This window comes from Channa argus, chromosome 7, assembly GCF_033026475.1.
Source record: "Channa argus isolate prfri chromosome 7, Channa argus male v1.0, whole genome shotgun sequence".
Taxonomy (NCBI): Eukaryota; Metazoa; Chordata; class Actinopteri; order Anabantiformes; family Channidae; genus Channa; species Channa argus.
The window spans coordinates 8,126,878-8,271,056 of NC_090203.1; the positions used below are offsets into that span (position 1 = coordinate 8,126,878).

At 39.1% G+C, this 144,179-nt stretch overlaps 1 protein-coding gene across 2 annotated transcripts; it reads right to left on the minus strand.

Annotated features, from left to right (window-relative positions):
* Positions 1 to 21,693: 21,693 nt before the first annotated feature.
* grik3 (glutamate ionotropic receptor kainate type subunit 3) lies at positions 21,694 to 100,530 on the minus strand. Of its 2 annotated transcripts, XM_067511276.1 has the most exons (16): positions 99,624 to 100,530; positions 57,008 to 57,181; positions 56,538 to 56,795; positions 56,185 to 56,366; positions 54,817 to 54,870; positions 51,568 to 51,738; positions 50,321 to 50,464; positions 46,433 to 46,540; positions 44,108 to 44,221; positions 40,606 to 40,809; positions 35,307 to 35,530; positions 31,448 to 31,566; positions 26,083 to 26,300; positions 23,224 to 23,449; positions 22,745 to 22,995; positions 21,694 to 22,031 (listed from the first exon to the last, which is right to left on the minus strand). In XM_067511276.1, the coding sequence occupies exons 1-16, from the start codon at positions 99,736 to 99,738 to the stop codon at positions 21,837 to 21,839; spliced, it is 2,757 nt and encodes a 918-aa protein (XP_067367377.1). In that variant the 5' UTR covers positions 99,739 to 100,530; the 3' UTR covers positions 21,694 to 21,836. The 2 variants fall into 2 exon arrangements, with proteins under 2 accessions (XP_067367377.1, XP_067367378.1); XM_067511277.1 differs by lacking the exons at positions 22,745 to 22,995; positions 23,224 to 23,449.
* Between the last annotated feature and the right edge of the window lie 43,649 nt (positions 100,531 to 144,179).

The window sequence follows — 144,179 nt, forward strand, 5'->3', positions numbered from 1 at the left end:
AACATATATGGAAACATTTGAAGAGCTAAACGTCGAGATCACAGCAGGCAGAGCGTCACTGACATGCAGGTATGTACAGCACATGCAGGTAGTTGTGGTAAATTTTAGTAGTTTTTTTCCTTAGACTTTCCAATATTGTTGTAGTGTTTTAGAGCTGCTTCAGAGATTTAATACTTTATTATTATCATTGTATTTATTTATTTATTATACAGTGTCGAGCAATTAAAGTTTTGTTTAGTCTGACATTTGAGTGATTTAGACTATAACCATTTGCTTTTTTTTTTTTTTTTCATTTGTGATTTGTCCGATCTTCGAGATGCTATTGGCAGTGCAGCAGTTAGCTGCCAGTGCTAAGCAATATGAGCATGTTGCTTTTTTATGTTGTTGTTGTTGTTGTGGCACTACAGATATAAAATTACACATTCATCTAAGGTCACGCAAAATATGGTTTGGACAATTCAGCAACACCTGAGTGTTCCTGATCCTGTGCCTTTGCATGGGTGGGATTTATTTGTTATCGTTCTTTTTGCAGTTTTGTGATTTGGCCATAGCTTTACATTCCCTATAAATAAGTGACTGTCAGTGATGCTATCTAGATTTAAAGAAACACCTGTTTTGACAGAAAGGTTACTGACATCTTCCTGAACACTGGAACTGGCTGAGATATTAGTCTCTGCACAACTGGAGGCAGCGCTCTAAATGTAAACATTGTTAGACCCTGGGAAATAACTAAGATTTATTACTTGAAAGCATGTGTCTTCTTGACTCAGCTTCAGATATACAAGTGTCAAAATGCAGGGTAGATAACATGCTTTAATCACTGTTGTTTACTCTACATCCCACCTCACCGGGAATGTTACACTGCTGACATAACATAGGAGGTTATCAACCAAATTATAAGAGTTCATTCAGTACTTTACGTGGGTGGAATATATGGGTGAAAAACCAGGCTGTACATGTTCCAGTTGAGTCAAGTCTGAACCAACAACGCTGAAGAGACTTAAGGAGAATATAAAAAATACTTTACTGAGTAATGGTTGGGATATAATTTATAACAAAATACATACTTTCCCATGAGGAGTGAATAGGAAAAAAAATCAATATTGTAGTATGATACAATTTATTAGTACTCTCCCACACAATTTTGACATCTTGACCCTAAATATCAAAATAAGTCTATCTATTTATATCCACACAGCTGTTTCAGTGTACATCACATGTCTAAAATGTTGACTCATATCCACACAGTAAAGCTGAAATTGTAATGTGAATATAACTGTTAGCTATAAAGATTCTGTGGAATAGTCCATATGTGTAACTCAAGTAAGGAAGAATATTGATGCCCCGAAAACTTTCAGGCAGTTGTGTGTGTGTGTGTTTGTGTGTGTGTATGTATGTATGTATTTATGTGTGTGTGTGTATCTAACTATCTATTAGATAGATAGATAGATAGATCTCTCTCTCTCTTATTTTTTTTGGTATGATAATTTCCTGCTACTACAAATATGCATTTTATGTGACATGTACACTGTATCTGCACAGCATCTTACTTTGCTGTGTTAAGGATAATACACAATATGTAATATTCTACTGCATCAAACTAACAGTGTGATTATGTGGTTGTCTTATTAGGAAGATCTAGATATTGGCAGTGAAGGTATGTCACAAAATAAAATCTGTAGCACATTAAAAACAAAAGCCTTTTGAATTCTGCCCACCAACATTAATCATGATGAGCATGGGAATGACCTTATGCTATGTAAACAAGAAATTTTGGTTTATTGCTGTCAGATGTCTATTTGTTAAAGAAATGTTGACCCAGTGGTTTACAGTGCAGCTTTAATTGAGATTGAGATTTTTTTTAATCAAGCACAATCAGAATTAGTTTATTGGTATTGATTAGAAGAAATTATTTTTCTAACTGACATTTAGACTGACAACCAACTTTGCTGCTGCAGGTAGATGATCAGCTTGTAATGGGAATAAAAAAACTTTGCCAGTTGTGTAAAGTTAGAAGCAAATTGTGGCCCAGTTTCACAAAGGTAAATAAAAAATAATTTACATTCACAGTTGGTCATGTAATAAAAGCTACTTACAAAGTCAAGAAGAAAATTATAAAGCAAAGTGCTTCAGTATGAAAAGAAGAGTTTACGATTATAAAGGAGAATAAAGAGGAAAAATAAACAGCTTTTCCAAACTTTTTATGTTCCCTCTCAGGCACTGAAACTTTTAAGGCAAATCTGCCAGTGGGAGGAGAGGGAGATGATGCTCTTCATGCTAGAGCTCACCTGGGAGACTGACAAGACCTTGCTTTATGGGTCTGCAATTCCCTTCATGTACAACATTTGAGTTAATAGAAGTCCTCATCCCTGACCAACCTCATCAGGAGCTTACTGCCAAGAAAATTATGGGGCTAAAAATGGCCGCACGGCAGCAGCAGGGTAACTGGGAGGAGGGGAGGGGAGAGGGCTACTGATGCAGGACAAAGGAATATCATTACAAGGTTAGATGAGATACAGATATCACAAAATAATAATCAGAGCTCAGTTCACACTCATGGATCATAGCAGGGGTGAGGTAGTTGGTTTTAGCCCATTGTACTATAGCATAATTGGGAAATTGTGACATTCCATTGCTTTTACTGTGCAACATTAAAAGAAACGCAGTTCTATGAGTCACATAATTTATTTTAACATTTACATACAAAACATCTATCCTTAAACCAAATTAACAGGCTGGGATAAGGGTGCAGAAGCCTGTTTGGGCAGCTGTGGATCCATCAATCTAATTGCGTCATTGCCTGAAATACCAGCATCCATAGGATTGTCCTACATTTCACCACATCACTCAATAGAGAAGTTTAAAAAAATTACAATATCGAGTGTTAAAGTCCTGTGCTGTCTTCACAGGCGTTCCATCTATACATTTTGCGAGTTGGACTTCATGCTTGTACCTTGATCAGGCAACTAAATGTTTGAGCTTTTTGTATGTACAGTGGGAGTTCTAACATATACAGCCCAACAATGGGAGAAGCTTGGCGCAGATAAATTATTTAAGATGTACAAAGTGGATGGATAGCAGTGATCTAACAACCAAATAAAAGCCCGTCCCTTTTTTGCGTGTGGTGTCTTGGAAGTGACTGCCTAAATGAGCTTTTGGATTGATGCATTACGGGAAGGACAAGGATAGTGCCAAAACTATGCCATCAGTGCCATTTAGGAGGGGAAAAGCTCCAGATAAACATATGGTGTATTCAATCTTGCTAAGCCTTGGGGGGCCCCAGCATTGAGTGATACAGTGAGGAGTTCCATTAAGGACCGGCTGCTTGTATATGCACTTTATTATTCCAAATAGATGCCGTCCTCTTCTACTCCATTGTTTCATGAGTGCTCAATTTCTCAACTGATATCTCTTCGACAAAGCACTGGTTGGGATCTGCATTTTAGATTTTAGCTCATATTTACTTGCAATTTTTTGTTGAGTGGAAAGCCTACTCACCGATTGATCAAGTTGTCTCTGCTGAGTGGTCAAGTAAGCTGCGCTGTTTTGTGATAGACAAATAGATATGTTTGTACAACATATGTTAATGCTAAGGCCGAAAATAAATCATTCTGGATGAAGATTACTGCTATAAAGAAATGTGTTCCTTGGAGTTATGGGCATCCTTTTCCTCAGGAGCACTCTTATGCAGTAGGCAGCCATTTTTGTCTATTTTTATAAAAAAACATTTACCCCCAGACTTGAACCTAGGACTCATGCCAAGAGTTTTGGCGTGTGACACAGCCATTCAACTGGAATGTAGATCAAATACTTTGCCAAGTTAATGTCCCAACTCTTGTTGAAGATTGCTTAAAAGAGGAAGTAAACATCTTCGCATTCACTCTGACCTGCAAGGAAAGACATCTGTCATAAGCATTGGGGAAATTGGGGTCATACGTTATGTTTTCTGACAGTTTAGTCACCCTGGTAGATGGCTGGAGAAAGTATTTAATTCTGCTCCTTTGGATGAAATTCCTCCAGTGAGGCAGCTGCAATGTGTCAATTATAAATGACACCTGCCATGTTTTCTAGAAAATATGAAGTGATAACCTTCAACTATTCCAACAGCTGTTGTTCTCTATCTCCTGTAATGTTTTAGGACACAGTGAAAAGCTTTCTAGAAAATTTGGCAGGTGATTGTTTGACAAAAAAAAAAAAAAAAAAAAAAAAAAAAGGTCTGTGTGTGTCATATCTATCCATGGAAGGAAATAAGAAGAGTGAATATAATCAGAGTGAGGAGTAAGAGGAAAAAGAAAAACATCTTCTGCACCCGATTTGTAAAATATTTTGTAGTGACATCCAAAATGCGCGGCACACACGTATGGTGAAGACAGTGCTGGCTGTAAGCGCTGTCATTTTTAGCTACTCTGAGAATCAGCTTGGCAGGCCTGACATGTTGCCATTCCTCAAGATGTATAACACGCGCTCCAGCCAAATGAAATGTTCCCTCAAAATTGAGGTCATTTCTATTCAAATATTTGTTGTCTTGGCAATCCAGCAGAAGGGGGAAAAAAATTACAAGTGTGATAACAATGGAAATATTCAACCTAATCATAACCCTGTTAGCAAGCAACCAGTGAGGAATGCTGTTTTATTTTATTTTATTTATTTATTTATTTTTAACACAATTACATGGAAAAATGAACTCAAATGCATGAATGCTAGAGTTGTATTTACGGTAATGACATTTACATTAAACTTGATGTCTGTCGACTGGTCAGTATTTACAGCACTTATCGCAAACAACTGACAGAAGCCGTCGTTCTTGGTCTCAGCCTGTAGTTTCTGTAAAATAATATTTCTGCACATGAATGAAAACCCCTTTGATTTGAAGGATTTGTAATGCAACGTAATTTGGCTGAGCATCATCCTTAATATTTTACTTGCTTAATCGAACTGCAAGAAAGGGTAATGCACACTACTAATTGGATTGTGTCATTTAATTCAATAATGAACTAGAGGGAAAAAAATAAACAAATGAGCTATTCTACTCATTTATGCAATTAATTTTAAATCATATTGTAAGTGTCAGTACATAGAGAGTCAGTAATCTTAAAAGCTTGCATTTTAAATGCTTGTTAGTGCACAGTGCAAACAGTGTAACGAAGTAGCATTAAAAAGCATTCTGTTCGAATACGTTCAGTTGTTCACACAGAAACGAACAGTCTCATAGGATATGCAGCGGTTTTTCCCGGCTTTTATGTAGATCCTAGATTCTTTTCCTGGATTTCCATCAACATCAAAACCAGACTGAAATATATTTCATCTCAAACACTGATCTACTACGTTTTAATAGTGGACAGATGCATTGATTTAACAAAAAAATTTTCAAGAAGTGTCCACATGACAAAAGATGAACCTTAGTGTAATTGTGTTTTCATTGTATACATTTTGAACAGAAATGTGGCCCCCCTTTTTTTTTTTTTTTTTAAGATTAGCAAGCAAAGTACCTCACCCCTGTCCATTTTGGCGACACAACATATAGTTCTCAGACGTCTGCCTGAAACTGACAGAAAACAGGATCTTGGCAGCTGAAGGCATCTTCTACAGGGAGACCCAGGACATATGGTTGTTGCAATTATCCTGCAGTAAAGGAGTCTCTAAAGACCAGTTAAGTAGTAATGACAGTGCGGAATTAATTGGTGAGTCATTTCCACAGGTGTTTTTTTGCGGCCTTTTTAAATTGATACTCCGGCTCATCGAATACCATAATGTCTTCCTGAAAAAAACTAAACAAACATTTGTTGCTGTACTGTAGGGCCTGTATAGTGAGGGCTTGTAGCTTAAGTTTGGGGTTGTTGTTGTCATGGTGCTAAAGGCCAGTGCTCATCCTCCCAAGACTAATAAGACTCTGATCACATTTAGGCTTTCCTGATGTGGCAGGTCAACGAGCGTGTAAAAACCAGTGTTCTCATTAGAGCAAGGAACATTGATTAACATTAAAATTTAAATGCACAGCGGCACAGTGAAGCCCAAGGACCATGGATAAGAGCATCAGTAGTGTTTAGTGCACTGCAGCTTATGTTTCCTGCATGAATCCTCAAGTTGTGCTTTGCTACTTCTCACCAAGTGGTGTTTCAAGTTCTTTTTACTAATCATTGAGAAACTACATTCTTATGTTAGAAATATGCTCAGTGAGAAATGTATGTTCAGCCACTGCTGAAAAGCCGTTTAATGAAGGAAACATTCATCATAGTGGGAGATTGTAGAGAAGATGAGTGTCTTTCTTCAGACGTAACCAGATGGGACATGTAGGGGTGTTTCAGTGCTGTAGAGAGGTGAGAGACTTCACGACTGACCTGGGTCCTGATTATGATCAGCCGGCATCAAGCAGCTCCCAGCAGATATCAGCACATTATCTAGGTTTAGTACAGCCTCCTAATCACACAAGGCACAGAAATCCATTAGTCTCTGTCACTTTCTCCCCAACTCAGGAAGCCAGATCCCACTTTACTATATGAATGTTATGGTCTATCCCTTCCTTCCCACCCACCCCCAAAAAGCCTTACTATTATCCTTTTTGCATTTGTTGTATAGTACTGTGTATTTATCTGTGTCAGGGCAACACTCTCTGTGTATACTGCATCATCTCATCATTCCATCACCTTTCCACATTCCACAAAAACCTTTGTCAAGAACATGCAAAGCACAACATGGTAATCATGCAACTGCAAAACACTTCCAGTGTCCTCAGTATGTGAAGCTGTGTTGTGGCAACTAATTTGGTGACTGGATTTTCTGGAAACCCGAACCTCAGATTGTCATTAACATTTAATTTTCTCCCGTTGCTTTTGTATAGTCTAGAATAATGATTCAGCTGCTTATACAGTTTTAATATGTATAAAAGTCTAAGTACTAAAGTATATAGTATGTAATATCCTACACACAAAAAAAACAAAAACATTTGAATATTGATCTTAAAAAAAAAGCATGTGGACACGACCAATATTTTTTGTTTATGCCTCTGTGCAGAGTATTTTTGCTTATAGAAAAATCAATAGAGCTTGAGTTATCAAATCCAACGTGTGTTGGAAGAGAGTGCCAAAGGGGAGAGCAAGCAGCAGCAAAATCGATTCTGAGATATTGCCTTATTTAACAGGTGCCATAAATAGCATTATGATGTTTAACTATTGCTGAAGTTACAGAGAGGACAAGGAGAGGTCAGTCAGCATGTTACACTCACTTTTTGCCAACTCAAAAGTGTCCAGTGTCATATCAAGAATACCGTATTCTTTCCTGCTGAACTTCTCCTCTGTAGCCAGGTGTCTCTAATGCTCTAAAAATCCTATGCACATTGTACCGCATCCAAATTGTCTTATCAGATCTTATCAGTAAAATGGGGATCACTCATTACTGAACTGACTGGAAACATATCTATGCAAAAATGAATGTATGGACTGAATGAAGGAGACATTTGTGACAATAAAGTGAAAAGTAATCAACGAGCAATTAGGGGGAGCACAGCCAGTTTGCAGAAATCAGTTCATCAATAATACCAATGCATCATTTTGAAGAATACTGGCAGGACTAATTTGATTCCATTAGGTAAATAAATGAGTAATCAATGTGATCAGTTAACATATTAGGTACATAATACAAGAAAACGCCATCATAAATGTTAGAGAATAGCTGTGGTAGTAGCAGATAAGACAGATTTGCGTTATAGACTTAAAGAGAAGACAGCACACATTTATTTTAAAATGAGTTTCTCCTATAATTCTTACTTTGGATTTATATTGTGTTGAGGCAGTTGTCCAACTGTTTTTCTTATAATTAGCAAATTCCTCTCTATCAAATCTGTGACTATCTGGCCATACACCAGCAGCATCTACTAAAACTGTCAAGTCACCCTTACAGTGCCCTACTACCGGCGAGCCTCAGATATAACCCCTTCTAATCTCGCTACCACCTCCCTATATGCCCCTGCATGTGAGCTATCTTGGCAGAACTACAGAGAAAAGGGGGCTTGTAGGAAATTTTATTCATGTAACCCAACATCACAGCAAGGCAGTTGGGTGCCAAAGTTTGGATCCCCTTAGTTTAAAATGCCAAAAGGAGTAAAACAAATAAGCTTTTTTCCATCAACATAATAAATAACTCACAATTAGTACAAATGTTCCTTCAATAGAAATTAAAATAGATTTTTCATTTATAAAGGGGGATCCACACATTTGCACTAAAATTATTGTCATTATTTTACTATAAACTTTTTTTATTCACTTTATGGCCATTTTTGTTACTTCTTATGATAAAGGAGCATTTGTACAAGCTGAATGTGCCTTATTATGATTTCAGGGTTACAATTGTATCCTCTTACTTTGAAATGGCGTGTCAGGGGAGGCTTCCATTTTAAAATTGAGGCCTTCGATGTCTATGGGTGAGAGCCACAAAAATACATCAGTAGAGGTTTTATAAAAAGTAAAGCTTTTGCCAGCGGCACATATATTTTGTCACATGCCTAATTGCTCGGAATTTTGCACAGAGGGAGGAAAAATAATCAATGCATTAGTACCTTTTATTTGTTGAGTATATAATTAAAAACATAATAGGAAATAGTACTTTTCATTCATTCAGTTTACAGAAATGGGCTCTATTATGCTTTTTGTTAGTTTATTTCATATCACAATCAAGATGTGAGATTTTGGTAATATTGCAAAGCCGTAGATAGGACAAGGATTAAGATCCCCACAACTGTCTTGCTGGCTGTGTCCTTTTTCTCACAAGTAAACATACAAATATAGAAATTCCACAGCCTCTCAGCACATGTACTTCTGGCAAGCACATGAATATCACTGGATGTACTTTCGGTGTCTCTAAGTTCAACCTAGACATTCATAAAACAGTATTCCCCAGAAAGGCCTTCTAAGTAGGCTGGCAGACGTTTTCTTCCTGGCAAGCAGAATTGCACCTGTTTTGTGTCGGAGTGTTTCTTTATCCAAGAATGAACTGTGGGCTAAATCCATAACACAGTGTGAGAATGAGATCCTGTTGTTTTTGCTCACTTCTTTTTTCCTTTTCTGCTGCTAGAAGACGAGTCCGCAGTGCCTTGCTGCAAATGTCACAAAAATAGATGGGCTCATGGTGTTTCCAATGAGGAGGAGGAGGAGATAGGAAGGGGTCAACCATGCAATGATGATGAAAACAAATACAATATTGCACTAGACAGGCAAATGCTTGACACTGCCATGTAAGTATTCATCTAGATTGTGCCATAATTGGTAACAAAGCCAGAAAGTCACAATGGCCTTTTCAAGCTCGCAGCAAGATGCTAGAAACCAACCAGGTTGTGTAGTTTGGTAGAATATTCTTCTCTGTGATAAATAATGGCAAAGGTTGTGGTTGGCCTGAGTTAATCCTTCATCTTGTCTGTCTGTGTCAATCCATCAGCATGGAATGGTATCTCGGCTGCTGCTAATCAGATTTTGAACATCTGGGAATGATAAATGTCATCACCTTAGGTGCAAATTTTCAAAACCATTCTTGTCAAGTGAAGGCATTGGCACATTTATTTAAATGCCTTAGTTAGATGCCTTAGATGCTTCCAATTGTATTTTTATTTTTAGTTTTTTTATGTAAGAAAATGTGTCACATTGCTGAGTGTGTGTATGTTTATGGCACTGTAGTGCACCTACTGTTCAAACCAACACGCACTACGCTCCAGGTACTGGTCAGGTGTGCTCATAAAGGGAAAGCAATCAAAAGTAAATAAAAAAGAACAGCTTTTGCACTCTGAACGATGTCTCTTGATTCTCTTCTTGTTTCAAAGCTTACATTACATGGGCGCCAGGGTTGCAAACAAGAATTAATAACAAAAATATTTCATTTCGTCATTTTTTTTTTTTTTTTTCTGGCAGCGAGGGAGTCCTACAAAGTTTGTCGACTTGATCGCCATTTGCCTAAAGTTGGATTGCATCCTTTATAACAGATGACATGTTTACCGCTGCCTAGCTTTAGGAGGCTGACTCAGTATCTGTATCACAGTGGACCAAGTGACAGTCCCTGAGGGATTGACTTGCAACCTTCTCATTCACTGACACTGCTGTCACATTTTCAACACTGCTGGAGTTCCACCAATTAATTGGTTCATAGTAAAGTACTGCTGCCTGTTCCATAGAATATGTCTCATTATTTTGAAGTTGCTTGTTCAGTTACAGCAAAGTCACTGGTGGCTTGAGCTCAACAGATGAGGTCCCTCTCTCTGAGCAGCTGTTGCAAGTTATTGATGACCTCATTAGAATGCTGCCTGCGGCACAACGGCTGACTTTGAAGGACTTCCCATATGCAGTGGCACAAACCGCCAACGAAGTCCGTGCCACTCGCTTCTTGCCAAAAACTATTTCTTAAGTCTTCCACTCAAAGCCAAAGGCAAGCAATTGGAATGCAGTGGAATTGTTGTGGGGGTCCCAAATCTTTACTTAAAACTGCACACTCTTTATTGCAAACAGCCAGTTAAGTACTTGGAGCAATTCCAGTAGCAGCTTTCCAGGCCCCCTTTTCCCAACATTAATTCAGATCCCCTTGGTCTAACAAATCATTAATACCCCCAAAATGTATTTTCTCATGTAATTTAACCCAGAGTTATAGAATTCACATTTTATCTCCAAACTCACTGTTTAGAATCAACTCCTTAATTGACTTACTCAGTAATTCCATGTTGCTGAGAAACGTTATGCATTATCCCATTTATGCTCAGCTACAGGTGCTGTCTCTTTATCTTTTATATTTGAGACAGTAGCTTGCATTAACAAAGCCTCATTGAGCAATAACGCTCTGTAATTAAATATGACTTTCCGTTTGGCCTTACTCATAAACACAGGCAATAAGGAGCCACAAAAAGAAAGCACACTGGGAGACATAAATTGTTTTTTTTCCATGGCTACACATTTTTGTAGCTTAGTGTATATATTAAAACCAGTCTTGCAGAACACAAGTCGTCTGCTATAAATTTTGACACACATTTTAATTGTGTACTACAGTGTGTGGCTTTGTTCGCAACTGGATGTTTAGTCAGTGGCATTAGGTTACATACTGGAACAAGGGAAACCCAACCAATATCTATTAAAGAAGGTGAACTCTAACTGCATATGTACTGAAATATCATTAAAGTACTAATTACGAAAAAAGGACAGTAAACACATTTAATTTATATCAGTCATTTCTGCAGAGTCTAATTTTTGTTTTAAGCTGCACATCATTAAGAAAATGGACAAAATCTCTGCTCACCTGACTGTGTAACAGGTGTTTTGCAAGAAAGTAGGTTTGATGCTTATCTGTATAACACCTGCTTAAGGTGTTATACAGATAATATTTCAATATTTTCTTATTCAGTATTAGATATGTAATAACAATAGAACTTGTTTGGCACTGAAATTCACTGTTTGACTACATGAGCTCGACATTGCCAAGCAGCAACTTGGTCTTAGAGCTCTAAAACAGCAGTTTATTCACTCAACCACCACGTATTGGGTTCAACAAAGCCCCCAGCCATCACTTGCAATCCCGCTTGAGGTGCCAAGAGTGTATGCCAAGTTCCTCCAACTGTCACTTCCTTATTTAATATTAATGAGCAGTTGATGGTACACATGTCCATGCTACTACTTCTTAAACTGTCAAGTAGTTTTGAACAGAAGCTTTTATTTCTTCAACGTTCTTTTGGAGAGTGATAGCGGGAGGAAGGTGACATGGCGGTTTTAGACTATCCGCCGGCTGCTCAAATTGGCCTTCACAGCCCATAAACCCTCCCCAGCTAGGCAGACAAATTTTAGGATCTTCCCTGAGGACAGTCCTCTTATAGAAGAGACAAACTGTCTGACCTCAATCACAATACAGTAGATATAGAAGTCTGTCTTTTGCAAAAGATGTTTTAGGCAAAGCAAAGAGAGCTTTTGCAAAATATACATTTTATTTTAGCTTCTGGTGTAATGACTTGCTGTCTGCAAAATTAAAGCAAATCACTCTTACCCTCTTGTTGTCAAAGAAAGCCTCCTTTAAACTTACGCTGATCAACTAATTATAGTGAACATGCCAAGCCAGGGTAGCAGCAGCTAGCCAATTCTGTAAATGTATGTTTAGCACATAACTGACAAAGCTATGCAAAGAAGTCAGCACAGCAAAAACTCATCCATGCATATTAGTGAAGACTAAGGCAAATCATTAATGGTAAATATTGCCTCTGTATAATCTTGATTTGTAAGAACTCTTTGTAGGCCTACAATAATGATATTGCATATGTTAGCAGCTTCAAGCTGAAAGATGAAAATGCGGCACTGTAATATGATAGAGAATAATAAATCATCTGCTGCTGAACTTCTTCCCTCTGGAACTGAATAGAATCTCATCCTGGGTCTACATCAAACAGCTGTGCTAGGCTCCAGGAAACATTGGGATAAAACACTGATGGTATCTTCACAGGTAGACAGAAGCAAAGGTTTGGTTTTTCTGTGTGATGATGAGAGAAGTTTATTTGACACAAATTTGAACCTTAAGAACCTGGTAAAGCTCAGTGCCCTATGTATTAGATAGTTCTAGCCAGTAACCCTTAGGCAAGAACACCTAACTTGTGTTTCTGATTCCGACTCATGTTTCAAAGACTGTCACCCCAAGACGGAGCTCTTCAGCTATAGTTGGCTTATTTTACCTGTTTATATGTGCCACCTACAGGCAAGAAAACCAACAGCAGCTGGAGTCTAATCCTACAGATGTGGATAATGTAGAACACCACCACCCAATCATAGGCCCCCTGCAGGCAACAGGCATTACAGCCCTGAATTCGATCACTGGATAATACACCGTTTGGCCTGATGTGTAGTTGTTACACGCAGAAATCACAACAGTTTTGGCATGTGAGGGGATAGAGCCTAAAATGTGTGCAGAATGCATTTCAATTCTGTGGCCTTCCAACAGCTCTTGTTATTCTGTTGATCATGATAAACTGAAAACAGTGTGTTATAGGCTGTAGAGCTTCTGAATGTTTAGTTTCCAGAACAATCTATGTACATAAATATCAATTAAATACTAGCAAATGTAAGTGAACACTTATGTGCCAGGATAACTTGACATTCATATGTCATATGGGTATTTACTTTAACATCTAGGTCTGAATACTTAAAATTCAGATGTGTAAAGAAACTCTATTCGCCATTTGAATTATATATTTTTGGTGTAACGTGAACGTGATGTACTGAAAATTCGTGTGCTTTTCCATATCACAGTTGTGCTGTGTCAGTCTGCGTGTACTTGTGGACTGTCTGTCAGCTTGATTGAGTCTTATCCCTCACTGACACCTCTGATGAACAAGGTGTTTTGCCTTTAATACTGCAGCTGTCTGCATCTACTTTTTATTTTTATTTATGATTTTGCCCCGCTGCATAATTGGCAAGGCCCAAGATGTTAGCACAACCATTTCCTTTTCATTGTCAACAGCGTGTAATTATAGTGTCACGTATACTAACATTTAGTTTAATAGTATGTGTATGCTTTTTCAATATGTTCAAACCTCATTTACATGTGACTCACTCTCTAGAAGAGTGAGTGATTCATGTAAATGAAGGGCTGTACCTGGTAGAGTGACTACTGAGTTCATAACAGGATGTTAGACTGCAAAAGCACAGTGCCTTCTTGACAAACACTACTCTAAATGTTCAAGAGTGTTATTTTATGTACACTGGAGAAAATTGCCTTTCATCCAGTTCTATATTTATATTCATGAAAGGCCACTGTTCCAGTCATTATCAGGGTCAAAGACAGAGAACAGAGAGAGCAAGTACTTTAGGCATTTCGTAGGCAATGCCTCTATCAGGCTACTTCACCTAAAGTCAGATAGATAATTCATCATGATGGCATGGGGATAGAGCTCGGATCCTGGCTTTGTCAGTGATTTGCAAAAGCGGAGAGAGGTCTGGTTTAAACGTTGTACTTTTCATTGCACTATTCTGCCCTAAGATTTCTTCATATATAAAAAGCCCAGCTTATTAATGGCAGTTTGAATATGCATGAGTAATCCCACTCATTCATAGGAGCATTATGGCGTGTTATAATTACACACTCATTCATGGTTTAATGTGCTTGGAATGGACAGCATTATTGACCTTCTAATATTCTTGTAATCCAACTCTCTCATACTACCCTTAGCTCAAAGTGTCAATGCAGTCTTAATGTTTGACTTGTACTGTATCACTTAAATGCAGTTGATGAGTCTCAGGCTTGTCTCGTGGGCCAGTGGGCTAAGTTAGAATTTTAATTTCATCCTGGGATGCAAATTTCACAGAATACTGACTTTAACATATAATTAACTTGCTGAGGAGTACAAAGTGTGCAGCTTCATCTAGCAGCCAGTATGGTGGTTCTTGTTCAATGACAGCGTGAAACCTTAAAAATTATTTGCGCAAAAACTGACTCTTGTCTTGCAGGTGAATTTCAGTTGTTCATTAATAACTTTTGTGACACACAGTTTCCTCTGATTGCTTGACCATAAATCCACCTCACGTTTCACTAGTTAAATTCTATAAATGTAAAGCAGTAATCGGAGTGCATTTGCATGAGCAGTTAACTCAGTACAGCTGTTACAGCTGCAAATATTGTGAGATCAATGTATAATACAAACAACAAACAGCTGTATTATTTCCTGTTCATCCACTGTTTATGAAGGACGAAGCATTTACCAGTTTTATGGTGAAACATGTAAAAATGTCCAACTGTTAGAATTACAGTTTCAAATTTTTATTCTAATTAAAAATACACTTTGAAAAACTCCCCCTCTGAGCGGTAAGTAGCCCACTGTCTAGCATCAACTTCCAGACACATGTATTTTTCCTCAGTACCATAACACTACATGCTGAGCTGTATGTGCTGGCTGCAGACTCCGCTCTTGTATTGACGCTCCCTCGACTATTCCCATACACAGAGTGGCAGCTGTACTGTATTTCTTATTTTTTTATTAAACCAAGAAATTAGCCTGTTAGCTTGCCAGTTTGTTGGCTTGTTCGGTGCCTTAATAACATGACCTCTTATGACTTCACAGGTGTGCAACACTCTTTGCAAAAACAAAGAGGTCTAATACCAGAACATACTGAGAGGGAACAACGTCCTGAAACTATTTCTTTGCATTTACTTTGTCAGTTTTGGCTCACTGCAGGTACCGTTACTGATTCATTTGTATTGCAGTACTCATATGCTACACAGACTGTGTGAAATCAGTACTTTTGGACAATTATCAGCACATTCTAACAATTTGATCATATTGATAGCTGATCATTTTGGACACTGTAATTGTGACATTTCCATACAGTTTAATCTCTAGTAAATACAGAATGTAAATAATTTAAATGTTTTGGCGTTTCAAAAACTGATTTCATAAGAAAAAGTGCATGTTGCAGGTTAACAGCTACTGTGAATCATAATGTAAAATATGTATGTACACTGACTGTGTGTGCGTAATTTAGTAGTGTAATTCTTGTGAGGAAAATCATCTTTTCTCTCTCAGAAAAGATAATTTTGGTCACATATTTTAACTATAGGAAATGGGGATCACAATGCTTGTTTTTACACAAACAAATTTATGTTCTCATGTTTTATGGGGGTCTACCATGGGGGGAGAGAAGCAGAAAGGCAGGTCATGGCATGGGGAGACATTTAATCACTTGCTGGGGTTTGTGAAACATGCAAAACTCATCATGATAAGGGTAAACGTTTGTAAAGCGGAGAATACAGAAGTAAAACTAGTGAAAACAAAGAGTTTTAGCCACTGAGACTCCTCACCACAGTCTATGTCTGCTGTTTAGGAGCAGAGCGCAGAATTTCCACCTTTCCTCCAAATTTTCGGTCTACATTTCTAGAAAAACATAAAAGATGTGCATCTATTTTTTAAATGGACATTGCCAAGTGACATTATGTATGTATTTTGGGAAATATTTATTTGTAATATGCACTTAAGGGAGATAATTTTCTGTGCTTTGTCTGTAATATCTTGATTTGCTTTGTAATTTTTATTTAAAGATGTTAGTTCCTTTCCTTCAGAACAATTTTTATTTAGCTGTATCCTTCACAGCTACAAATAATGCACTTCCTGGAGGGAATTCAGGTTTCTGGGATGATGACATTGTGTATAATACGGTTCAGTGCACACTAGCCCTTCTATAACACCAACCCTCTGGTGCAGCTTCAGCTGAGATGGGTCTCTCACCCAGTGGGCCGACAGAGATGGGCATTGTGTGGGTTGGGCATTCATTCACCCCCAAATGGTTCGATGATGCACAGCCATCAGGCTCCGGCACATCGCCCTGGAGTGTCAAGCAGAACATCACCCACTGTCGGCCCTGTCAAGGTCATCAAAAAACGCACTGGTCTGGACATGTACTATCAGAGTGAGAAAGCTGCCACAAGCATGCATGAGCAACAGACTGAAGCAGTTTCCATAGTGGCAAGGACACTTGAGGTCAGTTTTAGGTTGTACTTTGTACATGCAGCACACTACTTACAGTACACCATACAGTACAGTGAAAGATCCGAGAATAAAACTCAGAATGTGAGATTGAATCTGTAATAGTACCGCAAATTCTTAGTCATTCAATTCCTGAGTTATTCGCAACACAAGGTAAACACTGTGTTGCAGCCATGAACTTTTATCTACTGTAGAGCAGTTTTACAGTCAGACTTTGATCATTTAAAAAAAAAGTTCCTTTCCCTTTTTTTCAAAAACTAGCTTATTTGCTAAAATAGTTTGTATTTATCTACATACTTCCAAAAATTGTCCAGTCTAAATTAATTTTTATGAAGTACGTATAGCTAACCTTCAAAGACAAACTAGAGTGTAACTACAGTGTTATATTTTCCAATTTCTGTTTTATGTTCCCTGAATCTCCTCTACATGTCTTTGAGACTGCTGTAGTAGTTTTGCTCATTATATTTCTCCTCTATTTGTGCATAGTCTTCTGTTGCTCATGACTTTTTACCAACGTAATTATTTACTCTGTCATTCACCTGTTGTTGTTTTCCCTTGGCTCTGTACTTCAAATTGTTGCATCATCTTCAATTCATTCCTTTAGTCTCCTTTTTTTTCCTCTTCCTACCCCCTCTTTTTAAAATTTGCCCCACTCCTCCTGTTTCCTCCAACTGTCTTGTCCCATCACATATTTCTCTTTTCTTTTCATCTGGCTGGCTCCCATTCTGCCTCAGTCTGTCTCCCTCTCTTTTACACACTCCTGATGCACTCCTGCTGGCCCCAGTGTGCCTGAAGGGATTAATTGATAGTGAGAGATAATAAATCTTCCCATTAGGCACTAGGCCCCTGCTCGTTGCTCATTATGTGAATGCTGCTGTTCAACGCCAGGGTCTGGGGTTCCCCCGGTGTTTTTTTTTTTTTTTTTTTTTTACCTCTTTTCTTTAAACATGCATGTCTGCCATCTCGATGACAGCAAGGTTAATCTCTCCTTATTGCAGGCGATTGGCTACCTCAACTCAGAATACATGCATGCATGCGTTGCCTTTTGAAGCAACCGTGTTTATCCCTTCGTTCTGGACATTTTGCAGTACGATGTGTTTAAAACAAACCTGAGTAGTCTCATCCTGCAGCTGACGTTGAATTTAAGTATCGTCTTGCAATAAGGAAAATACCTTTCCTAGGAATGTTTTAATGGTACTAAATAATTCCCACTACAGTGAGACACTTGTGAGATATCTTCTGATCTTCTGTCTTCAAAGGCTCCAGCAGTTTTTTGGCACAACGAGCTGCCGCGTGCATTGGCCAGTTAATGGCCCGTGTCTTGTTGACTTTGTCTTAGGACTGGGCAATATGTGCAAAATTTATAAGTCAGTTTTTTTTAGGCTTAATTTGTGACTCAGTACATTTTGGTGTAGTTGTCATCACTGACTTTTTGTCTCACTTTAGTCCTATTTTTAATATGAATAAATTCATAGAATAATAATATATCAAGGCATGTTATTGCAACAGCTGTCACCAGCTTTGTTGTGTACAAGTAGCATGGTTACAGCTGGTCTGTCGTAAGATTAGTAGCGTTTGATGTTAACTCTATGTATAAAAATGTAGTAAACTGATTACGGGAAAACTGTATACAGAGTTGTTTCAGAGGCATGGGTCACAGAAGACGCTGCCTTCTCACTTTTTTGTTTGTGTGTGTGTCTCAGTAGTGATTCCATGGATAGCGACAGCAGAGCTGCACAAAATGAGCTCTCTGAATGTAAAGATGCAGTGGAACGTGACTTATTTAGACTTCTGCAGGCAGCTTTAGGTTAGTTTGTTTTAGTCGGACTATGATTAGAAAACAAACACATGCTCTGTTATGATTGCTTTCATTCAGTCTTTCATTATGCTGCTTGTCCTGTCTGTAGCCTTTTATCGCGTTGTAAAAATGCAGATTAGAATCCTTGTTAAACCAGCAAAGTTGTCAGAATTTGTCATTCTCACGAGAAATCTACCTGGAGGATTTCAGCTGTACAAATTGGCCAGTTGCAGGAGAACTTGTGAGTGAGTAGAGCCAAACATGGCAGAGGGGTGGGGGTGTTTAGGGGTGTCACATGTGAGAGGACAGATGAAAGGGAGCCATGGAATCCATTAAACTATAATGCTATGAATGCATTGTCCCATTCTACTGAGATATGTTAAGTCAATATACTGCTCAGCCCTAGTTATTTTTTTTAAATATCTTTTGGCCAGCAATATGGAATTATCCCGTGTTTTAACCAGAATAACAAATGCAAAATACACTGCATATTTAATCGTTAGTGTCATAAAGAATCACTGTTGGACTGAACTCTTTTCTTTTACTACTTTTGCATTCACCTGTTCATAGGAGAATGCAAAATACCAACACGTCTCTTTTGTTCTTTTTTTGTCCTTTCAGCGTAACAAGACATACGGAACTGTAAGCCCAAAAACTCACACTATTGAAACTCAAAGTGCTTCAAACTGCTTCTCATTCACCCATTCGTACTCACAAATCACACACACTCACCGATGGAGGAGCCTGGGATCGAACCACCAACCTGGGCTTGATGGACGACTGCAATACCTCCTTTGCCACAGTCGGCCCAGTATATCTAGTATGTATGTCATTTCTTTTAACTTAATTGAAAATAGTTATAAGACTAATATTAAAAATGACCATTAGAGCCCTAGTAGTCCAAAAAAGGTGAGACACGTTGTATCACTGGAATACACCAATCTATCAGAAATAGTTTGTATTTTTTATTTAAAACTTCATATAACCCATACAGCAAACTGTACAATTGAATTATTCACAGTGTGTTAAAAAGAAAATAATCCAATATTTTTTCTATATTATTTTTGTTGTATTACCCCATGTTTTACTCTGATGTCAGTTATTCTAAGGTTCTCTTAACACATACAGTTACTAGGAAAACAAAATCTTTTTCCTTTTTTTTTTCTTCTTCTCTCTTTTACAAAACCTTACAAAAACTATATTCATAGAAATTCTGCATGTCCACAAAGAAAACCCTGGTTGGCACCAACATATTTATTGTATTGTTTGAGAGGTTTTCTGCCAAATCATAGAAGCTGTGCAACTGAAAAGAGGCATATTGTTGTGACTGCTGTAAAAAAACAAAACTCATATTACACACTGCTAATAGAACACAAGTTATGTAGCTTACATTTTGCATTACTTTTCTCTCACATTTCATACAGTTTTGTATAAAATGACATTGTTATTCACATTAATTTATAAAAAAGCTGTATGTATTCAGTAACCAAACTGACTGAATCTGCCAAATCTCAAACTCTGTTGTAATTCCAACAAATTTGGGATTTTGGTGATATTTTCAACTTTTCACATTTTACAGAAGTGAAATACAAGCAGACTTGAGTGGGAATCATCTGCATGAACAGCTACAGTACACATGAGGGTAACAGTAATAACGTATAACCACATATCAGCCGTGGCCATACTTTAGACCACGTCCTAGTTGGGTTTTTAGAAGTTAAGGTCCATTTACTTAAACCCTATTCTAAGGGTGTCCTCTAAATTCATAGGGAAGCTCAACATTTCCTTTTCATTTTCACTTATATTAGCCATTATAAAAGACAATTTATATAAATTTTTCCATCTCGATGATAGTTACCCAATATACCATAATATATTGCATTTCCATTAAATAAATAAACAAGGTTTGGGGCTATGGAACTGGGTTAAAGTGAGGAAGCAGGTTAAAGTAACCCCTCTAATGAAATAAATAGCATCTATAACATTTTACTGTGAACAGAATTCATTTATAACAGTATAAATTTAGCAAAATACATTTTCTCCTGCTGATCTTATCTACATACTCTCTACTTTGCAGAAGGGAATTGATAAACAATGCAGTGAGTGAGTCTCTACCAAACCAACGCTAAGTTTTACAGACTGGAGTTTCCTTGAATCATAGATTTTATTTATTTATTTTTTGTTTTAATGTATTGACAATGTAAACCTCACAGAGGTTTGCTGTTTGTTCAGCTCCCAGGTGGCAGCGGCTCACAGACTCCTCGAATCTTCCTACGGCATGACACTTGCTGAAGAAATACACTTATTTATTAGGCATTAAAGTCAAAATGAACACACACAAATGATCTTCTATCTCACGTTTGCTCATTATTTTGTCTTCCATCATGTTCACACACCAGAAATATAGACTTAATGCAAAACATCCTCTAGATCTCACCTGGAAAAAAAAAAATAAATAAAAAAATCAAGTAACTGCTTCAAAATCTGCAGTGATCTTATAGCCAAGTTCAAAAACTGGCTCATAGTTTGATGCACATGTTGCATTTAGGTTAAGATCAGTTAATAGTCTTCTCTAAAAACTAAGTGAGCAGTCCTGGCCCATCCTACTGTATCAGGGTTCTGTCCAGTGGTCTAATCTGTAGCAATTTAACTGATTTCAAAGTCAACTGTTTACAAAATTATTTTGTAATAATACTGTATGTGCCTCTGCTCAAATAAATCTGAACCAATTACCACTCGATCAAATTGTCAGTGAGGGAATTCTAGTTTTTAAAAGGTATGGCTGCCGTTATAGCTTAGTTTTGCATCAATGATTAGTTGCCCGTGTGTAACGCTATACTTAATTACACATCACAACTTAGACAAACTTACATTTACTGCTGAAAACTTGAATCTCGCTATGCATTTCCACCACTAACGATATTGCAGATATTGAATGAATACTCCTACAGGTTATCATAGGTTTTTCCTGTGAACTATGCTTTCAAACGATTTTGTCTCATACCCTGCAACTTATGACCCAAAGAAAACTATTTAAGTCTGAAGAAACTGTTTTTTGCTCTCCAGGGCCAATCGGGAGTTGGGGTAAATCAGCAAGATAAAGATCTTGGTGTTGTAATTTTTGTTCTTTGTCCCGTGTTACACATTTGTCATTTATTGCCATTCTTATCAAAAACATTGAATCTTGTTCCAGTCCACATTTTCCAATAAAATGTCTATTCGCTGATGGAGGACTCCTTGAACATTGTGGATTTTCTTGTATTTTTCTGTCACGCACGTAAACATCAGACTTGAATCAGATTATTTGGTATACTGTTTACACAGAACCTTTGCCCAAAAACAGTATTTCTTTTACCTCTTGTGGTTTGAAATACAGCGGGGAATGTTGTCATACCTGTGTAGCTGATGCTGCCATTTTGAGTTGCCCATGTTTTGTTAGTGTCCCCATGTCACTGTGGTTAATGGTGTATCTGATGATCCCATCTATGCCATTGTCTCTAGTCTCAGGCACTGCTCCTGACACGTTGCTCAGGAGGTTCTTGCCCTGTGGGGAGCACACTGTCATGGGAACACGGGAGTCATCCCAGTGCTGCAGCTCATGTTGTCCTTTCCTGGGAGTCGTCGGTCGTTGTAGGCGTGCATATTGATCACTGCATCCGTCTTCACCATGACTGGAGGCTGAGGCCTGTGTTTCACCCGTCTCTCGCAGGTGAAGGACAGTCTGATCTCGTCCACCATGGCACTGCACAAAGACCTCTGGGCAAAAAGGGAGGATGTGGCATAGGGGAACAAGAAGGAGAAGAGGGGAAAGAGGGGAAATGGGGCGGGGGGGTAAATACCTTAGCTTTAAATTGTTCTGACAGCAGAGTGTTGGCAGTCTAAAGAACATAACATTCATGTTGGCTTAATGCTGGTATGTGTACATGGCTGTCAGCAATGTCAAATCGTATCACCACTACCACCACTTGTAGCCTGCTCATAGTTCATTACTGTTGCTGTGTCAGAAAGCGTGAACTAGTATGATGCATGAGCGTGTGTGCAACTACTCACTTATCATGACTCAGATTAGTAATTTACAACAGAGGTTCATGCTATTCTGACATCTCCAATGACTAATAATGGATTAATTCTCTCTGCTCCACTTTGCAATTATGCTCGTTAAAATAAGTAAATGTTGTGGCGTTATAGCAAAGCACTCCTAGGGATTAGCCAAAGGCTTGCAAATCCTTTTATAACACGTTTGAACTAAAAGGCATGACTAGAGCACTGCCTTAGTTTAGATGCTGTGAGCCGTCTAAGTATCCTAACAAAACAGGCGTGGCTAGCAGCGTCTCTGCTAAAATTGAGGGTGAAATAAACTGCAGTGCTAGTGGATAATTAAATTATTGTTTGATTCATTTCAAGCAATAGAATAAAAGGCCACATTAAGAAAATATGGCAGTCTCCACGTAATTTATCAAGACGTATACCTGCTCACGTTCCGCAGTCTTCCTTAGCTTGTAGATAAATTCAGCTATTGCCACAAAAACGGAGAGCACCAGGCCAGATGCCAACACAATGAATATACCACCCAGATTCTGGATACCCATGGGGCCTGTCTCATGACGCTCTTCATCCAAGCAGCTGCTCCCACTCCACCATTTCTCTTTCAGCATGTGGAGGCGCCCGTCCTCCAAGATGCTTAGGATTGCTATGGTGATTTTGTCCCTGTACGGGGAGCCTGGAAGCAACATAAGGCCTGTTTTACTTTGGAAGAAACACCAGCTGGATTCTGTGATAATAAGGTTCATAAACATGTTGTGGCATACTGTCTTATTAGAAGCTAAAAAAAAAAAACCATGTGCTTCTCTGTTGTCTAAAAAGCAGTTTCTTACCCACATCCTTCAAAAGGCAACGCATAGCTTATAAAAATGCCTAATTATTACTTGGCCAAATTCGTAGGTCTTACCGAGGGGCGTGCCGATGCCATAGCCTTTGCTGTCGATGATGCCTCCCACCTGTGTCAGATTACAGTTCCTCCTAGTGATGTAATCGATAGTGGTGGACTCCATAATGAGGGCATAGTCTGACTTCAGCACCCTCTGAATCCCATCCTCAATAGACTTCACCAGTGATGTGCTTGGCCTGCTGCTCATAAAGGCCCACATCTTCTCAAAAGTAGAAACCTTAGACTTCTGTAAGGATGGAAAGAGCTAGTTTTAAAAAAAAAACTTTAAAGTAACTCTGTAACTACACAGGATTGGCCAAAAATAACACGAAAAACTGCTAAGTATGACATCTTAGTCATCCCTCCGTAGCTCTCAATGTCAGAATGACTTTACACCTATGAGGATTTTCAACGCCTGATTAGAAAGAATCCACACATGACACAATTTAAGAATGTGTCAAGATTCTTTAGCCAGTGACCAATTAGATCTATGTGATTACCCCCTGCTCTCCATTGTCACAGGATTAAAGGACACTAAAATTGAAGCTTTGTGCACATCTATTCTCATAAGTGCTACTGAAGCAGCAATAATAGAATGCCTCTCCATTAGTCTTGCACCAGGCTGCGTGGTATTTCATGCATTTTTATGTGAGGTCACATTTATGCCATGTCTAATCCTAGATAATTACTGTCTAAAGACTATAAGCCATTTCAAATTGTGAAAGATGCTATTATAAAAAGACCTCTGTTATGTGTAACTATGTGGAAGTGCATCTGATGAATGATAATTTATACAGTATATGATGTTTTTGTTGTGTGTTTTTTGTCTTTTTTTGGTAACCACCTAGATAAGTAGGTGAGAACAATAACTCTACAGCTAATGCTGCTTTGCACTACAGCAAAGTCTAATTTGCAAAGGGCCCCTTGATAAAGAATGTCTAAAATGGCACAAAACCGCATCCAGCGATTACTTTTGACCACTAGGTGAAAGCTGCTTTCCTTGGAAGTGGTTGACTCAGTTATACCCCACTGCTCCCAATACAATGGGAAGTTTAACTAAACAAAACAAAACCTCCTCCTACAAGATTTCAGGTGCTGTGACAGCCTTAGTGGCCTACAGTGGCTGCAAAGCCTAATTGTTTGTAATGAAATGCATTTTAACAGTATCATTATACCACGTATTTCTCCATTGCCCGGTCAGCTAAACGAGAGCACACGACCATAAAGCCAGTTACCAGGCATCATCGGGTGTGAGTGATCTTCCCAGACAGTCATATAATAGACTACACATCGGTGACAGCTGTTGTAAACAGTCTTGAAGCGTGAACTGTCCAGTGTTCACAGGTCTCAGCTAGTTTTTAGGGCTGTCTCCTACTTTACCAGAAAGCAAACACTCCTACTTTAGTGTTAGCTTTCTGGTAAATTGTTTCGTGTATCTGTACCTTACATTAATCTGTAAGAGACAAATGGAATGGAACCCATATTTAGAGGAACAAACTGGAACCAGTTGTAACTGTCTAAATTCACCTATCAGCCACAACACTGAAACCACAAACAGGTAGGTCTTCATCATATGTAATCCCTACACAAGAAAATGTCTATAATGGGGCCTAAAATCTGTTAATGTGCACCAGTGACAAGTGCAAGAGCTCACAAATTGTGAATGTGGCGTGTTTAAACTCAAAAGTGGTGTTAAGTTGCTCTTTAAAAGAAAAAAAAATATGGAGAAATTTCTAAACCAACCCAGTGTCTTGTGAAATGGTGGAAGAAGTGAATTAAATCAAAAATGTCAATGTGAATAAAACAACATAAAGTGTAGAAAAAGCTTTGTTACGAGTGTTTTTTTCCCCCTCACAATTCACAACCACAATATCAACAAGTTGTCTCTAGGCAGGAATTCTTGTTTTGAGGTCGCAGAACCACATATGGCTCATAACTAACCATCTGTTATCTGCCAGTTAGGTTTTTTTTATTTATTTTTTTTTTAAGTGAACTCGTCTCAGTCTCCAACTCACAGCAGCACATCTGAATTGATTTAAAGGCAAAAAACAAATATAGTACGTCCCTGTGACATAAGTCGTGAACCAAATCCATCTAGTTATCTACAAAGTCTTTACTTACTCCCCAGTCTTCTTAGTATTTATCATGCTCCTCTGCCTCATTGACTCGACATCATTAGACCTTTCTGTAAGAGCAGGAGTGAGCGGAGGGGCATGCAGCCCTGCAACTCGGAGGTAATTAGACACCTGTGTCTCCTTCTATTTATGATGCGACAATCACAACTAACATTCATCAAAGTGCACAGACTGATTTGAAATAACTTTCTTTCACTTTTAGATGTACTGAAGGTTGATTTCTTTTCAAAGGGTCAACAAGTTGAATAGTTGCAGGTACAGTAGTTCTTTTTAGACTTACTATATAATCTGTGGGATGCAATTAGTAACCACTTTCTCTGAACGAATGCAAGTGTGGATAATTCCAAGAGATCACCATTGTTTTAAATGATAAAATACAATTGAACCCGATTACATACTTGAAAGCAATGGGATCCAGTGTACACACCATTCAGCAGACTTTACCCTGAAGCATACACATAAACTCAACTATGAATTTTCAGAGTATAAAAACTAGGGCAGACAGATGCCTCAGAAGAACCTATTTTTTCTTTTGTACTAGTAAAGTCATAAACTTATGGACTGTGTTCAATAGAAATACCCAGTGTTTTCATTTTTCCTCTCAGAGAAGTTGAAACTCTGTTCTGTGTTATTCGGCAACAGCAACATCTTAAGCAAAGCTTAAAATAAAATAAGTCATATTTCATTGTGGAGAAACACATCAAACGCTGTAGAGAAGTTGTATGTTGTGATTAGTGCATAATACCTTGAAGAAAGTCATGGTTGCACCATCTTTGACCACGCCATACTCAATCTTGGTCTGCTTGGCGATGTCATCGGCTGAATCCACAGGCGAATCCATTCGCTCCACAGTGAGAAAAGCTGCTAAATTGGCTGTATAGGATGATATGATGATGAGCGTGAAGAACCACCAGATCCCACCGATGATCCTAGTCGACAGGGCTTTGGGCATCAGTTCTGAGCCTGTGTGCAGGACAAAGTGATAGTGTATCAAGTAATTAACTGGATTAAATACTACCTGCCAACACTGTATCAGAAATAAACAAATGTCGAAACGTGACCACTTGCATTTTCGTCAATTAGCCTGCAAATGTTCTTGGCAGTGCCGGTGGTGTTGGTTAAGGTACGCCATCAGAAAGCAAAGAGGGAATTAAGCCAGTTTGGCAGGTTACTGTAGCTGCACTCTGTGCTAATATTTTAGACCAGACGTGCAAAACTAAATGTTTGCTTGCTTAGTCAAAAAAAAAGGTGGCAGCAATAATTATCATAATCATTATTACCATCTATCAAACTACATTAGTTTTATGATCCAATTTACATTAATAACAATGGCTTATTTTTTTATCCTATGCATCAGAAACCTTCAAAAGGTTTTTGCTGCTTTCATTATTCATGTTACAGTATATTTTCCTGCAAAATTCTCCCTTCAATTTGAAAACTACTCAGAACTTTAATTTACAGGCAACAGCTTTTTTACTATAGCACTGTCAACATCAAGGTAGCAACTTGAATTGAACGTGTGTAACTGAAACACTTAAGCAAGTAGTTGCTCTGTGGATTCTGTGCCAACATGTGATGTGAGATCACAAATTAGTTACATTAAATGACATAAATACAATTCAACTGATTTCCCCATCAAGAAATACCCAGTACACCTCAGCATGGGCCTCGACTTTGAGTGGTCCTCTGCTTTGTAATACCATGTTTACAATGACTCACTGACTGGTGTTAAAGTTACTTTATATCTCATCTCTGACAACCTTTAAAATACCCTTGTGCTTTGTGCACTTTGTTACTTTACTGAGAAGATTTATGAGGCCAATTGTGAAGAGTAGCAAGCCCACAGAAGGAGGGGGGCAGAGTGGTCAGGTCTTTAACCTCGTCTACCAAATTTGATTGGATTTGTCCTTTGTGGTTTGACAAAGACTCTACATGGTTAAAAACAAGGGAAGACAGTAGCCTTCCTTAATCCACTATGACTTCAGAGAGGAAAGATCCAGATACATTCTCTGGTTACGCTAGAAATGGAGTGAACGGGTAACTCGATTGAATTCCACACTATAAAGCGCTGTTGTCAGCAGGGAACAGTATATGGCACTGCATCAAAACACTCTAATAAATAAAAAAAGCAGATCACTCATATGGTGCCAGGGAAATAAAATGGTGTCAATATGCCATACATTTCCTTGAAGGAGAACTCCTATGCTGTAAACCAAGAAAATAAAAATGTTCTTTGAGGAAAGACTAAATTGAAACCTTTTCAGAAACCAAAACATTACATTTATCTCACTGAGTGCTATACTTCTCATTCACATAGAGCAGCCCATGTACAAATACCTTGTGGGATTTTTCTTGGATTTGCAGTTTGTATGTCCTTACAGTAGCCAAATGGGTCATTTAGGGTGAATTTGCACTCGGTCCCTCAGACGACATCAGGAGCTGGTCTTAGCTCAGTTTGCTTCAGGGTTTACTTCAAGGTTTGCTTAGTCTGTGCACTGTGAACACAAAGCTGTCTGTGTTCACTTCGCTTCTTGCCACTGCATTTCCAGTTCCAAGTGAAAGCTCCTCAATCCAAAGCAGCAAGGGCCTCGGAGCTCCACAGTAACTATGGCGTAAACTGAGATCTCTTTCAAATGAACTCACACTGTGAGCACACACATAAAAACTGAGGCCCTTTTTGTTGAATACATCAAAATTATGCAGCCTAGCAGAACTCTCATTTGCTAACATTTTCTAAACTTACATCAGTAACAAACACTGAAGACCAGTGTGGCAAAACTTCACTTGTCACAGATGCAAAGGGAGTCATTTGTACTATTTTCCCAACTGAGTATGAGTGCAGTGCAGCAGAGGCAGCTACTGTACCTTTAACTTGTGCAGCAAGTTGAAATTTGTGGAGATGTTGCTTTGATGTTGGCATTTCTGGGCACAAATAAGCACTGACGATTATTTCCTAAACAGACCAAAAAAAACAAAGTAGCCTACTTTTCGCTGACCAGATAGCATTTAGTCTATCTGTGCATCTAACTACTGCCAATGTGAAACATGCACTGCAAGACCATGTTTTATCACCTATTAAACAGCTAATGTTACATTAGATGTGTTTTCTTGCTGCTAGAAGAAATGTTAGCTCACCACTCACTGTTTTTATTGGTCAGTTTAAACAGGAGCAAATATACAAGTAAAAATAAATTACATTTTTAATGTGAGATTTATAATAGGGATCATATTTACATTTATATTTAGTCATTTAGCAGACGCTTTTATCCAAAGCGACTTACAAGTGAGGTACAAGGCAAACAAAAATCTAAGTCAAGGAGAAAACATCAAAGCAAAGTCCTATCAGAAAAGTGTTCACAGTTCACGAGATGCAAGTGTAAGAGAGCAGAAAGGATTTTTTATTTTTATTTTTTTAAAAGATTTAAGTGCATAGGAAGATGCGGAAGAGTTCAGTTTTCAGCAGTTTTTTGAATATTGGGAGTGAGTCAGCTGACGTGCAGCGTTTGGTAGCTCGTTCCACCATCGTGGGATCATTGCGCTGAACAGTTTTGCTTGGTGTCTTCTATGCGGTGCTGGGACCACCAGACGTCGTTCGTTGGCAGACCGCAGCGGGCGGGAAGGATTGTAGACTTGAAATATATTGCAAAAGCTCATCTCTTAATATTAAAACGTAGGCCTGAAATATAAAAATTCTTTCAATTGAGATCTCCTCTCTTAATAATAAAGTTAAAAAGCGCAAAGGGAAACTTTAAGGCTAAACCAGTTCCAGCAGCTCCATCCATTTCTAGTTAAATACTGCAAACAAAAGCAGAGATCATATATAGATAAACTGTCTTAAGCCACCGCTAACACCACAGCAATACATCTCGTAAGAAAGCACCGCTATTCTCTTTTGAATAAATGAACAGAGTGATTTGCATCTAATGATGCTTTTCGAATCTGTGGTTTGGGGAAAATAAAAGCTGTTCTCTGTGCTGTGGATTCATTGGTGGCTCGTGCCCTAGTGTTTTTCTCCCCACAGGCAACGCCTCACCTTAACATGAGAGAAGTAGGTTTTCTCCTGAGAGCGATTACCTGCACTCAGCATTCTCTCTGTGGGGTCATCACACAAACGCTCCTTTTCAGAGCTGGAGAATTTTACTAGTTTTTAATTGCCATTAAAACACTGATACTTAAAATTGTAATTTGTTTTTCTCCATCGCAATTAAACCGTGATCTGAATCTCAAGAGGGACCAAAGTGACAAATCCAGTTTCTTGGCCACAGACAGAATGTCACGAAAGATAAGTTACAGCATAAAGAACTAAATAAATAATCCGTATTATTATATTTAGGCTTAAGACTCTTGCTAATATTATAGCACTAATGACATTGAGAACAAGATTTTTGGCAATATATAAACTCTGAAATCAACCATAATTATAATGGGAAAACTAATTTACAGGAAGTGATCAAACATATGTTTGTTGTGAGCAAAAGCCTACTGAGACCCCCCGGGGACACGTTTGAAGTACACAAAGTGTTTGCTTTTGCACCTCCTCATATTTTGTGTTCTTTGTGTTGTGTATGACACCCTCCTCCCACAGACAAGCTGGTAGATTTTTTTTTTTTTGATCTCATCAGACATGTCCATTTGCATTTTATACATGTCAAGCAAATGGCTTCCATCTCGGCTGCTGTCTCTGTGTTTGGCAGAGAAGCAGGGGATGTCTGTTTATGTGGCACAGACAAAATATACCTTGCTGCAGATGTGACGGTGCAGCTTGTGTCACAAGGCACTGTAGCAAAAATGGGCGTCACAGAAAGCCAAAATCAGTGGGTGTCAACTTCAAAGACACACAAACTGTGTTCAGCATCACTGTCTAGGTATTTTTGGCAATACTCAATTTAACAATTCTGTCTCATACTGTATACTTCTATTTGTAACATGTCAGAGCCTGCAAGGGGCAGAACTCCCTCTTCAATATGTGAACATTTTTATTCAGGGAAATATGAATAAGAGCTGATTAGCAGCAGCTGCTTCAGTAAGCTACTGTAAATATAAGGAACATTGGAGCTTAGGTATCGACAGAAAGCGCTGAACCATGAGGAGAATTGTAATGGTGAAGTCTCCCCTGTTTAGCTTATTAATATAGCCTACCGACTAGCTCATTTTGTTTTGATTTTCTCTCCTCTCCCTCCCTCTCGCCCCGCAGATGCTACACTCGTAGCCCTGTGCCTGCACCGGCAAATTGGCAGAGCCGCTATGCAGTTTCACAAGAGCGCTGCCGAGCTTCTGTGCTTAATGAATTGCTGAATGTGTTTGCCATCCTTACGGGCACAGATCCTCTGCCGGGTCTCACTAAGCCTCCTTGATTTGTCTTGTTACATTGAGGTTAAACATTTTATTACTTGGGTCTTTTTCCTCCACAGTTGACTTCATTATGTTATTTCGGGGTTTTCATTTGCCTACCTAACCCTTTAAAAGGTACACCTAGCAATGAAAAGATACTTGTATCCCCCAGGTTTTTCAGTCAAAAGTAGTAGTACATGTTGGGCTCTTTGGCAGAAAGACGACATTAGTTCTTTGAATGCTCTAGATGTGACACCTGGCTTCACAATGATGAAAATAATATTGCAGTGACATTTAATTGGGGAGTTGTGGGTAAGACATACGGCTTGTCTACAGCGGGTCGCACAGCACTTCTACCATCACACTAGTCCGTTCTAGCATGGCTGACAGCTGGCATTTGCTAGACATGTTTCTCAACTTACCCTTTTGTCCAAACCCTCTGAAAGCTCTGGAGCAGCGCCAGCAACTATGTTATGGTGAAACAAATGCAGCAGTGTTTTCTATCCTTACCTGCCAAGTGCCTGACACCTATCTCCCCCCCTCCCCTCCCCACACTTTCCTTTAAACAGCAGGTAGGTGACAACTGCCTCCCTTTGTCATGTAAGACTGAGCTCCGCAGTTGTTCTTGACAAGTAAATGTCTTATGAAACAGTCATGGAATGGAAATCATGGAGCTTGTCAGTTAAAGAGGCAGAAAGTGGGAACTAGCAGTGCACAGGAAAAGGCAGGTGTGATAGAATTGTTTTTGACAGGGGAAGACGAGGTGTGCTCCACTGTACCTTGCTGCATCAAGGAACCAACTCCAAACCAGAAGCTGTTGAGGAGGGTGAAGTTGTTCTCCACTACATCTGATCCGGGGTTACAAGGATGGGCGTCGTACCATTCGTATGGGCTGAACCTGGGAATGAGACAGGAAGTTGAGAAGCTGATTTTTACCTCTTAGATAAAAAAAAACAAAAAGAAGAATCTTCCCGGAACAATGCTTCTTACGATGCCAAAAACCAAGTCACAAAGGGGGAGAACATTTCTGACAGTTACACCATGAATAAGCGAACTACTGAAGTTCTACTTAAACAAGCGTTTTTAGGTGGCAGCAGAATGAGCCTTGAACACAACCTTGATTATTATTAGTATTAATAACAGAACAACAGCAGTAATCTAGAGCTGCATTCTGTTTCTGTCCACTGAACAATAAAGCTGCATGCTCCAAGGCTAAAACACTGAGGTAAATGGGTACAAGTTATATTTATTTATTTATTTATTTATTTATTTATTTATTTATTTATTTATTTATTTATTTATTTATATCAAACTTCATCTGGATCATTGTTTACTACAGCTTTAATAATATCACATGTTGGAAACAACCTATAAATTCCTACTTGTTTATTTGCAGTAGTTTTACCAAGTTTAAAAACATCAATTTAATATCAAATGTCATTCTTTTTTAAAGCTTTACCTTTGGAAATCCACTAAGCTGTCCCAAATGTGCTTTATAGTTAAAGGTGACCAGTGAGGCACATCAATCTAATTTTTCAGAAGGTATAAAATGTCATGTTTGAGAATATGAGGCATAAAAATCTTCCTCACAAGTCACATGAAACCGTAAAATATTAATCTTTCTACATCTCTGCCATTTAGTTAGATACTTGCTGAAAATGCTCCAGAAGTCATATTCAGAGGCAGATGTGGAGATTAAACATGCTAAATGCCACTACTTTTCAATTTTAAAATTTACTTAGAAAATGTTACACATTCTTTTTATTCTTATGCTGAGTAACATTTCCATCTCCTTGGAAGGTAGCGTCCCTGTTTTGATGTAGTAGAAAGTGCTAATGAGCGTTAACTAAAAGGGTCCACAACACTGGAACCCACTTTAGTGAATGCTCAAGTGCATGTTTTCAGTTCTGAAGGACCACAAGATATAATTCACTGAAATTTATATTGTGCAAGAGATGGATACACTTCAATATAATTACATACTGCAGAAATATTTTGTAATACGTTAGCAGTTTATTTTAATCAGACAATGAACAGGACTGATGGTTAATCATGGAACAGATTCATAATGGCGTCTTTCCTCAGCCATTATTCAAGTGTAAGCAATTAGACATCTGAACTGATGCACAATGAAAGGGTCTTTTAGCCCTGTGTTGACTTGCCCAAGAAGCGTCTGTTAAAAAGACTCCTGTACAATACACGTATGAGTGTTTCCATCTCACCCTGTTTATCTTAACATTTCCAATTCATGTGCCATTAATAACATTTGCACTCATCACAGAGGCCTCGGGCAGCTGCTGTGCAAATGTGGCACTCCCTACCATTTCAGTTCATTCTTTCAGCCTTGTTTTGTTTCACTTTAGGTTTAAATTGAAAGACATGGTAAAATAATATGTGATAGTGAAGAGGCATGGAAAGTAGGAGTGTGCACATCCACACTACACAGAAACTGGATTTAAACAGCACAAATGAAGGAAAAGAGCAGCGTTTGAGTGCAAAATATAACCATGCTGATTCAACCCCTTGTTCCCCTCTAATTTCTAAAAAGCTTGTGTTGGCAAAGCGGAGCCATAAGATTCCGACTATGTGCTGAACAACCCCAAACAAAACTGTCTGCTGAACAGCAATGTTAGCTATATCTGCCAAGAGCCGAGGTGGGGATCTGGAAACAACTTTGCATCCAAATATAACATAACACGGACCTCACATTTGCATTTACAAACATTTTAATCAATTTCTCCAGCCCAATGATCCAACTGTCCACTGTTGACCCAGTGATGCTAATATAATAACATTTTCACACTAATAACACAGTTTCTTTCTATTGGTTCTCTTACATTATTGATTTTTCTTAAGTGGAAACAGTTTAGATCATGCACACACACACGCCCATTTATTCAAAGATTGGCCAGGTGGCTATACACTATAACAATATACAGAATAGATCAGTTTCTTATTCAAATAAAGTATTTGAACTGGTTAAGGAGCAGCACATTTAACGCACAGTTTCCTTTTTTTTCCTTACAGTTTTGTAGCATTATAAGAAAAGTATTGAATAGTCCCAGTGTTGCCCTTTACTGCTCTGTATACAGTTCTAGCAAAGAAATGTGTTAGCATGCTGATCATTATAATTCCCATCCAAAGAGAAATAAATAGAAAGTATGAATATACTGTATTGGGTAAAGAACCACATTTATTTCTATACGCTAATAGTGTTGAGGATATAGACACACTTGGCTCATTTGTGTCTGCTGTAATAAAACATGGAGGCGGGAAAGTGAAGCCCAGACCCTGTGTGACACAAGTATACAGACAGAAACCTCCATCTTTGCCTACTTAGTGGGGCATAAATATTTATCTAAATCAATGCGTTGAAGGAATCTTCCGATCTGTACTCTGCAACTGTTTTTTTTTTTTTTCCCATAAGTCTTTCTCATTTATCTCCAGTTTTTGAGTTATGGGATGAATGAGGCAGGCAAAAATAAATTCCTTCCTCACATCATCTTAAACCATCATACGTTTTTAAAGAGTAGGCTGATATAAGCAAATATAGAGCAGCATCCTTTCCCACAGGTGTGTGTCTGTAAGTGTTACACTGCATTTGACATATTTACGTACACATTCAGAATAACATCCTTAGACACGTACTGTAAATACAAGGCCCTGTCCAACATAATTATATTGGTTAAATCCTAAATGCAAGTGTTTTTCCCTGATATTGTTCTTAATGCCTTAACACCTCTGTCCGACATTTTAAAATTACCTACTCGTGCTGAAGTAGCCTCTTATTGTTCACTGCTCTGGGTTTAATGCTCACATGGTGCATTTTTATGCTTGCATCCTTTCAGCCACTGTAACTAGGCCGGCCTCTGAAAAACTGATGCAACAATTTAAGATGATTTTCTACTCATGCGAAGCCACTCCAGAACTTGTTTGGTCTCACAAGAACGAAGGAGGATAGAAGAGTGCAGCTGTTTGCTCTCAAGCCCCAGAACTTCTAGAAAAGCAGGCTGCGTTGAAAGAACTTCCTCAAGCACCACTTTGCATGAGAAGCAGCAGGAAATTCTGACAATGATTCTAACAGGATATTCAGCCTATTTATGGCCCGAAAAATGTACAAGTGGGATGATTTTCAGCAAACGAAACAGATAATCTCCATCCATAATAATTTTAACACCGTTACTACCAAGAAGTTCATCAGTAATGTGTAAATGCTGAGGGGTTCAACCATGTAGCTTTTCTTCATTTCACATCAGGTGTGTATATTTTTTGATTTTGTACCACTGAATATGCTACCTTTGCTTCAGCAATTACTTCTTCTTTTAAAAGATCTTTTAAATGAACACCATTTAAAGCTGAATTGACAATTCCAAAGACATCAAACAGGAAGCAAGAAATTGCACACTGAATGGGACTTTGCAATGCATTTTTTTGTATTCCTCCTTCCACTGCTGAGCTCTAGAGAGCCCATGCAGACATAACTGCCATGATCACTACCCAGCAGCTAACACAATACTATGAAAAAGTGGGTGGTGTACTTGAAACTCAACAGAGTAAATTACTATGTCTATTGTAAGACCTCGTGAAGAAATGTGTGAAGGACCAGTAAGTAAAATAGCTAGAAGCTTATGCACTTACCTGGCAATGACAAAAAGGACACAGCTAACACCCAGGTAGGCCAGGAGAATGTAGACCCAGATGTCAGGAGTCATGGGGTTCAGGAAGGAGAAGAAGCCATTGCTGGTGGCATTGGGTTTGCGATACAGTATGCTGATGCCCATGCTCATGAAGGGCTTGGTGAAGTCAATGAACTTTTCACGCATGTAGGTGATGGTGAGAGGAGCCACGGCCAAGTCTGCTCTCTGTAGACAAAAGACAAAACATACAGCAAACTCGTTTTCCTTCTTAGCCAACCTTAAAGTGAGGCTGAGCGCTTCACCCAAAGCTCATTTGCAAAACTGACTTTTCCATCATCAGCTTATGTATTAGATGCAGTCCATCCATAAACCATTACCTATGGAGGTTTAGTTAAAATGACATGTGATGTAACAGACACAGCTGAGAATAAGTTGCAGTCGGCTCCTATGCCCATGGCTCCATATTCAGAAGGTTACCACTTATATTGGCGGCCCCCGCACCATGGCTGGACGGGAGGTTAATGAAATCAGCTGCTTGGTTTACGCTCGGTTGCCCCTTTCCTCCGAGAAACGACACAAGTCACAAAGGGAGGCTTTCTTTACTTCCTGCATACTGAGGGATGGGGGCCATTCACGAAACAGTTCGCTCTACAACATTTCCAGCAAGTAAAATTTATTCTCACGTTTGTTTTTGTTATTTATGTGAAACACATACTAAAAGAAAAAGAATCTTCTGGTTCCAGAAGTACAATCCTAAGAACGTGAAAGAATTTCATGCCATTCTCTTATTTAAAAACCCTAAAACATCACTATTTGTGCTTTGTCTTGACACCTTTTCCCCTCAGCTTCTCCACATCGCAATATACGTAAGCCTGAAAGAAAACATTACCACTTTGCTTGTGGCATTGCAGATTACGTGATCCTGTGGTCATTGCTCCCATGGTGGTTAAATAGGTACACTGTGCTCTCTGAAGAGATGCAAAGCCGGTGAAACCATGCACCCTGCAGTGCAGCCGCTGTCTCACTTAAACTATTCAGATTTGTACATCATGTACTGCTCCCAGTGTTCTCTGCTGCCAACTGCAGCTATGAACCGACCTGCCACTCAGCCAGAAGATCAACCAGCACAGGATTGCAGACATCCCCTGGGGTGGGCTAATATACATGCTGCATGTCCTTGTTCTGCTTAGGCACACAAACTGGGCACAAGCAAGATAACCTGATAGTGCCCTGCTGTGTGCTGCACGGCCTGGTGTTATCTAAGTTTGCAGATGGTGGGCTTAGTAGCGATTCCCTCTGGACCACCTCACCTGGTGGCAGCCTGGAGGGTTCACAAAGTTACAAACCAACATGATGCACACATTTTCAATCAACATCCACTAATACTCCACACAACAAACATGCCGTAATAACCTACTGCTCACACCCAAGATTTATTTAATCAATCAGCAAACATTTAGACACACTGTCATCAGGTTTCTCTTGATTTCGTGAAAAAAAAAAAAAAAAAAAGATTCTTAATATTTTAGTTTCATGTGAAATGTGTTGCATATGCTGAACTTACAGCAGATAGACAGCCATGTCTAAAAGTGCTAAAAGATTTCCGAACTATTATTGTCACCTTGGCCACAATGTAAGAGCATTTACAAAACTCTTGCTAGAAAACAAACACACAGCTTGACATTTAAGTGCAGATAGAATAAAACACTATAGGTGTGTCTGAATCAACATATAATGTAGTCTCATAACAAAATATACGAAGGGCTAATGATGAGCAGTACACAGTGTAATCAAGAAATTGCTGCTTTGCATAAGCAGCAGGTTCAGACTGTGATGGCGTGGAAGAATGATTTACTGAGGGTTGCTTTGTCAGGCGAGACAGAAATGTTTGCTGTGGATGCAGATGAACTTGTGCTCCTCCAGCTACGGGGTCAGCCACCCTCACCACCAGGTCACCCTGCTGTCTCAGATAAAAATCACACTTGTCTATGGGCTTCCAGTCCCTAACTGTCAATCAAAAAAATAAAAAATAAAAAATCCTGAGGTTTGCATAAAAAACACAAAATATGTAAGCTTCACTTGCACATGGTAAAGTTATTGTAGCCTTGAATTTAAACCTAGACTTGAAGGATGTGGGTTGGCTGTAACCTTCCAGTTTATCTGTCGAAGCAAAGATTAATTGCCATGACAGAAACAAATGATGCGCTAAGCACGCTATTAACATTTGTAACACAGCATGATTAAAGTGATCATCTATTGTGACTAAATCAAGTTTAACAAGGCCTGTTGCATCATTTAGCACCTTCTGAACAATGGCCTTCGGCACTGTGGCGAGCTTTGTGACTATACACAGGAAAATAAAGGGCTGTATGTCACACTACGCTAGAGCGTCACACTTGGCAACCACATGGGGAGTAAAGCATCATTGACACCAAAACACATTAAACATGCACTGTCACTATTTTCAGTCACATCGCTTTCTCTGTGGTAAAGCTTAATGAACTACAGAGATGGATGAAGGCTCACAACTGATTATTAAACCCACGTCTCGTCCTCTTCAAACGACCGGCGGTTGTTTACGGGCACTGCTGATGGAATGTCTCAGTAACATTTTATCTCTTAAAACCAAGTGTGTTCAGGGTTATGTCAGGCTTTATCAAACTTCATGCCCCTGTTTTGAGTGAACGCAACGATGCCAAGTAAACTGTTATATGGTACTTCATTTCTATTTGTATTGCACTGAAGGGGCAGTGGGTTTTTAAGAGGTTAATAGAAAGTAGTTATGATTACAAATTGAACAGATAAGCACTATGACAGTAGCCATACACTCTTGATTTCTCCATTGCTTTGTATATGGTGTACACAATGAATGCAATTCATTCCTACAATATTTTATAAAAAGCACCGTGTACCTTGCTTACAGTTTATGTCACAATTCCTATTACAGTTTAAAAATGCAGCTTCAGTGGTTTGCTCTCTAGAAATCTATAGCCATACTTCCCTCCCTTATCATTCCAGGCTCTAATCTCTTGAGCTTTCCTTAAAGTTTATGTTTCAGGTCTGCTGAATCACGATCAGCTTATCCATACTGATAGGGGCAAGGGAGGCACTAGACCACAAAATAGAACCAACTAAAAATCCACGAAGACCATGTCACGCATCCTCGGTCATGCGATGAGGTGCAATAACTAACAATATGGATTTTAATCTCCACTTCTGCTGCTATTTACAGAGAAAATAGACTTAAAAAGGTTCGAATATAGCATGTATGTCTTACAATCATTTGATTTGTTAAGCTGAATTTGTCTGTTACTTTATAATTTCTTATCCCTCTAAGCTATAAACCAGAAGCAATTGGAGCCAGACAGCGGTGTTTATACATGTGCCAGTTCCTATTTATAAAGAGGCCTCAATCACTAAAAGCTACATCTTCACACAACATATTGTAGGTTAACCTTACGTACCAAACAGTCACTTGGTTTCTCGTTTGACTGTAAGCAAATAAGAATAAGATCTACAGTGATTGTCCCCACAAAGTCGGCCAGACATCTGGGGGTCAAACTGAGCTTTAAGGACCACATCTCTCTCGCCTACAGGGAGATCGCCTCAACAGCTCCTGCTTATCTCAATTTCCTCATTCAGGTCTAAGATCCTTCCCGTCCGCTGCGGTCTGCCAACGTACGACGTCTGGTGGTCCCAGAACCGCACAGGAGAAACCAAGCAAAACTCTTCAGTGGTGGAACAAGCTACCAAACTCTGCAAGCTCAGCAAACTCACTCCCAATATTAAAAAACTTTTCTGCACCTTCTTATGCACTTAAATTTATTCTATCTAAAAAAAAATCCCAAAAAAACTAAAACTTCCTTTTTGCTCTTTCTTGCACCTCATGAAATGTAAACACTTTTCTGATTTCACTTCGCTTTGATGATTTTCTCCTTAACTTAGATTCTTGCTGCCTTGTACCTCACTTGTAAGTCGCTTTGGATAAAAGCGTCCGCTAAATGACTAAATGTAAATGTAAATGTAAGCTAACTGTGTGGCCACCTGTACCATCCCTCTTTAAACCAAAGACCAGACGAGTACAAAGTGCAAACACTGATGGAGTCATGCAGCTCTGTTTCATGCCAGCATTCTCTGCCTTTAGTAATCCATTTGTTCCCCTCAAGGTTATTGTTATCAACATGGATCTAGCAAAAAGCAGGGATGGAGAATAAAGTGCTGCAGTAGGAGTGCACCTTTCCCAACCCTTTCAGCACCAAGCCATTGACTCCTGGCATATGATTCCCTGCACTAAATGCCACTTAAGCTATTACAAGTTTTCAGCTGAGTATAGCGCTGACCTGATGGGGCTCAGGACAAAGAGAGAGCACTGACAGGGGCATTTATGAAATGCCAGCAGAGAATTGCCACCATCACTTCAATATGGGGCTGTTTCATGACCCCCGAGGCTTTGAGTTTGACAGAGACAGCTGTGATTGCCCACTATGCCTGAGTAAGATGATTGCTGCATCCTTACAATATGTGCAGTGCTGCATGGTCATCCTAAATATCTGGTTATCCAGCTGAAGGAAGAGCTTTTTTCACCGAATGACATCAGTACACTTGTACCTTTTAGGCAACCTTGACATAATTGTGCCATAAATGTAACTGACAGCTTTGTGGACTCTTTCTGACTTGTACTCAGTCATAACTATATCACTGTCCACATGAAGGACATAACCTGCAATTCAATTTAGCACGGTTTTGAACATTTTTTTTTTTTACACCATCAGGCAAACTTACACAGTAGGGGGTGCTGCATAATTGTGGAGATACAATCAAATGTTAAAGCAGTGTGAATTTGACTTCTTGCTGAGGTAAAAAGATTTTTGCTACTTTCATGTCTGTACAACATGTAGCTTAACACAGCAGACTGTTATTTAAGAAATACATAGGAGGAATGGGAATCTTCCAACCAGCACCCGTAAAGCTCTCACCATTACATAAATGTTATACCTAATTTGTTTAAGAGCTCTAAGCAGCGTAAAATAGAAATGCTGCTGTTTTTAGTAGTTGTGCAGGGCTGTTTGGCTGTAAGTAAATCACACACTCACACACACAGATGGGGGGCAACACTCCCCAAGAACAACTAAGCTTTTTGCTCAAGGACATTTTGACATGTGACCGAAGGAGCTGGGGATCGGTGGACGACCGCTCTATCTCCAACGCTTGGCACAAAAGAAGTTCCCCAAGCATGTTTCAGAAAAAGGTCAAACCATTTCAATGAGACAAAAAAGCAGACAATATGAAGTAAAACTTACATGTTCTATAAGTTCTCTGATCATGCCATTCCACTGGCCCTTGTCATCCTGGGAGCCATATTTCCCATCAGGCACCAGGCGGATCTCATACGTGAACCCCAGGATGTTGGCGAGCTCTTTTAGCAAGTCGATGCAGAATCCCTCGAAACGGTCGTTCCCAACCAACGCCTTGTCAGATTTCTTAAGCATGACATATGGCTCCTCCTGCACAGACCCAAAAGATCAAATGAAAAGCAATGGCGAGGTCAGCTTTTTCAATTTGTCTCGGCACATGCGCCTAATTGAAGCAAAGTTATCTGAGCTGTTGAGCCGCTGTTGCATTTAACATGCAGTGACAGCAGATTCAAGTTCAGTGTGAGGATACAGGGAGTGTTAAAATATGAAAGAAGGCTGAGGTTTTTCCTACATTGATTTATTAGAACCGAGACCTCAGCTAATTTAACACCGCAATGTAAGTAAATGTGTTTTAACTTCCAAAGCTGTAACCAGTGTTTGCTATAGTGACGGTAATGCACACAGAAGGAGTGTTTATACTGCGCCTGCAGTGTTGAGCTAAGTAAACCTGCCATCTCCCCTGTACTGCTGTGTGTTGACCTATATAGCTGGTGCACAGGTTGGTTCATTTTATGGTCAGGTAGCTGACACTGTTTACTGGCCTGTAATATCCTGCCTGGCTGCTCGTAATTTTAGTTGTATAAAAGGTTGATTAGTAACAGAATGCCACAGTGAAATGGAACATGCCCCTGACATTGCCTTCATCGGTTGTCACCAACCTCCGAGGGAGAGCAACTGGGCTGATGCCTGCAGTGACAATGACTAACACAGAACAGCTCATAAATGATTTCCTTTATTTAGTGCCTGTTGCCATTTCCCTGCCAGATAGACCTGCATATCCCACTGTGCATTTCAAAACACGTTGGTCCATTTATGCAAAGGCTGTAATACAATTTATTGCCTTGAATATCCAGATGTATAATTTACAAACTGGGCTCAGAAGCAGAGTAATTGATTCTCTACCAAAGGTGAGCCCTTGGTTTGTGGGTTTACACAACTGTAGCCTGTGTGGCACTAAGTGAAAAGATACAGTCAAAGAGGGAGAAATAGGCAGGCACAACACTCTATTCCCTCGGGAAATTGTTTTTCATGGGGGAAAGCAGAGGTGAGGGCAACTAAAATACAACATCATGTGGCACGTGAACGGTTTCGTACACTGTTGAGACAATTTATTTGTAAAGAATAGTGCAGCCCACAGTAATATGGAAGAGGGCATGTGTTATTTTATAAAAAGGAAGGAAAACTGCCTTAAGAACATTCAGTTATTTGTTTGCTATCAAATTATGGCACTTGGAACAACGGGATGTCTTCCGAAATAACTTATGAACACTCGATGACAGTGCATTTACAGAGCAAGTGTTTAGCCACAAACTTTGCTCAAGTTGTCCAATTAACTTGATCAAAAAGTCTGCAGGTTAAGGAGGGAGAAAAAAAAGGCATTACCATCTGTTTCTACACTTCCAATTCTTGCTATTCCCCAAGGTTTAGACTCAAATCAGAGTGTTTATACCAGTTCTACCCTCACAGTCGCAGCATGGGCGTGCATAACGGAAAGAGGAGGGAGGTGGGCCTGTGCAGAGACATTATAGGCAATGGAGTGCAAACAATTAATGTAAGGGAGAAAACACATTAAGTGCCTTAATCTCTTCCACAAAGTTATCACTATAAAAGCTGTCAGACGTCTTGTTCATGCATCGCTGGAATCAGTTTGATGCAATGTCATTATACTAAGAGGGGAGATTGATATTAGAGTTGGAGCGCTCTTCAGCAATTTAAAAGAAGGCAGTTTTATGATCTTAAACTAATGATTCCCAACGAAGTAGCAAATCAAGGAACATGTCAAAAATATTAAAATGCATTTTGATTTTTTTTAGAAACCTTAAACAGAACTTGGAATACTTGAACTATTTGGTGAGAAACTTATCCAACACCACTGCAACATTAACACTTCCGTGCACTAGTTCAACATTGCACGACTTGCATCCCTTTTTCGGTTTCTCCTCTTTGAGAGAAAATTAACATACAGTAGATGGCACCTGATTGGCATTAATAATGTCCCACCTTGACCTCACTTGTCATAATTACAGGTTTGTGGTCCAATATAAGCGTAATGATAGTGTTTATCTTGTAACTTGTGTATCTGTCCTGAAGCGGTGCACGGCGGGGACATCTGTGTCAGCACCTCCCTGATAGCTGCACAAAGACCCCAGCATCCAGTGACAGCCTTAAGTACATGCAACTGGGGATCTCCAAATGAATGCAATGTGGAGCTGGGGGAGGGATCACCTAGTTCTTTCTGAGCATGTAATTAATTCTATTCTCAAGAACAGTTAATTGTATCTCAGCGCTTCCTTCATTTCATATTACTCCAGTCTTTCTCACTTAACATGATCATGATGCGACGTTAAAATATCATCTAAATCACTGATAGGCTAATCGACTGCTCACTGTCTGGCAAGCTTTCCGTCCTTGCGTGGCACATACATTGTGCTAAAATGTAGTAGTTCATTTAAACGCGCTGTCAAATGTACTACTACTACCACAGGCAGGTTTTAACAGCCGTAGCTGGCTAGGTCTAGGTGATAAAGGTAACATGAGCGGGATGGGTTGCTTAAAAATTCTGTCCTTATTTCTGACTTTTCTAGTTGATTCATTTTCAATATTTAAACCTGTAAAAGATTAAATAAAATATTATTTATTTAAAAATAAATATTGAAAGTCATACCTAGCAAAATAAACTGTGTGCAGAGGTGGTAGAGTTACAAAAACTCAATACTGAAGTTAAAGTATTGGTCCCCAAAAAATCTCTCCATTACAAGTACTACTTAAAATATTTTACTTAAAGGTACTAAGCATTTTTAAAGTACTCTAGTAAGAAAACGATGTATTTTAAACAACACTGATTACGGTAATACTGTAGTACATAACTTTCTTTATAACATTTGTATATTAAAACCAAGTGATAATAATGTTGTGGCTGATTGGTGTATAATCTGATGCTTTGAAACTAGCTAACCATGAATAATGTTGTAGCACAATTTTATTTATTTATTTATTTTCAATCATTTCAATCTTGTGGTTGTGTTTCTGGATCAATTCAAATGGAACCCTATGCATACTGCTTTAGCATGAGGAGAAATCAAAAGCTTGACATGCATTGTGCCCAGTTCATTTATCATCAGAAACTAAATCACTAATATGATTTGTGTTTACTTTAAATTTTTTTTAAGTTAATTTTGGCAAATCTGTCTTTAGTTTATAGTGCTGCACATTTCATTTAAAGTAAAGTGTGGCTGATGTGTGGTTTTCTAGATTGCAATAAATATCACTGCTGGCAAGACCATATTCCAAACGTTGAATCTGGGTATTAGCTAGAAGAAAACCTGAGGAGATGTGAGCAAAAGGACACAAGAGCACACTTTTACACAACACCACACATGTGACCCACCAGTATAGTGGTGATGACCAGGGAGCGGTTAGCCAGGGAATCAGTGATGTTCATCCCTTTTCGCTTCGGCACTTCCGTGATGTTAAGACCTCCTGACGCACTCCATTTCCCCACCTGCAGAAGATAAAAAGTGTGTAGCTAAGTGTTCTGTGACTGTTGGTGGGCTGTGACCCCAGCAGACTCCCCCGCCAACTGGTCTCCCACATTAGTCCTGGGTTGAACACATTTCCCGCAGCATTAGAGGACTGGCTGAGTCACCTTTATAACAGCAACCCTGGGTGTTCTGAATAGCAGGGGGCGGTTTGCCTGATCTAGAAAGAAATCAAGCGTGATGGGGAAATCAAAGAAACTACAATTTTTCAATTAATTGTACTGATTGGTAAAACAACAAACTCAAATATTTTTAATAAGAAAGGTAAATTCATCTAATCGTAAGTACACATTATTTCAAATCTTTTTTCAAATGATTTTAACGCATCGCCTGTACTAACTGTAACTTTAAATAAAGCTATCCCAACACTTATTATTTACAATACTGTAATTCTGAAAACAAAGACATGAAAATGATGAAACACAACAAGAATATAAAAAAAATAACATTTGCCTAATGTGTGCGTTAGAAATGAATGTAAGTCTAAACAATACGTCTTTGAAAACCAGCTGCATTATTAAGAAATATTAATTATACAAATGCATAATCTATTAAAAGATATTTATCAAATATTATATCAGGGTTACAGTTCGTTTCAATGAGGCTGCAGTATGGGGTTGCTGGTTAGAATACATTGTGATAGTAATTTCTCCTCTGCTGTCTCAGTAAAATAAGCCAAGAGATTTGAACAAATGAAAGGAGTTATACATATGCGAGAAGCCCTCAGGCAAAAAGCTCTGCATATTGTAGAGACACACTCTGGAACATATCATTAGCACAAATAGTCCTGTGGCTGTCGGTAACAGTCTCTATTTGCAAGTCGAGCCCTCCACACCAAACCCTCCTCCCATCTTTCCTGCCTTCTCTATCAATACCGACACAGCTCTTAATATTCGCTTGGGTTTGTGCTCGAGGTAGATCCATTTAAAGACCCCTCCTGCACACAGACACACACACACACACAGAGCATGAAAAACGTCTGTTAATGTCCTCCTTGCCTAATCCAGTGAGGGGCATATGCTCAAATTTGAAAAGCACATTAGTTACAGTTTGTCACATAGCCAAAGAGGACTCCAGGAGAGAGATTTAAAAAATATCTGTGAATGCTTTCCGCCTTGCAAAATTCTTTTTAATTCTACCCAATTACAATTAGTTCAGTTCATTAAACATGATTAGCAATAGACTTGATTTAAAAGTTATTTACTCATGCAACAAGATGGAGAGCATTGCATTCACCCTCCTGAGCAGGTTCTCAGAGTAGCACTATGAAAACCTGTTCATAATCCCAACAAAACCTCAAACTGGAGCTAATATTCAATTACTCTGGATTAGTTCAGAAAAGTCCACATATTAACAGGCTCAAACAGTTAAAGCCGATTCCATGGATATACAAGAAAGAAAAATCCGTAAATCTGCAGCACAGTGCTGGATCAACGCTAACATGCTCGACCGTCGGATTTGTCAAACACACAATAGGGGGATGCTACTGCGGCATCGAATACTTTTGCAAGATGATTGCGTTTGAGCTTAATTGACCACATGCAGGACAAGATATCAGTGAAAGAGAGAAGAATCATTTCAAGAATTGAGCCTGTAAAACTGCTGCTTTGAACAGAAGGGTTACAAGCTGAAAAGCCCCCGCTATTATATAGTCTTGAGCCTTTAGGGAGTACTTGAGGAAGTCATAATGGGACTTATCCCTATTTGATGTATTCATAATGTATGAAAGCCGTCTAGTAGAGAAAAGCTGTTATAGTCCAGAGGGTACTTTGCCTTCCAGTGTAATAAAATAAGTTCTACATTACCAACCTTTTAGTTTTTCATTTTTTTCATTTTTGTGAAGCATGTTTATACAGCTCATTACCACCAAACAGCATTTTGGGCATCACCTCAAATTATCATTAAGAGAGGCTGCAATTAACACCCTAATGTGTACCCTAATCCAATTTGCTTTATGATCCACTAACTTATGCTTATGTTGAAACAGCCAATTTGCTTTCTTGTTAGGAGGTAAATGATACTGTCAAATTTGCATTATCTGTTCCACATCAAAGGGAAAATGTGAAACCTGCTTTTGTCCAAGAGTCCATGAAATTCTTCTGTTGAAGAATTCACAGAAGTTGTAGTGAAAGAAAATGCAATGATCAAAAAAAAATCAAAAACGAAATTTCTACCTTTTCGAGTCCGTCCTCCTTTAGGCTGATGATGTCCAGGTCGAAGTCTGTACGCAGACCCGTTGTCTTGTTGAATGACAGTCTCCCCGTCAAACCATCCCAGTGGGACTGAAAAGTAATATCCGCATGTTTATACCCATATTCACAGACCCAATTCTACACTACCAACTGTTAACACTCAATGTAAATTAACATAATTCAAAATAATCCTGCAGTGTTTTGTGATACACATGAGTAGTATGCAGTATGCTGTATACGTACAGAACAAAATATTCAGCACACATTGCAATATGATGACAAAATACACAGAAATGTACAAATCTGTCAAGAAAACACAAAGCAGCCTCGCTCTCTCACAGAGTAATTTCACACGCAAACACATATCCACAGACCACAAGTAGAAACACAAATGTACAAGCGACATTTCCTTTTTCTTAATTACATTTTACATTTCAACACCTCCAACGCATTTTCCCTCCAGATTATGGAGTTAATTAACAACAACCTACCCTCTATTATGGTTCTGTGAAACCCGCCACCTTTACAGACGTTCATAAACAGACACGGTCTGTGTTAAATAGCTGTTCATCTCACACTGGTGCTAACAGAAGTAGCCATCTTTGAGCACTTACTCAAAATAACTTGTCCCTGTATGTTGTGGTTTAATCGTGGTTTTTGTTTTGCATGCTTTGCCATTTGAGTGGACTCATTTCAAGATTATTTTATTTTAGCCGTTTACTGTTCTGCTGTGTTGTGTGTGCAAAAACAGTTTTCTAATTAGCCATAGCTGCCACTTTAATTCAGTCAGTCTGTGATGCAGACATTTTTTCTTTTATAGGGTCGGGTACAATAGAGTAATCAATCAATTCGTGTCAAGCAGCAAAGCTTTTCGGATATTTTAAATCCAAACTGTGACAACGCTATCGGCTACAGCTTTCTCCTGTCTTCTCTGTAGCTTGCCAGAACTTGTAAGACGATCGAAGCCTCAAGGAGAAATTTGTGGCACGCTCTTTTTACAAACCCCCTCAGACCTCACTCCATCTGGCCTATTGCCATGAAGGTGGGTGGCATGTTCAAGCGCCTCTAATTCAGAGAGAGACATAAATTCCTCAGCCACATCACATCTGAAGGGCCAATTCGACCTTCAGAACATGTCAGACGTTTGTTTTGAAGCAAGTGGAAATTACTATATGTTCATACAAACAACTATTTAATAAAAGGTCACCGGAACCTGTAATGGTACAGCTTGGTAAGATGGCTAACACTGCTCTTTGTTTCAACTGACCCCGAGTATCTCACACACACACACACATTAGGGAATGTTTGTTGTGCATGGTAAATAGTGTACCCCTATGCAGTTCAGTGTTTGCACATTTGGCAGACAAGCAGAAATTGTAGCTACAACTCAGACAATCATATTCATGAGTCTTGTGCCAACTGGGGATGTGCAGCTGAGTAATATAATGGGGGGCATCAGATCTCAGAACACACTGCAAAAAATTCTGAATGTTAGAGGAATGGCTGAAAACATGCATAAGTGGAAGGAGAGAAATTCGACTTTTGTTCCGTCAATAAAGTAATAATAATAATAATAATAATAATAATAATAATAATAATAATAATATTCTATAGCAACCACAATGTTAATGCAGTAATTGAACTTCCAAAATATAATGGCAGGAGAGTGCAACACTAGCTAAAGACCCCCACCAGCACCTTAACTTTACAACTGGCCCTCTTCTTTCTTATTTAATACCATTTGTTTAAAGGTAAAAAGCAGCCGTTGGTTTGCTACGGATCCAGCCGTATTCAAGCAACCAGTTTATTACTATTAGTTGCTCTGTTAAAATGTTACATCATCATGTAATGCTGACATGTCAGGGTTAATTTAGTGGCTGACTGAGATGACCACTTGGGGTTACAAAATGTAAAAAACAGATTTTTTTTTCTTTTAAACTGCAAGTCGCATTGTCATAGAAGGTCACTAGAGGAATAACATCTCATCTTTGCAATCGCAACTTAAACCTAGTTTGGTTTTTGGTCACAAGATGGCAGCTGTATCCCCCAACAGTTAACACAGCGCAACAAACCTTTATATTCCCTATAGATCAAGGACACAAAGTGTGTCTCGTTTAGGACACAACTGCCAACCCTCTGTGTCAATGGATAACCAAAATGTTCCCATGTGGCCGACTTGAGTATAACACTTCCTTCTTCTAGTACTGTGGACTTTTGTATCAAAGTTGCCGTCTCAGTTTTGGTACACTCCTATTAGTAGGTTACTTCTTACTACCTTTGGCCACTGAGGATTTAAGATATGGCAAATCAAAACACTGTGTTCGAATACCAGTGGAGAGATAGACTCATGGATCGAACTTGGCTCTCTAAAGGATGCTGCCTGCTCACAAACCTGACACTTAGAGGATCCACGGGCGGTGGGCGTGTCAAGTTTCCCACCACCTACACATTCTTTCAAAGCAATGTTTAAAAAGAGAAACATGGTGGTTATGGGTTTTCTCCCTTTCAGCCCAAGCTTACCACTGAACTAGGCTGCAAACTGGGTAACTAACGATGTGCAAGAGAGGTACCTGGTTCTATGGCTTGGTACTAATATTATAAAATGAGTTCAGGGTCATCGTGCACTGGACAACATGAGCAGCCATCTATACATGTCTACTCATCCCTCACTGTACACATAGGTGAAGATACAGGTGAGTGGACCTGCAGTAGGTGAGATATATTTTTAAGCACTGCTTTTTCACCTCTCTTATACCATTTATCTACCTACCTTCCCATATGTCCATCTATCCATTAAAAATATCCACTTATCCATGAGGGTGGCAGGGGTGTTGGATCCCAATTGACTCTGAATGAGACACTTTATACATCCTGGACAGGTGACCAGTCACTCACAATGCTAATGTTTATGGACAAACAACCTTTCCTTGGTTACATTTACACCTACAGTAAAGGCAATTTTAGAATTGCCAGTTCACTAACCTGAATGTTTTTAGTCTGTGGGTGGGAACCGAAGCCTTCAAAGAAAACTCACACCAGCATGGGCAGAACATACAACACTCCACACTGGAGGTTCAAACCCAGTACAACAGTAAATGGTATGATAAAGGTATTAATGTCTTTATGGCCTTTTAATGTGACCCAGGCCCCAAGGCAGCATCCCCTGACTTTCGCCTACATTTTCTATTAAGCATGACAGTGCAAAGATGAAGCTGCATAGGCACATAGCGGCATCATGATATAAAAAGGAAACTATGATTCTCTGAATGGATAGTAATATGCAAATTTAAGTGACAGTTCTCCCGATGAGGGATCCTGGTTAGAGCTTCTTACACGTGTGAAATACAGTAAATACACAACATTACGCTATCATTTTGCACTAAAGGGGATGTTATTAGACAAATAGCAAAAACAAATAGCAATTCCTGTCATTTATAACAATTTAAACCACACCCAAGACAAATTCAAACACAAATGTTTGAACAAATCAAGACACAAATAGTAGCATCTCTGCACACCAATAATCAGGCTTTTCTGTGTATTCGGAGGCACTGTCAGACTCTCATGTTAGATGAAATAAGAGCAGATTACACAAGCAGCGCTTCCAAAAGGTTACAGTATGTGCTTTCTGGAAGATAAGTTATGAATACAGGGAATTTATAAAGCTGACAACGACGCTGCTTTGATGTGTCCATCAAGACTTGGTTTGCTTTGTATGTAGATATGATTGATTTGCCGGGTAAATATCCGAGTCCCAGATAACTGCACACTCGTCAGTCCACTCCTATTGTCATGTCCACGACTCAATCAGCTTGTCCTTATATAAATAACACTTAGATCAAATAGCAAAGGCTAAAGGTGTCTCATCACCTCTTTGATGAAACTCATGAAGCGACCTCCAAATCTCCAGGGTTTGTGGCGGTGGCACTGCAGCGAGTTCACAGTCATCTGTGGGGCGTGCTGGTATGAGACGGACACAATGTGGACTGCATCATAAGTCAGAGCTGCATCTGTCTGAAATAAGGGGTGAACATTATTTCAGCTGATGTCTGTGAAAAAACAAACACTCAAGTCAGCCATAAACTTAGTATTTATTAGGATTTACTCATGTTTTATATTTAGATTTGAAACATTTTTCTTTTGTGCACTATCATTACTTCCTTTTATTTCATGAGGGTTTTCAATTAGATAAAACTGAAATGAAGTTTTATAAAGTAAATACATAATTAAATAGTTGATATTCTGCATGTCATGAGCATCTGGGGTTTCTTCACAGATTATTCAATATATGGTGCTGTCTTTGGCTTGTTTACATAATAAACACGCTTTCACCACCTTTAGACACTATTGATAGTTTGGATGTAGTTGCTGTATTAATAACACTTGTTCATCAATTAAAAGATCGACCTATGATTTTTGCGTTTTGATAACCCAGCTGTGATAAAAAGTTAAATTGCAAACTAACACTATTATAATACTACTGCTAACATATTCAGTAGCACATTCATTCTAAAGTATGAATATCTTGCACCACCTTTTCTCAAAAAGATTGTACGCAGTTCAATTGTGAATGGAATAAGCCAAAGTTGCTATCTATGATAACATACGGAGACAACTTCACATTATGTATTATAAACCACTTGTTTGAGAGGAATGGCTGTAAAGGGAAGCACCTGGTCAGAAACAATGTTTAGGCAGACAGCCGTGTTCAAATGATAATTGGTGCTATTTCATCACCCCGTCCGCACAGTTGAACACATAAAAGATAACTCCGTGGATCTGTGCCATCAGCATGGCAGAACAGAACCAGGAATCTTTCAGACGGGGTGGTTTTTTCTCCTCTTTAGTCATTCACGTTCAGGCAGCTTAACGCACTGTAGATTCAGCTTTTCACATGGGTAATGGGAGTGTGCTCTGTAGAATCAAGGCTTAAATGGCTCACTGAATTGTCAATTACCCTGCATATCTACGAGTAAGCTTGACAAATTCTTCTTTAATCATAACGACACTTTTGCCCTTGAGAATTACAAGTAAATAGTAGACATAGTTTTAGACAAAACAGACCAATGCATACTGCAGATCAGCTTTTATGGTGACATTTTGACAATAGAGCATACCGTCATGATGCCCTCCAGCAGACCAGAGTCAGGTTTAGGTGGCATCTGCCTTTCCATCGACCATTTTTCCACAATTGATGCGACCTGGGGATTATCCACGTTAAGGATGCGGAAGCCGGTCATGTTGACCCCACAGAAGCGGTATGGCTCAAGGTCAATGGCCATCAGGTCCTTTTAAAAGACAGCGTTAATGAAGGATGAATTGATTCTGCCAACATGGAGCAACTTCACACTAACTATTTACCATGGATGTTTTCTCCTCACATAAAAAGAGAAAGAAGCAGCAGCTGATTAAAGACATGCTATATTAAGAATATAGAGTAGTTTTCAATGTCAAATCAAGAGAAGTACCTGAAGCGGTATCTGTGCAATAAATGAGATCTAAAACAGCTCAGTTGGCAGGGTCACTTTTCTGCTTTCCTCTTTTTGTGCCCACATTATAATGAATTATACTGCACCAAAACCTTGTGACCATAGAGCCATATAGTTTTGTCTTTCTCAATCATGTTATTTTGAAACGAAAAATCTCCATAGAGCAAATTTCTTTTATTATTTCTAAAGATGCTAATTATTGTTTGTAATTCAGGAAAAAAAGAAAGAAAAAAACTCCAGTTCATTTTAATAATTAATCATTTTCTTGGCAACTTCTGAGCAAAACTCAATTCAATTTGAGCTGCGTAATTTCTGGGGCAGCCACTGTAGCTGAAGTGTGAAGTCACATGTTGACACATGTCGTGTCGGAATAGGCTGGGGGGCCTGGAAAAGACATTTGGATGAACATAGATATTTCATTAGCACCCTGTGGGGTTAGTGCTGGAGGAACGAGAGCGTGAGAGACACTTACTAAAGAACAGGCGCTGCAGGTCATTGAAATATTTCTTCTTTTCCCCCCCATTCCCAACAGAATGCAGTACAGTACTCTCTCTTTTTTTTTTTTGAACACTGATGAAAGTGAATCACTATTGTTCCATATGACATTCAGAAACACTCTGAAAAGTAGATCAGGTTACAAGTTTCTTATCTTTGAAGCTAAGAATACAAACTAACTGGGACAGAATATTTTGTAATTGTTATTCATCTTTTGCAACATCCTCATTTCTATAAGGACATTTTGGGATGTCAGAAAAACAACTTGATATCCAATTATAGGTGCAATTTTTGCTGTGCTGCCTCATACACACATCTATAAACACAAAATCAACCTAATCCTACAACAGTATTACGTTGAAATCTTTATCCGAACTACATGCTCTGTATCTGGGAGTGCATACTAAAGTGTTACAGAGGTGGCAAACATTACAAAGTTCTCAGCTTTAGGTTCAGAGATAGATATGGCAAGGCGAGAGCTATGACAGACTCATTTCAAAGGACAAGGAAGTTATTACCCCATACCACTCTGCTGTTGCCTTTTCACGCTCTAATAAGTCGGTATTTCCCTCAACTCAGAAGATAAAACACAGACATCAGTGGATTCCATCAAGAGGAAATTGTATTGCCATGTATACCATGCAAGTATTCATCATTTTAGATCAAATCAAGCCGCCAGGTATAATCTTCTTAATGGTGTGTCTATCAATATGACAGCATATTTCAGCTTTAGATAGATATTTTATAAAGATATCCTCACTTCATGAGAAAAAATATTGTTGCACTGAATCAGACCAAGTAACGGTTTTAAAGTTAACCCTCAAGCAAATATTTTTCTGTAGCGTTTTTTGGAAACACAGAGGAATTCTGTATTTGCCTATTAAAATAACATACATGCGACACAAACATGGCCGGACAATGTCATTGCCACACTGTCAAGCATGAAGGATGACACACATCATGCCAGGACCTACATGTCATCTCGCATTATCACAACAGGCTGGACGAGTCTGGAGAGACAGTGAGTGCGAGTGCGCACAGGGGAGACAGAAACCGAGACAATAACAGAGAGTGAAAGGAACAGCACAGAACACGCTGGTATTCATTCCCATTCAGTCTGTCTGTCACCAGATAGCCGGTGCTGCAGTGAAGAGCAGCAGCGACTCCCTGCTGGGTCTGCTTGTGTTATTCAGACGAGATCATTTTAGCGGAGTGAGAACTGTAAATCCTCAAGATGAGAATAAAACAATTGCATTGACAGGTTATATTAAACATGTTTGACAGTGAAACAAAACAAGTTTATATTAAAGATTCAGGCTCACAACATTCCTTTTTTTTTTACTTTTAACAAATCTCCAACATGACCATCTTCTTTAGGTTTCCCTTCCCTGCCTGTATCATCCTTTAAAGTTATGGTTAATTCATTAGGTACACCCAGCCATACATTTCAGTCTAATATAACAGTGCTACAATAATGACCCCCTCTATGAAGATTATAGTGTTCAGCTTGAAGTTTCTGGAGGTTGCAGTGACGTTTCTATTATTTACTCTGCCCTACTGATATAAATATAGTTAACAATATAAACACTTGTCAGAATAACCCAGTACAGTTTAGCTGCATCACAAACTACATCAGTACCTTCCTAAAACAACAAAAACGTGAACACGATAACCTTCATTAAGCTAGGTTCCATAGCAGGACTGCTTTAGTCAGTCTACCATATAAATAGGCAACTGCATGGACTTTTTCCATTGAAATCAAAGGAGTCAAATGTTTAAAAAGGCTGAAAAATCTCCTAGGTAATGTTACTAAAGTACTGTCTTCATTAGAGGATTAATCCACTAGGATAGTGGAGTCAATTCAAAAAAATTGAGAAAGGTATAATAATGTAACTACTATACGTTAACCAAAGGTATATGTAAATATAACTATTTTAATTTAAAAAAAAAAAAGGTTCTATAGGTATAAAGTGACTGAAAGTGCCACTGAGAAAACAGGGTTATATTATTAAACAGCATAATTTGCTCATAGTTTGTTTATTAAAATATAGCAATATGGCATTTTATTTAATTATATATCCCATATAAGCTCAAAAAGGGCCAATTTTAGTCTTTTATAAATGTGGAAGTCACACTCCGCTTCAGTCTCAAGCTGTTATTTTTTTGCTGCCACCTCAAAGACTTGTGTTGACTTTACTATAAAGGGGTGTGTTTCCTACAGCACACTGAAGGATCCATTATGCCTCCAGCTTGTCAAACAAAACTGATATTATGGACCAGATCCAAGGCCCATTGGCAATTAGCCACTATTCATCAAAATCTCAAGCGGTGGGGAGATGAGAACAAACGAGACTATTTGCATTAACAAGCACAGTACATTACCAGAGTGGTGAAGATATAGTGGTAATACTCCGTCATCATCCCCATGGTCTGGGCCTGTAAGGATACAGAGATGAAGGATGCAATAGGAAAGTGTGAATGAATAGAGGCAAGATAGAGAATTATCATTTTTTTATGTCAGGGTGTTTTAAAAAATCAACTGCTCAATCAGAAGAGACAATGCTAAAGAGATGCACAAAAAGACTTTCATCAGCAAAGAAAAATAGCCAAGTTTTAATGAGCATATTGACTAACACGCTTTTCATTTTGCAGATTTCTGCTATTGCTTGCCGGGATTTCTGCACCATATGTGGTCCAGAGAATTACAGAACGGCGACAGTATTTGATGCATTCAAATGGTTTGCAATAGCTCAGGCAGGTGACGTTTTGTGAGCACAGAAGAGAGCCTTCAATCAAAAGAGCTCGGTAATCGTTGCCTCACATCCAAACACTCCATCACTGCCACTTGTTTCACTCAATCTACATTCCAAGGCACCACTTTCCCATGGTGCCTGTGCTTCCCATTTAATTGTACCATCTGTTGTAAAAAAAGCCAAGGTTATGTAAATAAGATTCTATGCTTATGTGGATGCAACTTCACTTCTCCATCTATAAACTTCAAGCCAATTGCACAACGTTGAAACTTTGTCATGTTTTGTATTGCGAGGAGAGATTTTTAATAATTAAAGTATTTTTCCACTGCTCCAGGATGAATTTACTGTATGATACTCCTCTTTCTGTCAGCATTCCTATTCTTCATCAACCCTATATTTGGTAAACTCCATATGTCCCTATCCCCCAACAGTAGTAGCGCTACATTTTTAAAATTAAAAATGAAAACATATGACACCGAAAGGCAAGGGGAGTATATAAAAAGGCACCGGGGACACTCTTCCCATTTCTCCCATCCAATCTAAGAGAGAACATAACCTGACAGATGCACGCTGAGTGCAGATGAGCTTGTCAGAGCAAAGACAGGACCCAGCGTACTGTTGCGAAGCATGGCATGACAAAGGAAATAGTTCAAGGGCATCATACAGTCCTTCATGGGTGATGTTTAAAGCCTTTTAAAATAAAGTCTCATCAGATCCTCATACACATGCACCTGCAGTACCAGTCAAGTCACATTACACGTTCATCTGACGGCCACTTATTGTCTTACATAGCAGACACCGTTTTGTAAAGCTTAAAATGGAGCAGTCAGCAATAAATGATAAGTCTCCTCTCTTCTGTGCACAAATCACAGGTGATATCCATTCTAAATTTTGCCTTTTGTGTTTTAGGGGACTATCACTCAGCATCTTATTGAGTGATCATACATTGCTGCATACATGCTGCAATAGTGGCAGGATTTCCTGGCCTCACACTAACCTGTTTGAGGATCTGTGCAGCCATGTTGTGACTGCAGTCAAAGATGATACGGAACTCCCGACTTCTCTTCATTTCTTTAAGGAGGGGTCTCGTGTCCTGTGTGTCAAGAGGAAGCTGACGAATCTTTAGCCTAATGTTGTACCTGGAAGGCGCCATTATCAGCTCCTGTAGTCTTATGAGACCTGAAGAGGAAAAGCATTAACAATGAGGCCAGGATCGACACCACAGGAAAGAAAAAATGCAGTGACATTGAGGTAGAAGATTAAGATTCATTGTTTTCATTAGTACTCTACACCTATGCATTGTTAGCCTGATTACGTTTACATCATGTAATAGTGTAAGAGTCTCTTCACCTGTGCTGTCATCGTACACGACAGTGGCTGTTTTCCATTTGAGAAACTGCACCAGGTCCAGGATAGCATAGCTTAGCGATGAGTAATCCGGGTATAAATTGGCATAAAAGGTGTCCCTGTTGTCCATAGGGTGATGTTTCCATCGCACTTGGATGTGTGGCACCTCCAACGCGTTGCAGATGGATTGCACAGCATTTGACGACGAGCTATGTGAGGGCCCAAATATTGCAACCACGCCTAAAGACAGCTGGTCACAGGCTAGAGAAGAGCGAGAGAAGAAAACTTGAAAACAATGTCTGTCGCCTTTAAGATAGCAGTTGCCAAGAACTTCAAGATTTCTATTTGTGAGCCAAAGAAAATCATGGTTTTCAAACTACTTGAGATGTTTTGTTGCATTCTGACCGACCATATTCTTGTCTCCTCCAAAGTGTGTTCACAATCCGTGAATAAACAATGAACAAGTCACTCACCTTTTCTCGATGCCTCAAAGCTGTCGTAGATATTAATCCTCTGTATGTCGTATGTTAACGTTGTGTTTGGCAACAAAGTCCTGTTTCTGTTAATGTTATTGACAGCAAATTTAAAGGCGAGCTCCTCCGCACTAACGAGTGAAACAGGTCCATCTGTATGTTCGAAAATCCCACCTGTGGAAAAACAGAAGAAAGGGAAACGTAAGATTTCGAACCTGCAGAAATCACAAGCAAAAGCAGAGAAACAGACAATTCCAGGTAGGACTGAATGCAGAACAAATATTAAAAAGGCATTTGCACTTAGGAATATTTGTGAGGGACCAGAGCACATTACCTTACGTATTACATTTGCTCAGCAAACATGGAGCAACACTCTCCATTTGCAGGAAATGCTGGAAAACATCAGCTTTGAAGTCTAAAGCCATAATGGATAATGGATTAAGGAGTGCTTGTATGTCTGTCTGTCTGTTCCATCAGGCCAGCAGAATATCTCAGGCTCTTGTCTCTCCATTAAAATGTCCTTTTATTTCACCAGAATACGACATCGGTGGAGCAGATAACTGGACTTGGGCACTCGTCTCTTACATAAAATTCAAAGGAAAGTATTTTTTTCCCCGCTTTTTAGATGGACTAGACTACTGTTCAGAACGTACAAAAACATGTCACATCAAAGTAGAAGATCGCTTGTGAGGGCGCTGCGTACCAAGCCATCAGTCCTGCACTACATCCTCCACTGTAGCGGAAAAACTTCAGTAGTTTGCCACAATATGCTGGACCCACTAAACAAATACACTACAACTTAGGAATTAAAAAAAAAAAACTTTATTTAATTTTGAATTTCTTAAGGAGGCAGTCTAATGATTTCATACATATAAACCAGTATATTTGTCACGTGCACTACTTGGTCACCTGTAGGTTTATAAAATCGGAGAAAATTACCCTGATGTCAGAGAGACATCTCTGCTTATTATTGAAGACTTAAAATTAATGAGAGAAAGGCAGCCTTATAAGCTGGGGTGACATTTGACAGGCACGGGACGGTCAAAGACAGGATGAGAGTCGGGGTCTAATGCAATGATGCTTTAACAAATAAGATAATATAGCTGACATTTTCCCTCTCTTACTTCAATTTTGATTCCATCTCTGGTGAAATCAAATTGATGGAGTGTCTCATTAAATGCAATAGAAATCCTGTGCTATGAATTGAGTCAGTAGAGGAAAACCCTCCTAATCTGATTGCGTGCGTGATGAAAAGTAGTCCACAATAATTCAGCACAACACCAATCCAGCACTTGACCCTGCATCAGTTGGAATATGCATCAACACCGTCACAGACTTTACTTAAAACACCCCTCATGCTGATTACACACTTTGCAAAGTGTTTAAGCAGACAGACTATTTATAGAAAACCATTTCTAACCAGTCGTTATCACGTACAACAGTTAAAAGTCAGCATGTTTTCTTTAGGTATCTTTCATGGCTGTGTCCTTGGCATCTAACATTAGAACAGTCTAAGCTCCACAGTTTGTATGTAATTGGTAAAGTAACAAACATTTCAAGTACTGTCAAATTTGAGACAACAAAGTCCCTCTGTGGCTCGTCTGCAGCCTTTAGGAAGACAGTTTAGACAGCTTCTCAAAAGATGCCTGTAGGAATATCAGCTTATGGACAGATTGGCTCCCCCACCTCCACTCTCATCATATCACCCATTTCAACAACAAAGCAAACTGTCTCTGCCATCTTCTATCAGCTCTGAAAAAATGTTCACTGGCATCAAAAGTTACAAATCTCTGTATTTAAGTTTAACTTTTATGGCCACCAGCTATCTCGGCAACCTCGCGCATTCTAAACACAAAATACCCATAATGCTGTGGATCATTTTAAAGATATTTCTGCTGCTCATTAAATCTGAGTTTAAAAAACAGCTCTCTTTAGAAGTTGGTAAACAGTCCAAGTCCCCATCTACACTTCTATCAAGAAAAACCTAAGCACTGTGTTAATAGTGGTTTTATGGCAAATCTTTTGAAACTCACCAATTATGCCACTATCATAATCTATTCCAATACTATTCCAAATATCTGATTAAGCACATGTATTGGTCAAGCTCCAGACATTCCTGTCTTTGTGACACTAAACCTTCATAAAAGACCTTCTTTTAGACCATTTTGCTTTATGCTCTTTTTTTTAACCATTATATAGTCAAACCACATTGATCTAATTTAACTGAATCCCTTAAAATTAAAAAGCCACACATGTTGTATTTTATTTCGGTGCCTTGTGTTTCTTTGGCTTATCCACACCTATGGCCCTACCACACATACGCTGCCTGCCAGCCTGGTATTATTTCACTAATCCTAGAAATTACCTGGGTGCAGAGAGCTAAGCTTGGAAATGGCACCTGTGACCTGCTGGTGCCCCTGAACAGACCCCCAGTTCCTGAATCACAGAATCACATACCTTTGTTGCTGTGGGCAGAGTGGCAAGTCTGGAAGCCAAGCTCATCTCACTATTTATGACTCAAAGCCTCACTGGATTGTGGGGGGACATGATGCATAAAGCGCCTGGTGGAATGCGTCACATTAAAATAAATGAATCCTTCCATTTCATGAGGAAATCTCATTAGAGTACATTAAGTAATTGCTGGAGTATATAGTAATGCGACTGTTAAGAGGATAAAATGGGCATTGCTCAGAAGCACTTTAACAAATTTAATAAACAGGAGGAAACCTACTCCTTGGGAGCAAAGTCCTATAGATAATTTGCTTCGCCCTTTTCAGAATTCTCCCATAAGCACAATGGCTCCAGCAACTCCATCAAATAAAAGACAAGCAGTTCTTTTATCGCTGCGTAACATTTACTCGAATGATAAATATATTACATATTGAAATTGCAATATTATAAAACATGTTTACAATTCCAATGCTTGCTTTGCAGTGGGCACGTGCAAATTGAGATGAATGAATTTCACACGAATGGCTGACTTCTTGTTGGGAATCTCACTCAAAAGGCTTCAAATGAGCCCGTCTCCAATAGACAACAACAGAAAGGGCTTTAATTAGTCTCTGAGGTCCTTCCACAATATATAAATCAGCCACTAATTGCAGCTGTTTTCATAATTTGTCCTTTGAGCAAGCTTCTTTCAAAAGCCAGAGACGGATGTATGGGAAGATGGGATGAGTGAAATTCCACTCTTAAAGCAAAAAATGTACATTCAACTAGACACCCCAAACAAAAAGCCATGATCAGAGGCACAGAATGGATAAATAGAATGGGACACGTAAACTTATTCTACCCAACTGTTATTATGTTCAATTATGCACTATACAGGAAGAAAAGCTTGCCAGACAAACCCATCCCCCTTTTTTTTTTTTTTTTACTCCAGCTGTGACTGTGTCCGAGTAATCTCCCAAATTTGATCACATAAGTAACAAATATGTGCTGCTGGTTTTAGCCTTGCAAAAGTGTTAGTTAACTAAACTGAACAAGCCTGAGACAGACTTGTGCTGATGATAAAGCTCATCCCGGCAGTGTTATATTGGTGCCAACATCCATGAGGACATAAGCCTCAAAGCAACCAGAGGTTTGCAAGATGAAAGTAAAAAAACGCATATGTAGAGGCAGGTAACCTGGCAACTACAAGGTAATAGCCTATAGGATACAACTTAGTTAAAAACTTTAAGAAGTGCTCTAAGATGATGATACAAGCGCAATAACGAAATTCAGAATTAATAAAAGATTTGGCCTGTGCACAGATGAAGGCCTTGGGAAATGTGCTATTTATTGAAAATTACGCAGAATGTTGTTCTTAAACAGAAGCTGTGGGCGAGGAGGGGTCTGTGGGGCCTAAAGGAACTAACTGATACATGCCAAGTCAAAATCAGAGGTTTCACATTTTAGCAGCACATGCCCCAGCAAAAATCTCTGTTAAAGCATGAAACCCCCCCACATGTTATGTACCAGCAAACACACAATACACAAATACTAAACCCACCCTCTGCTGTTATGTAGTGGCAGACTGGCTGCAAGCTTAGCTGGGTAGGTTGGAATCATCTGGGTACCACAGAAAATACTTATTTTTAACATCCACAGCTTTTTCAGACGTCAGGCTTCAAAGACTGTGATCTGAGTGACAGAATGACAGTCTGCCAAAACAAAGCACACATTAAAATAGAATGATGCCGAGGGTTGTTTTCGCTATTTGTGGCCTTTGATTTGATGACTTCTACCACATTACGTTAAAGTTTTACATGATCCATTTGTGCAGTGAGATTAATCACTTTCTGCTGTGCCACACAAACATGGATGTCCTGCTTTGTGATCAAATTGGACAGCCAGGAAGAAACTGGTTTCTATGGTCCAAGTTGCGTTTGCCATTATATTTGGAGAAAATAGCTGACTTAACTTAATTTCTAAGCTGTGCTGTAATAAGATGGAATCATCCAAGGAACCGCATATTGTGTTGTTTTTCCAGCTGTCGTCATCATTCAGTTGTTTAGGCTTCCATCCAAGATTGGAGAAATAACATTGTGTTTGTGAAAACATGTTTCTCCTTGTCCTAAGTACAACCAATTACACCACAAAACATCCTGCAAACTGTCAGATTAGCATCCAGTTTTGATCTTTAAATGATAAACCCGAGTCAGTTCCCTCACTTAATCAGCTTGGTCCTCATACTTTAAAATCAAAGCAAGGTCCTTTTAGCGTCTCCACTTTTTACTCCTAAGGTGGAAACTGGGATATTATTGCCCTTGTGCAACAAGAAAATTGTGCAAAGAGAAGGAAAAAGAAGATCGATGGCCTTTTCTGGTATTTTCTACCAAGACCAAACACGACCTTGGGTGTAGTTATAACCAACTTCACAACAATGTTGAGTGTGATTTCATGCATCCATCACATGCCCTAAATGTTCGGCTGTATTTAAATGCAATAAAATCCCTATAGACAGACAAATATGCACATAGGGTACATACATTTATGTTTTTTTATCCTTATCCCTATGCATTGCATTATACCATGAGCTTGTTAAAACAAACTCCTTGCTGCTGGCCAAACCAATGCAGAGGCCCAAACAAAGAAAACTAGCTCATTATGCTCTTGGATACATGTGTGCTCGCCCACTGCATTTCTGAGTGTTGCTCTTTTGTACTTTCTTTTCACTGGTGGGATTCCCAATCTCCCCGTGAATAGCTTCTTGTCTCCCTGGACGTGCAACAGCACTCAGTTTCACAATGATGGCAGCAAACAATGACCAGAACAAAGCGCACACATAAACCACCATGAATGTTCGGAAATGCAGCCAATTTCAGGAAGAATATGTTCCTTCATAATTATGGGTAACAGCACAACACTTGGGACTAACTGTTATACAATACTGAGACCAGTGGTTAGCCAATACTGCTTTCTGTTTAATCGCACATAGCTAAACAAAAAATAAATAAATAAATAAAAAACAGAACAGGAATCTCTTACATTTAATCATTGATAGGTACCGTGAAAGGAAATCAAGTTAATAGTTAATTATCTGTGGCAGCATGTTGGCTCCACATTTAGCAAAGTCACCTCACAGCAAGAAGGTTCTGAGCTGAGCTTTTCCTTGGTTTCCCGTTACAGCTATGCTTTTCTCCTATGGTCTATTCTAAAGTCTATTCTCTCAAAAGACACACCTTATTTGCCCATTCAATACTTAATCGCCACCGGCCATAATGCATTTTTGTAATCGGTGGCTCCAATTATCAGAACTCCTAAAAATTATTTTTTCATCTTGACAAGGTATTCATTTACTGGCTTGATCACATCTTCTCCGCCCTTGTAGTATTTTCCAAGTATTATGGTCTTCTTTTTAAGGTACAGCCAGAAATAACAAGGGGCCAGATCAGGTGATGTGACTTCTCTTGAGATTTGGAAAAACTATCATTTGTTGTCAATGTCCCACACTCTAATGACCGGTTTAAAACTGGGGAAACCACTTCTGTACAGTTCAGAGTTGGTGCTTGGTAGTAAAGATGAAAACTCTAGCTTCACGAAGCCTTCTTTTACTGGTTAACTGTGATAAATGAGCATTTTCCATGTATTTGTCTATTGCCTTAATCACTCTGTGTAACCCTTGTACATATAAAGGGAGCTTAGATGGCACTTTGATTGTAATTGAAAAATTCTCCAACACATATCCCAATGTTGGGAGGTGCAAGCATCCCATGACACAGTCACTGAACAGCACTAGCAGCACTGCAGAGATATTCAATTGTAAAACTCTAAAGGAGCAAGGCTTGCCCTACTGACCAATCAGAGCAGAGCAACAATTTCTCAAATTATTAAGCTTGCCTTTGTAAATGGTCCTTCGTGTAAGCTTGAACCATTATAGCAGCTGCATCATGAGTTAAGTCTGTAATTATTTATAATCCTGCCATTAAATTAATCCCTGAGCCAAATGATGCACCAGACATTGCAACAGCTTCGGAGAGAAAGGTTAGCTGCTTCTTTTTTCAGAACCACAGAAATTTAGACATTCAAACAATGTTAATTTGTTCATAACACAGTTCCCTTTGTAAAAATATGCGTACAAAAACAAATATCAATCAATGTATTTTTATCATGTAGGGTACTTTAACTGTATATGCAGTATTTATCCATGGTGCAACACATTTTCACTGGGCTGACACATGTAAAATCATTTCTTCTTGCAACATACAGTAAATAAAACTTGCCTCAGTGACTTGTCTCTCACACACACTTTGCCTTTGCTAAGCCGATTTGAATTAGCTTCCATTTGTCATTCCAAGTGATTAATTCTGTCTCCATTGTTGTCTTAATGATGTATTTAACTTACTATTGTAACCCCCAATAACATGGCGAGTAATGGTTTCCTAAAATGTTCACTTATCTAGCAATCCATTATGCAGAATGACTGTTTACATTTCTTACTTGGACAGGCTGTGTTTGTAGTACATGTACTGTATGTTTTGCTGTACTTCGAAAAATGATTCATTCCAACCTCTCAAAGCTTCGGCGTGTCCCCGTCTTAAATCCAAACAAAGATACTCTTGTGATTGCAAAGTTAAATTTCATCATTTGTAGCAGCAGCAACAGCTCCACAGTGGTGGGAGATGATGCAGCATCAGGTCCACTTGATATCAAGTATTTGTCCTGCACAAGTGTCCTTGATCCACGCTGACCTTTCCGCAGCTCTACCATATTAGAAACATTATAGAATAATGACTGACTGGCACTTCAAGGAGAGCAATGCAAGCAACATAGGAAGACTGTAAAATGTCAAACGTCCAAAGTCAACCATCAAATTAAATTAAACATATTCTCTTCGAAATGCGACACCAACAGTGACAGTGACACTGTTCGCAGTGTCACAGCATTTAGACAAATGTGTCGTAATGCGTGCAGCTTTTAGTGTAAATAATATATTATCATATATATTGAATTTGTGCTTCCTCTGTTTGAGTCCATAATGAGAAAGGCTCTTTAATTATGTTGTTTCTCCCTCTATTTCACTGTCCACATTGAATCTCCACCAAGCCCTATCACAGCTGAGAGGCATTCTTATTTATTTGATACGATTAGTAGTACTCATGCAGCCCTATAATGTTGTGATATCTCCTCTGTCAGAGGACTGTCAGGTAACAACACATTTGTAAAATCTAATTTTATGCTCAAGTGGTTCTGCTTCTGCAATTTATCGCAGCTATCGTTCACCCTCTCTCCTGCTCGCTCTTGCTCGCTTTGCCGTACTCCCTCTCCCTCTCCAGTCTCCACCTTCTCTTCCCAGCTTAGTGAGGTGTTTTGATCTCATTATCATTCCCAAACATTCACACCGGATAATCTGTCAGGGTGGGAGCCTGTGCTCTGCACCGTACAGGGCACCCCGGTCATGATTAGGGGTGTCAGGGCGTGCTTGTAATAAAAATACCTTTTTCTCAACTAGATGTAATGGGTATGTCTTTCTCACTGCATGCTATAAAAAGTTGTCTGTCTTGTTTAGATCAGTTTAGTAAAGAGAGACTGCCTCCTCCTCACTGTGGACAATTGTGGGACAACCCAGCGAGGACACCAAATTGATTAGCCAAACTAAGCAGCGGGACTCAGATGCCCTTTTACAAACCACAAATCCTTCTCCAAAAACATTGCACAATGCACAGTGAAGCTCCATGAGACAATCCTGTTCTACAATGCATGATACAAACAGCCACCTCCCCCTTCTGCGGCCCATTGTTATCACAGAGGTAAAACCCACCCCATGCCAAATCCCCCCTCACCGCCAGTTCAATCACAGGTTGTGCCAGGAAAACAAGGATCGAGACAATAGTAACTAATGCCAGGTGGATGTGGACTCGAAGCTGTGCCAAGCTACCTGTGTCCGTCACCATCCCTACCCCATCTATCTCCTCTCTCGCTGCCACCTTTCTTTGTTCACATATGGTGGCAGAAAATATGCAGACCTGCAGCCTTGGCACTTTGTCACAGTGGGAGACAAATGTGGCCAGCAGCAGGAAAAAAGCTCCACACTGTGCATAAACAACAGCCTTGGAAGGTGCAACTTCAATAATGTGTGTTTTTGTGGGTTTGTTTAGGGAGTGGACACAAATATAACTACAGGAAACAGTCAAATATTGCAACCTTGGCAACATTTGTCAATAAGCAATTTGATTATGACCTGAAACAAGCTTACTCACCAGCTAGTTGTGGCTGCCTCCTCTATCTCTGGTTTAAAAAGTACACAGTCAGTTGTGTCTGTTTTGCCTCATCAAAGGGCAAGAAAATGCCACTTAAACCTGTGTAATACAAAAACTACTGCTACCTGAATACACAGTATAATGCGATTACAGCCTATTTGTTTAAAATAACGCTTTTAACCAGACAGCAAAATGAGAATGACAAAGATGCTGCCTCACACACACACACCAAAAAAACTCCCTTATCACTATTGGCCACGATCTCAATATACCTTGATATCATCAGTGGCATTAATGCAAGTGTGAAAATTGCAAACCTCCTTAAGCACTTCTGCAAAAAAACAAACATGGAATGGAACTTGAAAGCATTTCTTTTAAATAGCAATTCATCATTTAATCACATGGTGCAGAAACCTGCTGGGTTCTCAACTGCATGTGCTGAAACTTACCCCCCTTCTTCTGGCTTCATTCAAAGTGATGCCACAGTTCTTTTTCACATCAGGAGAATAACAGCATGTTTTTAGAAAGTACAGTAGCATAAGTGGACTATATTTTGCAAATAACCCACTTTCAAAAAACATTACTTAGGGCTTTTCCTTAAAGTCTTTAAAAACAATTGAAGCAGTAAATATTAAATGAAATACTTGACCATTAAAAGGGCAGACAAGGATACACTTTATAGGTAAGTGTAACAGTAGTGTTTAAGGTTTGTCTGTCGTGTTTTTTTTTTCTTTTCCCAGGCTGAGTACTTTGAAGGCTGAGTACTTTAAGTGTGCAAGCAAGTGGGCTTTATGTGCCAGGCAACCAGAACAGTGATTTCTTTCAGCATCTCAGCCCCTGATGCAGTGAAGGCTGAATTCACTCAGACATTTGCGCTGCTTTAAAACAACACACGGTGGCTGCATCGGTGGTGGGGTGGGGGTATCGTTTCATGTACCTGTGAGACAATGAAACACATTAGGAGTCTCACTGGTACTTGTAACGTTCAGTACTTGTCACACTCTGTTCCATAGAAAACACACTCGCTAAACATGACTTTTATCCTCAAAAATGTTCATACAACCCCTTCAGCGGTGTCTCTCCCTCGTGGTCTTACGTCAAATCAAGTGATACAAGAATGGCCAGAACTGAAAGTTGGCATTCACAGATAATACCCAACTAATTGTGAGTCACTCTTTCATGACGTTAGATTTTTATGTTAGAATCAATATAGTTTGACGACTGTCAGTTAAACAGCAGCACTAAAGGGCGAGTGTAATGGCTTTCTACCTCATGGCTTCATTATACAGTTTTATGTTCATATTATTTGTGTCAGGTCACTTGGGGCCTTTGTTTTTATTAATAGCACTTTAGAAGGACCTTTTAAATTTACTGTCACAAATGTGTTGCAGACCAATTGAGTCAACCTCAGGGTTAAAGCACCATAGTTGAATGCATTGTGCCTACAGCGGAGGTTAGATAACGAAAAAACAACAACAGAAACAAAACAAAACAAACAAAAAAAAAAACAGGCAGTGTAATTGACATTGATTTTAAAACTAAAGGTCCAATTAATATCAAAGCCTTTGTTTATCCCTGCAAGCTGCTTCAAAGTCCACACTAAAATGGAAAGGCATTGTTTAATTTAGGCCACCTTAATACCATGCAACTTTGACAACCACTTAGTTGCTTTAATGCTTAACATAATTAGAACAAGAGTTTAAACTCAGCTATGTATAAAACTCTTTGACAGTGCTATTATCGTCCCCCACCCATAGAAATGATTATTCCCATAGCCTTTAGCCACGGGAATAGTGAAAACAAGAAATAAGTATCGTTTTATGGTCTGTTGTCATACTGTTTGCTCTGCCTTGCAATTTTCTGCAACTTGAGGTGAGAAGTTGAAAAGGGGTCTGAAGAGAAGGGTCGCCCTGTTTTTCAAAGTCATTGCGGGCACAGCTAAATTTGAATCTGCCCCACTTATTTTCGGGCAGACCACACATGCAAAGTTAATGTAGACAAATGAGGGGGAGGTGCAGGTCAGATCATTTGAGACACCTCTGGCTAGTTTCTGGGACAGGAAGCACTCAAATGGAAATTAACTTTGCTGTATCTGCGAGAGTGTTCACATCCTCCGGAGCGAAACCAATCTCAATGCATCTGAATTGAACCCCTGGGCGCTCATTTTTTTTTATCCACATTTTTTAAACTTTGCTGGTGGTACAAGGAGGGAGATTATTCCCCTCAGGGCACACATTGAGGGCCATGTACTCGTGGGGATTAGCAGGGAGCGCAGAGCAATGAATATGAAGAACCAGTTAACTAAAGGGGCCATTCACTGATTCCTTCTGAAAGAAAATCGACATTTGCAGAATCCAAATGTAACTTACAGCAGGTAGATGTGTTCAGTATGAACACACTGCTATAAAATCTATCATATTAAAAGCCCTGGAATTCATCTAAACCTTATCATCTTAAAAGCACATTCCCCTCATGACTGTGTGTAAATTATCACGTTTGACTGCACTGATGTGATTGACAGGTCTCCGGTAAATACCCGCCATGGCTATCGTGTAGATTGATGAAAGAGTTAAGGCAAGATTGGTCCATTTTTGAATCACACAGATATACAAGGAGCTTTTTCTTCTTGAGATGCTTCTTTCCAAACCTACTTCTTAAATAAATGTATCAATCTACAGCTTTCGCACACATCAGATTTGTCCTGGAGATGATAAGGCAAAACAAAAAAGGATAAAACATAAGACTGTGTGGGAAAAGTGTGGCGTGCATGTCATGTCCAGAATGAGAGCCATTTGTTCTCAGAGTGGTGAACAAAATGCACTCAGCTTATATTTTAGTTCTTTTTCAAACATGGCTTGACTATTGTAGGTTTATAATAAAAGCTGTCTGTTTTATCACAGAGCACAAGCATTATTCCTAAGCACTTTGCACCGTCTTTTCAAAGCCGATTAGAACACGGAGAAGGAGGCCAGCTCATCCTTGCAAAGGCAGGATATTTACATTTCAGTGCCATGTGCAGTGAATTTTAATTTGGCTGCTACGATTAAACACGCTGGCTTCCTAGCGGTTTCACACATGAGTGCTTAATGGCTTCGTTAACATCCTGAGGGACTTTCCTCATTACCTGATCTGGTCAACTCTGACAGGTGCAACGAGTCTCATCGCTGATCTTTGTTCATTGTGCCAAGTTCCCTCGCACCACCGATCGCATTGAAATCGAAATCAAAGAAACACGTGTGAGTCAAAAAGCCAAAGCATGGAGAGAAAGTCCGTCAGTTGCAAGAGGGAATAATTCTAATGAGATCAGTGCCCTTGACAAAAATATACGACCCAAAGTTAAATGTCTAAATTATTCCTGAATCGCCTTTCGTAGTATCTTTGGACAAAGACCAAGAACACCATTAGGCCATTTTAAGCAAACCCATTAAGTGTGTGTTTCATTAGACAGGCACTGATAAAGTCTAAGGCAATGCTGTGGAAAATGCTTATTTTGTTTTGTTTTGCCGTAATAAATACACAAAAACTACATCGTTGAGAACGAGATGCTCCAATTTATTATTTAGCCTTCTAGCTTCCCGTCAACTTATCCCTAACATAATACACAGAAACACCCTTAGGGGGGAAAATTGTAATTGTTAAACAACACTTAACCTGGAGTCACTGAGGCTTTTTAGAATTGAAGATGGCTCATCGCCCTGAAACTATTATTGAAAAGCAAGCATCTTTTAAGACAACCTTGTCTGAAATATTTAAAACAAACAATCTCCAAATGAACAAAGTTCAAGGTCATACATCTTTCCAGGCATTTTGTATCATAAAACAAAGTGTACCCATGTATATCTAATTATCTCTTGCACAGATAATTAATTTTATTACTATAATTATTTCAAGGCTTGTTGAAGGAGTTGGAGTGGCATCCTGACAAACTGCACTGTCTTCTCGTGAGCATCTCCTGACCACAACAACTTGTTTTCTCACATCACTTCCTCCACGCTCTCGGTCTCTCTTTCTGAGGGATGGTCACACACGCTGCACAGCATAAATTGTCTTCCCTGTTCGCTTTGATCCCTGACATGGATATAGGATCCCACTAAAGCAGCTCGGTGTGGACCGCTGACAATCAGCCAACACTTTGTTGTTGAAAGAACACGTGACGTGCGTGCACCTTGTGAATCTCCTATACGACAGGCAATGAATGGTGTCTGATCCTTCATCCGAAAAACAGAGGAAATGCTGACCTGCCTGTAGTGGAATAATGATTCACAATTGCACTTCAGACTATGTTCAGACTAGAAACAGTAGCACAGACCAACGCTTTCACATTTTAATATAATTCTGACCCTTACTTATACATAATTATCAGTTGCTAGATGGTTAAATGGTTTTATTGCATTTTCATCCCATTAAGACACTTAAGTACAGTCAAGACATTTAAGTACGGTTTTATTACTGTACATGATCAGGTATTTTTATGTAGTCCGCTCTAGTCCTTTTTTTACACGAATTTTCGCAGGGCCCTAGAAGGTATCATAAAAACTGCATCCTTTTGTACAAGTATTGCAGGGCCCTACAAGGTATCATAAAAACTGCATCCCACCTGCTGCACAGTGATGTATGCTACCTAAGCCGATGGCATTTTCCTCTGCCAAATGAAAAGGCAAGAAATCTCAAATGAAGTGAAAAAGGACTGAGGCAAATCCATACCTCATACTAACTTCACCTTCTTGTGCAGTAAAGTCTCAGTGCTTTTATCTAGAAGGCCTAATACTATTGATGGGCTGTTAAAAAAGAACAGAAAATCCTCTTGCTACAACGGCATTTTGGCTGCTTAGTATTTGTGGGAATACACGTAGGAGCATTATGGGAGCAGATTATTTAGTTTGAATGAGAGGCAATTCGATAGCGTGGGTCCAATGGGAGAAGCTAAAATGTGTTCCTGGCGTAAAAAAAGCAACCTTAGCAGAGGCTTGAGAAATCAGCTGGGGGAGAAGAGCAACCGAAGTGCTGAATTGAAAAATAACAAAAAAATGACAAAGCCAACAAACTCAGAAACCTCAGAGCCGACAAGTTCATTACCCACCACAACCACCTGGCTAACAGCTTTTTTTATGAGCCTTTTACAAATAAAAAAAAAAAAAGGTCTCAAAAATAACTGCGCACACTGCAATTTTCAGTCTGGCCACCACTATGCTGGTGGCTTGGTGTCAAATTGAGGTCATGGTTTTTAATCCCATATTTCCCCCTTTTCACACTTGAGTTTTACTATAGCTGCTGCTACAAACCAAGTATGTTTTGTTGCATTATTTAAACTGGGGAGGTTGCTGCTTGTCAAGTTCACACAAAATACATTTTAATGAATCTGAGCAAGATATTCTTAATGATTAAATTAGATAGAATAGGAAATATTACTGGTTCGAAGTGGGAGGGTGATGTTACAGACACGTATGAAAACAAACTGCAGAATACAGACTGAATAGATGCCAAAAGAATGTCCTTAGTAGGCCCAGCACCGATCCTCCTATTCAACCCCACGTCTTAGAAATTCCATTTATATGCACAGATATGAGGGAATGTACTGAGAAAGCTTTAATTAACATTACTGCAAAATAACAAAATGTTCACTCTGATAGTGTCTGAAAAAAAATGACTCTCTGGAAGAACAATGTCAGCAAACAAAACTCTGTTTTTGTGTCTCATTAAATCACATTGTGTCGAACAAACAAAGCAACATTTTTGTAGCTGTTTAAATTGCACATCTTTCTTTACTACTTTACTGTAGCATACAGGTTTCTTCTTTAGTAAGCCTAACTGTTTTTGGTCCATGCTCATAACTTCTGGGAAACAGGGTTGTACTGTGGGAGGTAGGTTAATGCTGTTTGTTATAGTTTGTGGACACCCATAAAAGTTGGTGGGCTTTCGTCAGAAAGGGAAAAAGGCAATTGTTTTCTTCTGCCAATCCAACACAGTTCATAAAGGCCATATGCCAAGAGCTACTAAATCCGCCTGGCCAATCTCAAGGGTGCTTGTGGGATCAAGAGCCCAAAGCAACCATAAATGGCCGGCCTACAGAGAGCCAGAAGTGTGGCGTGAAGAGAAACAATCGTGATAAACTTGCATCTTTGAGGACTTTCACACAGCACTGGATTAGTAACAATCACTCCAACGGCAGTACTTTAAATGTGAAAGCAGAGATACTTTAAAGCTGGCGAATGAATGAAGATAAAAGGCCTGCTTTGTCATTAAAAGCAGATACGGCCTAAAGAAGAGAAACGTAAACATGAAGTGCTCTACCTAGTTCATAATATCCTGTTACAGTTCCCTGATGGGGGCAGGGCAGGCAGTAGAACATTAAGCTGTACAGCCGCGTGGCTGAGACCAGCTCGCAAACATCAAGCCAAGTTCACTGTCAACTCTTAAAGGACACCACATTAAATCCTTTTGGGTGTCTGGAGGAACATTTCATGAGTCATTACATGCGATGCGTCACATTTCAGGCACCGTCATAATCCGTTAACAGATTTAATTAAAAAGCTGAGTAACTATGTATTCATAATGTGGTCTACTGCTGAACCAACGTCCTACTTTTTTTTTTATATAACCTGGATTCGAATGGGGACAGTCAGTCAAAATCAAGTCATCACTTGGTAATGCCCTTGCGAAAGCGTAGCGTGTCACCATGACTCATGAAATATGTTACTCTGATCACAGGTTACATCCACACCATCAATCCTCAAGATTAATTTGGCTTGGGAGATGAGTTATTCAATAATTCATTGGGTAATATTTGCCTGCAAATTAATCCTTATTCATTGTGACAAGGAGAATTAAATGATTGCTTACTAGGTAATTTGGAGATAATTATTCTTCTTTCAAGCTTTGGTGGAAAATATACAGGGTTTATCATGTTTCTGCCAGGTGTTGTTGTTTAGACAAAGAAGCAGTCCGGATGCATTTCCCAAAAGATGAAAAAAAGCTAAGTTTAGACCAGAGCATATGGAAATGATGCATGTGCTCTAGATGTTGTTTGTCTCCTTCGAAGAGATTTACGATTGGTATGTTACTTTGGATATTAAATGATCATGCTTTTGTCATTCTCTACATTGTGATAAACTGTTAAAGTTGTTTTTTTTCTCTAAGTTTCTCTTTAATAAAGTATGTCAGGAGGACATTTTTACCTTCTTCCCCTTCAATCCTTAAGAGACAAAGCAATTAAGCTTGCTCAGCGCGCACCTCATGCTTCTTCTGGTGACCCACATTTAGGCTTAATATCTGTTATGAACTTACTCTATGAAATGTGATAATAACAGCAAATTTCATTTGCCTTCGAGAGCATTCATGTAAACAAAATTAAGACAGGAAAACGCTCAGGTCAGCATTTCCTTCCCACTGTAAGAGCATGGAGATTCATTACATGTTCAGCATTGTTGCTCAAATCAAAGAGCCGTTGATTTTGCGATACAACCCAACTGGAGGAGAGTTATCACATAATCCTTTTAGCACACGTAATTCAGAAGAAACACCATCACAGTCTCAAGACTAACCATAAAGTGCCATTTCACACTAAAGCAGCAGCAGCTGCACTTGAATTCAATTCACACTGAAGGTCAACTTGATTAAGAGCAAAGTTGGACAGGAATTAATTCACGTGAGGCTGTTAACTCCAGAGTGAACTCTAATTATACAAGCCTAGAGAATGGAAACAGTAGCACTTCAATGCAGTGACCTCAAAGGCTGTTTTTCATTCATCACTTTCTCCAATACAGTTGAAAGATTGAGAGAGTTATTGCACCAGGACACTACAATTACTATTGAACAACAACCCGTACTCTGACATTTTAAAAGTGCAACTTGAAATCTACAAAAGCACACCCCTGGAAGAGGAGGAGAGGATGGATTTATTACCTTAAATGAAATGGAATTGAGTAGGGGCTAACCACAGTCCACACCTCTGAATGCCAGTTTTACAAACAGCCCACTGATGAAAATAAAACTGATATCAGAAACAGTTGAGAGTGATACAGCCCACTCTGCAGAGGAACAAGTATATCCTTTTTACGCACACCTGCTGTCTACCTGTCAAAAGCCTTCACTGTACTGCTGGCTCCCCTCCCTCACTGAAAGCCCCCCCTCACTAGTCAAGCCTATTCACAACTGCAGGCCCCCTATTGCGATCTGTCAGATGCCAGCCTCAGACATAGTGCACCACTGTGCTGGAGTCTCCAGAGCTAACTGTCACTTATTTTTCCCTGAGCTTCTCATGAGGAGAAGCGGTGAAAAAGCACAGAATCACACATGGGGAGAAGAGATATGGCCAAAGCTGTCAGCCAGTGCTGGAAATCATTAAGGCATACACATGTTGGAAAGGCGTGTTACATTAGTATTGTCAGTGATGCTGCAACAGTATGCTAAGGGAAAATTTTAAACCCAAAGACACTCTGTGTGTGTGTTTAATAATAAGCTATTATTACTTACGTATCAGTTATATAACAGCAAAAAAAACCAAACACAATTTTATCTCTAAAGTTGAGCTCTCTTCTGTGTTTGCCCAGTCTTGTTGCTCTAATAAAGTCCAGTTGCAGCCAGAGTAGGCATACAACACCACTGTACGCTGCACTACTCAACGCCGAACACTGCTCAGTGAAGGTGTCTACTTCCACTCCACAGAACACAGAGGATTGTGTGATCAATTTAAACTCAAGTCGAAACATGTTTACAATAGAATTCATTAGATGGGTCCCAAGATGATCCTAAGGATCAGTATCAGGGCAGATCTGGGCATATTTAAAAGTATCAGTATCCACTAGACACAAGCAAATCAAACACAGATCCTCATTTACACCTTTATTTACTGCCTCTACTCTCACAGACACACAGAGTGTAGATGAGCAGCTAGGAGGTTAAATTTCGCTTGAGTCTTCACAGTGCTCATTAATCATACATTTAATACAATCTATCAGTAAATCACACAATCTGAGCAAATGATCAACGGCTTTCGGCTCGTCCCTTCAGGGGTCGCTGCATCAGAACGTGTTTCGCACATTGATTTGACATGAGTTTTTACGCCGGATGCCACAACCGGGGTCGGGACCAGCACCAGGGCGACCCCTGGTTGCTGAGCGGGATTCGAACCCACAGACCTCTGCATCCCAACCTGATGCTCTATCCATTGATCCACCAGGCCCCCAAATCAGACAATCTGAGCAATTTTCCAAAAGCCTGTTAAACAAGTGAAACACAAACTCAGCCCAAATCTAACTTGCTTTAGTCCCTTTTCACCCCTAAACCAGTGTGTGTAGCTTGACTGGGGTAATGTTTGTGTGGTATATGACAGCTAATGTTTTTATTTTATCACATTTTCTTTAGTTATTTAAATACCTTTACAATGAACCCTTTGTTTTATCAACGAAATGGCAGAAAATGTTTACGTTCTTGTTTTCCATGAGTTTGCTCTAATGTTAAGGTGGAAATAATAAATAGCAGCAATCAGAACACTGAATGTGATTTGGATGTCATACAATGATACTTAATGCGATGATACTGATGTTAACCGGATCACCCAACCTCAGTATATGAAGAATAGGCTCCCATTCAGTACATCATAGTCCCAGCATCAACTTCGCTCCTTGTCCTCAACCCCTCTCGTACTTTCTCCCCTCATGCCCACCACTTGAGGTGATGCTTTTGCTGTACTTGATATTGAGCAAGTACAGCCCAGCTGAGTTATCTGTTTTCTGCATCAGTGACTTGCAACAAGTCCACTCTCTTTTTCATTAAGTGACTGAAGGATCCTGGAGGCCGAGCAGAGCAGAGAGCAGAGCTGCTGTCAAAACGCCCCGCCCGACCACCACACACATTAGCAGGCACCCATTCTGAGAAATATCAGGGCTTGCTTATGTGCCTATGGACGGAAACACAAACATCATACACAGTCTCTCTTGTAGGTTTTTATTGTAAGTTTTCCACAGCAAAGGAATTGGCTCTAAATGTTTCCTAAACTATGTTCTTTACGAGAAAAAAAAAACTAGCTATCAAATGGATTATCCTGGGGCAAAAACATCTTGCATCTGTTTTTGTTTAGATTTTTCTCTTTAAGAAAACTATTGTTTACAGCTTCTTGTCTTCCATAAGTTAGAGGAAGAGAACGGGGGGGGGGGGGATCAGGCTCCCCGGCCACAAGGTGCCACCATCTCCTCTCTCCATCTGTCTGCCCACTCTTCCGGGGGCTAATTATCCTAATCCCCAGAATCCAGAATGTAGGCTGGTGGCATGCGGCTGAGTCCCAGGACGCTAGCGTTTTGCCTCCCAGTTAAAATGTGGAAATTAATTACCGCCTGCCCTGATGCCAGTGGGAGGAGGAAAGGGAGAGCCAACCGCATGAAGGCCTGTCCCTGGCAGGTGCAGGAGGGGACCAGGGACTTCTCTTAAGAGCTGGATGTGGGGGCCATGGCTGCAGCGTAGTTTATAGAGCACTGTGTGGTATAACTGGGGCCCTGTTAGCAACGTGTGGTCTCTATACACCCCCCTCTTTAATTCAGCAAGCTAGGTGGAAAATGTTTATTTGACTTATTTTTACAGTACAGCAACAGGAAGTGAGCGTTACTGAAGTTGGATGCAAAATAAATGAAATTCTTCTTAATAATTTATTGTACATCTGACTTTGAACCACAAGTGAACCCATGAAATATGTGCAGTGCTGGACTAAATACAAAATTAACTATCCAAACCTAACGTCTATTGGGAATCAGTGCTAACATTAGCCCTGCTGGCCTCGACTCGGAGTGGAGCTTAGTAGCACCGATACATGTTGTGAGATGGGAGCTTGTTGACAAAAGGGGACAGAAACACTCCAGTATAAGCTTTCTGAGGCTGTAAAAGCCCGCCACAGGACAGGCAACAGCTGCCATGTATAATACCCAAAGAGAGCCGTGAAATCGAGAAGCCGTTTCCATGTGTTCAGTAACAAACCGGGTTTAAAGACAAACAAATGTGTACAGCTCTGCTTCAGTATCAGTGTTTAAATTTATTATTGCAAAAGGAGTCTGAAATTTAAGACCTTTGTTATTGAACACGTTAGGGTTAAGAAATTTGTCTGCATGATGTATAGTAGTTGCTGCATTCTCAGTTCTTGCTTTTATTGCGTGACTTTTGCTAAATCAGTTGTGACATGGAGCATGGAATAATGTCCTTTTATCTTTTGTTAGGCGAAATTGAGAACAACCGCTGATGAAAAATCGACTCAGCGCAAAAGGAAAGTCTTATTTATTACCTGCTCTGCTGAAATACAGGCGTGAATGACTTTAGTTTACAGTTCAGGAGAAACGTCATCCGGTGTGAACCACGGCTGGGCCTTTTTTCAAAATATTTTTACGATCGCAAAACATAATATCTGACGTACAGCATATGTTTTCACCATTTCATTAACACAGTCGAGTGACTGAAAAAATAACCTGCAAGATATGTGGAAGCTTTCACCCTATTCCAAAACACCCACATGGCCAAATGACACAGACATACTCAGTTACGCTTTCTACTTTGCCAAGGGAAACGAGGTGAAAAATACCACTATTAAAATGATATTCATAACTGAGAAATTACATTTTTTGGCATCCACAAAAAAAAAAACACTCACAGGGGGTGGGGGCTGCTCTCATTAACACAATTACTGGTCTTGAAAATGAAGTGCCTGAAATGATGCCAGTATCTAGACATGGTTTATTACTAATTTACAAACTGTAGCTCAAAGACCAAAAAAAAAAATAAAGGGAGCAACTAAGTTCTGTTGACATGTCAAACTGTGCCCCAGTCGTGGCTGCTGCACATAACAAAGCCTTCCACCAGTAAACTTGTTTGGCGGAGCGCGTTCCCTCACACGGACACAATCAGCTTTTCATCACAGAAACCACCCTCCCAGACCTGCCCATCTACAAGTCAGCATGTTGCTGTTCTGAAGCCACAAATAACCATTGTGTCCCTAATGTCACAAACAGAGACGCTTATGAGTCACAAAGCTTTTCAATGACGACTCGTCTCCGTATTCTTGGCATTTACTGTAGATCATAGTGTTAATCCTGAAGAGTTCTGCTAGTGGTTGTTGGTGATTGCTGGAAGCAAAAGCATGCAGCATCAACCTTGAGACCACAAATGTTTTGCTTTGTTCTCTGTTAGAAATGCCTTTCAAGAGAAAACTGTTTGTCCTAGAATAAAAACACAACCATAAATAAACTAGCCAATAATATCTTATTACAAACATATATTGAGATAAATATCAATCAGTAAATAAAGATACGTTGCAGTACAGCGATGCCAAAGACATAAACAAGGTGATCCAGAAAGCACTGAAAAATGTATTTTTGAACTGTAAAATGTCTCAGTAATTTCACCTTGGTTACAAGTTTTATTTGTGATTTTTAATAAATGATTATGTATTGTTGTTGTTGGAGGAGTTTTAAAAAAATAAATCATCATTATTATTATTATTATTATCATCAACAGCATTACTATCAATATCAACATTGGTGTATTAGATACATTAAAATGTACCAGCGATGCCTGAATGCACCGGTTTTGCTGACTGTACTTTTAAACAATATGAGGACTGAGATGTTTATTATAAAACCTAAGTTCAATCTCTTTAAAATCAGAGCTCGTGGTTGTGTACTTTCGCATTAACAGACTAAAGATGTGCATTTTTCTTTTTAAATCTTAAAGTGATTTTTAAATTGTTTCATTAATTATTTCAGTGGCAACAATGTGACAAGTGGGGATCTTATTTTATATTATAGTTACATTAGCATTTTAGGATATCAGGTACGTAACGGGGCTCATCAGTGAACAGGCTGCTCAAGTGCCCTTAGGTGCAGAGAGAATGTGTGGTGTCAGTGGTAGCAGGCTTTTTCCTGCCCAAACAACGTTATTTTTCTAAAGCCAAGACAGAGTTGGCTCAGTCCACGCTGTGCCCACACTGCTCATTTACTAATGTGCTTACTTTTAATTTCAGCAAAGGCAGGGTTTTCTGAAAAAAAACATTTTTTGTCGATCTAGATTAAATATCTTAATAATTTTATATATTAAAATTATTTGTAGATTTATATTGTATCTATATATCTGTCTGTATAGAGGAATTCAGAGCATTTGGGGGTCATTTGTTAAAAACGTCTTCACTACACGTTTTGAAATTAAGAAACATGTCATTCATGTTAGGTTGATGCGTTCATTAATTAATTTGTGGACAAGATCATAGGTCTATGGCACAGACAAATAAACTAATCCACCTAATCCAATTATCATTATATAATTTGGGATGGTGCTGTGCAGAGATTTTATACAAGAATGTATACTTCAATTTTTTCGTATGGTGAAATTCATTATAAGTTTTATATGGCCCAGAAGATAAAGAACTAGTAATTAGAACCTTTATTTTTCATCAGTAAATAATTGGCTGAGACAAGTTCACCGTCTCCATTCCTCCATTATAAGGCAAGGATAAGCAACCGTGTGACAGGGAATGGCCAAGAGTGTTCAGGTTTTCATTCCGCCCAAACTCTACACGGGGTGATTTTGCTGATTAGCATGCCTTCGAGCTGACAGAAGGATCTAATTAGTGTAATCACCTGCTGTATTACAGCACATGCTTTCCCATTGCTGCTTTAAAGTGAAGCAACTTTGTTTCTCCCTGAAACAGTGCAAGCTAAGTTGATTACACCATCTAATGACCTTGATAGTGTGATGAGTGGGCCTGTGTGCATTCATGGCTTTTAGCATACTGCTGGAATCTTAACAATGCGCTTGACTTCTAGAGATGTGATCCCACCTTCACATTTCCTCATTAGGAACCCTTTGCTGATCATTAGCACCTTAAGTGCTTTAATTGTTAGCCATCTCCCACAGATGACTTTCCCATTATTTGCTGACTATACATTGCACTTGTTAGCCTTACAATTCTCTACTCTCACACCTTTCACCCTTACTATATTGCACAGTGATGCATTGAAATGTCACTTATGCTTTCTTAGAAATTGAAATTCAATCTAGTAGGTAGGTAGCAGGGTTTTTTACTATTTAAAAATAGCTTTTCCACATACCGTGGTGTGAGATGCCTCTGGTTGTGAATATTAATTTGAAGGTGAAACAATTAGATGTCATTTTGGGTTTTTAAATCCCAGAGCAGTAGAAAGAGTGACAAATGATACATGGTGACTGCTACAGTCACAGGGCACATTTTCTCTCTTTCACCTTATTAACCTCTCCCTGACCATAACCATCTATCTTTATCTTTCTCCACTATAATCTACCTCATCTGTTGCTGTGGTTTCCATCCATCTTCCTGTGCATTTCTGCTGAGCTGTCCTGTAATCCAAATCATAAAGTCATGTGCTGTTTCAATAATAACTGACAGTCTTACAATACAGATCCCACATTTAATAATCTTATATTCCACATTATGAGGATATATTAAAACACACAAGGCAATTTACTCCAAGATCTATACTGACCTCTGGGTAACCAACTCTCAATATATATGATTTCTTTTTATTGAAGCAAAGAGCACCTTCATGTTCTATAATAAAGTCACATTTCCTGAGCTCTAGGCTACCAGGTGTAAAAGCACACCTGCCGTATGTCCCCAGCAGACAGGCCGAGAATAGCCGGAGCTAAAACATATTACCAGTTAAAACTTTGCCACAGTACAGTTTTCATGACCTAACATTATTTTCAATGCCTCAAACTGATTTTCTTTATATTGACTATGTTGTGTTGTGTTCAGTAGTGCTGGGTGATATGCACACACACTTTTTTTTTATTCAGTCAATATTAATAACCATTGCAATTGCGATGGTTTATCGCAATATAATTAAGGCCATTATAAAGTATGAGTGAAATAAGGTATTTTATTTTCTGATGTTTGTGTTTGAGCTGAAACAAACTTAATTCATGTTTCCACTCTTTACTGGTTCCTGACATGATTTACAAATCACAGGTGTTTGATTCTCATCTTATTTGTTGCTAAACCATTTGCAAACCACGTTTGTTATGTTTGTCGGCTCATGTGGCTTTATAGTATACATGCAAATTGTAAAACATCACCATATTAGAAAATGTTTATCATGGGAAAACATAATTACACTATAAAACATATGTTATGATATGGCTCACATTTAGTGTTCCCACATTTGAGCGTCAGGCACTGATCTGCTAGTCTAAAGAAGAGTTAATATTAATATAAGCTTGGCTACGTTTGTGAGTCGTCTATTTTTGATGCAATGCACTTGAATGTATTTATTAATCACCAGCCCTTCTAAATCCTGAAGACATTTTGAAAATCCTGTAGAGACATGGTTGTGCTGTGGTCTTATCTGTTCACAAATGAATGAACAGACATGGAGACCAAGCTCTTTTTTTAAACAGCATCAGGAATCTGGCAGTCAGCGTCTGACCTCCAGGCATGCTAACAGGCTAACGATACACTAATGTGTCCCATTATGCCAGATTTGCCAGGAGGGGATTCTTTTTGTTGAGCATCATACTGCTGGTGGATTTCAGATGGGCACTGTATAATGAAGCGGGTCTTTCTTCCTGGCTCATAAAAGATACAAGGGTAGTCCTGCTGAGAGTCATTAGGAGGGCCATTTACACTGTGCTTTTCTTATTCACACACTTTTTTGTAGTCTTTGAAGAGAGCCAAAAGGCTACGCAGACATCATGAGAATGAAACGTGAGCCGGCACTCGCGCTGAAAGCAGTTCTCATGAAAGACTACTAAACAGCTGTTCAACTCTCACAATTATTACCCAAACCGGTTTTAAAGGTAAAAGCATTCAAAACTATCCCAATAATTAAAGAAATGAAGTACTTACAAAACAAAACAAACAAAAAAATGTCAAATTGTGTACCAGGGTTGATGGAGAGAAGAAAATTGCAGTTTTGCTTGCATTTGCAGAGCATGAAACACAAATTAGCATGGTGTGATGCAAGCGAGTGGGGTAAATCACATACCATTTTCTGCCTCCTCTCTCTGGCCTCCCTATTACTATTCCATCGACAAATTGAATCCAAGGCTGATTTGAATTGCACCACTGTATAACCTCTTATTTATTCATTGCTTTTCTCTCCCCTACATACTATTAAATCTAATAATTCTTTTTGCAGTACAGCAGCCGCCACAAACTGTGAACACCAGAGTGATTCCATGCTTCCCAGTGCATACTTCCAATAAAAAGAAAAAAAAAAAGAGAGAGGAAAATCTGCCACATGCTTATTAACTTCGTTTTCATTTTGGACCCTACCTTGCCATCTTTTTCCATCATACAGTAAAGACTGATTTTGACCAAACTCCTGACGACTTTGCTGTGAGGGCCGCTTACTTCTTGGGGTGCGGCTCTGCCCAGTAGTGTTTCTTTATAGTAGAAAATCCATCATATATCACATTGCCAATATTCTGTGATGAGATACATTTTAGGGAAAAAAAAACAAAAAACCTGCCAATCAGAGGCAGACTGGATTGGATTTCTTTGTGTGAACCAGTATTATTTAGGGATAAAAATAGTGAAGATGAAAAAAAGGAAATGACTTGCTTTTAATTAAAGTTTAATACTTTATTTTAGGATTCTTTTTGATTCCATTGAAGCAGGATGTTGATAAGGAGCACTACTGTGCAGTACCACACCAAAGGGTGATTACTACATTACAGGGAAACATCTTAAATCTGTCCACTGTTCACACTGTGCTTGCCCTCTCACATTACCCTGTCTGCAATGCTTGACAAGGAAGTTCTGAAAAAGGCTGGGCCAGGCAGTGCTCAGGTGTATGCGTTTGTGTGTGTGAGAGCGTGTGTGGTGATGGTATTAAATCGGGCTGTAATATTGGCCACTACAGCACCAATCAAGCTCTTATAGTGTGTGACACGGCGCATATTCATCCTTGCATTATGTGGCCTAGAAAACACAGATGTCTAATCCGAATGTTCATGTGTGTATGTGTGTGCACGCATGTGTGTTTAGGACAGTCAGAAAGATGGACGGAAAGTGTAAAATGTGTTTTAAAGGGTAATTTTTGAACGAGTTTCACTTCACATCAACACACTCTATGATCAGGGCTGATCATGAATTTGGCAAGAAACTTCCAGACACCCTTTTTCAATTAAACACTGTCAAAGAGCATGACAACCATGAGGTGATATGAGAGCAAATGTAATGCATACCCCTTTGATAATTAAGGAGAACTAGAGTGAAGAGCAGGAACACATTTCTCTTGTATTTAAACAAAGTATGCACTGATTACATTGCACAGAAACACTGGCATTGCTCTGGTAGAAATGTAATTCAAGGTCATTTCTCACAATTGTGTGTTCTGTGGAGACACTAAAAACAGTGAGTGCAATTGCACTCTAAAAATAAATATGTTCAAGTGGTAATGTTTGCACCCATATTTTCCTGACTTAAAGTGATCAGACATTCAGGACGCCATAGCTCTCACTGACCACATGATCACAGCAAACCCTGTTTTTCTTAAATTATTTGGGGCTCAAAGGTTGTTAAAGCTCAAAGGTCACCAATTTTCAACTTGCTTTCTATGGCTTTAGTTTAGTGTCGAAATGACCATTGATGCTTTCCTTTGGTTTTCCTATGTTAAAATATTTCTCTGCTTCTAGCTAAAAAACAAAATCTTTCAGATGACATCACCTGGAGAAGTTTTTCATCCTTAAGCAACAGGTTCTGCTTATTGTAATATTGTCTATTTACAAAAAAAAAAAATGCTGTAGCTTCTGTTCTTCTAGTAGCAATTATTTAGATTTTTTTTTACAAAATCTGCCTGGCATGTCTTTAGTTCTGCAGTCTGATCCTCTGCTTATGACTCTGCGAATAATCAAAGATCATCTCACAGAGTGACAAATCAGAACCATCTAAATTTATTTTTCAACAGGCAACACAATACTTCCTGCTTGCTATTGTGTACTAATAATACTAATACCAATAATGTGAAGTAAAAAGAAGGAAGGGCATCTGGCGTAAAAACCAAATTAACATTCGGACCAATGATACGCTGTGGGGACCCTGAACTCACAGGATAAGCCGAAAGGACAAAAAAATTAAAATAATATGCATCCTATGCGGGAGCACAGTGCAAATAATGCTAAATGCTAAGAGCTAGCTTACAGCTGCAACACACACACTGGTGTAGTAAACACGGACACACACACACACCACACACACACACACACACACACACACACACACACACACTTCAATCCGTACAGAGGGACATAATGGTTACGTTGTCAGAGAGAACTACTTTTCCCCTTCACAAATGCTTCTTCAACAAGCATTTTACCCGATATTTGTTGCTCTCTTCTACAGATTTGCCCCCAAAATCAACTCTAAACCTTCCTACCAAGAAACACTTTACATTGCTGGGTTAAAGTAAACAAAACGTTAGAAGAAAACTCTACTTTCAGCATCCACCGTTTCTACATCTGAATAAAGTACACATCCACAATAGTGAGCACCAACCCGCCTGTTGCCAAAAATGATGTTTGTATACAACTAAGCTGCAAACACAAATATGTTTTTCTGAGAAATGTAATTGCAACCAGATTATGTTTTCGGTGAACATAGTAAGGATGTGTTGACGTGTGACATGCAAATATGTCAAAACTGAACCTATTAATAAAATGCTATTACCTTGCACTTGATCTTTCAGTATTGCATCCTGTTTCTTTTCTGCCAAAATATGTGACACTGTGGTACATCACTCAGTTTGACTACAGCGGACTAAATCTGTTTTTATGGTTGCGTTTAGGCACTCACAGCAGCTGGTTAGGATAAGAGCAGGACTGAGGGCTGGCTAAATCGCCAGAATTTAACAGTCACTTCCCACACAGTGTGTTTAAATGCTTTTAGAAAAATGCACAAATCTTTTTCCAATCACAAACTGAGTGGTTTTCTTGCCTGATCTCAACCTTACATGAGATTCCCGAGTCAAACTCGAGACTGTGGGATGAAAGTCCTACAGTTCTACAATCTCCACCCACTCCAGCCCCCTCCTGACAACTCACTTTTCAGTTATACATGTAGCCCTTCCCTCATTCACAAAATGTGTTGCACAGGAACAATCGTTGATGTTTCCTTCAAAAAACATAATCGCGTTTGCAGTTTAGTTGCTTATGAACTTAACTTTTAGGATACAGGGTTGAGAAGCGTCTCACGTAGTAGTGTAAAGCTAAGAATTAGCTCTATAGGATGAAAAATAATCTGCTTTCTGATTTCCTGCTTATATGCAATTCAGTGATTAAAAGTCTCATGTGTTGACACAATTTTATGAATTGACAGTAATTCACCAAAGCGAATCTGTACCAATGTTCCAGAATTTAAAGGCAAAATAGTCTTTGCAGTGTTAGTCCTCACAGATGCATGATGCATTTTGCTTATGCTTCTAAAACACAACTGGTTCACAAGAAAACTCCATAAGCTACCATTACACTGGACTGCAGCACACAGTATGCATCTCGCTGCCCATTGCATTGTTAAGCATCCATAAATTCGTTTCAACCTTCATGTCCTCTCTTACCTGCTTCTCTGACATCAGAGGGCAAAAGCAGCAGTGTCCATTTTAAACATTGCATTTGCTGTATCGATATGTGGTTTGATTCTCAGCCAAAACTAGACGCTCAGGTTAAATGATCTGAGAACACAGCACTGACAGACTCCCTGTCACATAGCTTTTTCTTTTTTCTTTTTTTTTCTGAGAGAAAATACAAAATAACACGACTTCCCAAGCACAAGCACGCTTACAGGCATCTAGCTACAGCTTGTCAACAAAATGACATGGCTTACTTTGAACTGAGATGAGTGTATCTGTCTCCTGCAGTGACATATTACCTGCAAAGTGTGAAACTTTCTATAGTATTACATATTATTTAGCCCATGAAAGAGGAACACACTGAGGGTGGACAGTGGACTCAGGATTTATCCTATTCATCATTTGGAAAACAACCTCACATAGTTACAATAAAAAGACGAAGTATTTGAATATACTGTGCATACAGTGATGTTAAATTAATGTATGAAGGAATTTAAAGGAAAAGGGCAGCGAGGTGGTGGAGTGGCTGGCACTGCTGTCTCAGCTAGAAGGTCGCCAGTTCAAATCCTGGCCAGCTATGGCCTCTGTGTGGGTTTTCCCCAGGTATTCAGTTTTCCTCCCACAATACAAACACATGCATGTTGGATTAGCTGGTGATTCTGAATTGCCCTTAGGTGTGAGTGTGAATGGTCTGTGTGCGTCTCTCTGTATTGGCCCTGAGATAGACTGGCTCCAGGATAGTCTCTGGCCCCCAGTGACCATGAACAGGATAAGTGGTTAACATAAAAGGATTGGGGGAAAAAAAAACTAGCATGCTAAAAGAAATACCTCTTGCTTTCTTATCAGTTTCGGTTTGTATTAACTCCTGATTCTTTTGGAGTTTTATCTGAGCCATAAACAATAAAAAATATGTCATATTGTTCATACTAATACACAAAAACAGTCAAAAATTCTAGAGGGAGCAGACTTCCCCCCCTTTTTTTGGCATCGTATCTGAATAAAGCTGTGATGAGGACTGACGGAATTAAATGAATGCTAAAGTAAGCACATTGCTTCTTGTAACAGTGATAGTGAGACATTTTAGCTACAGCTTACTTTTTGGTGCATAAAAAAAACAAACAAACATCTCCGTAGGAGGAAGAGTATCAGCAGCAAAATCTAGAAAGAACTTAAGTATGTGTGTCCAAAAGGGCACGTTTAATTAAACTACAGTCTACTTTCACCTCTTAACCTCACTGTGCTCAGAACACAAGCAAAATCAACGTTATTCATGTTCCACAGCCACCTTGCGGCAAAAATGCAATACTAGCACTTACTTTATCTTCATTATACGTCTGCTGCACATTCAGACAGACACTGGAGACGAAGTGGTATAAAACGTGTCATTTTTATCCTGATTACTGCACTCTTCACAGAGTCTTGACAAAGCCAATATTTTCTCTGAGGCTTCCACTTTGACACACCAAGAAACACCTTGACTCATTTCTTGACTGAACAAATGTGTAATGTTATGACAAGCCACTCATCTGCTACAGCCCTGTACTTCTTATGTAAATACATGTGTTGAATATGATGACGGATTTACTCTTCAATACAATCGCACATCCCTGGCACAGTAAAGTCTATCACTCTGCACAAGGTTGACAATAAGTCCTTTTTCATTCCAGAGCTGTGACACTCCAGTCTCTATCAAAGCAAGAAGGAAGAAAATAGTCATGTTTTTTTTGCTCAGAGTCAAGTAAACAAGCAGCAGGTGAAATCACTGCAACTGTTAAACAAATGTGCAAATGTAGATTGAACATTACACAAGGCCAGAGAAGGGGTGAAAAAAGCTGGTGCAAGAATGAGACATGGAAGACTATGCTCTCACATTTAGCATGGGGGAAATAAATATAGGAAAGACAAGGAGGAAAACACAACCAACAAACAATAGCAAGTGTGGGGATGAATTATCCTGCCACTGCAGTCACAAATTCTTTGATAGAAAATAAGCTGACATGCATTTAAATGGAAGTGCACACCGAGCAAACAAGGGGACGTTACTAAACAAATCCTGCAGGTTGTTTTATGAATTTAAAGACTTAGGAGTTGGGAGGGCCTCATAGACAGGTAATGTCGTCTAGTAACCATTAGAGAGAGAGAGAGAGAGAGAGAGAGAGAGAGAGAGAGAGAGAGAGAGAGAGAGAGAGAGAGAGAGAGAGAGAGAGAGAGAGAGAGAGAGAGAGAGAGAGAGAGAGAGAATATCTCACCTCTCTTTTGAACAGCGGATGCACCTACTGTAGTAATGAACATCCTCTGTGCTTTTGTATTTCTGGCTGCCAAAGCTTAGATGGTCAGGTGGGCATTTACAGCCTCCTCATCCTCAGCACAGGTTCCACTCATGCTTTGTTTGTAGCCTCTTGCTATATTCCTTGTGCAAAAAATGACTGCTTGGTCAGAAACAGCTCCAACTTCATTGTTAGCTTTGCTGATGACAGACTAGCAGTAGATCTATGATGAATGGTTGGGAATTTTAGGAGGAAAGAGCGGAAGAAATGCAAATCAAACGAAATCATTGGAACCCCGTGTGGAGAGGGTGAGTGCATTCAGGTTCCTGGGAGTCCACATCCCTGAAACTCTGACAGGGATGTGGGACACTGGACATGCTGTCTCGATTATATTAAGATGATAAAGCAATTGTCATGAACATGTCAGACAGCTTAATAAATTTAGATTCTTTGTGGATGCTTAACAATCTTTGGTTATTAACATGTTGCATCACCAGCCTTTCTGGAAACTGCTGTGTTTAGGATTGTGGAGTTCTAGAAAGTTAATTCCCATGTAGTTGGATTTACATTCCCCAGTCTGAAAGACCCCTCAGAAGAAGCAGAGCAAGAACGACCAGGAGTATGAAGACTCCACACCACCTCAGCAAACAACTATTCCAGCTTCAATACTCAGAAAAAGTTTTTCAAGGAAGAAAGGATCATTTTCCTCTGCAAATCCTTGGCAATGCCTTGCTTGTTATTGAGTATTTTCTGTATTAAAGACCGTATTGTTTATTTTACAGGTTACATGTATTCACTTGGTTTATTAGTCTTATCTTGGGAATTTTATTATTTCTGTCCCTGTATTTTTATTTTTCAGCCTTGTTTTTTGACACAGCCTTAAGTTTGAATACTTCAATCTGTTGAATGCATTTCAAGTCCCAACCCTTAGCTGTCCAAAGCAGAGTCCAAAGGCTTCAAATTAATGTCAGCCAGCTTAGCACGGATCTGGGCGCCAGTCTCACCTTTAAGGAATTCAAGTGTCACCGGTGGCTGATGCCAGGACATAAAAATAATTAATACAGTCCATGATTTGATGAGTTCCACACCTCGGGCAGTTCCCCCACGTAGGCTTCATGAATCAATAATCCAGGCCGGAGCCCTCCGAGTTCTCCGATCTTACCGCGTTAACTTTCAATCATGTCTACCAACTCAATGATTATAAATGCCACAATGGCAATTCTTTTCCAATTGCCTTACTGAAAAAGACATTACACTGGGCCAATTTGCAGCTGCTGGTGCTAGCAGACAGAGATGGGGGACGAAAGAAAAAGCACTCTTTGACATAAATATTGTCCTGCCCTTCTCCAGCCACCAATTTAATTCAAGCTTCAATCCACATAATTCAATATGCATCTTTATCATGATCATAGGAATAAAAGAGATAGTATGGTTTAAAAGTAGTTAGATACTGGATGTGTTAAAAAAAAAAAAACAACCCACAATGTTAGTGACAGGATACTCCTGTATGGATAAAACTTTCTTTTTATGTGGAAATATGTGAAGTGTGTACATTCTGCCGAGCAAGAAAAGTCAATAGTCACGATGAGAAGGCAGCACACTGGACACTAAAGCAGAATGGGGGACAATTATGAAGCACTGCGCAATCAAGGGGGGGGTTCTTGACAGGCTGAGCACGGTCTGATGAGCCAGTGTGTCACTCCGGAGCTCCAGGGCTCCACAGCTAATCAACCACCAAGGAGGGGCTCGAGGGGCGTGATAACTCAGGCCCTCCATCAGCACGCGGGGAGGAAGGAAATCACCAGCCTATTTCCATGCGCTGTTATTCCCACCCCCTACCTTCAACTCTGAAATCAAGGTGCACAGATGACCAGGGAAGCACTGGATGGAAGCAAAGAAGACTGGTGGGTGCAATCAAATGAAGTGCTAGAGAAAGAGGGAGGTGAAAGAAAAAGAAAGAAAAGAATTCTGTTTCTGCAAGTGCTTTATTCCAGCCATTTAATAGCTTTAAATAATCCTAAATGGTTTGGGAACATGAGGGGAGCACACTGAATGAGCATTACTATCTTTCCATCTAGCAGCTCAGAAGATTGCAGTGATTGGGCTTGGAAATTGAAATGCAAGTCTTCTAATATGTAGAGCATTGAAGAGACAGAAAGGGTCCATGTCAAGAAAAGAGAGAGAAGGGGCTCCTCATTTGACCCGAACAAGAGATTAATTCAATGAGCATATTGTAGCAGGGTCACATCTTCTGTCTGGTAGGAAAAATAGGAAGAGCGAGTGAATGAAACCTAAACAAAAGCTTATCTTCTTACCCTCTGAGAAAGAAAACGACCTTAAATAAATGGCTATTTCTTTTCTCAAAGAAAGGTGGATGGGAAATAGAAAAGGGAGGCAAGACAAGGGGAACAGGTGGCTTCTTTTCTATCAATGTAATATCTATAATTTGAAACAAAACTCAAAGGATTGACAGGCCGGCAGCTTAATGGTGCCCACAGATGCACCATGGCACATAATTGGTGGTAATGTCTCCTCTTGTCCTCAGTTTTAAGTTTGACAGTGGCTGGAGAGCCCCCCTGGACTAATAGGCTCCACACACACACACACACACACACACGCACACAGTTATCTCAACCTGTCCTCTGATGCTTGGGCAGATTATTGACAAAGAATGTGAGGTCTCTAATCTGTTTGAGCTCAAGATCATTACAGACTAAAAGAAAGGATAAAATTCATTTCTTTTTAAAAGGGACCTGGATAACTCTGATTTATCTCCATGCTCCACACAAGCGATATACACATGACACCTGAAATAATACAAACCCAGTGTTGAGACATTGTCAAGTTTGTGAATTGCCAACTGCATCAGATTGAAGCTCTACTTTAATATACAAATTGAGTAATTTCTTTGAACATTTGGCTTTTTGTCTTGAAACAAAGATTAGTTGGTTGTAATTCCTGGCATGTAATATTCTGTCTGTTCAATCAAACTGATCATTTTTAGCTCTAAATCATTTTAAATACATTTTTATTTATACTACACAAATGTATTGTCAAATTTCAAATGTAAGACATAAATGGTGACCAACAATCATAAAAGTATTAATTTTGTTGAATTTTATTTTAGAAATACTCTGTTGACTGACTGATTATTGACTAATCATTTCAGCCCATTGGTATATTAGTGCTTTAAGAGACTGTTCCACATACTGTACAGTGCATTGTGGCCCACGTTCTCCATACTGTATGAATGGTGCTAACCACATTTGAAGTAATTACCCTCTGGCAGACAGGCGATTCATATGTGAACAGTGCAGAGGGAGGCTGAGCAGGGCATTAACTGAGCAATAATTCTGGGATGCCAGCGTGATGCCAATTATTTTAAATGTGGTCAATGTTCTGATGGTTATAAATTTCTCCAAGTACCAATCAAGCTAACAAAAGCTCTTTGGTGTAAATGGGAAATAAACTGAAACGGGCAAATCTAGAGGAAAAGACAGACGAATTTTGGTTGTTTAATCCTAAAGAAGAAAAATTATACTGTTAAACTGATCCAAGGGCACAATTGCAGATTCCTATATTGTCTACTGTTAGAAACTTTACTCCCATTTACACGCAGTTTGTGATATTCCTAATGGACCCCTCAACACATTGAGAAAACTGACATTTCTAAACTGCGTAGCCTTTTAAATAGACATGTAATCAGAGAAAAAAAAAACCCTTTGCTCCTTGTTTTCAGTCACGGAAGATGCTGTTTGAATTTAGTATAGTGGCCAAAAAGTACATTTGTTATTTACTGGAACAGGCGAAGCTTCACATCCTACCACAGTTTGATACACATAGCATCTACTTATCAAAAGGTAGAAACACAAAAAGTACGTAGTGTAGAAGTGTTTAAAAAGGCCCCCACTAATATCTAAAGTGAATGGTTTATAGCGTTTGTGACTAAAATGGCAGAGAAGAAGGACATGCATTGTTTGCTTTACCAATAGAAATAATCAGCCTAATACACTGCAGATGTCTCATTAAATTTGCATATGATTATTGCAGCATTGCTTCAATTGATCCCTTTCATCAAACCAGATAATACTTACTGATTGCAGACTATTTTGGTGCAGGCAAATTTCATGGTATTATGTTCATTCTTGGTGAAAAGCGATTAGGAGCACAGCACATAGTTTGCCCAGTTTTATTCTGAAATTAGCCGGCTTTCACAGAACTAATTCTCCTTTATTTATGTGGATCAGTAAAAACACAACTCTGAGGTTAAGGGGTTAAAAGGGGGAGATTATATTAAGTTGCATTTTGTTCTTCTCTCTGGATTTTTTGCGTCTGACGTTTTGGCCTATGCACTTAGATCAACTATTTAAGTGAATAATGAGGAAAAGGAAATGGGGACAACGGTATGTGTTATTCCCCAATGTGCTGAAAACATAATGTAGTGACAAAAACAAAAACTTTTGTATGAGCTTCAACAAATGCCCAAAGGTTTAGTAACATAAAGCAATTTTGTAAACAAATTAAATATGTTAATTATTGGATACATTTGAGTATTGCATTAATTAAATTAAAGGGGGATGCAAGGCTGTGACAGTGTCAAAATAACAAGACCGATCACTTACAAAAGGACATAACACTTGAAGCTAGAAATAAAAAAACAGAAGCTCTTGAGACTGGAAAACATGATTCAGGCACAAAACAATCAAAACCCTAATTCTTCATTAACTCTCTGTGATAGGGAATTGATTTGAAGAGAAAAAAACCTGCTGTTTAGATGAAAGACTAATCACATGCTATAATCTGCACAAATCACATTTTAGTTCACCAACTACATGAGCTTTGGTTACTATGACAGCCAGCTCTCCCTCTCAAACCTCATCTGGAATTGAGAAAACCTGCAGGACAGTTAGCTACTGCATTTTCTGGCTTTACATTAAAGGCCCTTATTCATACAAGCATCACTAATTGCTTTACTAAAATGTACTGCCAGCCTCTCACCACCCACAATCTCCCCTCTTTTTCCCTTCCCTGTCAATGATAATCTGCCTTGTTCCATGTATGTAAATCCGGTCACATGCAGGCAAGCTGTCTTCAGATGAGTCACGGGGGAACATTTTGTGGTTAACCACACCGCTCTCTGGGGGCAACTTGGACAGTAGATCGGCAGCTGGTGAAACATTCACTGAGACAGGAGAGACTATCCCTGATTGTCTTGCCTGCACACATCGTAAGCGCCGAGTGGAATCTTGTGGGTTTAAGATGTGTTAACTAAATTGACATTGGCTTCCAACCTCCTGGCTATCCATCAGTTGGAGGGATGTGCACAGGGGCTAAGAAGGGTAACCCTCCAGTCTTATGCACGTCCTGCAGTAGTGCCTGCATTTGTTACCACTGGGATAAAAGGGAAAAGGGGGGAAAAGGACACAGAGGCAAGATTCTCAGTTTTCCCCCTGATGTTTTGGATGATAGCCATTCATTTGTAGTGGTTTTGGCCTGAAGAGGTTTGTCTTATCTGTTCCTCCTCTTTCTCTCTAGGGGGAAAATGGAGGGTGAGTCTTCTCTAGCCTACTCTCTCACAGTTGATTAGTAACTCCTGCTCTACCCCTACGCTCCAGGGATTCTATGCCAGCTCCCCTTATACTTCCCCCTTGTCATGCACACACTCACACTTCCTCAGTTTCTCTCCTCTTTCCTAAACAGAAACTCATGCACACACACACATACACACCTCCCTACAGTCATAGAACAGCAATTTGAGGGAATCACACAACCAAGACCTGACATTTGAGGTGCACCTATAACAATGAGAGCTTGATTAAAAAGGGCAAAATGAAACCGTGTCGCCCTGCTTTCATTGTCCTTAGCCCAAGTTAAATAGGATTTAAACCTGTGCATTGCAGCTGATACCTCCTCTGTCAAATCCTGATTACTTTAAAGCTGTGAGAAGAAAAGGTCTTGTTATTGTAACGCATGTGCATAGCTATATGCAACTGAGGTGTCAGAGGTGACCAAGTTTACACAGAGCGTCTGGGAACAGATAAGGACGGCGGTAACCTAGGGAAGGAAAGCAAAGCTAATACTGCTCCGGTGAATGCCATGGTGTTTGAAAGGCACAGGAATAAAGCAGAGTTTTATCTGGCTTGGGGCAACACACAAAAGGTGCCAGCATTGCAACGTGGCGAGTTTTAAAATTGGGATCAAAAGGTTCAAGCTAATTAACAAGCTAAATAAGAGTCCCCTAGCTTCATCTATGTAACCACCGTTGCTCTTTCTCCCTCCCTCTGTCTCCTTAGCTGCACCACTTTGTACATCTATGGTGTGTGTGTGTGTGTGTGTGTGTGTGTGTGTGTGTGGTTTGCCAACATATAGAGTGTGTCTTGAAAAGTGAAGACAAATTACTCCCCAGGCTGAAATGTAAAAAAAATAATCACCAAATTACTTCCAACAAGATCATTCTAATTAACTATGTTATATTACTAGCATGACCCAGAGAGCGTAATGCCCCGGGATCGAGCTTTCGTCTCAAACTGTTTTGATGTTATTTGACTTTTCCAGCAGAGCCCCGAGGAGGGCTGAGATGAGCGAGACAAATGAAAAGGACAAGGGCACATAATAAAGACAAATGGCTAGAGCATGGAATTTGATTCATTGCCTTGGTACAGAAACATTTGCAGGGAAATAGCCAACATTGACATGCCATGAATTTCAAAACACTGTCAAACCCATGAAGCCCATGTCCTACTATAATAACATTGAGTTTTTGAGGAGCCTCCAGAAGGACTCAGGCGGATTGTGGATTAAATTAATCAGGCTGTTGCTCCTGATGGACATTTCTACATTTTTTTTGGTAGCAAATTTTTTAAAAAGGTTTTTATTTTAGCCTTGAACATATCCATGACCTTTACTTGCCCTATTTGAGCAAAAGATCTATTCCAACCTGTACAACAACTAACCAGTCATCAGGGTCTGCTACCCATTGTTTTGACCCCAAATTGTGTAATTCTTTTCCAAACAACGTCAAAGCAGAGGTAACATCTTAAAACCAGAACCATCTTCGTGGCTTTACAGCACTAAAGGTGAACAAGAATTTTTTTGTCAGTTAGTTGTTGCAATTTGTCTGAAATGACCGTATTCTATCACCAAATGGTTGAAAACCTTTACATAATTTGGGTACATAAAATATTATAATAAGATGATATAATAAGAGGCTCCCTCGCTCTGTGAATGTAAAAAAAGATTCGATTTATTGCTATAACGATCTCAGCACTATATTTATTTCAAGTGGCACCAGAGGCATATGCCTGCAGCAGACCTTTCACTGCAGAGCACCCACTTTGTCGAACGGTATGAAAACACCATCTGGTGTGTGAGCAGCGGCTACTGGGCTCAGCTAACTGGGGCTAGATAGGACCCTGCTGTGTCACAGGATTATCTTACTGGTTGGTAGATCCACTCTATTAGCCCCTAGTGGCTTGGATTAGTGGATGATCATTATTATGTGTGACTGAACAAGGAGCTAAGTACCTGCACTTCTCTGACACGGTTAAGTCTTGTTAGTGTTAGTGATCACATGAGCACATTTCAAAGCATTATGAACTTATTACACCTTGTCTTGTACATTACCGCACTATTTAATGTGTCTTGACTTGGACTCGTGGAGCATGTTTAACAAATTTTGACTGACTTCACTGCCTTAACTTTAAATCAAGCGCTTCACAAACGACAGACTATGTAATGCCTGGAGCACACGTTTGTTTGTGGAAGTAGGATGTTCCTTTCTAATGCGTCTAAACAGGATCACAAGCGAGTACAGAAGACAGCACATTCCGAGACGGGCCCTCTGCTCAACAAAACGAACATCTGCCGTTTCTCATCAGCGAGATTGAAGCTAATGACGAGCCGCGAGTGTGCTGACAGAGAGAATGGAATTGGATTGTGTACAAGAGGCCCAGAGAGACCAGACATATGTTTCAGAAAATGTTGTGGATGGAAGTATGACTTTATAGTGTGTGTGTGTGTGTGTGTGTGTGTGTGTGTGTGTGTGTGTGTGTGGATGCTGAGATGCCAGACAGTGGGAGAGGCAGAAAATAGACGTCAGCTATTTCTTCTGCATTTTCTTTGTGTCTCCATGTTTATACGAGTGGATGAAGGGGAGTGTTTTCGCTCAGGTACAACAACCACCGCATTCCTCCCCCTTCAATCTCTGCTTTCAGTAACATGTAACTGAATTAAACATCAACAAGGCTTCTCCCTGTATCCAATTCTTCTTTGACCGCTATCAGCCTTTGTTTATATACACCCCCACAACTCTGACTCCACCCCTCTATCAGCAAGCTTCTTCCTGCTTCCTCTCTCTTACTAGGGAGATATTAAAATTGGATGAAAATGAAATATTCATCTCCATTTAACTAATGGCCAACTTAATTGTATACAACATTGTTCTTTTTCTTCAAACACTTCCTTTTAATGTCCTCTTCTCTAACCATACCATCCTCATGTGGGTAACTCTCAATACAAGCACCCATTTGGGTTTTACTTTGCTAAAACTAGAATTGCAAAGTACCATTACAGCATTATGCAGTCTCTTGAAATATGTCTGAGTCATTTCAGATGAGACATTTGCACAAACCCCGGCGAGGAAGATCTCGGGGAGCATGCGAGTGGAGAGTACACTCTGTGTAGCTCGCTAGAAGAGTTAATCACATGAAAACTTCTCAGTCTCTCTCGGCTGCTGGTGCGGGGATAAAGACAAGCCTCTGAAGTGGCTGTGTGTTTGAAGACTTCAACCACAAGTGGTGACCACAAACCCGATTTATCCCACTGAAGCTTCTGAGTGGTCACAGTGCATACAGCTCCAAGTGCTGCACATTTGTCAGCTTAAATTTAAATGTTCAGGCTGTTTCACACACAATAATTAAGTCTGGAGTCATGGCTGCCCAAAGCATTTTAGGGAAGCTAAATGAGAAATGCATATGCCCAAGTGTTGTAGGGGCCAAGCGAGGAGCTTGGAAAATGAAATCAACACGAAATCACGAGGGGAATTGATTAACTGGCACTGATTAAGTGCTTTAAGTATTAGGTAGATAAAGTAATTGATTGTTCAATAAATCCCTGTCAGGTAGTGAATAACCTCACTGAGAGAGAAACGAGACAACAAATGATGAATTAGTTTCATCAATCCAAACGGAAGAGGCAACGTAGAATAATCTGTCAGTACTGTATGCTTTAACAGTAGCTATAGAAATGTACACTATTGCTACAATTTCATCTCTTTGAATTTTCTTCACTGGCTAATGTCCGTCTGGTGGAGAAGAAGTCTATGTATGAAAAATAATCGCACATGACAGAACAAGGACAAAAAGCAACTAATGAGTTTACTACTTTAATAAGCATCTTATTTTCACGTTGGCAAACATACAAATGACTGTATCCACAGACAAACTATTTATAGAGAGAAAAATTAAAGCCACATTGTCGAGCACTTTTGCCTTTATTATAACAACTCTGCATTATCAACTAAAATGGCACCTAGATGAGATTTGAGGTTACAAAACAACAAGGAAAAAAATAAATAAATAAATCAATCAAAGACAATTGGAGGAAAAGTAAAAAGCAGCACAGCATGTAAGAGGACAAGTACAGGAGGAGTAGTCTTTTTTTATTCCCTCCAACAAATAGGAGCTGCAGAACGAGACGGAGCGACCATCTGGCCTCAACTTTGAGCAATGCACTGTAAAAGCACTAAAATCAATGGCAACAACTCTACCTTGGATGCCCACCATTACCCAGATGGTGTACTTGGAGAACTGCACAGGCCACCTAACCAAGAGCAGACACGGCACAGACAGAGAATGCCACGCTCAAATACCACCGCCCACTTCGATGATTCTCACTGGTTTGTTTGTGTTAGTAACCAGAGCTGAGGAGCGCCGTTAGCCACCGTGCGCCTACTATGAGAGAGCCCTCTGTTGGTTTTAGCAGGGTGGCTGTGACACAGTGCACACACCCACTTGCACACCAAGTACCACATAACAGGGAAAAAAATAAATAAATAAATAAATAAAAGAGAGGGGGGGGTCCAATACACACCTACTCCAAAAAGCACTCATCCCTAAAATTAACAGTGTGAATTTTTACCTTTTTCACACAATATTACAACATGCAAGCATACATACATACATACACACACTTTCTACGAACTCCACTATTAAACACATAATTTTTTGATTTTATAAATACAGTTATGTAGTGTATTATTATTATTATTATTATTATTATTATTATTATTATATATTTCATGCTGTTTTCACAGGCCTATTTTAAGTGGAGAAAACAAACACACATGGTTGCAGCACATATATACAAAAGATCAAATGATGATATAAGCTTTTTTTTTGTTTTTCCATTTTGCCACTGAGGCAAATTCCTTCTCTTGCATTTCCTTTTACCTCAGCTTGTCAAAATACAATTTCAGGAACAAAAAAATAAATAAAATACAAACTGCTCCAGCACCACAAGCAATGATAGATACTATAAAAAGCAATAGTGCGACTGTAGCACATTTCAAGGTAAATTTGTCTCAGCACTTTGACATTTATAAAAACAAAGCCTGTCAAGTCTATTTCAGGTCTTCATTTGAGCTGCTGCCACCAGTTTAACAAAAGGGAAAAACAAAATGTCCCTTTGACCAAACAATTTCACTTCAGATCAGAACAAAAGGAAGCTTTAAAGATTTCTGCATTTTCTACCAAATCCAAAGCCGTACACAGCAGTGTCAGGGAAGTCATGGCGCTTCACAGTGCAGCAGTCAGACTCAGGAACATGCTGGGCCTGCCCCGGCAGCTGCATATGATACTCAGCATTGAACATCATTCCACAGCCTGGCACTTGCTGTACTCCTTTTTTTCATAATTTCTATGAACCATACAGAAGGTTTCATTCAAAGTTACAGAGCGGTAGCTGCAGTTATACATCATCCTGTGAAAGTCTGATAACTTTAATTTGAATTAATTTAGCTTTTCACTGACCACCCACTGAGCTTGACAGGAATTATAAATGACACAAATCACATTGGGATGTTGGCGATTTGCAGCTCTTACACAAGAGGCATCTGGTTTGAAAAGGCCATTTACTAGAAGACATTTTTAAATAACATTCATCTACTTTTACCCCTCATTTATACCTCGAAGACAAAAAGCCCCATGCCATTAAGATGCTCTCACGATCCCTGCCTGCACTCCGGCTGCTGTAGTGGTATGTTAATGTGGGCCAATGCCATTTTGAGTAATTGTACTCCATGGCACTCCGCCAAATGTCAAAAACGATTTGCCTTGTGACAAAAACAGTATTGATCTTCATTCTGTTCCCGTCTCTTGGCGGCGCAAAAATGTTTCATCGCATCGCCAGGCTCCGAATGACAATTCTCACATTGTTCCTCAGTGAGTGATTGGGGGGGAAAAAAGAAACAAAGAAAATAAAACAACACCAGCCCAAACCTGGCTCATCCTTTAGATCGGGAGGAAGGACACATGCTCAGGCTGTGATCAGATTTAGACTGTATGCCTATTGTGCCTGTGCTTCGTGGGGTTCATCCGCTTTATTAACTCCTCTGAATAAATCGTAACATTGCTTGAAACTTTCTTATGTGTGTGCCTTTAATTAAGACACTGTAGCTTGTAATTGAACAGATTGTGTTTAAATAAAAACTTACTTCCAGAAGGCATGGCAGTGAGCCTGAATTTAGCTGGTGACTCAACATGCTGGCTGCAGAAAATGGAACAGACAAAACAAGAGTGCACAGAGGTCACGCTAACCCTCAGTATTTCATTGCATTCGGGATTTTGTAGGGAATGGTCTTCTTTGATGCCCTCCTGTTGCTTACTGGTTACCCCCGTGTAAGTATTAGTGAAAATTCACACATGAGAGGCGACCGGTAAATGCCAAGGGCTGAACATTTACTCCAAAAACTAACGCTGCCGGATGAGGAGCCGCGTGGACACGAGATGAATATAGGGAGCAACTTTCAAGGTTACAGTGCAAACGTGGATGTGTGTGTGTGTGTGTTCGTGTGTTGTAAATGTAAATGTGAACTTACCTATTCGAATAACATGAGGCATCCCGTAAGAGTAATGAATCCAAAAGAGACAGGCAATCAGCGATGTCCAGTATTCCCAAATCGCACGCCGGGGGCACAGCCAAGTATTTCGCATGGTTGTGAAGTCGCGGGATCCACTTTTTAAAATTCCAAAGACGACTCAGAATTGCTCATCAAAACTGAATTCGACGAAGCATGTATGGATTTCAGTGTCTGCGACAAATTTGCGCTCATTGTACTTGGTGCAACATTCTCCCAGGTTTTTTTTTCTCTCTCTCTCTCTCTGTGTTTCTCACAAGTCTGAGAGTGTCGATCAGGATGAAGCCCTCGGTTCCTCACGGGCTGATCAGTGATAACACCTGCGAACCCGAGCTGCTACAATTAGCCTGCAGGAGTCTCTGTATCCCCTCCTACCGCCGATGCTCTCTGTCTATTGGCGAGTATCACGGCAACAGCTGAGCCGCTCTCCCCGCACCTCTGTGGAGGAGACGGGAACTGCGCCTGCGGAAGTTTTGGGGGTTTCGCCTCGGACGAATCTCTCGCCCCGAAGACCGAGAAGAGTAGAGCGTTGCCCGAACAGTGCCGAGAGAGATTCGAACGAGAAACGCTCGCTGCAGTTCAATCACTCCAGCCCCTCATTCCAGTCGCGCCAAACAGTTGGTGTGACACAGAGATACTTTTGTGAAGGTGGAAACGATTGTGTTGCGCCGCGCACGGTGCCAATGCAAGAAGAGCGTCCAAATATGTCCAGAAAGGCTCTTTGTTACACAGTGTTCATTTTAAAAACCTTATAGTTTGTGGTGGATAGAAGGGCTGTGCAGAAAGCCGTTCATCTGCGTGCGTCTGACGATCCTCGTTTTCCACGGATCCACTAGAGGCACGCGTCGTTACGCATACTCGTCAACTATGTCCAAGAAGTGTTTTATGGAGGTGAGAACCATCAGAACAATCACTCACTTCGCTACTTTTCAAGTTGCTGTATAGGATACACTTCAAATGTTTGTTTTCTTAATATCCTAATGTTGCCTATGAAGATTTATGTCTTCATGTGTTATCAGGAATGTTAGAGATGCTTCTTTGCTATTTATTTAATAGAAATGGAAATTAGATTTGTTTTTCTTTGCCTAGAGCAAAAAAGGAGGAACCCCCCCGGCTGCCTACAGCTCTGTGAATGGGATGGATTATTTGCATGAGGGAAATAAGTGTCAGCTGAGGATTGGTCCAGTGACAAAGCAGACTTCCTATCGCTGTTATTTGTGACATTCTGTCTGTGGCACTGAGTACATGAAAGCAACATTTCTACCTACGTAGCTGTTCATTTTTCATGCCATATACAAGGAGTCCTCAAATACAAGCTGCTGGGTACATATGCAATCACACAGAGAGTGTGCTGCTCATATGTTTCTCACCACTGCAGCAGAGGAGGCAAAGCCGGACTGAAACTGTAGCAGAAGCTACCTGTTTATGGTGCACTCTTCATTTTGCCCTAAACACATGAAATTTCTTGCACCAAAGGCTGGGTTTGAAAAGATGAAAGCTTTAGGATTCAATTTTATTTCCCTTTTCAAAAACACCTATTGGGGAAGCAATCATATATTAGATCTATATTTTATATGCACTCAAACCAAAGAGATATGTGTTATTTCCCAGAAAAATATAAACACATGTTAAACTACAAATACAAAGTTGATATTTTAGATATGAAATTCCAGTAACACCACCAATTGCTATTTGTTACAATAATGATTTGCAGTTATTAAACATATTCTGATAAATGCACTGCTACATTCTTTTTTTGTGCTTAATAGAACACTGTTGATGAGATAGTGCTGCGGCTCATTGGTTTTATTTTTCTGTTTGGAATGGGGGAGAGGAATAAACTGTGCATCAAGGGGGCATGCAAGCAAGAACAAGCCAGACTGACTGCCACTGCATATTCATGTCTCCCAGAGCAGATTTATCGCCTCTTGGCACAATGTAAGGACTATCAACGTGAGTTATGTGGCCCGGCTCTCGCATTATCGAGATTCATTGACTCGCTGCTCTTTCAAATATAAAATGTACACAGCTCTAGCAAACAACACATTCTGGGTCTGTGGGTGCCCTCTATAGAGAGATGGTGGTCTGTGCTCTCAATCACCTGGGCTGATAACTGGAGGCAGTCAGGCCCTGGAGCAGGAGAGTTTCCCACTGTGTCACACACAGAGGAAATGTGAAGCTTCAAGCCGCCATCAGTTTTTTGCCCCTGTCAGTGCCTGTAGTTGTAAAAAGTGCCATATGTTATAATGTCTCCTGCCATTATCACAAGCCAGAACGATTAGGAATACATGATTCAATATGTACAAGTCCAATCTATTGTATTTCCTTAGAGTTAATGCAGATTAAGGGAAGGAAAACCTAACTGTGAACAGTATTTCAGTAAACCTACTTAGTTACTTTACGTAACAGGTTGAAGTAATTACAAAAAAAGACCTGCTTGTGTTCTCTGTTAAACAAAATTAGACATACATGTGTCTTAGTGCTATGGTTTTAACACATTTCCTACAACAGCAGGTCAGTTATCAGAAGGAGCTTCAATGTTGAGTTATAATACCGGCTGAACGGTTTCCTGGTGATGTTATTTGGAGACGGTTTTAATAATTAGTTGTGTTACATGTGTCTGGTGGGTTCGTATTAAAAAAAAGAACACTGAAAGACACTGAAGTGTAAAAGTTACACAGAAGCATACTTTTATTTTAGTAACAATGTTAAATCACTTTTGAAATAACTCACCCAATCTCTTCTTTTTTAGTAAATTAAAAAGTCATTTAAGTTGACACTTTTCAGGCCTGTCACACATCCACGTACGACAGCACAGTCAGCTCCATTTATTTTTTTCCCCCCCTTTGAAATGATTGCTGTTGTATTATGACCGGCCAGCGATCAATGCCTTGTCTGGCAAGTTGGTCATAGCTAATGGCTCAAAAAACAACAAGTCTCCTTTGTAAAGCTGAAGACATTGACAAGAGGTGTACTTAGTTGACTGATTGATCAGCACATTTTGTTTGTTTTGTTTGTTTTTTTTTTGTTTTTTTTGAAGATTGTGAGAGAGGAGAAAGAGGACAATCAATTTCCACGCCGAGCTTTTCACTGCTTTCTTATATACCTATGATTGGGTGAGGATGATGTGCGATCCAAGATTGTTCATAATTATTTGGAAAAATTGCTGCGCTTCGATTGTGCCTCCAAAATGAATCATGTGAAACATTCTCATCATTGATTTTGCTTTTTTTCTTAAAGAGAAACATAAAGAACTCTGCCACCAGAACGAACATGGTGCTGAAGATCGAACATGTCCCTTCAACAATAGGTCAATAGGAACTCATCACTAAGTCTAATGTGGTTATAAATTAGATGCCTTCTTTCAGACCTTTTGACAGAATTCACTTTTTTAGCTTTTTCTTTCTTAAAACTAAAGATAATTGTTTCATCAAAAAAGCCACACAGTCAACTTTTCAAAGTATGACCAACCTGCACTGATCTCTCGGAAGATAGTGACAAATCAAAAAGAGGTTTGAAAGCACCGAGGCTGGATTTTAGAGGATAAATATTGCATTTGTTTGGAATAAAACTTCTGAGATGTCAATTTTATATTTCTTTCTTTTTCTTTAGTTATTTATTTTTTGGGATAATGGCCCCATATCATAGCACTCAAACATTAAGCAAAGAATACAAATATTTCCAAACCTGTCATCTTTCAGCCACAGTACATAATAACTGTAGCGATTTCTTTACATCAGGTCTACAATGCACATGTAGTTTCTGTGGTCAAACGCTCATAATTGAATGCTGATTTACCCTCTTATATATAGCTGCTTTTCCGGCAGGTTGAATGCTTGCTGCTGCCTCCTGGTCGTATGATTCAAGGCAAGGTGCCATGTGCAGACAAGGTTATGAGGAATTGGCCCAATTCTGGTGCTGATTGCAACGTTTACTGGGGCTCTAGACTGCTCCAGCTTGGAGTCAGAGACTACTCAAGATGTATGTACTGCTGCTGACACATGCGGCAGTGGTGTGTTGGGGAGAGGGGAGACAATCACAACCCTGATCAGTCATCCAGACAGTGTGTAAAATGGGAAATGACTGCTAGCAGGCTTCAGCTACTGGTTATAGATGAGAAAGCTACAGAGTAATAATAGATTCTAGATGTACAGTAGCTGATTTATGAATTGAATTATCAGCATTATCATCCATACCACCCCCATAATGTATCTTTAATAACCAGTGAATGTCATGTCAAAATTGTGAAGCAGATTGTATAAAGAAACAAGTACCAGAATTTACAATTACATGACCTTTAAATCAACACCTTTACGTTTGAAGTGAGGGAATAGATGCTTCAGTAAACAAAATATAAATAAATACTGTAAACTCAAAAGCACAATGGATCCCATGGTTACAAAGATGCAGTCTATCAGAAATAAACAAGCAAAATGGTACCAGTTCTCCTGCTATGAACAAGTCCGAAGTTGTTCAGCCCTCGTCACCCCTCTCCTTGATGTTCAAGGAGACCTGTACGGTCAAGGAGGCAAACAAGGGAATTCAAATTATTCTTCTGTTGGTGGAACTACAGTATAGAGTGCTTATACTGTACACAGTGGTTATACTTGACCCTCTGTGTGTGTGTGTGTGTGTCTCATATGCGTCACCCATCGTTGTCATCACAACACAGTCATGACCAGGATGTTGTTTTTGTCTTATGCTGATCCACCTTTAATGTTTCACCACATCTCTCTCTGTCTGATTACACTGTGCGCACAGGGGGCCTCATTTACTTAAAGTCGGTCCCAAATACACTTCATGAATACACATGTTCAATCTACTGCACTTCAATACAGAAGCTCTGCTCTGCAATCTGTCCCACAGTTTTTTTTTTCCCACTTGGAATTCGATTATGTTTATTATTGAGATCATTAGTTAAAGGTGGTGTTGCAATGGACAGCATTATATTATATTAAAAAGTCTTTTAAGTTGTAACCCTATTAAAGGTTAATGTAACAGGCCTACAGAAAAATCATACACTCAGAAATATAAATACCCGGTATATTTGTAAACCACAAAGGCCAGAACTGCTACTAACAATACCCTGCCATTTACCCCAAATAAATATGAATTGTTTTATTTATAAAATGTTAGAAAGTAGTAAAAAAAAAAAAGCATATGATAGTTTCCAAAGTGCCAAGTGACACGGTTAAAGGCCTTGTTTTGTATGACATATCATTACTTAAATTTAGGAATGTATATGAGCTTCAGTGGGGCATTGCTGTAACACATGACAAGATAAATTGACAGTCACCCTCATGTGAGGGTTACGGAATAAAACAGATTGTACAGTGATGCTGTTTGTTTCAGTCTCATTCACATCATTTCTTCCTGAGAGGAGAGGACTTGTTGTAGTAAGTATGGGTTTGGAAGTCCGTTTGAATCTGTGTAAAAACATATGGCTAATTATGGATTTTGAGTTTCCTTAAAGCATGTTTGAAGTCTCCAGAGAGTTTGTTCAGTTCTTCAAAGTCGGGCAGAGTGAGAGGCCGGTATCATGACATGCCTTGCAAATACTCCAGCAGCCACTACTCACAAGGCTTTGTTTCAGAGGTTATCTTCACTTTCCACTCAGTTCACTCGAGTAGCCAATCTATCAGCGACGGAAAGAGAGCAGTGGTGACAGCCACAGTACGATTAGACGCTGTGTTGCCTAATATTGCGCAGGCAGTTGAACGGGGCCAGCCTTTGTTGTTGTTTACAGAACGTTTGCCCATCATTAGGCTTGGCAAGGCTGGCTGACTACTGTTTTTATATTAATTAAAAATGAATATACAGTAAAGACTGCACGTGTGGCTCCCAGCCAGAAATTTGAAGTAAGACTCAATTAACCTCAGTGACCCTGTCTAACACAAACAATGAGATATTAATTATACGCAGCATCCAACGCAGGCAAGCTTAGTGGCTTCAGAACAACTTTAGAAATGGCTTAGAATGCATTTCCACCTTGTTTTCGTTCTGCATCAGCCAAATCAATGGTCTTAAAAAAAAATCTACAGCAGCATAAAATGGGTATCATGAAAGCACAGGTGCTTGCAGGGCACGTGCGCGCCGGGAGTCAGCATTTTTGTTTATAATAATCCTCTTGAGGGCAATTCATTAATGTTAAGACAGACTTGAACTTGTCTCATAATAAACATTATGTATCTCTGTGCTGTGTCTTTATGTGATGAAAGGGAGCTTAAGTTTTTGTCACATTGATGTCATCTTCAATATTCTTTGACAGTGCATGCCGTCTGACATAACAGTACACAAGCCAGTCAAAGGGGGCGTGTTCCTTTCAGGCAGCCCGCACAACCTTCCAGCTTGCAAACTAAATTCACCCTGTGTGTCTTTCTGTATGTGTGTGACCGTAAATAAGTCCCACCCCGTCACACGCTTTCAGACAACCTGTGAACGAAAGAGTCCTGCTAATTTGAAACGTGTTTGAATTCATGCACAATACACCGATCCGGAGACTTTCATGTTATCACATTGACAGTTATGAGTAATTGCACCCTGCAGCAGTCCCTACCCCTGGACAACTTTTAATTATGTTACAAAGTGCACATGTTCTCCTGCATTAATGTCTCAGCTGGAGTCTTAAACGATTATATTCACTCTGGCGTTTTACAAGCACTGGCTTCTCTAAATCATGAAAACATGTTTATTGATCTTAGGAGATAAACTCACAGCATAACATTTGTCGATACAAATCAGGGATTATTCTTTGTATTATGTATTCTAAGAAATTTAAAAATAAAGTGTTGCAAAGGTAGAAAATACTTTTAGTAGCTGAAAGCAGGGAGGCTGAAGTCCTTTTTTTTTAGCAGACAGGATGAAGTGCTGACAACATGAATGAATGAGCCCACGGTAACATATACCTCGGGCACTGCGGACCGTTTATAACTTGTGTGGTTTCTGCCTGAAACATCTCTCCCTCTGGAGGTGGATGTGCGTGTGTGCTGTCCATCATCATAGGACCAGATGAGTGTGAAGTGAAGCGCATACCGGCCAACAGCATGTCACTCACAGTTTCATGTTGGGCAAGCCTGTCTTGTCACACTTGAGTCAAGGAACACATAGAGGCTGTGATTGCTGTGACTGCTTCACAACTGCTTTTGACCAAGACATCAAGGTCTCTTAAACATTATATGTTTGTTTTTTAATGCTGTTTAGTACAATTGTCCAACAATTCACAGTAAGTGTATGTACTGTACATGTGCATTTTTAGGATTATTGGTCGCTTTTGTCTGCTTTTGTTTAATTGGTGCAAAAAGAGCTCAATTATGACATTAGTCTTTCAGATAAAAACGAGTGTGCATCACATAAAGAACAGGCCCAAAAAGGTGACGTATGACACTAAATGTACTAATTGAGATTAAGCCACTTCTTTATTTTTTAGATTTCTTTTGTCCATAACTAAAACTCTCAACATTGTTTTTACATCCATTCTGATCTGTCATCTAAATGCCTTTTTACTTTTATTTAACACTCCACAAAACACTTGGGCCCTTCGACTGTCTGTTAGGGAAAACCCTGAATAGTATGTCCTGTTATTTATTGAATTAAAAAGGAGTTTTATGCATTAATCACACAGGCTGACATCACATAGTGATTAGATTAATTGTGCAGCACTAGAAGTTATCCTTTAACTAATGCCGATTGCAATGCATGCTCTTGTTTGGTATAAAACACTTACTGTATTTAACACTTGACTAATAATGACTGCATACATTAATTACACTGGGAAATGGCCACCACAGTTACTGAGGGGGAAAAAATCCAAGGAGGGACAGGGTTTGTTTGGAAATTGTGGTCTTTCAATCAATGTACACTACGCCATGCTGGCTTAATCAAAGATCTTGTACATGGATAATCGCTACAAGTGAACCCTGTCTGGCTGGCATTTGCATATATTGAGTTACAGGAGTCAGTTTCACTCAGATGCTATGTGGTGGATAACTGCATATGATGTCATCTACATGAGCTGAAAACATCCAAAGTGCTTCATTCAAATCATTTTTGGCACGTCAGAGAAGTTCAATTCTTAAAAAGACATTTTTAAAAATCATTAACATTGACATAACAGGTGTTTACATCCCTGATCAGAAGGATGTACAGTATCACTGTTAAATTAGTTCCATCAGTTTCAAAGGAGGTTCTGACTGAAGGCAATAGAATATCTTACATAAATTGTCTTATTTTTTGATAAATAAACTACTATATTTATGCCCTTTACTAACGAAGGATATATGACAGTCAAATCAGCACACATCCCATGGAAGTTCTGACTTGGTCTACTTGGTAGATTTTGCAGTGGAGATTTTGACTTGAGTTTTTTTTTGCTAATTAAAAAAAAAAAGCATTAGCAAAAACTGCTGAGTGCATTGGGAGGGAAAGCTGCCAGACAAAGTAATGTTATTCAGTGTTTCCTGAATTACGTTGATAATCTTACCATATAAGGAATCAATAAGGAAGATCTATTAACCTCACGCTCTGCTGGGATTTCCTGCCAAATCTTCTCGGTCATTTATGCTTTCCCACGCTGTCAAAGTTCCTTCTCATTGAATTGTGTCATCACCGCCTCTAGCCAATAACCATTCTCCTCACATTCCTTCAGCCAATATGTTTGTCAGGACCAATTTTAAAAGATCACTTTGTTTCTGCGATTCTACCTTTAGACTTCCTTTTACAAAACCTTCCTCCTCCTTGTAAGGACCTCATTCTAAAGGAGAATCCAGGAGTGTACCGTAATCCACCCCCACCAGCATCTAGGTTCATTCCTATGTCCTATCTTTATTGTCTTTTATAATTGGGATCTAATCCCCAAAGTTTGGTTCTTGTGGTCAACTGGTAAATATACCTATAGACCAATACTCTGTAGATCTCTCCTGATGCCGCTTTCGCTGCAGAACTGGTCCTCATACACTATCTTGGTCCAGCTCTAATGTTCCATAAAACTCTCTTGAAGCAGTCATCAGGGGATGGTACAAGGCTCATAGGAATTAATTAATTTATAATGTTCATAGTGACATCCCTTTTAGGCGATGTGTGGAAAATGAGACAGAGTGTCTTCATAACGTAATGTGAATTTTCAAGTTAACTGTCGCTTTATGAAGCACAATGTTGCCCAATTCTTTTGCATATCTGTTTCTTTTAGTAAGTTCTAGTATTTCTTTAAATGGCGAAGGCAATAGTTATTGCTATGGAGCCAAATAGTATATCGTTGTATGTGATATCGTTTTTGATCCAGTTTCTTTTTCACTCTTTCAAACATAGATTTTGCACAATTCATTAATTTTTACAACCTGTTGTAGTTTCTTTCTTTACAGCCAGGTTGGTTCGTGTGAGCATCCTCCATTTTGTTAAATAAACCACCAAGCTCTGGTTCCACCAGGGAGCACTCTTAATGACTGGGGCTTCATCTTCAGCTCAAAGACCAGACATTTAAGTGTTTCACCACTGGGAGGTTGCAAAGGTCTAATTAACCACTGTGTGCTCTGTCAGCGATGGCAGACCTGGACAAGGCCCTTCCTTCCACAGCCAAGTGAGCTCCAGTATACTGTAGCTCCATATTATGGTGTCAAGCGCAAGTGCACCTGTCTCCTGTGTGCTGTTTGGATCTCCCCATGAGGATGCTTCTGAGGAGAGTACACAGCAATTATCCATGGACTCTAAAGTGAGAGGTGAGAGGATTTGTATTTGCCAGGACAGTGAGTGGTTAATGACAATACAATATTCTGGAATTATGGGGATTACAGGCCAGGGATTTGTGTACAACCAGTGAAAGTTAAATCAACACGTTAGTGCTACATCAGTGGATGGAAAGATTTTGGGGAATTTACAGTATACGCTCTGAGAAAAGACAAGTGAGATATCAGCAAGAGTTTCATACTGTTCATGGGGTGCACACGATGATTTAATGTCTGTCTACTAACACTATTGTACAGTGTGTAGGAGAGCTTTCTAATGGAATCCGTTACAAATTAGGGCTTATGTCTCTAAAATGAAATCATTGCTTAAATATATAGCATGATGAGCCAAAACAAACAAACAAACAAAAAATCAGTTAAGAGGTGTGCACATGTGACGCATGTGGGTACAGGACAATGGACATGGAGATATATATATATATATATATATATATATATATTCTTTCTGATAATGATACTATGCGCTGTAGACAGAAAAACAATGAACCAGAGTTTACTTGGTAGATTTTCTTGGTATATATATAATATATACCAATGAACCAGAGTTTACTTGGTAGATTTTCTTGGTATATACCAAGAAAATCTACCAAGTAAACTCTGGTTCATTGTTTTTCTGTCTACAGCGCATAGTATCATTATCAGAAACTCCAAGTCAGAACTTCCATGGGATGTGTGCTGATTTGACTGTCATATATCCTTCGTTAGTAAAGGGCATAAATATAGTAGTTTATTTATCAAAAAATAAGACAATTTATGTAAGATATTCTATTGCCTTCAGTCAGAACCTCCTTTGAAACTGATGGAACTAATTTAACAGTGATACTGTACATCCTTCTGATCAGGGATGTAAACACCTGTTATGTCAATGTTAATGATTTTTAAAAATGTCTTTTTAAGAATTGAACTTCTCTGACGTGCCAAAAATGATTTGAATGAAGCACTTTGGATGTTTTCAGCTCATGCAGTATATATATATATATATATATATATATATATATATATATATATATATATATATATATATATATATATATATATATATATATATATATATATATATATATATATATATATATATATGTATCTCCATGAATATCTTGTTCCAGTAGCCCAATCCTCATCTGGTTGCCCTGGTTCCCCAACACCTGACATGACCTTGTTGGCCATGGCGACATCCAAACCAGTGAGACAATGTAGCCAGGTAGCGCCACACTGGACTGTGCCCTAACTGTGAATCAAATCTGCCCCTAATTGACCACACCCTAAACAGGAATCAAACCCATGACCTACTGTACCAAAGTCAGTGGTGTTAGCTATACGGAACACAAGAACCTTGAATGCTAAAAGAAGAGTTAGAAAAGGGGTGGAAAGTGACGGCCCATGATAAGAGGAACATTCGGGGTTCCAGGAACAACAGCTAAGATACTGTGCAGGACCACCAATGTCCTAGACCTTAAAGAACTCTCAATATTTTTCTTTCAATACCTAATCAATTTCAATTTCATTACATAATCTTCATGAGACAAACCATTATACGAAACAGACACAAGCTATACATCAACCGAAAAGACAACCGAGAAGCCATGCTATTAATTTTAAAACCATGGTATCAAATAAGCTACAGCACACAGTGTGCATGAAAAATAAAATATTCACAAGACAGTCTGCCATGACATTGACAGTGTTGGACAGACAGAGCAAATGACAGACCAGCAGGCCACCATTGCATTTTGCAGCTCCACTGTTAGCAGCTCATAAATTTTAAATTCCAGAGGGAGTGTATCATTTATTATGGGAAGACTTTCACTTTGCATTCTAGTTACAACCCTGAGAGGAGCATTTAATTGTCACCCTATTATCAGGAGCTTTTTTGACAGGCTATGTTGACATGTCCATGAACCCAGAAATGATCTGCAGTAGACAGTATTCAAACACAGGTGCAGTGCTACTAATTAACAGCGGGTTGCCTGACAGAGCTACTTGAACAAATGTATTCTCCAATTACATGTGAATACAATCTCTTTGCCTTCTTGTCATTGGTAATCTGTGAAGTTATGTGTAGCCATTATGTAGGGTGCAATGATTACATTAAAGAGTGCAATCACATCGTACTGTGGGGAGAGACACACTAAGCATTTATCTTTTTAAGTTTTGTTATTCAGCTTTAATTTGAAGAGGGATAGCACTGCTTTACCCAAACGGCACTGACCACTCAATGGGGAGCAATAAAATGACAACAACAGTATTTGGGAAAGCACTCATTATGGAGACTTCAAACTTAATATGCATAGTACACTTGATCTAAATCATCTGCAGCAGCCATTAAAAAAAAAAAAAAAAATTATTTTGGTACTTATCAGGCTTGGAGTATTAACAGAGCAGGGTAACCATGATAGGCCTATCCACAGAACTTTCTTCTGTTTTCAGTAGTTTGCGGGGGGTTTGGTACTAAACCAAAAAGATATAAATCATTATCATTTTATAGGCTTAATGCAATAATAAACATTTAATTGAGATCTGAAAAAGATGATGCTTAGCAGGGCTCACAATGCTTTACTGATGCTGAACTCAGAAATTGGAGACTCTACTTTAAAATATGACTAGAAACTGTTGGTCATTTGTACAATGGGCGACATGTAGTGGCTTTGGTGACCATAACACAGTCACCTCATATTGAGATATGGAATAATTTACTAGGAGGTGGTTTGGCTTGATGGATGGGGCAACAAAGCATTGGACTTTCTCACAGAAGACTGGAGTTTAAATCCAGTGTGAAACAACAGATTCTTGCTTTTTTGTAACAAGCAACATGACTTGAGTCATGTTGCACATTAATGCTAAACTACTGCATTTTTAAAAAACCATCCATCTATTATCTTAACCACTTATTAGTGAAATACACAGGTGGGTCAAACTCTCAACAAACTGATGGTTTAACAATCTGAGTTCTTAACCAGTGAAAAACATATGTCATTTATCATGGGTTCCCAACAATGCCACTGTTATTCATTAGAAAGTGGAGCTTCGGTTCTGAAACAACTTCTACAATTTATGGCACTGGTGACAATTACACACAGTGTTTTCTATAAAATATACATTCACCTAAGTAAAGTATCCTATACTGTACTAAGAAATCTGTCCCACATTGAGTGTCTGGGTGAGATCTGTAGCCCTTATTTTAGTTATTAACGAAAAAATGTCATTGTCATATCTTTCTCCTTTAAAAGCATGTTTCCAAATAAATTCGTAATAAACATTTTCTTCTTTTACAAAGGTTTTATTGTTGTGTAGCCCTCAGTAGTTTTGTTTTTTAATGGTACTGACCAAAGGATACATTTCTAAATAAAAGGATTAAAAGTAGTTTTCTCCTTGAAACAATCAAACTTAATCAAACATGCAAAACCCCTATGTTTTAGATTTCTGCATAAACCTTAGTTTTAATGTTGCCAGGATATCAGGACTAGTTGAGCACATTTGTGTTATCATGTTATTTTGTCACACAGCTTTTCTGGTCAGATTAATGTCCTCTAGTACTTTTCAACTTACAGTGAATTTATAAGCGAGTCCCATTTGAAGTAATTACATTCACTTCTACTCGAGTATTGCATTGGTGTACGTCTGCCACTTCTGGTTGTTTTGCACAGCTTCTTTTTCACCACCTCAGTCTAAAATAGAGGCTGCGTTGCTGTAGCGTTTCCTGATACAGTGGGCTATGTAGAGAAAACAAAAAAAAACTCGGAGAAATAAGTTTTTTACATCATTTCCAAGTTAAATGGTTTTTACTAAGGTTGACTCTGAGTAGCACGTCAATTGTGACAACGCTATGGTCCAACTGCGCATGTAATTGAAACAATCGATTGCAATTTCATAAACACAAATGTGCATAAAGCACAGGACCGGTAAAGTGATCTTCTTTTGGTTGACTGATCAGAAATGCATGCCTATCAATCTCTTCGCCACCAACGCCACCCCTCCCCCACCTCCCCCATCCTCTAGAGCTTGTTTATTGTTTTCCCATTGAATACTGCATAGGGAGGCATTGCACAGAGCTTCTATCATCTCAAGGATAGGCAGTTTTCAAGTCCCTCCGAAGGATCAGTTATCTCACTTCAACAGAACAAAATGTCTTGTATTACAAGCTCGAAACATGCCCTCAATGAATTACTGAATTGAAACTTTTATAGAGCAAAACTATGTTACCGTGGGATGTCGAGATACTCATTATAAACTGTGTGTGACCACCAGCTCTGAGCAAGACGTCTTTGGAAGGAATGTGAAGAATGTAACTTGAAGCCTTTCAATTGTAGTTTTTTTTCACAAATATTTCACAAATATTAAAGTGGAAAAACATAGCTCAGGTTGTTTCCTCAGCAGCAATAAAATACCAATGTTGTGTGCTGTTCATTAATCTCCTCCCCCAGGCAGCTATTGTCCAATCATAGCTTAACTCGGCATGGCTGGTCTGTCAAGCTTTGGTTCTATCCACATGCCATAGTGATGTGTAGAGTATACTACAGAAAATCCTACTCACACAAATGTGCAGGATAAGGTATAGATTGTGTAATATCTTGATCTTATTAACATGCCTGGCTAAATACTTAACTTCCTTATGCCTTATCCAATTATATAAAATAATGTGTGTGGTTACAAAGCTTCAGGAGTGGAATATCCTTTGTGTGGGAGTCAAGCTTGTGTGTTTGAGTTTAGAGCAAAGATAGCAGCACAGTCCTGCTCTTTTTTGGTTTGCGGATGTTTACACTGCAGGCCAAATTTCTTATAGTCTTTACTCTGTCAAACTTGTTTGTTATTCTGCATCCTCCGCTCTCTTTTTTCTCTAAAAGGAAAACCTGTCTTTTGAAATTGTGTGTAATTCTAACACTGTACTGCTTCTACAAAAATGTTTTGCCCATAGTACACTTTTCAAACCATCCAAGAGTTATGTTAGATTTTAAGATATTATTTCTATTCATTTTTTTCATTAATTGTATTCTATTTTCAACTATACATCCATCAAGTTTTACTGTTTGATTTCTCCTTATTTTTGTCTTTTGCTTGCTGAATCTATCAGTCCGCGTCACTCATTTCCTCCCTCCTCATATCCTGGTGTTAAATTAGATGGGAATAGGTAATGAGAACATTTCATGCCAAAAAGCATTAGTAACAATGATCATTAATGTCCATTGTCTTTTGGATTAGCTAAATATTAGGCACGAGGCGGAATTATCTCCCCGTATCAAATCACATTAATCAACATTTGGGGCCACCTGCTAATCAAGCTAATGTGCTCCCTATCCTGAAAATTGGAAAAAGTGGCTGCATGAATGCATTAGGAATTCCTGAAATCAAAAGTGAGGGTGAGCATTCAGACTGTGAAAAGCTCATTACTGAGAGGATGCGTCATACAAGGGACAAACAAGGAATTTTTCTATAGCAGGGGGAGCAGTGTCAAATGAAAAACAGTTTCTAATAGTTAACTTCTAATGACCAAATCTGTGTTTTAAGATGTGCTATTTTGGTTCTTGGAGGGTAAACTTAATAATTTTTCTTTAACACTGCTCCTGCACCTTTTATTACTGGGCCAATTTTTTTGTTTGACAGCGGATAACTGGTCAACCGTGGAGCATGTGATGTCACACTGGTTTATTTTCAGTGCAGCTACATTAAGATTTGAAAGAAAAATCTCAGATATTTACAGCGTAAACATCTTCTGTATGTTTGTTGAAACCCTAGATTCTTAGAGCAAGGACTTCTTTGTAGACACATGTGTACCTCCATGCTCAGCAGTCATGCAGGCTTTTGAGTAATGGGAACAGTTCACCTTTTTGTGACCTGAAAAATTCTCACTTTGTTACTTTCACTATTTTACTGTCGCTCTTTTCAAACACACATATTGAATTAAAGTTCAGATGTCTTCTGAGGGTATGTAGAAAGTCACTCTATGTATGAAATAAATGTGGCTAAAAGAACATTGAGGCAAAGCGGGAACTGAGAGAACATATAAACTACAAGACCTGTCACCAAATAATGCACAAAATTAGATAAATACAATATAAATGAGAGTGTACAGTAATTTATGAGTTATATATTTTATGTAACAGTTGATGTTGTGGTGATCATGAGAGAGAGCTGTGGGGTTTTTTTTTTTCCATATTGAACTGCTGCCAGATTTCCATTCTGGAGGTTTTGCCAGCTAGCATATGCATGATTAAAAAAAATAATAATAATAAATAAATAAATAAATAAATATATATATATATATATATATATATATATATATATATATATATATATATATATATATATATATAAAAATGCGCCTGCGTCAATCCTGCACAATGTAGTGTGACTGAAGCAGCTCAGGGTGAAGCCAAACCCTTGCTCCGCTCCAGGACCCTGATTATAAAAGCCAAATGTCAGCCAGAGAACAATCTGCAGCTATCAATGGCTGGATTTACAGCTGTTTGATTCTATTTTTGTTACAGCATGTTATCAAGCAGATGTAGGTGAAACTGATATGCAGTGTACTAAAGATAACAATGCTTTGCTGGAGTGGACTCCTCCCTGTCTCCTAAAGGAATGCATGTTCAGTCGTGGGTCATCTCAGACTGTATAACAGATTATGGGCGGCAGTGTGGCTAAGGATAGGGTTTGCAGCAGTTATTGGTGACGTGGGAGTAATAATAGAGGATTTGGAGGAACAGCAGTATTATTTTGGACTTATTGATTTTTTGACTGCCACCGGCAATGTTACACAAGTAAGGCAGGAATTTCGACCCCCAACTGTTTTTTGCAGAGAATAATAGAGCTTCTCCGGCAGCTATAATGGCACACTTATTCAAAATGTGTTCCCTGGTAATACTTTCAGATATTTTAGGCTAACTTCAGACCTCAGTTGCCTTCGTTGCCCACTGGCTGTGTTTTGTTGCCAGTTCAATTTACATGTCATGCATCTGGTACACATTTTGACATGTATAAAAATTGCATGGCTCTGTCAAACCTCAGGCTTCCAGTGGAAAGCTACGCGTGGAGCTCTTATAATTTCTCTTCCTCATCCGAACCCTCCCTTTTCTTGAATCACTGCACGCATACGGTGGAGAATTAAAACCAGTGCCCACTCACAAGCCCCTGCTGCCTTTCTTTCCTATTTTCTGCATCTGTTTTTTTGATATAATCCATGCAAATTCTACCATTGCACCATCATCCCTTCATTCCCTATTTAACCTCGACACCATTTGAAAATGTCAGTGCACAGACTCCTGGTCACCTTCAAGGGTTTCACCTTTTCTGTTCCAGACACTTGAAATAACCTGCAGGTAGAAGTTAAATCAGTTGGTAACTCAGTCTGAATCCAAAGCCACTGTAAACTCGAGGTGATTGATTCCTTCTCTTCTTGTTTTTGATGCTTCTTTGTTTTTTACCTTGCCAGTTGTGGATAAATGTTTTTTTCAGTAACCTTATCTACTGTAATCTCAGGACATCTGAATGTTATAAGCTGTTAAGAGTTTGTAATGTAGACGTGTGTGTTTTCCTGTTTACTTGATTATGCAACCTGCTATCCTGCCAGATTTCTCATGTAAAACAGATTACTAACCACAGTTGGATCTACCTGATTAAATAAAGGTTAAATAAATAAATGCTGCAGCTCACCATTTTTTTTTTTTTTTTTTTACAGTTTTACAGTTCATGTAATGGAAATAAGGTTTTCTATGTCCAGTTGCTTGTGTTAAATGTAGTTTGTTTTGCCTGTGTGTTACAGTAAGTTAAAGCTGAGACATACAGTAATATCTTTTCGAGATGTGCGGTTCAATTGCAAAGCGGTGCATCCTCATGGAGCCACTGGTATAATCGTAAACTCTTATTTAATAATGTTTAAAAATTATATTCAAAGAGTTCAGTAATTCAGTAGGCTCCAATGTCTGACTAAAATAATGCAAAATACATAATCATAGTGCTTTCAGTCTGGTGTAAGTTGAAATCTCGTGTGTACTGAACACAGCTAGAGGTTTTCTCATCTGCGCTGCCACATCTCACTCTGGCCGGGAAGGATACTTCTGAGGTCATGAATTGTGGAGCAACAATCACTTCCACATCTTGTGATTACAGTAGAGCTAATCAGCCAGTAATCACTTTAAGAGCTGGTCAAGCCCTTGCAGGAGCGTTGAGGGGGCTCCAATCTTCATCATTGTGACAAAACAGCTGACAGGAGTCTCATCACTTACATTTGAACTCCCTCCCTCCAGTGTGAATATGCTGACTGAGATATCCATCCTCCAGCTATTGTTCCGCTCCTTATCTCCTCAGACAGAACATTTTGAGCTTTTCATAACCACGACTGTGAGGAGACGACCTCCAGGTCTGATCTAAAATGTCTCAAACAGATTGTGATTTCACATGTATGTAGATCAGCTGCAAAAATGACTATTAGATGTTTTTTGTTTCTTCTAATTGAGTTCAATTCAGATTGCCTTTTTGTCCAGCCAACAGTTGGAAAACCAAGGAAACTGAAGTTAATCATAGAAACTGAAACTGACAAACAACAGTTGTGTTTCTTAATCACTAAATGATTCATCAGTTATCAAGATTTCTTTTTTTTTTATTTCTCTGTCAATCAACTAATGCAGACACACTTGCAAATCTTCCAGCTTCTTCTTAATCACAGACTTGAGTTCCCAAAAGACTTTCTTTTAGTTTTCATGTCTATCAAGTCTTTGAGCTGTTTTCAATCTTGCAGTGCCAAACCTGAGGTAGTTTGATAAACAGACTGATAAGTCAGGCATGAGTGACTCATTTCTCCCAGAAGACTATACAGCATTATGGTAACTGCTCATTTGGTAGAGTCAGCTCAATTGTACTGCTATGCATTCTGTTGTTATTCTTTGTAAACATGTTATCTCTTTATTCCAGAGCTGCTGCCGTTTTGTGGAAGTAAACAGTTGCACTACAGCCTATTAAAATAGTCATGAACGAAATACATTCTCAGTCATTGTAAAGGTGTATTTACTCTTCAGTTGTTGGAGAGATGAAGCAAAAAATTCTAAAGACTTTTATTGAGACTGTAGGTTTCCTGAATATTAAAAAGCACCCCTGTTTCACTTCACTACCTTGTGTAAGTGACTGATTAGTTTGCACTGGCCCTCCACCCTATTTTCACTGGGGCATTGTTCATTAAAATCCCCTGAATTCAAAATTTGGAAAATACTTGAGATGGCATAATGGATTTGGAGTTTTATTTGCTTCTTATTTTGAGACATGTTTTGTGAATGTACAAATGCATTCAGTGGACTTCTCGAGCTCTAATTAGGTGCTCATATAATGTATTTTTTTTTTGTGGCAGTTTTTTTAAAAAGTGGTTAGAAATCAAACTGCAAATGTGGCACATAGAGCAGGGTTTATTTTGTGTCATCTGCAGCCTGTGGTGCTGTCTATTCCTGTGCTCTCTTTTAAATTACTCCTTCTTAGCTCTTTCTAAGGCCAATTTTTCCACTATTAAGCTGACAGATTTACTCTTGTGATTTAATTCAATCATCTGGAAAGGCCAAGAAGATATATTCCAGCTATGGGACAAAGGTCTGCACCATTTGTCGGCACTCAGTCCGACCAAAACAATTATACAAATGACCTTTGAACACATTACCTTATTTAGTTCATTAGGTTAAGTGGTTCCTTTGAGCTGCATAGCCAAATTGTACCTCTGACTTGACCACTTTTGGAATGAGTTTTATTTAAAGAATGCACACTATGACTATAAAGGCCAAAAGTTGTTCAGTAGCATATATGACAATCTACATCCACCCTCAATCGCCTTATTTTGAAATCTTACTTCGATGTCAGCAAGAGCTTTTAGTCACCTTTTTGTTGGGAAGCTCTACAGATGGAAGGAGTGCACCATTTTGGTTAAAAGTTGTTAGGTGTGAATATAGACTGTCACTGCTGAGAGAGCAAGAGGGAACGAAATGAGAGAAAACAGGTACATCTCCCCCAGGTCTATAATCCTGAGATTACTGTTTGCTCTGGGGCCTGTCTGACTGCACTCCAGGCCGCCTGTGCTTCACTTCTAATCTCCTCGGCCCCAGCTGTCCAAGAATTGATTTGAAGATTCTCTGAATCAATTACTCTCCTGTCCAAGGTCTCATTGCCTGAGAGATATACTCGCACATGCACACACATACACATGAAGACATGAAAAACAAATGCACACTCATACACACACCCAACCTATTTGTCCCTCTGAAACTGTACGGATGTTAATTGTGAAACCTCTGGGACACCAGTCTTGAACCAGACCGTGCAGCTTTTTGTGGTAAATTATACAGTTGGGTAGGTGGCCATCAACTGGCTTCAAATTAGCTTTATTTTTTATGTTTTGTTAGTGCATATACTTCTCCAATACATTAGAGTACCATAGGGACGTTGTCAACCCTGCAGTTAGCATGATCACTTTTTCATTTTTTAAGCAAGTAGTAAAAAACTATTGTTAGGCTAGAAACAAACTACACAGTAAACACATGTCTTTTAATTTGGTTTAGGTGGATTAGTGAGTGCATTAGTTTCCATGTTCAACATATTGGTTTTCTATTTGCATTCTATTTGCATCTATTTCATATTGACATTAATATTCTTAACACCCTCTGTAGTCTCATTAGCAGCCATCTTTTCAAAGACACATTTAAAGAACAAATGTAAAAAGAGAGCAAGTGAGGTCAGATAATAATGTAAAAATATCTTGACCTTGTCTTAGATCAGATCTGATTTCAAGCAGTTAAACAAAAGCCCATTTAAAAAACTCACAGACCTCAGGATGCTGGAACCAGAAGTGCAAAATGCTAACTGAGGTCCAGAATTTAGACTATTCAGAATTTCTATTAAAGGACAATGACGTCTGAATATCCACAGTACGGATACTCTGGCTAAAGGTATTTCTAATACCTTGGATATTATGTTTAGCTTTTGTTCTTGAGTGTGCATTATCAAGTGGGTATAAATATAAGATCAGATACTGTAAACACATAAATATTTACAAAACCGTGTATTTTAGGTATACTTTGTGTATTTTATTGTGTTTACAATTCCGTATAATTTGTCGTGCTTCACACTTGAACACACTTGAATTCCCAAATTTATGAATAATGCAGGTTTCTGTTCGGGGGAGAAGAAGCTGGAGCATAAATGTCGACCAAGTCCTTTCAATTGAGCTCATTAATTATTGGTCTATTTATTTATTATTTTTATTGAGCCATGGAAATCCAAAAAACAAGTATGTATGCACGAATGTAATATTATAAAAGCCGAGGGGGAAGAAATTGACTCTTTTGGTGTTTCAAGATGAACTTGCCTACCCCTCAGCAATAATTATTATCTCTCCATACAGCCATGCACAATGGAGAGAAAAAAATGTTGGGAAGCTGCTGCTGACATTCTTTCCCTTCGCTGGTCCAACAGCGTTTGTAGTAGCTTAAAAATACAGTTTGCAGCTGCAAAATAATTGCAGTTTATTGCCAGTTAAACTAATGAGTTCTAAAATAGCCTCAAGTGTGTTGTCAGACAAAGCTGCTTAAAACTGCACAGTGAGAAGAACAGTGGTGCAGCAGGAAAATTAGCAGGAAGAACGGGGGATGAATAAAGGTTGAAGAAATTGAAGGTCAATCTAAAAGAGCCCCTCAAAGCACACACACTCCTGCTTCCCTCACACCAGTTAGGACAGAACTACCCCAACCTGGAAAGAGATGTGCTGCTCTTTGACAGATGCCATCCCTGGGCTTGGCCTCCAGCTTCTCCCTAAGCGGTACGTCATTAATAATGCAGCATGCTTTTGCTCAAACCTGCCTGACAGATGTGCATAGATTGGGCCTGAGGTTCCCCGCTGCTCATCAACAGTCTGCTGTTATTTTTAGGGGAAGGTTGTACTACATCTGTACACTATGTTTTTAGGCAGAGGTGACTCAGAAAAAACAATAGCTAAGTAATTTGTCACTTCCCCCACTGTGCTGGGGAGTCATACAGCTATGTTAGCCAAGGATGAACTATGTATTAGATTTAATATTAGATGGGACTTCACAGAGATGCACGGTCATTAGAAGAGGAGCTGTAATAACTTTGGTGACTCCATGACTATTTTTTCTATAGAGCCAAAATGAGGCTATTGTTTGTGGTTTTGAGTAAAATGTCTCGACAACAATGTAAGAATTGAATTATTTTGATCCTTTAACTTTTCATCAAGCATCATTGTGAGATTAAAATTTCACTTCATCCCATTCATTTATGCCGAAACACCTGCAGAGCTAAAGAAGCAGCTCTGTTGTATAATACAGTATTCAGTGGACTAAATGTAAACCTTTAGGATAAATTCAACACTCTGCAGACACTCTGATTATAATCTCAGTCTTTCTTTAAAATGAATGCAGAGTTCAGTAGCACTGGCTGAAAATTAATTACCAAACCCTCTGTGTAGTTATACTTTATCCACACTTTTAAACAGTGTTCCCATTAAACTTTAAGACCCTTGTAGCACAGTCATTCTGCAGTTTCACATCAAATTGCACTGCATAGAGCTATGCATTATTTATCAATTGTCAGTCAATAGTCAGTTCTTTTCTTTATGGGGCTCTCCATTTCAAAATGTCTAACTATGTGTACGTTTTTGTTTTAAACATTATCTTCAGCAAAAGTCATCTGGATCGTTAGATTTCAATCCCTACAAGCCCATCGCAGCAGAGGAAGCTTGAAGTAGTTCTTGCGGGAACAATCAGTGAAGTTACAAGTAACCTACACAGCAGTGAGTCATTACAGCAATGGTATGATGAGCTGAGGCAGTGATTCATAATGCTAATGAAAACTAAGCATGAGCATTGACATTAGAATTCAGTATAACTGTTCGGAGACAAGATCAGTTCACATTAACACGCTGTGGTCAGTTGAGGCCTTTACTGTAAATGTCACAGAGACAGTTAAAGCTGCTTTGGTGAAGCTTGTGAGATGTCAGTCCAATGGTGGGAACGTCACATGCATTGAGCTTTGCTACTTAAGATAAATGCCTTTGACCTGATGTTGACTGCATTTATTTAAAGGCTGCAGCATGCGAGTGAATAATAAACAAATATGAAAGCCTGCCGTACTACATGAACCTCATACAGCTTTGAGGAGCTATGCATTTTATCCTGTTCAAATTAGGAAAGCTCAAACAAATGCAAACTTGTGACCTGACATCAAGCAGCTATGCAAATCTGAGATATTAACATTTCAAAGCAAAAAGAGAAAAGCCACCATATCGCCACTTTTGCAGTGTTAGAAAAGACATTATCACCTTTGCTGCCTTACAGATGTGAGAGCCAGGAATGCACAGCAATGTGGTGTCCCTCACTGGCAACCTTGTCTCTGGCATCATTGCTGGGCCGTGGTGGCACTGAGGTTATTAAAACGCCAGCCTCTCCATCTGTCAAAGCACAGTGCAGTTCTGGCCTTTTGTTGCTTTGAAGATGCAGCCTGTCAGGCTTTCCTTCCTATGAAGTGATTGGAGCTTAAACCAAAATCCGTTATCAGCATGTCTGTCAACTATCGACAATCCCATCTGTCTTACTGATAAGACTCGTCGCGCATTGTGGCTTCAGAATTTTCACAAGGCACAGACCATTCTGACTGATGGTCTGAAAAAAGGAAATGTGATAAAATTAGAACCAGGTTTATTTAAGAATTACATGTGGTAAATGTTGGAGTTTAATGGTTATAGTGCTACATCCATGGTTCATGTCTGGTTGTGGAGCTTTGTTGCATGCCATACCCTCCATCATGCTCCACACATTTTCTCTCTACCTCTTTGCTATTAACTATCAAATAAAGGCTAAAACATCCAAACACACACACACACACACACACACACACACACACAAAAATGTGGTAAACATTGACCTTAATAGGATTTCTACTCACACAGCACTGAGATGGCAGCAAACGTGAGCAGCTACTGCTGCAACTGTCAGTTCAAGATAGAGTTTGAGAAGCCATAGATGCTTTTTCTGTTTTTTGTACAAAATTGCTGCAGCTTCAGACCCTAAAAACTCTAGATGCTGAAAATACTGCCCCATGCAGAAAAACAAGCAAAATACCTTTGACTAGTTCCTTCCTTTTTCTAGTTTTTACTCTAGCTAACTCAAAGCCTTTCATCCATATACCATCATAATAGTTTAAAAAGATTTAGTGATAAATGGAACATTGCTTCTAACATGCACATTTGTATACTGTATCATATGTTGTTTCCAGATTTTGCCAAATAACAATATCTGAAGTGTCATAGACAGCAAATAAGATTGTAAAATTTGAATGCAAATAGAAAACAAAGCATTGCTGTTACACAATTCTGCAAGTGTGAAAGTCTGGACACCAATATGAATTCTGAATTATTAATATACAAAGGCAAATTAGCGCTGCCATTTCAGAAAGCAGATAATCAAATGAGAAAGTGTGGAAATAAAGGCTGGATTAATAATGAATGAATTTGTCCCAGATTTTCCTGCTTGCAAACCCGTCTGCAACCCAAATTATATATCTTGTCTCACAGGAAAATAAACTTTAATTTTATCAGTGCGTGTGTTACAAGTAGTTGTTCATCCTCATATTGACTTCAGTAATTTAAAAAGTCCAAATCCAAAGTCTCATGCACTTTAATTTTGTTTATTATCTTAGTTAATAACATTTGCTGTCTGTATTACAAAAATTATTACCGATTCCTTTCTTAAATATTTATTTCTCTTTTTCCTTAGGCTGACACATTGTAACTCTTCACTGAGTCCCTGAAAATGAATAATTTGTAAATATAAGTATCATCTAGATTCATATTGACACAACTTCTTTTCTATGTCACCTTCATACAACCAAGGTTGAAGTTTGAAGCTGAAAATAAAGCAAAACTGTCATAGCATCCTTGAGTTGGCCTTTTTATTATTACATTATATTATTACATTCCATACAGGTTTGGCACTGGAAAATATAGTGGTCTTATTATATTACCCACAATACAATAAAGGTGGCAACACTAACCACTCCATCACCATGCTGCCCACATTACTAATTACCAAACAGAAATATTTGAATACATTACTTTACTAGTTACAATTAATTCTGATTTCTGCTGCATGGACAAACACATTCTTTTCTCTGATTGGTTAGAAGGGTGAGCCTGAGGAAATATCTTTATGCTGCTGCCAGTCCTGCTCTGTAAGTATCTGTAAGTGTCAACACCCTCTCACAATAGGATCAATTATAGTGCATCTTGCTACTAAAAACAATGACAGTGTTACATACTGTAGCTTTAACAAGCAGCCATTTTGGAGTCATTTACTGACCATAAACACTGAGCTCAACATTATAAATGATGACTGCAGGCAGCACTTTCAAAGCTGTTTACATACACTCTGAGAAAACCAGGTGATTCCTGAATGTAAGCTGAGCAAGTCAACTATGCACACCCAGCATAAGGCAATTTGGGAGTTACTTCCAGTTTTATTTCTCCTCTTTTGGGAAAGACTGACCTCCTCCCTAAATCTGCACTCCCTGTGCCAAGCTAATAGGCTACACTACTCTGACAATACAAAGACCTACTGATTTCCCCGATGCTACTATAGTAGCATAGCGAACAAGCCACTTCAGCAAATGTCAAAGAAACTATAGTTACTGTCATAGGCAGACTCAAGGGGGGGCAGAAGGTGTGACCAACCCTACTGGTGCCTACAAAGACAAATAAATAATGCTGAAGTGCATTCTAAAGTGCCCCTCATTGTGGAGCAAATCTGAAAAAGTGGCCCCTACGGTGCCCTTCTAATACAGCAAATGCAATAATGTGCCCTCTAAGATGTCCCTGCAGAGGAGTAAATGTGATAAAATGCCCTCTAAGATGCGAAAGTGTCCCCACCAAAGAAAATTAAGAATGGATGAAGTACCACTGATATTAAAAGGCCCTGCTCCTCTGGAAGCCTGTGTGGAGTTTGTATGTTAAATGGCAAATGGCCACATATATGTGTTGATTAGCATTCACCCATTCACACACACACACACACACACACTCACATACCGAGGGCAACAGCAGTTCACGGTGCTCACCTTACCCACCAGTAGCAACATGTAGCCAGGACTGGGGATCGAACCACTGACCCTGTGGCCTTACCAACTGACAGCTACAGCTGCACGTTCTCTGTTCTGCATGGGTACTTGTGGGTTTCCTCCCATTCAAAAAGACATACATGTTACAGTAGGTTAATATATGCTTCTCTGTTTTTGCCCTGAGGCAGAATGGTGACCTGGGATAGACTCCAACCCTCAGTAACCCTGATTCGAATAAGCAGCTAAGATAATGGATGGTTACAGCACAGCCCATAGTTATGGTTTGGAAGGTCACCCACTATCTATTGATATAATTATTAAGAGAGAAATGTGCTAAATGAATTACATCGAGTGGTCCTAGTAAACATTACAGGAAATAGAGTTGCATTTGCTGATCTATTTTGAATTGGACAATGTCTTTCCCGAACTCTAATCCCCCTGTTTTTGTTAATAAATATAACCATAAGCATGTATTTTTGGACTAAAGCACACTTTTGGGCATAATACTGCATGATAATGACCTACTGAGCCTACAAGCATGTGGTGCAGGTAACTACGGGCCAATACAGCATCTATGCTGCTGATAACAGCAGATAATGTCCAAGTGAATGGTAAAACCACAACCAAAGTAGGTGTTTGTGATATTAGAACAAATGTTTAATATTCACCAACACTGAGATGATATTTTTGAATTAAAAGCTGCAGATCTGCTGCAGTTTTTCTCATGCTGCAGATATCTCAGAGTTCAGTGCCTACAGTAATTGGTGTTTGACTTTAGCATACTCTTTTCCACCCCCACATCCCATGAGATAGGGCATAGTTTCAATCATAGCCCTCCCACGATTCTAGCATTACAGACCCCCACTGTTCTTAGAAGAAGAACTATAGGCCATTATTTTGATGCACACTAACTATAGCACTTACTACAGGCCTCTAGGGCTAAATAGCAGAGGTGGAAACAATAGTATAGGGTCGCTCCTTCATGTCATAAGGGATCCACAAGTAAAACCTTTAGACCGTTGTTCGTGTTAGTGAGATCTTGATGATATAATCTGTTTTTTTAATTGTTTGATGGCTAGTTGTTAACCCCAGAGGCCTTCAATTAAACGCAGTTAATTGCCGGAATAATTATTCCAATGACTGTCAAATAAGCTCTTTAATATTAACTTCAGATATTATGCGAAAGCAACTTAAGATTCAAAACAGGGAGAATTATCGTGCAGTCAAGGGAAAGTCACAGTAAACTCAGAATGAGAGGAAGGATGGGATGAGGGGTGGAGAAAGCAAGGGTGCTCACTAAATGAAAAAGGACGCGAGAGTGAGAGAGGACAGTTACCAACTGACTAAAAACTGGGCTTTTATCATTTATTCATTTGAAATGCAAAAGCAGGGAGGCAGATTCTGAACATACCCAACTAAGCCTTCCTCTCTTTTCCTCCCTCATTTGCATCGAAAGGACTGCAGGGTTCGTGTGAAGGCTGAGGCTCATGAACTTCATGGCAGTGTGAGCCCTTGAGCCAGCTCATACTCCCACATGTTGGTGAACATAAGAGCTCTGAGCAAAGGCAAACAGCACTCGCTGCCCCCGCTCATATTTTTTGGCAACTATGCCATGGACATCGGACTGCAGGTAAAAATGATAATGACCTACTGAAAAAAAGTATAGCATATGTTAATGTGTCACATTGTGTTTTACATGCTAAGTGTTTTACTGCTGCTTGGGTTGACTGATTAAGTGAGTTTATATACAATGTAATGAGATTTAACACCTGTCACTTAAAATAAAACAGCATGTTCCACTAGTGCCTGCACTACAGTATTTAAGTAGAAGTGAAATTAATATTTATATGTTCTAAGAAATCTGTAATACTCGGCCCACAGCATACTCTTTTCGTGTGTTTGACTTATTTGGAAAACTAGAAAATACTAAAAAGCAGAAGTTGGAATTTTCTTTACTTTTCTTCAGCTTAGCTACGCTGCATTCACGTTCTCTGGGGTGCATGATTTTTCAGGACCGACTGACAATGTCAGCCACAGTTATTGCACTTCTTTGTAAAATATGGGCACATCTGTCATCTCACTGCCCATCAACATATGCAGCAACCGGTGCTAATGCTTCATGTTCAATTAATGACACGTAACCACCACTATCTGGGTTTTATGGAAATACGAATCATACATCTGTTTCAAAGTTTGCAGCCTATACGGGGCTATAATGAGACCTAGTCGAGAGCTACAGACCTACATTACACTACAGAACCTGTTAACAGCAAAATGCTGGTTCTCAAATGTCAGTAGTCTGTTACCATGAGAATCCAAGAATCTTAACAAGTTAACATTGGCTCCACGGTTTTCTCCTCTTTTAAATCATGGAAAAGAATATGCAAAAGCCGCTGCTGCTTTAATTGCAGTTTATGTTTCCTTACACATAAAGTGAGGAGAATTCTAATTTGAATTTCATTTGAAAGTTTCGACATGGTGCCTATAATATATTTAATGTTCGCCACATAACATACAATCAAAAGCATGGAATTATCTTACAGACTGAAAAATATGATAATAGTAAGTTAATTAAATCATTTATTGCAATTTTGGCCAAAGCCAATATTAGAATTTGTCCATGATCTAATTATGAAACATGATCAAACTAAGAGTCGGTTAATATTTTCTCAAATGAACCCTCAGCTGGAAATGTAATCAGAAAACTTCAAAACTGTGTTAACTGTTGTCACAAGAGCATTATTCATTTGCCTGAGCTATTAAATATGTAAGCGGAATAGTTCAAAAACACAAAGAATCATCAAAACCTCACAGTAGTTAATTTTTGTATTTAAAATGTGTTTCATGTAATTGCTGTATCATACTCAAATATTTACTGAGATTCCGACTGAAAGGGTTTTATTTTAAACAATAGTGGAAAACATGGAGAGGAAAGTGATTCTGCTAAAATCCTGCATGTACATATATAACTGCAAACTGATGCAGCTGAGCATAACTGCAGCACTACGCTGGCATCACCTGCATCCAGCTCCAGCCAGATTTTCATTTGGCTGCAGAAACCAGACTAACTGCAAAGAACTTTGTGCCCCAAAGTGAGAAGTGTGTGCACGTCTGTGTGTGCTAGTGTATAGTTGCAAGCGCATGTCTGTGCGATAGAGGCTATACTGGAGGGAGGGGGCAACATGCTGACCGTCACTTTCCCTTGCTGTCAGGACCAATCTGTGTCTGGCAAGTTAATGGAGAACACAAAACCTATTTAAAAGCTACATTTACCACTTGGCTGATTCCATTACATTGTGTAATTTCCAGGTGTCACATTTCCCCTCCACACGTCTGTCTTAATGCCTTCCCAAGCACCCTCTGATTAGTCAGCCTCGGCTGGCTCCCCCAAATCCACTCTAGCAGAGCACCCCATCCGTTTACATCCTCCTTGAAGGGAAAAACTCCTTACTGCACACTTTATTTGGATGTTCAGCAAGTTACCAGATAATACCCGACATTGGCCTAGCTGTAAAATCTAAATGGTGGCATCCTCTCGGGTTTTTGGTAGGCTGGGTCTGTTTGTGTATAAATACTGATATTTTAAAAAGTTACAATTTGTAAACTGGAGCCTGATGAAGGGGAAAAACCTGCTGATGCACAATGTAGACTTGAACAGGATATTGAATGATAGCATTGTGTTTAAAGCTTATCCTCGCTTATCCCAATTGTGATGCTTCAACACGGCTCAAATTTCCTAATAACTTTATAACATAGTTATGAAGTTCAGTAATTTGACAACAGAACAGAGCTCCCATCATCCCCTAATCCACATAAAATCCTTTTTTGTTTTCCATCATACCAGCTCTTTAAAATGCCTTCATATCACTTCATAGCGCTTCGTATCAATAAATGTGTTTTTTTTTAACTTGTCAATTTTTGTTGTGTCAAACCTGCCCAAAACCAGATTTTGAATCAAATTCTGCCTTCAGAAGCACCCGTCATGGGTGTTTGATGGTGATAGGTACAAATACTGTTATCTACTGAAGCCTGTATCAAACATTTTCCACTTCTTTCAACTGGTGTTTAATTTGACTTGAAAGGACAAAAAGGGCCAAAAGCCTAGGTGGTGAAGCTGGATATAATCATAGCTTTTATGAAGTGGACCAAAGACATGTTATGATTCAGCATTATGTGCATATGAATATGATGGGAAAATATTTTTTTACAACTCATTCAGCCAAAAAAGGTAATGTTTCTTATTGATTCCTGATTCATATGATTGTGGGATTTTTTTTTTTTTCATCAGGGACAGTGGTTGAAACTTTAATCTGCAACAGCCTCATTTTCTTTGAAGCATAAATTAGTACTCTGTTTGACTTTAACTCATTTTTTTTTGCTTTTGATTATAATTGTATCGAGATCAGTGGACGCCCACCATGTCAGAGGTTGCTCGGTTAATAAGAAGCCACTGAGTGAACTAATCACTTAAAAATCAGCATTGGTTTCCCAGTGGTACTGATGGCGGTCAGGGGGGAAACCTCCACTGCTTTGTCAAACATGCTACTGATGTTTAATCAGGGCCCAGGCACTGAGTTGTGGTCATCCAAAGACCCAAGAAATCAATGGTGATTAAGGATACATTTGATTCATGAACTAGAATCTTGTTCCCCCATTTTGGAGGCCATAAGTGAACGGCCACTTCCAAATGTTTGCCCCATAGAGATAGAAAAATCCTACAGATTCATTGGTTCTTTTCCTTTTTTTTTATTTGCCTGAGATAGTGCTCTCAGAAAGCATGTCCTTTTCTCTATCACTCTGTGTTTATGCTCAATGAAGTGTGAGCACTTGCTTCTCATAAAGGTCACTAGCCTTTTACAGTTGGTTATGCGTGTGACCACTCACCTTAATGTGACATCTTACTGGCCTGTCAATTTGTACATGTTGTTCTTTTTCTCCTTACACCAGAATCGGAGCTCATAAATACGAGGTCATGTGAAATGCAAAGCCTTGCCACCGCAAGTGCTTTTCACTCCTTTTAATCACATGCAATGCCCTGAAGTTGTGATATCTATCAAGCTGCCAATACTTACAAGTGGGGAAATAAGAGCATAATTGATTTCAGTATTGGTGATCATTACTATTGAGCTAACATGGCCCTCAGTGTGACTCACCAGTCATAACAAACTACCAGGCAAATAATAAGACACGGACCAAAGTGAATAAAAGGCCACGAGGACATTTGATACAGTTAGTCAAGTTTGCATTCTGGTAGTTTATACTGCGAATAAATAAATATACAAATTAATCAAATGTACCATTTCACTTAAATGTGAATAACTTTTTATATGTGAGACTTATTACTAAATATACTTTACAATATAATTTTGCTAAGCACACTACACACGAGACTTATTATTCTTTTCCAACAACAATTGCAACTAGCTAATATAAAAGCAGTTGGGAAACACTAGGGAGTGTGTCCTTATTTTTAGTGCTGCTGATATCCAGCCCACAGCAAATTACAGGTCAACAAGGTTGATTTGCGGGTTGGGTCCTCCTACTCAAATCACTGCTGAATTGCCCACTGTTGGAAGAGTATATTAAAAGGACCCAAAGGGCCACTAATGATCTGCTCTCCATCAATGTGCAGCTTGCCAGGAAATGCCCCGTGCTTTAATTAATGATTCTGAAGCTAACAATCAATTCAGGCGTATGTTAAAGGAATTAAATCTGTCCCCCTGAAAATGTATTCTTTTGGTGGGTGGACGTGGTAATTGTTAGCATTACTGACAGACAACCATGTTGTTTGAAAAAGATAGAGGAAGAATAGCAGTAAGGCAGGCTGTCCATCTTTTGTAGGGCCAAATGGAATGTGCGGGTTGGGTAACATTTGTCATGTGAGCTGTGAGCTACTTTCTGTCTGTTGACTGGCTGGAGGCAATCCTTCAGGAATTCTTCATTTATCAAACCTGGTGATATCTCCTCTGGCAGGATGTGAGCGGATGAAGTCTGATACCCCCGGGTTTGCTTGGGGAGAAAAAGACCATCGGGAAGAATTAGCTTGTGGCATAACTATGGGATTACAACCACTTTCATTAAACTGGATTTACAGACTTACTGGACATACAAATGATACGCAGCACCCTGAGATCCACTGCTGTTTTCACCTATGCAAAAAGACAGCTTTTTCTCCTTGGTTCCTCTTTTCACACTTTAAAACACTTGGCTGTGCTTCTTTGAGCACTTCCTGCTGTGTAACAGTACTATGAAGTTTGTATGAACTTACGTTTACATTTACATTTAGTTATTTAGCAGACTATTAAGTGAGGTACAAGGCAGCAAAGATCTAAGTCAAGAAAAAAACATGAAGGCAAAGTCCTATCAGAAATGTGTTTACATTTCATGAGATTTTTCTTTTTAAGATAGAATAGATTTAAGTGGATAGGAACTTAATCAACCAATGAGATCACCCTCTCTGCTTGCACCTGCATGTACTTCTGTTACACCTAACATGCACATACTGTATGGATTAAGTCAGTACTACACTGGTTTAAACATTTAGGGTAGGCCACGCTTAATGAGCTTGAGACAAAGTATTGATCTATTTCAGCAAGTGGTTCTGGCACAATCATCAAATCCCTACTGGTCTGTTTGCCTGTGCATGGGGATGAAGGTATCTATAGTTTCTCAGAATAGAAAAAAGGCTAGTGTGATATCACAGTTAAAATGCTCGCACAAAAGTTGGCAGTTGTCAGCACAGAAACAGGTGGTTTCCTATCTGACCTATAAAAGCACAAAAAGTACCAGCCCGATTCCCCAAAAACTGGGAAGACCTGAAAATGTAAATAAAAACATAATGCAATGATTTGCATATCTAAAACCTCTATGTACTTTTCAGCATTGACGATGCCTTTCCAGATGTGTAAGCTGCCCACGACATAGGCACTAATGCACCCCCATACCATCAGTGAGGCAGACTTTTGAACTGTCTGCTGATAACAAGCTGGATGGTCCCTCTCCTCTGTAGTCTGCAGGACACAGGTTTCCAAAAAGAATTTCATATTTTGAATTATCTGACCACAGTACAGTTTTCCATTTTGCCTCAGACCATTTTAAATGAGCTTCAGCCCAGAGAACACGGCAGTGTTTCTGAATCGTGTTCACATATGGCTTCTTCTTTGCATGATACAGCTTTAACTAACATTTTTGGATTGCACAGCAAACTTATATTCAAACTTGTATTCACAGACAGTGATTTCTGGAAGTGGTCCTGAACCCATGCAGTGATATCAAGTAAAGAATCATGCCTGTTTTTAAGGCAGTGCTGCCTGAGGGCCCGAATATGGTTAGCAAATCACTGCATTCTGTTTTTATTTACGTTTTGCACACCTTCCTAACTATTTTGAAATTTGGTTGGTATATAATAGATGTCCAGGAAAGCAAAATCATACACCGTCCAGCGACAAACCCTTCAATCCAACAGGCAGACATCGCACAGCTTATTTTCTTTAAATACATCACCAGACACTAAATCCTTTTAAACTGCGCTCAAAGTGGAAGAAATTGTCGTGCCAGGACCAATCACACAGTGGGTCTCACACTATCCAACAGCTACTGTAAAAGTGAATGAAGGGGCAACAAAAGCAGAGTCAAATGCAGAAGCTGGCACTGAAACCATTTCAAAGCCTTTGGGTTGACTGCTGTAACCCATGCTGAAAACATCCATTTAGATGAAAGGGTTGTGAAAACTCACTACTGCATGGGACACAAAATATATACACCGGCCATCTCCCTCTCTGTTGACACCTGTTGTGAACCAGCAAAGGAGACAGTGCCTGCAGCGACTGACACCTCTCCCTGCTCGAAAGACAGATATTTTTTAAATCTCATAGTGCAGTATGGCTTAGAGACAGAACTCTAGAACTAGTTTATTATCAGATATTGAAATGCTCAAAGATTCAGCAGGAATGTTATGTTGTTATTTCAGTGGCTGAGCAAAAGTGTATTCTGTGTTAAAACATACATATAGATCTATGTGCAGTAACATTAGGCTCATACTCACAGGCATAGAAAGTATGTGGTTTTCTTTTTTAAGAGGTTTTTGAAATAGAACCAATAAACAATTTTAGTTTTTTAGAACACCATTTCAATCTAAAAGCAATTCAGTGCTTTCAAAACGCTAATTACACTGCAGGTTTATTCAAATTTAGAGAAAAACAAAACTGTTTCACGTGATTTTCCATGCATTATTTTGACTTGTGCATTTTATTTGCTGTTCATAAATATTGTACATAGCATAGTCAAGCAGGCTAATAAATGCCTAGCAGGATGACATGAACATGCATGACCATTTCTGGATGTGTATATTTAGTATCAGTTCGTGCACTTGGCATGTACTTGTAGGTTTTTAACATAGAAATTATGTTAATATCTATATTATCTAAACAAACTGCAACTATTTAGTGGTGTAAATATATGCAGTGTGGCCCATTTGTTTACATATACTATAAATGTAAGTCAATACTTAAATGTAAGCACTAATTAGGTTATAGTATTGCCAATAGTGAAATGGAAAGACCTCTCAGTATGGGGAGCCATAATTAGATTAGCTGCATTTCTGGTTTAGCAGCAATAGGTGGGGGCTCGTAAGAGGCATAACACTCTCTCAAGGTGAGGAAAGTGGCAATACAAAACAAGATGTTCATACTGTACCCTGACACATAATTTAGACTATGACTGATTGAATACTGTTAATGCAGATGCATGTATGGATATGTAGCTTTATATATATTACAGTGTTTGCATGCACTTAAATGTTTCTGTAACCAGGGTAGTGAATTAGAGAAACCTAATTTCCACAGCTAGAGTTCTGCCTAAGAGTACAGATACAGATCTGCCATGTTCTGTATATGGGTAAACAGGTTTCTAAGTGGCTCCTTACAACGATGCATGTGCATGACAAAAGCCTGCGGAGAGAGGGGGTATAACAGTCACAGCAGTCCATCCTATTCTTAGTCAGAGTCAAACTGAAGCTCACGGAGAAAGTAGACTCTAGAGGGCTAAATAATGATGATGATGATTATGGGTAGAAGTGGTTTAATATGCGTAAAAATATGATAAATAAATATGTGGAATGACAGAGGACTAACATGGAAACCTCCATTGTACTTTAAATCTGCTTATGACATTAAAGTGTGAGAGCCCTGCAGACGCTCTGAATCTTTCACACCCCTGACAAATGCAGCTGTCTTGCTCTTTATGTCAACCACTGACATCTTTTTCTTTCTCACAAGGCTGCCTTTGACTTTGAGTGCCTATTGTACAGTTTTCACCCAGACAACACCTGACACCACAACATTGTCACAAGCCTTCACGCAGGGGCACATAAATATATAAGTTCCATATCATGTCATTTCTGCATGTAGCTGCTCACAGAAGCTGGTACAGGGGCAGATTCTGTACAGTATATCTACTCTGCCAATGGTGTGAAAAGATGAAGGAAACATTGCATGTACTAAAATTAAACCATCAGCTTGGGTCAAACATAAGATCCTTTGTTTAGAAGAACATTTATCTCCATGTACCATGGTAGGGAAGGGGCCATGGCTGGATGATGTCAGTTTTGCTCCACTGACTTGGTACATTAAGCTGACTATTTGCTCAATGTGAGAATCAATAATGGGGCATCTGTAGAGGGCTATTAGAGGCATAATCTTACACGAGGCATCATCCTCATGACTCAAAAAGTTTAGAGGAACACCTTGTACAAGGTTAATGTCAGGAGTGTATTAAATCTAACACTGTAAAATAAGTTTTGAAAATGAGCGAAACATTATGGCATAAAATAGACAGCCAGCATTACAAATCTTTGCAGATTTTTTAAAAAAGTACTTTCATTTCTGACTACAGCGACAGTCCAGCAAGGCCTGTAGATCACCATCTGTATCTGAAATCTCAGAGGATTTTAGATAGAAATGTCAAAAGGTGTGAGCATAGACTGTTCAATCAGAAAAATCACCAGTGATTTTTAGACATTTGGGAACTGCTGCCGTAACATCCCAAATGTTTTTTTTCTTCAACTTTTTTTGTCACATGGAACCTGACTCACTGAGCCATGATTGTACAGTGGCCCATAGCTCTCATCAAGCACTCTTCAGTTCAGGCAATCATCCGTGCCCTTACCTGTGTTCCCCTGGCAGTTGCTATGACAACAGCCTCCGCTTGATCAGCCTCCTATTCATGGAGTGACACTTGAATGACCACTTCATGGATCAGTGAAACGCAACCATCCTGATATAGAAATAATGTGTAATAATAATGATCACAGAAGCATTGATCACTTTAAACCATCTAAAAAGTTTCAGTGCTGTCTCATTGCTCTGCACCTGTAAATCAGTTCCATAAAGATTCATCTGTTGGGCAGGGAAAGCCCACATGTGATCCACATTATTACCTATAAGAAGGCACAGGTTAAGCTAGATTGGTAGATATGGCGGGTGTAATTTTACTGCAGTTACGGGAAATAAAATTAAAGAGCTGAACTCTTGTGAATTGTATATAACTACTAACTCAGCTTTAACTGTAATTATTTTTTAATTTCATACTATTTTTAATAATTTTTTTATTATTTATTATTTCACTAGTCTCTTGACAAATGTGCAAACAATTTCTTTACACATCGTAACAACCAACCAAGTCAGGTCATTTGTCCCTACCTTCTCACACGACCCATCTGTGTCAGGCATCTGCTGAAATTACACAACTTTTGGCATCACATACCAAATTAGCAGATATTGTTCTCTGCAATGAAGCCAAAATCATAGCCAGTTACACTTTCTTTTTTTTTTCTAAAATGTTTGAACTGATTTAAACTGTACAAACGGTGGTTTGGTTTAGGGTTAGGTACAAAAACATAATGGGAAGTTAGGTTAGGGTTAGGCAATAAATACAGATGTTAGGAATATTAAGTAAGTAATCGTCTGCCTTAGAAACCGGGGCCTCTTTGAAGTCATATCACGTGTCATATGACTCCAGTCTCTTCTATGAACGGCCTGTGTTTTATGACTTATTTACCATCCTGAGCTGCCTCGTGAAAAAATTTGGAGGTTCTAAATACTACGTGGCGGTCGATTGTTAACTACAGTGGCTGGATATCACCAAGCAGTGATGTCTCCTGGTGGATTTTGGCGGCCGGTACAAATGACCTACTCTGTTATATTTCACAGAGGTGTGTTCTCATAACAGCATAAGGCCACAATGTTTTATTTACTTCCTAACATCTGGGCTTCAGCAACTGTCAGTATTTAGATCATGATATTTTAAATATGCATAAAATGCCTCTATTTTTAATCTTGCAATAAATTTGAGATTAAGTGTTGAAGTTTAAGCAGCACCGTATTACCCTATTCATTTTCATAGAGAAAGCTACACCTGAGGTACAGCCTCAGACAGACAGTAGACGGGACCTGTAATGGTGTCCAAATGTGGTTTTCTATATTTGCTATTCAACTGTTGTCAGTGTATCCACCTGTCCTTAACAAGGAACTACAATCTATTGGCAGTAGTTCCATCTTTATGTACCTACTAATATATTTACAAAATGCAAATATTGAAGAACCTAAAATCACAAAGGTGGAGAAATTGGCCAGCCCTGTCACACTGGGCATCTTTAAAATGAACATCTGTATCTTGCCAAAACCCTTCATTGCTAAAGTAACTTTTTTTCCAATTAATATGGTGGTAGGGACATTAGAAAAGACACACACAAACATTTTGTTCCTCATTCAAAAAGCAAAGATTAAAACTTGACTAATGCTGTCACAGAGCAAGGATTACACATACACCTTGCAGCGAGATGAACGCTTAACTGCTGTCAGCGGGGTTGTGTTGCGGTGGAGCTTGGCTGAACGCTGCTGATACAGCTCAAAGCATTGTAAGCAACTGTAGGTTGCATATCATGAAGCAGAGTGGCTCATACAAACAAAATGCTCTGAAAATGCTTCTCTGTTTAAGCTGTGCGTCACAAAACAGTAGCGGTTAATGACTTTGATTGTGTCTTTCCCTCACTAAAGGTTTTTTTTACCCACTATTAGCACACCCACCTTGGCCACCATGATTTTATCGAGTGCTCGGCGGTGATAATGTGACACCTTTCACTCTGAGTGGTTTTAGGAGGACAATGTATTGATTGTCATGATAAACTTCTCTTGGGTTGAGCAGAGCCACACACATTTCTCATGGGATACAAGCAAATGTGTGTTGCATGTGATTTAACAAGCACTACAACCATATTTTAGTTCATCTAGCACAGATACTTCAAACTCTTTTTTCCCAGCTCAATACAGCAGGCGCAGATGCATTTGCTGTGTAGCTGTAATGTTGCCCCGGGAGCTGAGATACAGTAATAGACTATGACAGGGCCTTTTCTCTACCTGCCTTCGGGGCACTTAGTCATGTGTGGTTGAAGTCAAGTTAGCCCTCTCAGGACCTCTCCAATCTGAAGCATATTCTGTCAGCAAACCCATCTCCTCTACAACATTCTGTTCATGTCATGTATCAGTCTTTACCTTTGCTTATTCACTAAGCCCATACACAGTCCGACAGATGACAGTGACTGCTGGTTCTTCAGTGGCTTCACAGCACCTCCCTCCCTCGGCAGCACGTTGGCAGAATGGGCCATCGAGCAGTAGACGGCCAATCACATGTGACAGTATGAGGACCGTAGACCTTAGGAGGAGGTTGTTTGTGGCGTAAACAGGCTCTGACAGCAACACTGACTAACAATACACACAGCTGCAGAAAGGGGAGCTATTTATATCTACTACCCCCCCAACAACCAGGTGACAGTGCAGAGATGAAGCATGCAGCAAACCAAAGGCACTGACATGAAAAAAGAAACAAACCACTTTCTGACAACACAGTGAGTGAATGTGAGCAGTCAACTTGCATTTAAGCAAAAGCCATTTACACTGTTTCAATGTCATTTTAGCTTTTTTATGTCCAGCTTACACAGTCATAAAACAAAGAGAGAGGGTTATTAAAAGGTGAGTGAACACACATACATTTACACACCATTTAACTGGTGAAGCCACGTAGCCCGTTGTCCAGGTTTGGTAGCAAGGAGTCAATGGGAAATTGTCACATCTGTCACAACAGCTCAAGAGTTTCGCAAAATCCGAGCCAAGTGCTGACACAAGTCCCTCTGCACATACATATAGTTTTAGAATAAATGACCTAGGTCACCTGAAATACAGTACAAATGCAGCCTCTTTCTGCAGCTCCAAAATAAAACGTGTGACATTATGTTTAAAAAAATGACATTTAAAATCATACTGCATGCTCTAGCTAAACACTGTGCCTGATGCAACAGTGTTTTGTATTTTTACCTTAAATGTCTTATTTCTTTCCTGTGAGACCTGTTTGACTGTTCTGAGATTCAGCAAACTCTCATAGCTGTACACATTGTTCAATTCAAATAGACGGATGCCACCTGTTCATGAGTAAGTGCACAGCTATTAATACAGAAAATGTTCAAACAGCTGCCAACAACACTGTATTATGAAATCAAAGCACAAATATAAAGCACGGTTGCCAATGTTCAGATGTGACGGTGAGGAAAACACGTTACAGTTGGTGCTGTTACATGGATATAACATGTTCCCATGGGCAGCAACATTCACGAAGCCCATGATGGCCTGAGGCAACCATCTGAGAGAATTTCCCTAGCAATTCCTGCACTGTTTCCATGGCAAAATATGCCAATAAAATAATGATGATGTAATGGTGGACAGAATAGTAATTTTAAACTTTTCTTTTTTGATGTAAGTGTCATATATCGCTCATATTCTAGTGTAAGAATTTGTTTGTGAAACCAATGTTTTCCTCCTGTGGAGCTACCTAAACATGACATGTCATGACTACTCATCATTCTTTCCAAACAAAAACTGGTGAATTCAAGGTACTGTATTATAATGGACAACTTCAACAGTTTTACACATCAAAGTCTGTTATAGGTCTTAGCCAATGTATTGCCTCAAGTGGCATCATACTGCACAGAAATCCCAAGAGATTTCTCTTTTTTATCTGAATCAGTTAAGGATTTAGACCATACGTGGAAAATACCAGAGAATTTGTTTGATATACATTGTGCAATGGCAATATATGGGTGTATATTTGTTTCATGCAGTACTATATATGATATCCTGGAACATCTAATATTGCACACAAATGAAATAAAACATTTAAACATGATCTTATGCACTACACTATATTACAATATCTGGATTCAGTATTTTTATAGAATAAAAGCAAATCAGCAGTATATCACGGCTACTCAAGATTCAAACATGTATTGTGGAATATAAAAAACAGATATAACACCAAGTACTATTTTGACTTAAACTACATGTAGGTATGCACTATGTGCGGGACAGTACTGATTTAGTATTATAATGGCAGAAGAACAAATTCTGGTGAGTCTTTGGGAAAAGGGGCATACTGACACCTTTTGCAATGATGACTATAAACCCCCTTAAAACTTCCCATAAGGCAGTATACAGTGCACAATTACTGCTCCAAAAAAGCTTTAAGAGGGCCCCTTCTAATTACTGTAAGACATTTAGATATTACTAGGCCTGGCGGGAGCCTGACAGTGGGCTTCATTGCCCAGGGCCCCCAAGTGTTATCAAGATATTAGACGTAACTAAGGAGTATCTACAGTGAGTCGATCTTATCATATCAAGTATCTGTGATACAATTATTACACATTTCTTGAAGTATCCTTCCATGCATAGTACTAGTTTAAGTGTCCAGTGAGTTGAGACATGTCAAGAGTATAAGGAAATATTTGACCCCAGAACTGCCATGTGTATGGGATTCAAAATATCATACAAGTCATGTCAAATGAACATCTTAGCTCCAGATTTCATTAGTATCAACGTGGTCCTAATCCAGAGATAAGATATGACCCAGATATGATTTATGATACTGTGGAGATTAGAGACTTTTCAACACAAATTTTATCATAAATGGCTCATAAATAAAAGTTTTTGGACTGAACAATGTCCAGATTGTGGGGTATTTTGTGCAGTGTGACTTTCATTTGTTGGGGCTAAAGCATGGATGGATTAATGAATGAGTATATTGGGCACAGGCCCATCAGCCTGAGAGGCCACAGGGCCCATGGGACAGAGTGGCTGTTTTTATACGTTGTTTAGAGCTCAGTTAAGAGACTTTAAAGAGATGCACAACAATGGAAAATGATGCTGAATGAGTCAAAAGCTGCAAAATTACCAAAGACAAAAAATAAAAAACCCAAAATGTCCAAAGTAGACAAAAAATACCAAACAATATACACAAATTGACCAAAAAAAGGAACAAGATGTCCAGAATGGACAAAGGGTCGGGGCCTTTTTCTAATTGTGCACAGGGACCCATTTTCTCATAATCTGTCCATGGGTGGAGATAAGTTCATCAGGCATCTGTATCACACCTACATCAGCCACTACTAGATGCTGTAACACATACACATCTTCTGTTAATGATTTAGTTGTATTGAAGGCAATAGAGTGAATAGGATTTTACAAGGAAAAACATATATCCAATAAAAAGGATGATACATCTGCTTTAATTTATTGTCCTTCGTTAGCTGTAGTAGGATGAATGCAGACACATGTAGGAGTACACTGTGTCCCTCACGCAAGACACAAGAACTCTTGAGTGAAACCTTCTGTATTTGCTTGAAAAAAATATGATTTAATGAGACCCCCATATTTAGTGAGGTGAAGGGTTTAAAAATAAATCTGCAATATTCTATCTTTTTGTACGTATGCAGCACAATACATATGAGCATATGGTGATGAAAGTGGTTGTACATAAGACCTTTGCATTATTTAGATTGCTCTGCATTATTAAAGAGTACATTAAGGTAAAATCCATAACGTGACAAAGTAATAAAACTGTGGATATTATCAACTAACCCAAGCAAATGATATGTCTGAAAAACAGCTACAACTATGTAAATAAATAAATAAATAATCCACACTAGTTGGTCACTTTAATAATATTCCAAAGTTTGCAATCAGATAAAGCAGCAAAACAGAAGGGATTAATGGTAATAATCTATTATCTGATGTGACTTGTACTTTATACCTGAATTAATATCCACATAAGCTATTACAGATACACTCTAAAGGAAAGAGAATATAAACCAACAAAAATAAGCACAGATTGCTGAAAGTAAAAAAGGCTGATGTGTTGTTTTCTGCAAATACAAGAACAAAAAGCTTGCTAATACTCAAGGGTAATAGGGCAATGCGAAATGGGGAATGGATTAAGATATTAACTTGTTTTCATCTTGTTGCAGTTCATTATTTCAAACAGAATAAGACATTAAGATGTTCTTTCGATAAACAAAACCTGATTAATTTCCATGGCAAGCAATTTCTAATGGTTCCTGTCTTGTTTTGAGATTATTTTGGAATACCGTCATAACATCTGAAGAAGCCTTTCATGCAGCACCCCCACCCATCCAGCAATTATTCACATCATACAACAAATGATGGTGTAGTTGTCAGAAATAAACAAAGAATCCTGGAAGCAAAAGAGATAAAGTACAAAGAATGTATTTGAAGGGCATGTTTGATCCTGTTCTAACATTTTACTCAACCACAGGCTTGAAACCCAGAATTTAAAACTTTTAATTGTCACCAAAGAGAAGAAAGGATGGGTTTTTCTCCTTCTCAGCTTGGCAAGTTTTAAATGATCAAGTAAATATTTTAAATTAAGATGTGGAATTTAGAGGTACAGCTCAACTGAAACAGGTGGTGTTCCCATAAGAGCAAAATCATCTCCATTACTGACTCAGAGTTTTCTTAGGCATCAAAGAGGATGATGATCACAGTTTCTTTGCTTTTCTGAAGAGAAAGGTTCTGGTTATGACCTGGCAAAGTCACCAGCAAAGATACGAACACTGCATTTTATGGACTGAATTGTTTAAAAGGTTAGGATTTATTTTCATCTTTTTATGGTTTGTCATTGTTTTGCAAATGCATAGTTTAGCAAAAAGACGATCAATGTCAGCATAGTGATTATGGTGATTCAGATTGTAGACCAGAAACATGGATGTTTGATCTATAACATGTTTTAACCATCCTCTCCCGTTAAAGGATTACTTTTTCTGCACGAATGAATCCCCAATCCCCAGCCACTAAAACCAGCAAGACTTTTTTTTCCTGAAGTATCCACCAGCTGCTGTAAAAAGTTATGACAACTCTAAGTATTTGTGGCAATGTTTGCAATCAAAAAACACAAATGTTTAAAGAAAGACAATATTGCATCAGATAGTTTTTCCCGATACTTGGGAATTTTCAGCCTAATGTAACAGAATGCTTGACATGATGATAGACTATTAAATTGTGTTTATTGCTAAAGAATAGAAAAATAGTCTTGGTAGGAAATATTTTAATATAATATTCGTGGTAGGAAAAATCCAATCTTGAAGAGAAATTCCTTTCTATAGGCGAAAAAAGTTGTCGAGGCTTTCTGTTAACACATACTGTATCCAAGACTCGTTGGTGCTGTGATGTAATTTCAGATTATACTTAATAGCTGCAGAATACAATTATTCAGAGGTTTCCAAAAAAAGAGGTGTGTTAGTTCAGTAAAAGACTTCAGTAAAGGATGATCTTGTGTGTCCTCAGCTTTGTGACATCCTTCAAGATGGAAGAGCAGAACAACTTCCTGGGCGAGCTATAGGATCGATAGTGAGGAATGACCAGTTAATGGAATTGGGGTCCACCTACTTCGAGACTGCCAGGCTGCCTCCAGGGAGCTCTAACGGTGGCTGTAGGTGACTTTTCTTCCTACCTTTTTACAGTCTTTATTTTAAACTAAAATAATTTACCCCAGGCTGTCGGTCCATGTTTCAAGGATGGAAAGATTTGGCAGTAGTGTTGATCTTGTTATCATGTATTATAATTCTCAACAAAAACACCAACTAACACTTTACCAAAATATCAAATTGACATGCTGTAAATAATAACACATAAAACATGATCAAAACAACAATTTACCAGCTCTACTAGGATTATTATTATTTTGGCAGTTTTGAAGTTTTTTTCCTAAGCTTATGTTTTTAAAAGATATCTTTTACAACCCAGCCTTTATTATTTATTACACATCTCTCTCGTCTGTCAAGATTAGCTAGACTCACTGAAAAATGCAGGAATTCAAGTCCTCGTCACCGCATCCACTTCACTGCTCACTCTGCTTCACATAAAAATTCATAATTCAAGTTGGGAGCAGCTTGGTTGGCAAGATATCTTAAGTGAGAAACTTTTCTTTCATGGGACATACCAGACATCCTACAACACAGATTGTGTTTTTGTCTTCAGTATGGTGGGTATCAAAAAAGTGACATGGCACATGTGATGCACAGACACAACCAATACACAATCACACATGTGATAGCTGTGAACTGATTATATTTTTTATATGTGGTGGAGGAACTGTGGAGGTGAAGTAACGTTTGCTGTTTGCTTTCATTTGTGTAATCGCAAGTAAGAAGTAAGTGAGTAAGAAGTGCAATTTTAAACCAAACTGATAACAAGTATTCGAGTACCAGTATCTGGAAACACACAAAAAAACTGTAGCTGAAGAAATGTATTGTACTGTAAGTTTCATCACATGTGTGTCATAGTAATTAAAGTGA

Bases quoted from the DNA above. Each gene is read 5' to 3' on its own strand.
- grik3 (XM_067511276.1), bottom strand. From the start codon at position 99,738: ATGCGAAATACTTGGCTGTGCCCCCGGCGTGCGATTTGGGAATACTGG. The intron at 35,531-40,605 runs GTAAGTTTTACT...TTTTGTCTACAG, and splicing joins TCAGAGAACTTATAGAACAT to AGAGCAGACTTGGCCGTGGC. The intron at 26,301-31,447 runs GTACAGTGGAGC...TCCTGCACACAG, and splicing joins TGGTTCCTTGATGCAGCAAG to GCTCAGAACTGATGCCCAAA.